Source organism: Euprymna scolopes, chromosome 15 (genome assembly GCF_053919585.1).
Source record: "Euprymna scolopes isolate OS-2025 chromosome 15, ASM5391958v1, whole genome shotgun sequence".
Lineage (NCBI taxonomy): Eukaryota > Metazoa > Mollusca > Cephalopoda > Sepiida > Sepiolidae > Euprymna > Euprymna scolopes.
In genome coordinates this window covers 96,526,930-96,657,069 of record NC_136496.1, presented here as the reverse complement: position 1 = coordinate 96,657,069, position 130,140 = coordinate 96,526,930, and the positions used below count along the sequence as shown (strand labels likewise).

The following is a 130,140-nucleotide window of genomic DNA, read 5'->3' as shown; positions in this document are numbered from 1 at the left end:
ATATTCGAAACACCGTCCTCCTTGACTAGAGAACAAAACTAGAATCAGATGACCAGGTCTTTATGTGCTTTAAACTTAACATCCAACATAACATTAGCTACTTATATTTTCTCTATCGCTTTCCCTCGACCCAGAACTGTACCCTAATGAACCAAATCTTTGACAGCATAGATACAGCTCTTTCCCTCAATACTAGCACACAAGTACATGCCTTTGGCGACTTCAATCTCCACCACAGTAATTGGCTTGGATTCTCTACTTACACAGGCACAGCTGATAGCATAACACATAGCTTCTCTATATCTCATTCCCTATCACAGATGGTTACGTTTCCAACACGTTTCCCAGATAAGCAAGATCAACAAGTCTCACTTCTAGATCTATTTCTGACTACAGTTCCCAATGATTGTGTAATGAATGGCGATAGCCTACCTGAGAATGCTGATCAAGCTGTGATAATGGTAGATATTGCCCTAAATTCTGAAGAGCCATTGCTGAAAACAACAAGGCATTATAAGAAGGCTGATTGGGAAGCAATCAGGGGTCTTATTAGATATGCCCCATGGGGAAATATCTTTTCTCTTCCCACTGAACAGTGCACAAATGAGACTATTGAATGGTTCAAAACTGCAATTGAAGCATATGTTCCCATGTGGAAATTCTATAGCAAATGCCACTCTTCCCAATGGTTTACTCTATTTGTGCAGCTGCCATTGCTCAAAGACAACATGCATACCACAGATTTAACTGAAACAAGTCCAGTATAAATAGACAAAAGTTTATAGAAACTAGAAGTAATTGTAAGAAAGAAATAGCGACAGCTAAGAGAGAATGGATCAAGTAAAGATTAGATACTCTGTAGCAGAAGGCAAAGATTGACGAACATTTCAAGTGACACCGGTTGTTCGACCTTGACATTGCCGGTGGTTGTTTGTAAACACGTTAAATGGCAGGCATGGTCAAATGTTCGCGAGCAAGATTTTTTTAAATATATTTACAAAACTTATTAAGATTTAAAAGAAAAAATAGATATTTACAAAACATTTTTTTTAATATTAAATATTTACAAAACTTTTAAGGATTAAAAAAACTTTTTTTCTATTTACACAAAACTTTTTAATGTAAGTAACAAAACGAATGTATTTAAACAAAGTATATTTAAATAAATGGGTGTCTTTCTGAGTGCTTTTTTAAAAAATATATTTACAGAACATTTTAAATTTGCCAACATGTCAGATAAGATGAAGATAAGCGGATTATAATGGTCTCAATGAAAAGAACTTCCCTATTTGTTCAAGAAACGTAAAAGAAGAGACAGTCTTGGAAGATAATTTAACCCAAAGTGGTTAGAGAAAGAACTCCCCTTCGTAGAAGGACATTTTTATTTTAAAAGAAAAAACAGTTGGCCAAGAAGGTTTAAGAAGATGGAGAGAATGTCTCTCAGAGAAAAAACTGAAAGAGAACATTTGAAAGACCTGCTAAATGTTTGCATATTTCTTGCCTTTCACAATTTTTATGCCAAGTAAGATTGTTCTTTTTTTTTTTTAAATAGGGAAGCGAGAATATTTCCCATTTTTCATATAATTTGTTGCTATTGTTCGAACGATAAATTCAACTTTGTTGTTCCAGTTGATAGAGTTAAATCTAGGATAGTCTCTCAATTAGAGACCCTTTTTTATGCATGCTTCTATTTTTCATTTTTTGTAATTGTTGCTTCAAGGTAATTTTTTTATCTTTGCTCTGGGAAATAAAAGCACCAGCATTTTATTTTTTTTCAATAAACTTGGACTAAATCAATATACTTTTCAGGTCTAGTTTTCATTTTTTTTTTTTCTCCCTTTTTGTTTCTTGCTACCTTTGCTTCTATTTACAAAGTGAGAGCATTTGACTTTTCAAACAATTTTCAGTACTTTTATATTATAATAACGAAAACAATTTTCGGTACTTTTACATTATAATAACGAAAGCATATTGAATTTCAAGTAAAACAAATGATACCTATTTTTGCTCAACCAACACTCTTACACACACCTCCACTTTCTTTTCCGCCTTCATGTCATGGGTCCGAGCCTGCCTACTGCAACTTTTTTTATTGCTCAACACACACACCTACAAACACCCGGGCAACGCCAGCACCCAGGCTAGTCTATAATATAAATCTCACCTGTCTGTTTAAATATATATGTATGTATGTATGTATGTATGTATGTATGTATATGTATGTATGTATGTATGTATGTATGTCAGGTCATGTCATATGCTACTGGTACCATGTAACCCAGTATTACCTGCCTCATGGTCAGGTCACCGGCAACTAAACTGGTTCCCCCACCAGACTTGTTTGGTGAGGAGGGTGGCTAGTTTCCCTGAAGGATTAAAAACAAGACGTTCCAAAGGGCGAATGAACCCTTTTTCTGGGTCAACGGCCAACTAGCACCATGTGTGTTTGTGTGTATGTATGTGTGTGTTGGGGTGGAGAGGGCTCCCATAAGCCGTGGTGAAGGTAACCTTTCTAGGAGAAGCAAATCTCTGATTTAAAAAACCATAAAGCGGGAGACCAGTACCCGCATTAAACTGGCCTGCAGTTTAACTTGTTGCTGGCTATCTTGCTCTTGCTTGTTGCTGGATCTCAACATTTTGAACCGAGAGAGACTTAGCTGTCATACAAAGTAACATCATCTGTGTATAGATACTCCCTCAGGCATTTGTCTATAAAAGTGGTCCTGTGGTGATGGAAAAGTTGTGATGCATGGAGGCTTGAAATGCTGGAAGCATGTAATAATTGATCTCAATGACCGCCTTCAGTGTCATGCCTGCTTGAGCGTGTGAATTCATCGGTAGAACCAAAAAAAAAGTCATTTTTGAGGTCATGGACTTTAAGTGTTTGAGGGAGTGGCACTCGTCTGACAAGACGTTGCAATCATCATCATGTATGTATGTATGTATGTCTGCCTAAAACTTTTGACAGAGGCGATGGATTATCATGGGATTGGTATCGTTTTGAAACTCAAACCTTCAGACGACAAATATAAAAAAATTGGCTAAAAGCATTAATTCTTTCACCCTCAACTGGGCACTTTTCTACAAGGAGGAAGTCGCTTTTTTTGCTGATATTTTTGAAACTCATCCCCTCTTTTCAATTGACTAGCCTTAATTTAAACCTTCGTCACTTCTGGTTTGGTGATGGATGCAACAGCAAAGACGTCACGTTTTTTTTTTCACATTCATTTCCTCCTTCGCGGTATGGGTTCAAGCATGCCTGCATACTGCCATTTTTTTTTTTTGCTCAACACATACCTCCAAACACTCGGGCAATGCTGGACACCATGGCTACCTATGTATGTCAGGTCTCAAGTAGAAACATATCCAAAAATTACAAAAAACGATAAGATAGACAATTAATTATTCATGATAAACAGTTCCTATAAGGTTAAAAATAGTTTAATAAAATTACATGCTGGGTCGGATATATTGGTCACGTGATGTAAGCAAAAGGGGAAAGAACTCAATTTAAACATTTTGTAGCAGTCAGAATTTATTCAGAAAACAAAAATAAACATAACAATTTGTGAATTTGTGAAACTATTTGAAATTACTTTTCCAAAATTGGCTTAACATTTCTGAGAAAATTGAAAATTTAATTACTTCCCCTGTTAACTCTCCAATTCAAATCTGTAGATTTTGAAACCAAATCGCTAGAGTTTACAAATGTATTTTTCATGAATAATCAATTGTCTACCATATCGATTTTTTGTCATTTTTGGACGTGTTACTATTTGAGACTTGACAATTACGCAGGTATCATTTGTTTTCCTTGAAATTCAATATTATTTTGTTATAATAATATAGAAGCACCCACTTTTCTCACACAAAATATTTTTCAATCATCTGTAAATTATAAATATGTTTCATTCATCAACAGTTTTTTTCTTCCATCCATAACGTGCATTTTTGCCCATTACATTAGTTAACTATATAATATTCTGCTTCTTCCTTCCTTCCTTAGTTAGTATGTATGTTATGCTTTGAAAAAAAGCCAAATACAATTTTTCAAGGTCAAACTGCTTCAAAAAAGACCAAATTCATGAAATTTGGCTTTAAAAAGGGCCAATCTGGTAACCTTGAAGAAGAATATAAGAGTGACTTACCTTTAATGTAGCCTAGTTTTCAAATATCATAATAATATACATGATCGTTGTTGTAATGGTGTGAGAAAGAAACTCATAATAATTTTGATGTGCAGCGGTTCTTTACGGAAGAAAGAAGTTAGCGAAACATCATGTAAAAAAAAGGGAACATTCAAAAGAAACAGAGCAAAGAAACGAAGAACAGTGTCTGCCAAAAAGTGCTGGACTAAAGGAGTAGATTAAAGATGGTCTCTTACAATGTGATTTTATTATCTGTATTGAACTATTGTGGGAATTGAGTTCCACACGCAAGCGAACACACAAACACAAATGGATGGGCAACCACAATTGTTGCCCTTTAACTCTGGTAATATCATTCCTTACCACAAGACTGCGATACAACCTACTTCCACATCTGGTTTGTGTAATTCTTTCTCTTTTCGCTGGACGTCGCAACAATGTAGACATGACGAAAACACTTCCCGATTTTGGCAACAGCCAAACCACCATTCCAACTCTTATTAAAGACAAACTTCACAACGAGAGGAAGAACAATTAGGCTTCCAGCCAGATACAGACACTAATTAAATACATATAAAATAAAAATAAAACCTTTTTTTATTTTTAGTAAATAACCGAAGATGTTATATACATCAAGTAACACAAGTTATCTCCCCTTGACTGAGATTACTCCCACCATCACCATTGCCTGCAACCTTCCACCACACAATCACATGGTATATCGTAGTAGCAAAAACTATTACTCCTTCTTCAGTGTTAATAAAGCTTCTCTTCCGTTCACACGTGTCTTTCTCTTCTCTCCATGTTATTGCAAACCCTTTACTAATATAGGCCACATAATACAACAGATGTGACAAAAACACTTCCCAGTTTTGGCAATGGCCAAACTGCCATTCCAATTCTCATTAAAGACTCTTGAGACCTACAAACAAGCAACGTTACTCATACATCTTTCACTATGAGCATTTACAATCTTTAACTTGTATCTATGTTGTAAATAAATTTACTTTTGTTGAAATATTACTATCGGCATATTTCCTGTACTCATTTCTTGGCTAGAGGAGCAAGCCACTAATAATCTTTCATACTTTTACTTAACAATAGAGGATGATTTTGCCAACTACGATAAAAGGTAATCTCGTCCTCAACAACTATGCAGCACAATATTACTTTTTAGGTATTTATTAGTACTAATTAATTTATCTTATTAGGGTCAGTGTTATATTTAAAATACAATGGGCATTATTTTCATAGGAATGTTAATAAACTCATATTTACTATGTGTTATTGGTTTTTATGTCCAAAAAACTAATTTCTTGCACTATCCAGAAAAATATTACTTTTATCAAAACGTTTCCATTAATTAATATATTTCCAATTCTGTAGAATTTCCACAGTTTGTGCTAATTACGTCTTAATTGTGTTGGTCTTGCTACATTCAAAGACATACCAATCATCTATATCTCATCCAAACCAATATTTATGTAAATAAGTAATAAGGTCACTTTAGCAATTGCTAAATAGTGTCCCCCAATAATCATCATCATTATCACTCAGTCCTGCTGTTCCATCAAACAGATAATATTTTTGTTAGGTCATCTTCTAATGGGGCAGGTTATCTCAATATTCCATAAGAATCTTCCACTTAATGATACAGCCAATCCATGCAAAACTGTTTGAGAACTTGTTTCTGAATTAGATGTAACATATACAATGATTTCCAACCACTTGAGAGAGCTCTTGGAAAGACAAAAAACTTGATAAATAAGTGCATCACGAATTGAATGACAACCAAAAGAAACGCTGTTATGAAGTGTCATCTTCCTTCTTTTATGCAACAAAAATGACCTTTTTCTCGACTAGGTTGTGACTTGTGATGAAAAGTGGGTTCTTTACAACTGGTGACACTCAGCTCAGTGGTTAGATGCTGATGAAGCTCCATAATATTTCCCGAAACCAGAGTTGCACCAAAAGAAGGTTACGCTGACTGTTTGGTGGTCTGCAATTGGTCTGGGTTATCGATTACAGTTTTTTGAATGCAAGTGAAACCATTATGGCAGTGAAGTTCTGTCAACAAATGGATGAAATGCATCAGAAACTGTGATAACACCATCCAGCATTAGTCAATAGAAAAGCTCAATTATCTTTCACGACAATGCCCAACTACACATTACTAAACCGACCCTGCAGAAGTTGAACGAATTAGGCTACAAAAATCCGTCTCATCCGCCAAACCTCCCACCTACTGATTACCACTTTTTCAAGCATCTCGACAACTTTTTGCGCGAGAAACGCTTCAAAAACCTAAGCGATATCAAAAACGCCTTGAGCGACTTCATTGCTACCAGAATGCAAGATTTTTATGTTACTGGCACTTGATTTGCATTAGTAAAAGTGCGTTCATTCTGATGATGTTTATTTCAATCAATAATTTTTTTTTTTGATCCAAGATATGTTCATCTGAATTTAAAAGCTAAAAACAGCAAGAATTTTCTTGTCAACCTGATATGTATAGTGCATGCATGTAAATCTGTTGCATAATGTTTACTTATAGGTTGGTTGGCAAAAATAACAAATCACAACTTGCATAGAAATACAATTCAAACATTTCTATGCATTCCCAGGAAGGGCATCTCCCTGCTTGTGAAACACACCGTCTGTGACGGTCAACGTTGTCCACAGGGATGAGGTGAACAGGCTGGTCATGACTGAAATTATCATCAAACAGTATGTGTTTCAGGTTGTTGCAATTCATGTGCCCAACACTGCTCAAAAGAGGATTTTCTTTTTTCAGGACCTCATATTCGTCATGTGTATGGGGGATTGGAATGCCATCATTGATCCCATGATAGACAAGGTAAGAAGGGGAGCTAAAGGTACAGAGGGGTGTGAGACTGGCTTGACTGACCTGATGATTAGATGCAATCTGCTCAACAGGTTTCATGTCGAGCACCTGGAGTGAGAGATGTAGACATGGACCAATAGTGTTCTTTCCTACCCAAAAACTTCTTTGGATAAAATGCTGGAGTTGACCTGGAATGCCATTCCAGATTACTGGATTTACCTGGGTATCTCCATTGCAGGAATCCAGCAGAAGAAATGCTGGAACATGTTTTCTTCAAATGCAGCAAATTCTGGAAGTACTGGGAGTATGTCAACAAGGTAACAGCTCGTATCGATCCCAAACATCCTCACCCGCTGAATGTATCCTACGTCATTCACAACATTGGGCTGCTATGGGACAGGGAGAAATGGATGGTGTTTCTTGTTATCCTAGCCATAGTGAGAATGGTGGTGTGGACATCATGTCTCAACGAGAACTGAATGGTTGAATCTTTTGCTGATCAGGATCTGATCATGTTCTTCAAAACACCAATTGAAAGTCAAGATGTGATAGGAAAAGATTACATCCCACAGCTTTTGAAAGAAGGTGGATTAAAGCAGTGAGCTTGTGTGTACACAGAAGAGCTAAGTTTGAGTATGTGTTCTCTGCTTCAGCATGATACATGCAGTTCCTGGTTTTGTAAGACCCCAGACACTTTAAGGTAAGCCTTTGTAGTTTCTTAGCTAGTCAAGTGAATGCCCTCCTCCCTAATAAGAAACCTCCAAGATGCCCGCTCCCCATTTTTTCTTTTTGCCTCTGGCCTTCCCTAAATTGCATTCATCTTAGAAGCACATGACATACTCCCCAACTCCCCTACCCAATTTTTTCTTTTCCCATCTAGATTTCAGCCCCACTTAGAGATGAACCTGCTAGTTTTGGCTTCCCATCAAGCTGGAAAACAATGGGCGGTTTACCAATTTAGAAAGGGTTAGGAGGGTCTAACCAACATCTATTTATATTCTTTGTTTTTTCCCCCACCCCACGCCAATGAAATTATTTTAATAAAAACGGTTTATTTATGTATGTCCATATTTATTAAAAAAAAAAATTATTTGGGAATCTTAAGTAGGATGAACCTTATGGTGAGTGAAGTAATTTATTTTCGAAATTTTACAACGGTAAGAAATAGAAAAATTTGGCAAGAGGCCGAACATGGGGGAGGGAGAAGGACGGTCTTTGCTGTCTAATGCTAACTAATCTAACCTAACTAGTTCCTACTTTCACTCTACTTCCACCACAATACCACATTCATACTATACATCCATCAGCGTATAAATCCTTCGTCAGTCACCATAAGAACATCATACCATGATAACCTAATTAAAACCCATAAGAAAAGCGGGGTATGGGAAAGTAAAAATTCTATGTACAAAATAAGGATGAAATATTTACAATGTTAGTAACAAAAGACCCCTCTCCCCGTTGCTAAACTGTGGCAGATGCACCGATTCGCCAGTCGAAAGGGTGATGTGGGTCTGAACACTTTATTTTAAACACCTCTTCCGAAAACTTCGAAAGGAAACCCGCATCTCTGGCGAATTAAGCGATCTGTCACCTAATTGGGGAGGGGGGAAAAAAAAAGAAAAAACGGGGGCAAACTTGAAACAGGGCCTAATGATCGCTATCACATACTAGCTAGGTTATGAACACAGAAGCCTAAAAAATGGTCCTACTCTTGCCTAAATCATGACCTACTCTGGACTAAAAACAAGTCAGAGCTGATGTTCGTTTCTGCTTCCCAAAATTCTTTTTCCTAAGGAACATCCAAGACTTGCTTCTCTCACCCGACACACATGCGCAACTGACACCCACCTTTCAACAAAGTCTGACGAAGAGAGTCTAACTCTCTCAGACTTGATATGATCCTTCAAATGATAACGGAAAAGTCGTATAAGGTCGAGGAGAGCAAAGTCCTCAGATCCGTAGTCCACTCTCATGCGTGTGTTCCAGATAACACCTCTCATTACTGCTAGCAAGGTCAAACACAATTCTTTTCTAAGTCTATCCATTGTCAGAGCCCAATTGCTACATACATTGATAGGAACCAAAGTTAATGACGATATGTTCAGTATGCGAACCATGAGACCTGTAACAAACTCAATCAGTGGCACCACGATGCGACAATATACGAAGGTGTGACATAAAGTCTCAACTTTATCGCCGCATCATTTACAAATAGGTGAATCCGCCAAGACTGCTGAGTGAAGTCTCTTACCGACCCAGACGGCATCCTGAATTACCAGCCAGGTCAAGGATGCCTCATCGTTATTGAGGCATCCTGACTCAGGCGCCCAAGGCCAGATTGAGCAGAGCTGCCCCTTCGTCAAAGGGAGCCCCTCACTGATAACATCCCTTACGGATCCCCTCACTAAAACCCGATATAATGCCTTTCGGCACAACAGCAGAGCGTTGGAGAGGCTTTCCTTAACTCTTAAGAGGAACTTTAGCACGCGCCGGCACTCGCGGTAGAAGGGGCATTCACCTTGGGGCAAACTGTGTGCCTCCCCCTCGGAGTCGTGCACCCCTCTCAAAGTTGGGAAGGCTTTCTTGGTGTCCTGGCAAAGTGATTCCGCATAGGACCGGATTCACCCTTAGCCTGCGTAAAAATGGCTCGATCGCAAGCACATATAGCATGGGTGATAATGGGCACCTTTGATGAATTGAACGTGACAAACTGAAGGGTCTCGACCTCTTCCCATTCACTTCTACCATCACCGCGGGGTTAGCATAGAGAAGATGAACCCACAAGCGAAATTGCGGGCAAAAATCGGCTGCTGACAAAACAGCCCCCAAGTACCAATGGTCAACTCTATCGAAGGCTTTGGACTGATCTAAATTGATCAGCGTGGCCTCAGTGTCGACTTTTTCTATTATCAGGCGTATCGTGTGCAAGTTATCCTGGATTGTCCTGCCCTTCATAGCACACGCTTGCTCGGGACTAATAAGACGAGCCAGGACAAGCAGCAGATGATTTGTGAGAATTTTGGCCAAAATCTTTAACTCAGCGTAAAGCATCGTTAAGGGCCGGAAATTACCTAACCCATCCCCACCATCTTTGCTTTTACGAACAAGTTTTATCACATCCATGGTAAAGTACTTGGGGATTGAGCTGTTCATAAACCATGAGTTAAATAAAACCATCAGCAAAGGGACAAAGATGTGCGACAACCTCAAATACATTATGGTGTGTGAAGATTCTAGCAAGTGAAATGATAGCCATATATAAGGTAAAGTGACAAGGATGACCAGAGGCAGCCCTCCTCAAACACTTTTGAATGACCTAGTGCTTTAATTTATTTTGTATTTTTTCAGAAATAAATAACTTTTTGCAGTGTAACATCTGTTCTGATGCCACACTTAAGTTAATTTGTCCTTAGTCAATGTAAAGGTAACGCTTCTATATACGAAGGCAACTTTTATTTTTACCTACTTCCGAAATACCTTTTTTTGAGGAGCTAGTTTTCCCTCATTAAAAACAATCTTGTGTCATATTTTGCTCTCGTGGGGGGAAGCAAACAAATAGCAATAGAATAAGTAGTGTTTTAATATCAATTTTAGAGCGATAAAAAAACTAACTTGACAAATTTCTTAATTTTTTCCTCTTTATATTGTATTGTATTGTATTTAATTTATCCCCTCGGGCCATGTTTATCGTGTCATTTTAACCTAAATTCATTTTTCTGGTTCAAATGAATTGAGTACTATAGTAAATTCAAACGATTTTTTTGTTTTTTTTTTTCCATGGGAGGAAAGAATAAAAAAAGTAAATTAAAACCGCGGGAAATTCGACACGTGACATTAACACGTATGGATTAACGCGGGAGAATTCAGGAGAGTGGGGTTTTTTTGTTTGTTTTTATTCGTCTACCGTCTTAGACGAGAAGAAATTCCGTTATTGCAAGGTATTAAGCATGTCAAAGGTCAACACATTGTTTGCCTATTTTTCGAAAACTCCGAAGAAATCGGAAGATAATCATGTACTGTCTCCGAAGAGTAACAATAATACGCCGAAAACTACGAAATCCAACAGTACTACTCCGAATCGAACTCCCGTCAGCAAAGAAAATTTAAAAAATGGCGACGCAACACCGGGTAAGACATAACGAAAAAGTACTAATTTCAAGTTTTTTCACTGGTTGTTGAATAAAAATAAATAAATAATCGTAATTTAAATTAAATTTTAAATATCTTTTCCAAGGAAAGATATTTTTTATTTTGTTCATGTAAGTTAAAAATAAAATTAAAAAAAAAAAAGTTTATTTATATTTTGATGCTTAAACGAAATGAATGGACCGTGCTGAAATAATGTCAAAATTCTTTTCTTTTTTATGTTGGTAATTTATTTATCATGTTTCAGTTTTAGTATCGTTTCTAATGCTTTACTTTAAAATTTTTAGATACGAAATTTTCATTTAAACTTTTATTTGTGAAAACATATGAACACGAGGTTATTTTTTTAAAGTGGGTGTCAATGTTGTTTTTCGTTGCAACAAATGAAAATAGATTTCAACATTGTAATTTTTAATTGAATGGTATAAATTTAAAATGAGTTTGTATTACTGTACGCATAGATTCGAAAAAGTTGTCAAAAAACAAATATATAACAAATGTTATCAAAGGCAAAATGTTACTTTTCTACCTAACTGGATATGTTTTTAGTGTTTTTATTAAATCTAACATGTTTATTGGGTTCGAAAAACATACAGTGTTTACCGATGTATTCGAAAATTGCAAATGGCGGGGCACTCTCTGGTAAACACGGTAAGCTTGGGAAAATGAGTTAAAACTAACAAAAATATTGTTAGAAACTCGCTCAATATATGTTACCATGACATAGGCTGACCTATATTCGGTGAGTTTTTAACAGTGTTTTGTGTATTTTTTTAGTTTTAACTCGTTTTCCCAAGCTTACCGTGTTTACCAGAGAGTGCCCCTGCCCCGCCATTTGCAATTTTCAAATACATCAGTTAAACATTGTATGTTTTTCGAGCTGATAAACATGTTACATTAAATACAAACACTAAAAAAAATTATCCAGTTAGGTAGAAAAGTAACTTATCTTGCCTTCGATAACATTTATTTGTTATATATTTTATTTGTTTTTTTGACAACTTTTTCGGATTTTTGTGTACAGTAATACAAACCCGTTATAGTTTAAAATAAATCTGTAAAATATATCTTAAAAAAGGTGAAAGTGTACTGGGTGACCACCCGAAGACTTACCTTTAAAAGTTGATTACGGGAGGTTGAAAATAAAATACCTTTCGGAATAAACACCCGCCAACCTCCCCATGTTAAGAACGGCTTTCGGAATAAACACTCTTTGGAGATTGGACAACCTCGTGCACATTGACAAAAAAATAAAAATAAAATAAAATAAATAAAATAATGATAAAAACGTATTCAAAAGTTTCACATATTTTCTTGTCAATTTGTTTATTTTAAACTAAAACAGGCGGTCCGTCCGCCGTCCGGTTTGGTAATCGGAACATTTTCATATCGAGGCTAGGTTTTTATCTGACACCGGTGCGGTGCGGTACGGTCGCATTTATGGTCGTCTATTCTTCTGGAGCGTCTTACATTTTTGTAAATCTTAGAGAAACAAAACGTAAACACGCCATAATGACAGTTCAGTAGTAACATGGTTTTTATAGCTGAAATGTACAACCGATGCTAACTAAAACTGACTTTGACAGACGTTGTCGAGTGCCCCCTCCTTAGGTGTATCAGAATTTTGATAGGAATTTTTGACACCCCTAACACGAAACTGCGAATAAAATATAAAAAACTCGTAATTTCTCTTTTAAAAGGTGGTTGTTTATTTTCTTTAAGAATTATACTTCCAAAATAAACTAAAGGGTAATCTCCAAAAATACCGTTAGGGCTTACAACATGGCCGCCAGAAGAGTCAACAAAAAACTGCGAATAAAATATATAAAACTCGTAATTTCTGTTTTTAAAGTGGGTTGTCAATTTTCTTTATGAAATATACTTCCAAAATAAACTATTACAGTCGTTTAAAACATAATAGAAGTATTATTTTTTATTTTAAAAAAACAATGTTTACAAAATGTCTACGCACGTTCGTAGACATTTTGTAAACATTGTTTTTAAAAAATAAAAAAATATTACTTCTATTATGTTTTAAACGACTGTAACAGTTTATTTTGGAAGTATATTTCATAAAGAAAATTGACAACCCACTTTAAAAACAGAAATTACGAGTTTTATATATTTTATTCGCAGTGTTTTGTTGACTCTTCTGGCGGCCATGTTGTAAGCCCTAACGGTATTTTTGGAGATTACCAACTAAAGTTGTATAAAAAGTAATAGATATTTTTTTTTAAACAGTAATTGAATTTTAAGAGTTCAGTAGTATGCAATTTTTAAACTTTAAAAATCTATCAATTTTTCTATTGATTCTATTTTTACGATATTTTCAGGGTCAATGTGAAATTTTATGCTCTTTCCAATAAACCGAATATAATATTTTAGACAAACGTTTTTTTTTTTTTTTAATTCACGCCCCCCCCCATTTTGAAATGTCTATTAAAAAGTAAATAATTAATTTACTCACAAAAGTTTTATATATCACAAATTGAAGATAAAAAAATCAATAAATAATATATTCAAATTTAGAACAAAAAGTGTTTATTTTTGTTTTTTTTTGTTTTTTTTTAGAAATTTACCTTTAAAGTCCGAAGTTTAAAACCTTTTTTTTGTTTTTTTAATCACGTTGTTTTTTAAATGAAACCTTGGTCCTTGCTCCTTTTAATTGAAAAAAAAAAAAAAAAAAAAAAAGAATCAGGGTTTCAATTACATTTTTCGAGTAGCTTGGAAAGACAGGGGGTCGAATTATTCAATATTTTTCACAGTTTCTGACACACCTACCTCCTCCTAAATTCCACAATTTTCACTTTTTTTAAAAAAAACAAACTTTTTTCCTATTAATATCATCGATTACAGACTGAATGAAAAATTGCTGAATTTAGGAAGGGGGGGGGGACTGTCGACAACGTCCGCCCTGACTTTGCTTATGTTTGGGAAATATTTTTAGATGAGGACTGATAATTTTGTATTATTTGGGCTACTGTTCTCTAGGTACCTCCAACATGCGCCGCAGATTTAACCCCCACCCCCTATATTAACACAATGCAACTGTAATTTAATATTATCATCCTAACTTTTGTAGTATTTAAAAGAAGCTTCGGGTATGTTTTACTGTCTACAGTCCTTCGAAAATGTGGTAAAAAAATCAAATATATAACAAATAAATATTACCAAAGGCAAGATAAGCTAGTCTTTTACCTAACTGGATAGGTTTTTAGTATTTTTACTAAAATGTAAAAATGTTTAATCGGCTCGAAACACAAGCAAGTTCAAAGGGTATGCGAGCACAAGAAAAAGTGATTACACTGTATTTGTTACACAGCCATGTTTTTCTTGTGGTCATGTACCCTTTGAAAACGCTTTTTACATTAAGTAAAAATGTTAAAAACCTACCCAGTTAGGTAGAAGAGTAACCTATCTTGCCTTTGGTAACATTATTTTTTATTATATATTTGATTTTTTTAACACTTTTTCAAAGGACTTGGTAGAATAAAACATATCTGAAGTTTCAAATAAACTGCTAATTTAAAAAAAAAAAAAAAAAAAAAAAAAAAATTTACAACATATGAAAATGCAGGACTTGTTTCCAAATATCAGCAGATATTCTTGAGCTAGTCCTGTAAATGGGCGAAGTAGTTTTTATGGTTTGAAAATCAAAAGAGAAAAAAAATGTAAAAAACGCAATAAATCTATGAGGGGCATGCAATAAGTTATGCCCCTGACCCACTTCCCATAGCAGTAGAGCAACGAAACTTGGCACAGTTATTCGTCTTTCTCTACATAGGAACCACCCAGAGTTATGCATTTCTCCCATCGTTTGATGCAGCTCTGGAGACCGTTTTTGTAGAACACCCCAGGTTGGTCCTCCAACCACGACATGACTTCAGAAATCAAGGTTGCATCATCTGGGAAATGCTTTCCTTTCAAAAACAACTTCATGGCTGGGAAGAGGTGAAAGTCAGAGGGTGCAAGGTCAGGAGAGAAGGGAGGATGGGGGAGTATTTCATAACCACATGGCCATGCTTCTGATCTGGCGACATATGAGTTGTGGACCGGAGCATTGTCCTGCAGGAGGAGGGTATCTTTGCTGATCTTGCCCCGCCTCTTGATTTTGATAGCTTCCCTTGATTTCCTCAAAAGTGAAGCATAATAGGCTCCTGTAATTGTTGTACCCTTTACCAGGAAATCTGTCATCACTACTCCGTCCTGGTCCCAGAAGACTGCGAGCATGACCTTGCCAGTGGAGGGCTGCAACCTTGCCTTCTTTGGAGGTGGTGAGTCCAAGTGCTTCCACTGCATTGACTGGGCTTTGGTCTCTAGTGATGGACCCAAGTTTCATCGTGTGTAATCAGTCTTTTGAAAAACTTTGACTCATCTTCTTGGCACATCTCCAAATTCATCCTCGAGCACTCAATGCGTTCTCGCTTCTGGAATGGTGTGAGCAACCTGGGAATCCATCTGGCAGACACCTTATGCATATGCAAATGGTCATGAATGATAGTTTCCACAGACCCTGTACTAATCTTGACATCTTGGGCTATTTGGCGAATAGTAATGCGCCGATCTTCCAAAATAGCAGCCTCAACTTGACAGACAGGTGCCTCTTTAATTGCAGGGAGGGGACCAGGTCTGGGAGCTGTTTCCATAGACTTTCGGCCATATTTGAATTCACAATGCCAGTGTTTTACAAGGTCATATATTGGGGCATTATCACCATAAGTTTCTTTCATTTCATCAAAAGTCTCCTGTGGTGTGCGTCCTTTCAAATACAAAAACCGGATCACTGCTCGACATTCAACAGGCTCCATTTCACACCTGACTCAGTTCAAACACCTATAAAACAGAAACCACAATTAGTTCAAAGCTGTAATTTGCCACATAACCCGTAGAGATATAAATTATTGCACATGCAACATTTCAGCTAGATCAGACAACTGGAAGTGGGTCAGGGGCATTACTTATTGCACGCCCCTCATATAACGGATGTTACCAAAGGCAAAAATATATTACTGTTTAACCTACTTGAATGAGTTTTTTTATTTTTTATTTTTAAAGCGTTCATTTACTTTGAAATAAAAGTAATGTCGGCTCTTAATGTACCGTTGCACACCTTTTAACATGTAGACACTGTCGCAAGGAAACCAATAAAGGAAGAGAAAAGAAACTCAACTCACTTTTTTCTTAGTGAAATAACCGACATTTCGCAACCAATTGGAGAAGGAGGTAGAGATCAATAATCATTGTTTAATCATATCTTGTCAGCGCATTTCTATCTTAACATGTTCAAATATGTAGTGCATCCAAGAAACTGAAGACTTCTCTCTCTCTCTCTCTCTCTCTCTCTCTCTCTCTCTGACATGTCCATCAATCTCCACAGATCAGTAATTCTAACTTTGAGTTCAACAAGTCTGCTCCAGCTGAACTTTCGTTCCCTGTTATTTTCAACTAACCATTTTATGTAATAGTGGGATTACTGGCTCAATATTTAACACATCATGAATAACTTTATTAATTTTTCAGATTTTGCTGTTGGAGATGTTGTGTGGTCAAAATTAGAAGGTTACCCTTGGTGGCCAAGTTTGGTGTGTAACCACCCAACCACCAATACTCATCTGAAGACCGGAAAAGTAGCCGAAGTGCATGTCCAGTTTTTTGATGATCCAGTTTCTCGAGCTTGGGTCAAGGCAAAGTGAGTATAAACGTTAAATTTGCTTTTCATATAAAGCATTCGTTTGTGCTTCTTCTGACTATAACTATTACAATCAAGGTCATGAAGTTTTTATTTGCAGAAGCAGACAAGGTCTTATTTTTATTTATTTAATTTTTTTTAATTTGGGGAAAATACAGCTTCCCAAAAAATTTTCTGGATTTTGAATTTAATAGAAACTATTTTTTTTATCTCCTATTTTTATAATGTTACCCAGTCGTTAAATATGCTTAAATATTATATTTTAATTCCTGCAGATTCTCTTAATTATTATATTATACTTAATATATAGTGTTACATGGAAGGGCTGCCCCCCTCTTATATAAGTAAGAAGGCATACTAGATAAGTGAAAATGAGATTAGGATAAGGCTAGAATCGAACCCTGTAAGCAAGTGTTAAAGAAATGGAATGTTAGAAATTAAGTCTATTGTTAATTCTATTAGAAATAGTTAAATATTGCTTATGTCGGAAAAAGAGTCGATTGTCCATTCTTTTAGAAATCTGAACATTAAATATGCCAGTTAAAAGAATGGACAATGCAAATTAAAGATATATTGTTTAAAAATAGGTTAGATATTAGAATTGAGGATTCTTTTGTTTGCCAAAAGTGTGTTTTGACAAACATGTGAAAATTAGTCGCGCTTGAAAACCACACTTCTGACGTCATAAACAAAGATTTCTCAATATAGGATTCTGTGGGTTCGGAGTTAGTCGGAAGACAGTCAAGAGTTGATGAGAGAGATAGTCAATTGAAGAGGAGAGCGTCTTAGAAGCGAAGGGTAGAAGATTAGACCATGTAGATCCAAGTTTGAATTCCTGAAGGTAAATGTGTTTCATCATCATCTTATAACGAACTTTGTGTAACTCTTTCAAGTATTGTCTTCCCCACCATCATAAGTGAAGTATCTCCTCCTCTCTATATGTGTATCAGAATTGTTGTATCATATCTGCAGTCTAATATGTCTCCCTCCATATTTATCATCGTTATTCATGTAATATGTACCCCCGTTATACATGTCTCGTTATGTTCCCAATATGAGCCTCCTGTTACACAACAATAGTAGTGATTTTGAAAAGTAAAAAAAAAAAAAAAAAGACTTGTGTACCATGAGCTAGAAGCAGAACAAAAACATATAATTCATAATCATAGCATGAGTTTCTTTTCTTTTTTTCTTTTCTTTTCTTTTTTTCTTTCCTTTTTTTCTTTTCTTTTTCTTTTTTTCTTTTCTTTTTCTTTTTTTCTTTTCTTTTTCTTTTTTTCTTTTCTTTTTTCTTTTTCTTTTCTTTTTCTTTCTTTTCTTTTCTTTTTCTTTCTTTTTCTTTTCTTTTTTTTTCTTTTTTCTTTTCTTTTTTTTCTTTTTTCTTTTCTTTTTTTTCTTTTTTCTTTTCTTTTTTTTCTTCTTTTTTTCTTTCTTCTTTTTTCTTTTTTTCTTTTCTTTCTTTTCTTTCTTTTTTTCTTTTTTCTTTTCTTTCTTTTTTTCTTTTTTCTTTTCTTTCTTTTTTTTCTTTTTTCTTTTCTTTCTTTTTTTTCTTTTTTCTTTTTTCTTTTTTCTTCTTTTTTCTTTTCTTTTTTTTTTTCTTTTTTTTTTCTTTTTTTTCTTTTTCTTTTCTTTTTTTCTTTTTTCTTTTCTTTCTTTTTTTTTTTCTTTTTCTTTTTTCTTTTTTCTTTTCTTTCTGTTTTTTCTTTCTTTTTTCTTTTCTTTCTTTTTTTTTCTTTCTTTCTTTTTCTTTTCTTTCTTTTTTCTTTTCTTTTTTTTCTTTTCTTTTTTTTCTTTTTTCTTTTCTTTCTTTTTTTTCTTTTCTTCTTTCTTTTTTTCTTTTCTTTCTTTTTTTTCTTTTTTCTTTTCTTTCTTTTTTTTCTTTCTTTTTTCTTTTCTTTCTTTTTTCTTTTTTCTTTTCTTTCTTTTTTCTTTTTTCTTTTCTTTCTTTTTTTTTCTTTTTTCTTTTCTTTTTCTTTTCTTTTTTCTTTTCTTTCTTTTTTTTTTCTTTTTTCTTTTCTTTCTTTTCTTTTTCTTTTTTCTTTTCTTTCTTTTTTTTCTTTTTTCTTTTCTTTCTTTTTTTTCTTTTTTCTTTTCTTTCTTTTTTTCTTTTTTCTTTTCTTTCTTTCTTCTTTTCTTTCTTTTTTCTTTCTTTCTTTCTTTTTTTCTTTTCTTTCTTTGTTTTCTTTTCTTTCTTTTTTCTTTTCTTTTTTCTTTTTTTTCATTTTTCTTTTCTTTCTTTTCTTTCTTATTTCTTTTCTTTTTTTTCTTTTTTCTTTTCTTTCTTTTTTTTCTTTCTTTCTTTTTTTTCTTTTCTTTCTTTTCTTTCTTTTTTTTCTTTTCTTTCTTTTCTTTCTTTTTTTCTTTTCTTTCTTTTTTTTCTTTTCTTTTCTTTTTTTTCTTTCTTTTCTTTCTTTTCTTTTTCTTTTTCTTTTCTTTTTTTTCTTTTTTTTTCTTCTTTTCTTTCTTTTTTCTTTTCTTTCTTTTTTTCTTTTTTCTTTTCTTTCTTTTTTTCTTTTTTCTTTTCTTTCTTTTTTTCTTTTTTCTTTTCTTTCTTTTTTTTCTTTTTTCTTTTCTTTCTTTTCTTCTTTTTTCTTTCTTCTTTTTCTTTTCTTTCTTTTTTCTTTTCTTCTTTTTTTCTTTTCTTCTTTTTCTTTTCTTTTTTTTCTTTTCTTTTTTTCTTTTTCTTTTCTTTTCTTTCTTTTTCTTTTTTTTCTTTTTTTTCTTTTTTTTTCTTTTCTTTCTTTCTTTCTTTTCTTTCTTTTTTATTTATTTATTTATTTCACCCCAAACACAGCATATTGCCATTTGGAAGTAAGGGCTACTATTTGGGATCATGTCTAAGAGACGACTGTGGGGAGTTGGGCAACAAAATATATATTCACCTTACATTTAAAACTTCTGCAGGTTATTACAGCTAGGGAAACAGAGGAATTCCAAAATTTAAAGTAGGAGGCTTTCTGACATCTAGAGACTTCTATGGTGAAGGGGTTGAATTTAGCTGCTTGTCATGTTAGTCGGGAGTATATACATCTGGGGGAAGTTCAAGTACTATGTGTATGTGATAATGCCTATAGGATTTGTTTTTGTCTCTGCAGCCGTTTATGGCTAGCCTTTGACACTGCACTTCAACCATTTAAATTGTTTGGATTTTTATTTATTTTTAAAATTATTTTTAAGGTATGTTCGGTCATTTACTGGCGCAGATTCCAAGGAAAATAGAGTTGGAGGAATCTATTTCTGCCCGGATCTTTCTCAAAGAAAAGCGGTTACCAATGCTGACAAAGCAATGAAAATGTCTAAAGAAGAACGTCTTGGACTTCTTGTAGAATTACAACCTTCTGAAGATGAGGACGAAGATGATGATATGAAAGACTTGGATGGTGAATATCAGTTCTTTACAATATAAATAGGTTTTTTGTATAAAAAAAACATAATCCTATAAAAAATGCATATCTATTTCTGTTCATAGCATATCACACATGCATTTGATAAAATTTAAAACTCATCAAACACTGTTCCACTGGTCTGCTTCTCGGCCAATTACAATATGATAGCCTTCAAGTCCAATGTAAACAAGTTCTTGTTAAGCCGTCCTCTTAAATAATCCAAATTCTACTCAGTCTACACTATTAACGATAACCACCTTACATTCATTAACAAAAAAATTTTTTTTACAAATTTGTACAATTTTTTTTATGAAATGTAATTTCTCCACTTTTTGTAATTTTCTTTTTTTTTTTTATATATATTTTTTATATATATTTTTTATATATATATATATATATATATATAAGAAAATGCTAAACCACTAGAGCATTATGCTCAATTTTATTTTTCTTTCTCTTATTCCCCCCCCTCTCGTGTTTAATCTTTTCTTCTTTTTTCCTTTTTTGTCACATTGTTTTGCTTTACTTTGACCCCCCCCCCCCCCTCTGTTTGGAAAATTTTAATTTTGTCAAACTTCAAACGAGTCATGGAGAAGGGAGGTAGAAGACTTTTGTTTCATCAATGTATAACTTCCTGTCTCTTAAAAACATCAGTTGATACTTTCAATATGAAAAAAAGAAATGATATTGTAGATTGACACTCACTTCTCTTCCTTCACCCGATGCTATTCTACTTTGTTTAAGTGGCTATTAGTGAACACACAAAGGAGAATTAAATGGAACAATTATTTTAGAATCGGTTTCATATATGAATTTAATGTAAAATGGCCACATTTATGAGTCATACTAATGTTTTAGGGCAATTAATCATGAGGGGGGGGGGGCTTTTCTTATTTTTTTTTCCTTTAAGTGATTGCATGTGGTTTTACAAGTTTTTTTCTTTGTGATAAGTGGGATTAGGGATCTTGTTACTTGGGCCTAAGGTTAGTGGTAGAGTAAGATTTTTTTTTTCTTTTTTTTTTACTAACTTCATTATACCCCTACCCCCACCCCAAATAGCTGCACAGAATTTATCACCCCCATAACTTAAAAAATTAGCGGATTTGCTCTAAAAAGCTAAAATGGCGCCAAAGCTGAAGATCATTTTACATTAAATTTCATCATTAAATTTCATATGTGTGAAGTGAGGGTGTAGGAGGTGTATAGGAAAACCTTAAGGAATCAAACATTAAACTTGGCTTTAGTATATATTAGCAGGGAGACCCAACATTGCCTAGGATTGAATGATAATCAATGAATATTTCACACTTATATTTTTATTATCATTGAAATCTGGGAGGAATGTAATAACTTGGTTCAAAATATGTTATTTTACATTGCACTCTGGAGAACCTACTGTTTCTTCTATAAAATTTATGTATATAAACTTCTTTCAAGTTAACGAAAAAACAAATTAAGAAATTTGCGTGCACGGTTTGAAAACAAAAAAAACGCTATTAACTTACCCACAGTAGAATTTTCACAGGACATTGTTCTATCATTGTTGCTAAGTGATGACATGGAAAAAAATGGCTTTACTGATGATAGATAAATTTTGATTATTGGTAATTATCGGGGATATTCTGAGACAAAACTTAACTAAGATCACTCTCAGGCTTGTACACTAAAGTTCTGTAAATTTTAAAGAAAATCTGTAGCTGTTTCAGAGTCTATAAGGAACGAACTCACACACACAAATTTGCATTTATATAATTGTAGAGACTCCCTTCCTTTCTGAAAGAGGAAATGATGCATGGGAGTATGATCTCGTAGGACTGAAACAAACCATACCTAAGGGTTGGGCCTCTTGTAAATGAAACTCTAGAATCATAATGTGCCAAGGATTTTTTGGCAAGTTTTAACAGAAGAGTAGCAATATGTGACACAATGTCAGTGTAATGTGAGGAAAACCAGTATCCCTTCTTCCAACTACCCTCCCATCTACATTCCCTGGTAGGGGTGCCTCAGGTGTCAGCAATAAATTCTGCTCCCATTCTTGAAAAAGGAGGTAATACTTGAACAGATGGCCTTAAAGAAAGGTCTGCTAAGACAAGACAGGCATTGTTAGAACTATGCTAAGACGTTTCCTCTTGTGGCTAATATTAAAAAAAAAAAAAAAGTTTGCAAAGCTTGTTAAATTTTTTTAAATTAAAAACAAAATCCAAAAATTAATCTCTCTCTCAAGTAGTACTGAAAAATGTCTCACATTTAGCATGTTTTTTATTCAACTAACACATAACTGGGAAAAATTTCTTACCAACTATCAGCTTCATTAGTATGCTTCTCTCACAAGATTACTATTATTTAAAAAAAAGCTTGATCTCTAATGTGCTTTAAATCATATTAAGATGATTCAATGTGTTAGCTGTTGAAATTAATCTTTTTTACACTCATTCTCACTATGTAGTGATGCAAGTTCTACATTTTTTTTTCTTTTTAAATAAAAAAAGGCTGATTTTATTTATTTTTATTTTTTAATCTTTTAATTGACTGGATTTTATCTCATTCTTTCTCTCTTTCCTTTTTTTCTCTTGTTCTCTATGCTTCTGTCATGTCTGCCTTATTTCCCTCTTTTTTTTTCTTGCTGAAAATGTTACTTTTCTTATGATAGTTAAGATTTCAAACAATTTATAATTGGGGGTGGGGGATTTAAATGACATTTCTTTGAACAAAAAAGGGGTGGTTCAAGTTTGGAAATTTGTCTCGATTTCAGTTTTTTTGTCATTGATAATTGGACCACAGTCTTCTCAGACTATGACATTAACTTCCTCATAAATTGTTACCTTCATACTGCAACCTCAGATTAATTTACGTGCCATTTTGTAAAATGAGTTAATTGCTTATGAAAAATAATTTTGCACTTTTTCTGGCTGTTTGCAATTTCTGAAGATTTTAGTTTATTTTTACTTTCTTAAAAGGAATGTTTGACGAATCGATGAGTGAAGATGATGACTCTGACAAAAGCAAGGAAAATGTTGGCGATAAATCCCTAAAAGTAAGTGAAATAGTCTTTTTATTTTTAACTAACTTTTGTTTTTCTTTTAAGAATTCTAATGTGTACAAATGTATTAATTTATGTGAGTCGAACATGTATGAAATATCTTAAAATTAATTTAAAAAAGAAAAATTTTCTTTTATCAAATCAATAACCATAATTGCCAAAGTTATAGTAATTAATGCTCCCTTCAGGTGGAGGGTGTTAGTGTAAGATCTGTTCTGTTGTGAGCGCCTGGCTTTCATGCTCCTTCTTTGCCCATTAGTCAGGTGCAGAGGTGTGATCACAGGAACTAGACAGAAACACCTAATGGTCGACCTTGTTTCCTGACTAGGGCAATTAAAGCTGTTCCCTGCTCCCGCCACATCCCATTCCCTAAAACTAAGCACTTTGGGGGGTGTTTGAGTACCATTTATGCCAATGCAATTAGATTGGGTTGATTTTTGTCTGATGGGTTGATGGTACCGGATTAACAGTTTCTGGCTGCTGTTTCCGACTGATAGTACAGGAGCCCTAATTCTTTATTGGCACTTAAAGCAGCTGTGCCATCATCAGTTGTATAATATCGGGATGGTTGTAGTGCCTTTCCTGGGGCCACAATCCTGTAGATGAGGAGTCGGCTGATGGTCTATTTGTTTTGCATGTTTGGTATTCTGCACAATCCATTTTGTCCAGCACCTCTCACCCTCTCAATTCCCTACATAACATCCCTGCAACTTATGACCCCGATAGTAGCCCCCTACATCAAAGTGGCACTGTGCCTTGTTTGGGGTGAAATTGTAATAAAAAAAATAAAAAAATCTTTCCAGACATTACTACCATCTTGGGAGAAAGGTAAAGTGTAATTTTATATTAATCCCTCTCTCATAATATAAATCTGAGCTCTAAATTATTCCAAAAAATAAAAATGTTTTTAATGTAATTTAGAAAACTGTTGATAGAATAATATTGCTTATTTTAAAAATAATTTCAACACAGGGAAATGTTACATACTTGTGCATATATAACAATGTCTATATGTATGGCTGAGCATTGTTCGTGTCTATATAATGTTCGTTATGTGTGTGTGTGTGTGTTAGCATGTATTAATAACAGTCAATTAAGGTGTGGACAATAATATATGCAGTCAGTTTTTTTACAGATGAATAACATTGTTAGGACACCAATAAAATGGACACATATCTTGTTCTCCCTTTTTGGTTCTGTGAATGCTGCACATGAATTTCTTTCTCCGAAAGAAAACACCCAGCCGCGAATTTGAGCCTTTTATTTCATCTGGATCCCCTTTCGAAGTTTGCACGCTTATTGTAGTCTACATTTCTCTATTTTTGCACCCGATAGTTCTCTGAGCGGTTACTATGTTTTAGAACTTTTTATAAACCCCCTAGATTATAATATCTACGATTTGTGAAGGGATATCATCTCTAGATTTATTTTGATCAACTTTTATAAAATTTGCGCTATTCTGTTCTGTCACGTGTTTGTTGGTGTTTTTCATATAAAAGTGAAACTGAAAATCAATAACAGTGATTCACTGGCCTTCGTGGCCAGCACGTGTTGAAAGGCAATCAGCTTGTGGGGAATACCCTTCATATCAGACAATTGCTATTCATTAACACACTGCCAGAGCCCCCCCCCCCTTTTTGGGGGAGCTGGTGTGGGAAACAAGTATGGCAGAAAGCTGAAAGCTTAATTGGTTTACAGCCAAACTAATTTCATTTCTTCGCCTCCGTGAACTCATTCACTTAACTTTCACTTTCTGCATGTCAACTTTTTGATTGCTAAATTAGAACATTTTTCACTTCCTGTCCTTGCCTTGCGGTAAGATATCACGTTTTCTTTCGCTTTCTTTTCCACCTTCATGTCAAGGCTTCGGGTTTGCGCCTGCCTGCCTGCCTACTACAACTTTTTTTTTTTCTTAACACACACCTCCAAACACTTAGGCAACGCCAGGCACCCCCACTAGTTGGATCTAAATAGCTTCCAGAACTTTTAATACTTAAATAATATTTTAAAAAAAAAAAAAGTAAATTTGTATTAGATGCGAGCAAGAGACACCTTGCCTTGCCCCGTCGAAAAATACATTTAGATATATTTTAATTCATGCAGATGTTGTATTTATTACTAGTAGGGGTACCCAGCATTGCATGGGTGTGTCCAGTAAGGACGCCTGAACAAAACAACAGTAGCATCAGAACAGTAGGCAGTTTGGGTGGAGAGAGGTGTTAAAAAACAGTGGTAGTAGGCAGACAGGCAGGCTCAAATCCGTAACACGGAGGGGGAAAAGAAGACGAAAAAATATTTCTTTGCTGATGCATCCATGACAAAACCGGAAGTCGCAAACGTTGAAATTAAAACTAGTCAATCGAAAGGAGACGATGACTTGCAAAAATGTTGGTAGAAAAACCGACCCCTCCTTGTAGAAAACTGGTGAGTTGGGGGTGAAGAAATTAATGTTTTTGGCCAATTTTTCGATATTTGTCATCTGGGACGTTGAGCTTCAAAACTATAGCGATCTTGGCAGGTTCAGACACGTGCGTGTCGAAAGTTTTTGGAAGACGTACAAACGCACACACACATTTTGCCCTTTATATATATATATATATATATATATATATAAATATAGAAGATTACAGAGCCAATTCTCTTTTGAATATTATATTGTATTTAATATATAGTACTGATTTCAAAAGATAGAAAAAAAATGACTTTGGTGCCATCAGCTAGAATCAAAACATTTAGCACTTTAGCCATGTTTCCTGTCATTTGAGCTATCGACAGATCAAGCCAGGAATGAATTTGTGCATGTGCAAAAGTAATATATGTTGGCAAGTTGAAATAAACATTTTGCCTTTCAACTTGCCAACATGTTATTCATCCATCTAAACAAAGATTTTACTCGTTATAAACCATCCTTGGTGTATGATTACTATTTCCTGTTAATTTCAGTGTTATGCTTTCCTGCCTGCTGGAAAACTGCTTCTGTGGTACCAGTTTTCAAGAATTCTGGCGAAAGAACTGACTCAGTAAATTATCGCCCCATTAGCCTCCTCTCACTTTTTGCCAAAATATTTGAGACCATAATTAAGTTTATCACCTTAGAGATGTTAAACTTCTGACTGACCAACAATATGGATTTAAGCAAGCAGACATCCTAACTGTAATCTCTGAACCTATATACCATTCACTGGACAAAGCAGGGGAGAGTAGAGCGGTAGCTCTAGATATATCTAAGGCTTTTGACAGGGTATGCCATGATGGTCTTCTCAGGAAAATCAGATTATACGGTATCACTGGAAGAATACTTAACATAATTAAATCCTTCGTAGATAAGAGAAAATTCCAGGTTGTCCTCGACGGTTGTACATCTAAACAATATTATATAAATGCGGGAGTGCCTCAAGGGACCTCTATTATTCCTAATATTCATAAATGACCTCCCTGACAAAATTGTATGTGAGATGGGTACAGATGCTGATGACCCCGCTCTATAACAGACACGACAGGAAAACAAATGAACTCATATCTAAAGAAATGGCAGAAACCCTAGAGGATGTCCTGGGGACAGAAATGGATGGTCACATTCAATGCTGCCAAGACTGACTAAACTTGTTTCCTTCAGAAAACACTATCACTAATTTCCCTCACTCTTTATCTGTGCCTAAACCTAAACATAGATTCCATGAGCAAAGCTTCTTTCTTAGAACTGCACGCCTATGGAATTGTCTTCCATTTTCCTGCTTTCCAGCTGACTACAATATGGTTGTCTTCAAGTTTAACGTAAACAAGTTTTTGATGAGCCGTTCCATGTAAGTTAACAAATTTACCGAATTTCCATTACTAATGATTACTATATTGTCCAATTTCTACTGTACACTCTTTAACCCTTATCCTCGAGTGGTCTCTTGGCCTTGATAATTGGTGATGCCTATGTAAAAAAAGAGAAAAAACATTACAAGAAGCCTTCTCTACCACCAATAGCAATGGCCAATGACTCTTTATCTGAAAGTACATCTTTTAAACTCTTCGGCTTAACATTCACAGGAAACGTGAGTTGGAACAATTACATTGAGAGTATTGCCAGGACCGGTGCGAAGAAGGTGGTTTATCTCTACCATGTTAGAAAGCTACTAACGCCCGAAAGTATCCTGTACCTCTATAAAGCCACTATTTGCCCATGTATGGAGTATTGTTGTCATATTTGGGCTGGTGCATCTGCTACTAGTCTCTCACTCCTAGACAAGGTTCAAAAGAGAGTTGCCTACCTGATAGGTCCTGAACTGTCATCTCGGCTTCAGCCTCTGTCCCATCGATGAAATGTAGCATCCCTCTGCCTGTTCTACAGGTACTTTAACGGTGCTTGCTCTGATGAACTGCAAGCACTTGTACTCCCTTGACGTAAATACTCCCAACAAACCCGACAAGCAACTAAATCCCCCCCCCCCTTCACAGTAGAGATCCCTAGATGTAAAAGAGCCTTCTACGCCAGTAGTTTCTTGCCCAGAATCACTAGACTTTGGAATTCCCTTCCGGGTCCCTGCTTCCCCAACTGCACTGACATGTTCAACGTGAACCGACATCTTGCTGCCCAACTCCCTACATAGTACCCCTGTTGCTTATGTCCCTGATAGTAGCCCCCTACATCAAAGAAGGCAATGTGCCTTGTTTGGGGTGAAAATGTAATAAAAAAAATGTGACCAGTAGTTTAAGACATTATCGGTGAAATATTTTCACAGAGGCAGACACGCATACATCTACTGTTTTATTTATATAAATTAAATTAAATTTTACTTTTTAACTGTCTTGTTTTTTCTTGGACATTTTCTTGTAATGTATTTTAATGCATTTTTTTTTTTTTTTTTTTTTTTTTCAGGAAGCCAAATCTAAAGAAAGTCCAAAGAAAACTCCTTCAAAATCTAGTAAAAGGCCTGAGAGGAATGCATCAAAAAGGAGAAGGATTATTGTGGCATCAGACAGTGATTCTGATGGAGATTCTGGTATGAACAGACATGAAGTATTCTAAAAGTTTAAAAATTGTTGGGTTTTTTTGTTTTTTGCATCTGACATTGATGTCTTTTTAGAAATACAGGAGATAGGTAGGTTTATAATAATAAGTATACAGAAAAATAAAACTTACATAATTAATATTGTCAATGTAATTTGTGTAATTAAAAAAATGTCTGCAACTGAATTTGCTTATGGCCATATAGGAAATATCATTGATTGCTAATAAATGTAATTTTTTGTGTGGCCTTTTTTTTTTTTTTTTTTTGTAAGTCCAAATATACAAAATGAAACATTTTTAAACGATGTAAATTATGATCTAGTGATTTAAAAAAAATAAATTCTTAATTTAAAATTGGAAAAAAAAAAATGAACACTTGCATTTGCCACATTACCGTGCACTAACTACGTTTGAAATCGTTACTTAAATGTTTGAATGCTCTGTTCTCCACTTAACTGTTTTCAGGATTATGTTATAATATCTAATTTATTTATTATATTTATTTACGGACTGTTATCCTCGTCTTCATAGTTGTTGTTTCATCACGTTTCGGCCAACTCATCCTCTAGCCTTCTTCAGGTGATTAACTGCGACAGTTCCAGGTGAGCATTGTCTGAAGATAGCGGCTTCAATCCTATCCAAAGCAGGCCAGAGGATTAATTTACTACAACATGGTGAGACAACAACAACAACTATGGGAAGCAGTAATTACTAGGGATACAGTTACAAGACTCCGCGTTCCTATCCTGTTGTAGTTAACCACCTAAAGAATCCCAGAGGGTGACTTGGCCGAAACATGCTAAACAACAATTATGAAGATGAGGATAACAGTCCACAAATAAATAAGATGCACAAATTACTTATCTCAAAGGATTCCAATAAAAAACATAATAAATAATATCTAATTTATTGTAAATAAAAATAGTTTACATTTCTGTACAGATTGTGTCCGTAATGTTCATAGTGTGTCACTCCAACATTGTTTCTGCATATGCCAACTACAAAAGCAGAAAACCAAATCACTCCTGTGTAAGCAACTAAAATAAAAAATACATACTCTTTTGAAAGTTTGGTTATGTAAAATAAAATTCTTTTTGACGTCCCTTCTGATTAATACTTACATGATTCCAGTTTAATTTTAAAACTCTACATAAAAAATAATCTACTTTTTTAAACATATTTTAAAAGTTTACATAAAAAATAAGTCTTTAGGTTTAAATGTTTTTATTTTTATATTTTGTAATAAAATGTTACATTTTTCTTATATTTTTATGTAAACTTAAAAAAAAAAAAAATTTAATATAAAGGCTAAAAAATATTTTTTCATTACAAGATATTTAAAGAAAACATTTCAAAGTGAAGACTAATGTTTAAAAATATACAAAACAATTGTGAAAAAAAGTTTTGATTATAACATTTTCATTCCAAAAAGGAAGCATTTCAAAGGAAAGACTAGTTTCAATTTGCATACATGATTATTCTTTCATTATTCTTAAGATTAAACTGCCATTTCGTTTGTTCATAAAAATAAATTTGGATACATGATTATTAAAGCAAGCTGAACACATACGTTCACTCTTATATAGAAGATAATGGTTTGGAATAGTTTCAAGAGATCCGACTTGAAAGAAAGGTATGGATCAAATTTTAAAATGTAAAAAAACAATAAAAATTAAAGATAGTTAAGGAGAATCAACTTTTGTCTATGAATTTATTTTTTGTAGGCGATGAATACAAATTGCCCAAAAATTCAGGCAGCGAAGATGATGCCAGCAGCATAAGCAGTGGAGTTGATGAAAACGAAATTTCAGAACTTGATTCGGTATCTGAGCCAGAACCATCACCTGTTAAGGTAACATTTTCTCATGCATATAAAATTTATCTATCATGCTCAATTGGAAAGCTTATTTATTTCAGTATTAAATGAAAAAATCTCTGATAATCTATCTGATGCACCATTCTCAAGACCAGGAATCTGGTCATTTTTATATAGAGATTCTTTTCCATTCGAACATTAGAAAATAAAGCTGGTATTGATCAATATGCATCAGTCAACTCCATTAAAATCTGTCCTTAAATACAAGATGAATCATGAACATTTGGTTTTCAGTAATAAAATATTTTAGTTGGATAAAACAATTTCTCAAATAAAATTTTTTTTTGCTTTAAATCAACATTGCATAAGAAAATATGATGAATCAGAATCAAACATTGAATTTGCAAGATGAAAGCTATTGATAACCATAATCGACAAACTAATTTTACATTATAATATATAGAAAAATTAGTTTGTCGTGATTACGTAGTTGAAAAATAATCAACGCGATATTAGATGTAATAAAAGAAAAATGGGTTAGATTGCGAAAAGCAATTTTAATCTAATACAGTTTGTCATTTCAGTGATTTTATTTTTTCCCTAAAAATGTTATGTGCTTATTTTTAATTATGAATTTGAAATTTGTAATCTTAATTTTTTAGATGTTTTATTTTAATTGTCATAAAATTAAGTGTACAACTATTAAGGCAATTTTGCATCTGTTTACACAGTTGTGCTGTTAAAATTATTCACATGATTGGTAGGCAGGTTATTGGTTTGTATTTGCTTAGAATGGTTTCTCTTATCGCTGTATTTTTCAATTATCATCAGTAGTAGTAGAATTTTATAAAGTAGCATTGGTACTTAAAGGTAGATAAAACATGCTCAAATATGATATTGACATATTTATTTTGGTGATATCTACCAACAGAAAAAGCAATTCGGTTTTAAATCTATTACTGGAAGAAACCCAAAAAGAAAAAAGAAACCTGAAAGAAATGAGATTATTATTTGATTGTCTTACATCTAATCAATATATTATTTGTCATTAAATTTTTAATTAAATGGAATCTAATAAATACTTATCCGATTAAAAATTTTAAGACTTCTGTTGATTCTACAAAAAATACCAATATTTTAAAGAAAAAGCTTCTAAATTAGAAATTGTTTTTTTCCTTGGTGTGTAAATTTGAATTTTTAAGAAGCCAATACAACGCAGATGTTTATTTTAATAAACATTTATTTATTTAAAAATTTAAAATAAAAGTAGTTTTGATGTCTTTATCAAGTATGGAAGCAGTTTTCTTTGGGTTTTTTTTCTGTTACCTTCTTTGTGTCACTAGAAAAGAATGCACTCTACATAAAAAAATTAATCTTGATTTTGGTTATTTTATATTTGTTTACGGGGACCATTTTATATTTGTTTACAGGGATTATGTGCATGTGCAAAGGTCCAAGTCAAACCAGTGTCGATTAAAATCTGTTGTTTTTTTTTTTTTTGTTTTTTTGTTTTTTTCTCGGTCGATTGGGAATCTTTGTTATCTTGATCCTAGAATTTTATGAAAAAGAACATTCAAGATTTTTTTAAATTCTAGATAAGGCATATTGCCACCTGGACACAAGAGTAACTATGTAGGGATGTAGGGTAGGGATGAAGGGAGTTGAAAAACGAGATATACGTTTGCATTACATTTAAATTTCTACATGTTAGTACAGTCAGGGAAGTAGGAAACGGGGAATTCCAAAGTCTAGCAATTTAAGAGAAAAAAACGATTAGAATAGAAAGCTTTTTGATATCTAGGTATTTATGCAGTGAAGGGAAGGATTTTGCTGCTTGTCGGATTAATCTGAGGTATTCATGTTGAGGAGGCACAAATGCACATTGCATTAAAGTATTTGTAAAGCAGCCACCAGGATGCAACATTGCAGCGATGGGGTAGGGATTTCAGTTTGGTTAACGATGCAGGACCTATTAGATTTAAGACTCTTTTTGGGATCCTTTCTAAGAGGGAGAGACTAGTGGTATATACATCAGTTCAGATGTGTCAAAAATACTCCAATGCTTTTACAAATGGTGATTTTGTAGACATACAGGATACTCACAGATAAGAGTAGTTTTCTAGCCCAGTAATGGGATCTCGCCTTCTCTGCAGTAGTCTTAACAATGTATTCATGTTGCCTGTGAATGTTAAGTTGAGGAGTTTGAATCATGAGTTCTCGAGTAGTGTTATTAGTCTTGCTGATTGAGAAGGTTTCTTGTAATTGTTAAAGAAAAAAAAAGATAACAGGAACTTAATTGTTCAACAGTTAAAATTACTCAAGTGTGGATGAAAATAGTTATACCATTAGAAAGGTTTGAGTTTATCCTGACCATTAGTAAGTTTTAAAATAGTCTGATTTAGTTATGTATAATATAAGTATAATTTTAGATCCCATCAAAATCAGAGATATGAAAAATTTTGAAATGCAAAGCTTTATGTTCTCCTAGGAACCTCTTTAACCCTCGTAGAGCAACTGTCACAAAATTGCAACAAGTTTATCATCTTTAATAGCAGACGATACTACATGTAAAACTGGTTTTAGGTGTAATGTAAGACATAATGGCAAAAATACACCATAATATATTCAGCAATTGACTGATATGTGCATGAAAAAATGATAATTTTCCATGAACAGATGGGCAACCACATTATAAATATAAGATGGCTGCCATCACAATATACAAATTAGTCAGATTTTGCAATTTATTTTGATGGTCTTATTTATGTTACACATGTCATGTATGTTGTTTGGGCATACAATGAATGTTTAAGCTTATGGAGTCATGTAAAAAAAATAATTTTTCGACAAAAAAAAATTCAGTGCTTAAATGGTTAAGGGTAAAAAAAAAATAAATATGACCACACACACACTTTATTAGGGTAATTTTTCCTAAGAAATCACACTTTCGTAAGTTTAAAAACCTAAAAATAGTTGGCATTTTTTACTCTTTATATCTTTTTTTTATTTATTCTGAAGTCTTTATTCTGACTCGAGATTTAAAAAAAATTGTTTTTCTCAGAAAAGTGCCAAGAAGAGGAAGCTAGGTGAGTCAACTCCAGTCAGTGCATCTAAAAGGAAATCCACGACAAATAATTCCACGCCAAAAAGCAGTTCATTTGTTGCAACTCTTGGATCAGCAACAAAATCAAAGCTGTCTTTGTTCTCAGCTCCTGAATCAGTAAGTATATTGTAATATACCAACAATGTAAATGTTCTTGAGTAGAGGTTGATATTATTTGAAAAGTTTAGAACACCAAATAATCTTATATATATATATATATATATATATATATATATATATATATATATATATATTCATGAAATTGTTTAAATTATTTTTCTGAGACTTGAAGTAGTATGCACTTTTTATTTTATTTTTTATTTATTTATTTATTTTTTTTTTTTTCAAAGAAAACTTTTTTTTCTCTTCATTCGACTGATGGTATTAATTGCGAAGGGTAGGCCATTTGTGGAGAGAATTTGATCTTATTGACGAGTCATATTATTGCTTTAGAATTTGTTAACATTCAACTCCATTTGACTACCACAATTTTGTTTAATAATTAATCACTGAAAATCATAAATTTTGATTTTCTTAGTTTAAAAAAAAAAAACCCAAAAAATCTACTTGATCAATTTGCATAAGTTTTAGAATATGATGTCTTTGTTCTGTGACATCATAAAGATTTTTCTATATTTTTATTGGTTTATTTATTCTTTTTTTAAGTCAAATTCTGAAGAAGAACCCTGATTTTTATTTTCATTTATTTTTTTCTCCTTTAGAATTCATCCACTGGAAATGGAGATGCAGGTGAAGGAGGCGCAACCGTTTACTTGCATCAAACTTTGGACTTTTTGAAACCAGAAAAAATAAAGTAATTATACTTTTGTATCTTATGCTCATGTGCGGCTTAATATTTATGTAAGTACTGAGCAGTGGTTATGCCTGTACCCTCTGTTTAAAGTTTGTTTTAAAATAGGACTAAGTGTTTATCCTTTTTTTTTCCTCAAATCCAGATTTTACACATCTTATGTTTTCCGTAGCTTTTCCCTGCAAAGTGACGCTGTTACTTCAACTGTTTTACGTCTGCTAACCCAAGAACTCTCATCCATTCTTTTAATGTGACCATACCAATAAAGTCTCCTGTTTTGCACACATTTCCCTATATTGTCCAGATATAAAATTCTTTTGAGGTTATCAGAACTAAGCTTGTCTTTAAGACTCACATTACACATCCATCATATAATTTTCATATCATTTCTATCCATGCAGCACATATCCTCAACCATCACTGGCCAGGTTTAATACATCATTATATTGCATACACATGCCTGGTAGACTTTTCTCTTTATTGACAGTGATAATACTCTGCTGGTTAGTAATTGCAGAAGTTCCCATTCACTCCTAATTCTTGCAATCACACCAGCAACAGTGTTCATCGGTCAAAACATTGTGAAAATAACATTCAGAATGAAAACTGTAATCCAGATAATACATGATACGTTTAATTATTAATTATTTGAATATTTTCTTTGCAGAGATATTAAGGGTCGAACTCCAGATCATCCAGAATACGATCAGCGAACCTTGTATATCCCAGAGTCCTTCAAAAATAAAGTCACACCAGTAAGTATCGTTATTTTCATGGCAAGTGCTCGTCTTATTTTTTGTAAGAGTGCCTTCGTATGTAATCATGAAGCAAGGGTTGCACAATCTCAAACCTCACCTCTCCTGAGTCAGCAATGCCTGGTTCTAGTGGCAAGGAGAAGTGCAAGATGACTGGAAACAATGCAGCAATAAGCGGAGAACACATACAGCACCTGGTATTCTCAAATGGGCACCCATTTAGTACTGAGCAGGTTCAAAACCGCTTAACTTTGGTGATCTAACAGGAACCAGTGTGTCAACATGATTATGCTGTATATATAGACATACAGCATATGAATTTCTATCACAAATAACTAGTTGGAGTAAAGCCGGTGAATAAGTAGCTTAAGATATTAAGAACTTGAAGCATAAAAGCTTTTATCAAAATAGTTTGATTTGGCATTAAATAATCTGAAAAGGATTGAATTGCTGTAAAATAAACAGGTGATATACTTATATTCATCACATCAACATTAAAGAATTTAATCACAACTGTAAATGTTGCCAAACTTTATGATATTTACATCTATTCACTAAGAATTTGATAAGAATTCAGATTACTATTTACAGTTTTTGCTGATTCAATTAACCAGATTTTAATGTTTTTTTATTAAATTTTTCTTGCTTGACGAATGATCTTTTTTTTTATTTTATCACCCTTTATTTTTGTTCATTTTAAAACCAATATAAACTTTTAACTCTTAGTGAACTTTTATTTATTTATTGAATTTTTATTATTTCCTTTAGGCCATGCGTCAGTGGTGGGATCTCAAATCCAAACATTACGACACGATTCTATTTTTTAAGGTAACTTTTTTTTCTTTTTCTCTTTTTTTGTAATCTAATTTACCTGTCCAAAATCAATTAAGTAAATCTTAATTATGTTTCTGAATTTTGGAGATAATTTGTATTGTTTGGATTATTCGGACTACTGTTCTCATCTCATTTTCACAACGTTTTGGCCAATGTAAACTCTGACCTCCTTCAGGTGAATGGAAGTCTTTATTTAATCTACGGAGATAGCATGCTCTTGTTCCATCAGCTATGACCAGATGAAAGTTCTAAATCATTTGCAATTTGTGAGTGTCACCTGTACTGAGGATTGGACCTTTGACCTCCAGAAGAGTGTAACTTAGAAGTGAATTTTACCAACGGTCTGAATAATACAAATAATAGTAATTAATGACACTAATTCTAACCCCCCCCTCTGATATATTTAAAACATTTTTGGCACTTCTATATTATATAAATGAAGAAAAAAAAATATTGAATTTCAAGTGAGACAAATGGTACCTACGTAATTGTCAGGTTTCACATAGTAACATATCCAAAACTTATGAAAAACAATCAGGTAGAAAAATAATTATTAATGATAAAGAAATTTGTGAAAGGAAGTGAAATTACTATATTTACGTTTACTAAAAAGAGGCAAGTTTACAGGGGAGATAATAAAGTTCTGTTGCTTACATCACGTGACGAACGTAATTCAAAAATGTCATAAAATTTATTCCCCATCTAAAGTTTACCGAGAACAGTTTTTCATTAATAATTATTTTTCTTTGTTTTTCATAATTTTTGGATATGTTACTATTTGAAACTTGACAATTACAAAAGTATTATTTTTTTTTTCCACTTGAAATTTAATATTTTTTTCGCTTGTATAATAGAAATGCCATGTTTTTAAGTTAAAAATTCTAATGTAGTTTTTTTTTTGTTTTGTTTTTTTACTTACAACTGAATTTTTTTATATTGGTTTGAAATATCTTATGGTCTATATTGCATTTGTGGAAGAGTCAATATTGGGATTGGTATTCAAGTTAGTATATGATAAAAGTTGTTGTATATTTGTTTAAATATCATTTGCACTGCTATCATCTATTTATTAATTTTTTTTTTTTACTAGTATATCACTACCCCCTTCCTCTACAAAAAGAAAATAATGTCTGGGAGAATGGTATAATCATAGAACAGTTACATCACCACATTCCAGAATTGTTTTTTTTTTTCTTTTTATGGAAATCACTCCAGACAGAGCATGAAAAATGACCAGTTCAAGGTCAAAAATTAGCTAATGATAAGTGTTGGATAGGTAGATAGATTCTGACCCAGAAAACAGCAATTCCTCTCCCTATGTCAGAAATATCATTTATGGAATGTGAGGATAAAAGGAAAAAATAAAGGAAGTGGGAGTTGTGGGCATTAAAAGATAGTACATTAATGGTAATGCTTGGGAGGATGATCCTATAACAGAAACGAAACTACACTATCAACCCCTTCCTACAAAAAGAAGGAAGTAATGCCTGAGAGAATGAATACATTAAAAAATAGTATATTAATCTGAAATGGTATAGTAAACCGAACTGAACATTAAAAACTAGTGCAAGAGTATAATTAATGAAATATAGGGTAGGTTTGACTTCAGAGAGAGACAAATACTAAATCTACATTAGGGAAAAAGATTATTATTATTGTTGTAACTTTATTAGCTGATTTTTTTTTTCCTACATTTTAACAATATTGTTACTTTATTGTATTTTTGTATCTTCAACTTAACAATAATAATGATGTATTAAAAAGAAAAAAAAAACTTAAATTTTTACTATTTTTTTTTCAACAGGTTGGAAAATTTTATGAACTTTTTCATATGGATGCATTCGTTGGTGTGAGCGAATTAGGCTTGATATATATGAAGGTTAGCAGTTTTTTTTTAATTTTTTTTTTTTAATTTTTATTTCTTTCCATTCAATGTGAATGTTATCTTTTCACAATCAAAACATCTATTAACTGTTTGTACTTCATGTTTATTCATATTTTATCCTGTTAAATGTACTTTCTAAAATGTCTACAGATGTCACTTCATTATTTGAGAACGTTTTGTGAAATAGACCTTTGGTCGGTACAGATTAACCAACCCAGTATTTGAAAATGTAAATCTAAAAAATTCTATAAAATTTCATGCCAAAGGATTTAATGATTATTGAAAGCCATGTTTAATTTCAGAAGCGTTTCCGATGGGTATCTGTTATGTACAGGTCCTGGAGATGAACAATTTTCAGTGGGTAACTATTCTGTACAGGTCCTGGACTTTATAATTCATGTCGACATGAAAAAAATTATGTGCCGGAATGCTCAAAGATTCAATATTTTTATGAAGCAATTCTGGTATCTGATTGGTTGCTAGCAGAACGTGTATTAATTTGATTCATCAATTCCTATCGGCAGCATTTTTAAGTAGAATCTTCCAACATTTAGTGATCATAGCCTCACATTCTGTATCAAAAATATTGCAACAGAATGTAAGTAAATAATGGCTTTTTTTTTTTTTTTTTCTTTTCTTTTAATGGAGACAAACAAAAGCTGATGACTAGCCCTAGTTTGGTGATCTGTGCCCTAAAGTCATAAGCATTTTAATTTTTTTTTTTATGATTTTTTTTCTGTTCCAGATTTCTAGGTACTGCTTGTTTCTCTTATCTTTTTTGTACTGGTATACAACAGGAGACAAGCTTAAACATTGATTTCGTTGAACTATTAAGTTTTGTTTGAGTTTTAGAAGTTGAGATTTTTTTCGTTTCTTTCTTTTCCCTTTCTTTTTCTTTTCTCTTTTCTTTTCTTTTCTCTTTTCTTTTCTTTTCTCTTTTCTTTTCTCTTTCTCTTTTCTTTTCTTTCTCTTTTCTTTCTCTTTTCTTTTCTTTCTCTTTTCTTTCCTTTCTCTTTTCTTTCCTTTCTCTTCTTTTCTTTCTCTTTTCTTTCCCTTTTCTTTTTTTCTTTCTCTTTTCTCTTTTCTTTCTCTTTTCTCTTTTCTTTCTCTTTTCTCTTTTCTTTCTCTTTTCTCTTTTCTTTTCTTTCTCTTTTCTTTTCTTTCTCTTTCCTTTTCTTTCTCTTTCCTTTTCTTTCTCTTTCCTTTTCTTTCTCTTTCCTTTTCTTTCTCTTTTCTTTTTTCTCTTTTCTTTTCTTTCTCTTTTCTTTTTTTCTTTTCTTTATCTTTTCTTTTTCTTTTCTTTCTCTTTTCTTTTCTTTTTTTTCTTTTTTTTCTTTTCTTTTTTTCTTTTCTTTTTTTCTTTTCTTTTCTTTCTTTTTTCTTTTCTTTTCTTTCTTTTTTCTTTTTTCTTTTCTTTTTCTTTTTTTTTTCTTTTCTTTTTTTTCTTTTCTTTTTCTTTTCTTTTTTCTTTTATTTTCTTTTTCCTTTTTTTTCTTTTTCCTTTTTTTTCTTTTTCCTTTTTCCTTTTTTCTTTTTCCTTTTTTCTTTTTCCTTTTTTTCTTTTTCCTTTTTTTCTTTGTCCTTTTTTTCTTTGTCCTTTTTTTTCTTTGTCCTTTTTTCTTTTTTCCTTTTTTTTTCATTTTTTCCTTTTTTTTCCTTTTTTTCTTTTCTTTTCCTTTTTTCTTTTCCTTTTTTTCTTTTCTTTTCCTTTTTTTCTTTTCTTTTTTTCTTTTCTTTTCCTTTTTTCTTTTCTTTTCCTTTTCTTTTTTCTTTTCTTTTTTTCTTTTTCCTTTTTTTTCTTTTTCCTTTCTTTTTCCTTTTTTTTCTTTTTCCTTTCTTTTTCCTTTTTTTCTTTTTCCTTTTTTTCTTTTTCCTTTTTTTCTTTGTCCTTTTTTTCTTTGTCCTTTTTTTCTTTGTCCTTTTTTTCTTTGTCCTTTTTTTCTTTTTTCCTTTTTTTTTCTTTTTTTTCTTTTTTCCTTTTTTTTTCTTTTTCCTTTTTTTTTCTTTTTTCTTTTCTTTTCCTTTTTCTTTTCTTTTCCTTTTTTTCTTTTCTTTTCCTTTTTTTCTTTCCTTTTTTTCTTTTCTTTCCTTTTTTTCTTTTCTTTTCTTTTCTTTTCTTTTCTTTTTTCTTTTCTTTTCTTTTTTCTTTTCTTTTTTCTTTTTTCTTTTTTCTTTTTTTTTTTCTTTTTTTAGAATATAAATTCTGACAATGTTATTCTGTTCTTGAGATAAGATCATTTATGATAACATATTCACATATGACAATTTTTTTTGTGATTTATTATAAAAGTTGTGCATTGAATTGAATAATTTACATTAAAAAAATTTTTTTTTTATTTTGAATGAATATGGATTTAATGCTTAGAAAATTGCTTAAAAATAAAATATATAACTAATTAGTGAATTGTATATAATGTGGCATGTAAAAAAAACGGGGGGGGGGTCAAATATCCCCTGGTGCTATCAGATAGGATGTCTGAAGATATTGGCTTCCTGAAATTCACCTAACATTGATGCTTTTTGTTTTTCTATTCCCTTTTGCAAAATTTAATTAAGTTTTGCAAAACAAAAGCAGCCTACCTTCCCTCCTCCCTTTCCTTTTTGCTTTCTCTTTTTACAAAACAACACCAAATTAAATACCATGAATAAATATTTCACGATATGAACAACTATCCATCCATAGCCTTGAGCCCCTGAAGAGGCGGGGGCCATCTACAACTTTGTAGATATTTTTATAGCGAGGAGTTGTTTTTTTTTGGGGGGCAGGAAACCTTCTCAGAAGGTACATACAGCGCCTAGCCTTCTCAAATGGTCACCCATCTGGTACTGGCCAGACTTAACATTGTTTAACTTCGGTGATCTGGCAAGAACCGGTATGTCAACGTGATTGTGCAGTATAAGATATAAACAACTTGAAGCAAAAAACCTTTTTAAAAAATTACTGGATTCGACATTAAATGACCTGAAAAGGATTGATATGATATAAAACAAAGCCACCAAACCAAAACATCAAATATCCCAAATTTGCCTTTGGCCTCTGAATGCTTACTACTACTACTACTACTAAAACAATATGACTTATGATTTTTATGTCTCATTTAACTTGGAGAAAAATATTCATTTCAAATGATCATGGATTTGATACTTAGAAATTGCTTTTAAAAATCATTTTTATATATATATATATATATATATATATATATATAAATGAATTCTCTCATCGATTTAGACGTATAAGGTTCCGCCACAACAACTAAGTTGCTTGGAAATCCATACAGATGATTTGTTTTATAGTGGTGAAGGCTTTGTGTAGAACCATCCACACTTTTTGGTATTACTGCTAACATCTGTCGGTGCAGATAACTGCCACAGGATAGTGTACAGTGGACCGCAGGTTTTTTTATATCAGTTTCCTTCTAGATGTATGTCTTGATGAAGACTGGGGGTGCAGCTCTCCCAGTGAATTAATGCATCTCTAGATACTAACCTGGAAATTTCTACGACTGCACGATACATACAGTGCCTAACCTTCCCAAATGGTCATCCATCTGGTACTGGCCAGGTTCAAAGTTGCTTAAGTTCGGTGATCTGGCAAGAACCGGTGCAGCAACGTGATCGTGCCATATTTTATTTATATATATATATATATATATATATATATATATATATATATAATAAAATGTATCACTAATTCGGGCATTGTATATAATATTGCATGTAAAAAAAAAAGTTTGCAAATTGCTTAAATTTGCTTGTGGCCTATAAATAGAGCTATGACAACAACATCCATATTCTTTTCATTGCTTTGACTCTCGAGTATATATCCGACACAATCAACCAAGAACCACATCACTCTACATAAAAATATATAAGATATCAATAGATATATACCTGAGAATCAAAACAAGGAAAAGAATATGCTCTTGTCATAGCCCTACTTATAAATGCTTACTTTGACTATAAGAACATGAATCACCATCATGAGAATGATTTTATAGTCTCATTTAGTTTGAAAAAAAAAAAAAATTGATTTCAAATGATTATGGATGTAATGCTTAGAAAAGTGTTACATATCACATGGTATTAAAATAAACAAAAAAAATACAACAATGTCCAAATATCTCAGATTTGGTTGTGGTCTATCAATTCTTACTCTATTTTCATCATTCATTTTATAGTATTATTTTTCTTTGGTCAGATGTCTGATGTTTTTTGATGGCCTACTTTCTGTCTCTAAGCTATAGACTATGCGTGGTGAGGTGAGCGTCATGATGGTAGGCACAAAACTTGCACGGTGCAAGCATAACTGGACTGAAAGAGAAGCCTGTACTCTGCAAAAGCATGGACCTTAAAGGCATAGAAAACAGTGACTTTGTGAGTTTAGGAGTTTTGGTTTCTGAGTAGGGCAGATCACAGTGTGTCGTTTGTTTTGGTGTAGAGAAGGAAGAAATAGATGATAAAACGGAAAAGTCCAACACACAAGCTTAAAAGTGATTCTGTTCAAATTCCACTAAGAATCTTGTTGCTGGTTTACATTCAAATTTTCTTGGATCATCTAACTTTTTTCAGCCCTCTCTGCATCGTTTTCAAGAGTCATTCTTCTCAACATGGCCAAACTAACATAGCCGACTGATTGTCAGTTCATCAATCTTTGTTGTTATCAGCATTACCGATGGGGTATCTGCTGGTATATCTGATCTTTCTGCGATTACATTGTTCTGTCATTATGCTGAAGATGTAGGCTCAGCACTCATCTTTATACAGCATTGCACAGCTGCTATATACCTTTTCCTGGGGTGTGATGTAACAGAGCTGTTAATGCATATTTAGCAGCTGCAACCATATAACGCTTATGCAAATGACCTTGCTAGTACGCAAGCTGACATCACAGAGGAGGATGAGAAGAGAAAAATGGACATGTGGGCGGCAAGTCGTAGAAAAGCATGTGGTCGAGCTAGTTAAAAGCATGTGTCTGTGCGATAGGAACTTTTAAAAAGATGAAATCTGAACTTTGAACAAAAACATGGTCGGACGACAAGCTGCAGGCATAGATAGCAGAAAGAAAAGGAAGATTTAAAAAACCCATATGGCAGGCCAACAAGGCAAAGATGGGCCAGCATGTGAGATTTGAAACTCACGTGGGGACAGGACAAGCAGACATGTTGACACGGGAGAAGAAAACGCATACCACGGTAGAGTTTTGCGAACTAAGAGACTTTTAAAGCAAGATGCAATGCGTTGTTTGGAAAGTGCCGTTAATAAATGCCTTTTATTTTGACCAAAAAGGCGGAGTCAAATTTTTTCTTTTTTTGTTTGATTGCAACTGTCTCTACATGCAATGTAATCGCAGACAGATACATGTTACAATGAGAGTGATAGCTCATTAAGTCAGAACTGGCAATAGTTTGTGGAACTTACCCTAGGTGGATCTTATTCTAATAGAGCTAAACTCACAATCACCTCTGGCACTTGATATGAAGATAACAAATGGAGCCCACCACTCTGAGAGTGTCTTCATCCAACTTCAACTATGTGTAAGGTAGGCAGTTAAGTTGTGTGCTTTTCCAACACATCTTATTGAAGATATAAAGATTTGCACATATAATTTCTATAAACTTAATTTCTATCTTTTTTTTTTTTTTTTTTTTTTTTGTATCAAAGAAAATTGTGGAACAGTTGGATACAATAACGTTTAGCTTATTGACAGTTTCCCAATGAGACAAAAGTAAATGCTAGTCAACAATTTTTTTTTTTTTTTTAAAGTAAATGATTCTAGTAACTTCAATCCACTGAATTTAAATATAGTTAGGTTTACTCAGTCAAGTCGAGGTTTCTTGATTTTGAAATTGGATGTTTTTGCATGTATTGGTTTATTGCATGCAAACTTAAGTTTTCATTGATTCCAATATGAATTAACCCATTAGGTCTCACTTACCACAACTCATCTTCTCACTATTCAAATACCTTTCTTGAAGTATTCACCTCTTGCACTAAGCAACACAGAACACAGAATAAACTATCAAAGTTTTAAGCAAAAAAAGGGAAGTGTCTGTTTTGTTTGCAAACACGAGCAACATAGGCAAGTACTATTATCTTAATTTAAATAGCGTCCTATTATCTTAGAGTTCATTCAGGCAAATACAAAAACATAGATGAAAAACGAATAATCTATAAGATAATGTATAATAGTACTGTTTACTGTATAACTACTCTGAAGAAAGGATAAAATTCATTTCATTAACTTTTCTTCAAGAATTGTTAGAACCCTCTTATAAATTCTTGTGAAATTTGCTAAAATTTTTGTCTGATGTATGAACTTATATGAATGAGTCATTTTAAAAAAAAATTTTTTTTATTACATTTTCACCTCAAACAAGGCACATTGCCACTTTGATGTAGGGGGCTACTATCAGGGACATAAGCTACAGGGGTACTATGTGGGGAGTTGGACAGCAAGATGTCAGTTCATGTTACACTTGAACTTCTGCATGTCAGTACAGTTGGGGAAGCAGGAACCCGGAAGTCTAGCAATTCTGCGGAAGAAACTACTGGAGTAGAAGGCTCTCTTACATCTAACAATCTCAACTGTGAAGGGGTGGGATTTTGCTGCTTGTCGAGTTTGTCGGAGGTATTTACGTCGAGGAGGTACAAGTGCTTGCAGTTCGTCGGAGCAAGTACTTGTAGAACAGGCAGAGGGATGCTACATTTCATCGATGGGACAGAGGCTGAAGCTTAGATGACAGTTCAGGACCTATCAGGTTGGCGACTCTCTTTTGAACCTTGTCTAGGAGTGAGAGACTAGTAGCAGATGCACCAGCCCAAATGACAACAATACTCCATACATGAGCGAATGGTGGCCTTACAGAGGTACAGGTTACTTTCAGGCGTTAGTAGCTTTCTAGCATGGTAGAGAGAACCTACCTTTTTCGCAGCGGTCTTGGCAATACTCTCAATGTAATTTTTCCAACTCCTATTTCCTGTGAACGTTAGGCCAAAGAGTTTAAAAGATGTACTTTCAGATAAGGAGTCTTTGGCCATTGCTATTGGTGGTAGTCTTATAATAGTAAGCCACTAAATTATTGCCAAAAGTGCAATGTAACTCTTTGTATGAACTACTTTATCCTTACGATAACGTGTAAATTTTATCTTGGGTGTATAGCCTCTTGGTTTCTAAAATACATCACATGTACCCAGTGTTTTATTTATAGGAGAGTCAATATTTCACTCTCTAAATAACTTTCCTTTCAATTGTGTATCCTAACACATTTTTAGTCATTACACAAAATTTCAAGTCCATAAAAAAATTTAGGTACTCTGGATCGTAACTAGTGAAGTTCAGTCATGTAGTGGGAAGCTGTCAAAGCTTCTTATCATTATTCAGAATTTGTCGTTGTTTGTGAGAACAACAATGACAAAATGAATTATTTTTTATTTATTTTCTTAAATTCCTTATTTCTCCCAGATTCATTATTTATTTATTTTTTTTAATTTTCTTTTCTCTCAGGGTGATTATGCACATTCAGGTTTCCCAGAAATTGCTTATGGTCGTTATGCTGATACGTTGGTGCAGAAGGGCTATAAAGTGGCCAGAGTAGAACAGACTGAAACTCCAGACATGATGAATGAGAGAGTTAAAAAGAGTAAGTGTGAGAAAAAAAAAAAATAAAGTTAATTTTTTAATTTTCTTATTAACATCAGCTTTGAAAAAAAAAAAAATAAATAAAGTTAATTTTTTAATTTTCTTATTAACATCAGCTTTGAAAAAAAAAAAAAAAAAAAAGCCTGTCTTTTATGTCACTTTTCTGTTTTTATTTTAATACTTCACAAGCTCATATAGTTCTCCAAATTCCAGTCTTATTGGTTCTTGTCCAGAATTCCCAAAAAGCAAAAATAAAGAAAAAGGTATAAGATATATACTGATGACGAAATGAAAATCTCATATTCCCAAAATTATGTAAATTGATCGAGTAGTTTTATTTTTATGATGAAAATAAATAATTTTTAAGCAATTAATGGAATTTATGGGCATTACAACATAAATTTTACAAGTTTGAATTATTGTTAAATTATTTCCTTTTGTGTTTTTTGTTTTCAAAATAGTGTGCGAGACAGCCACTCTTTAGTTATTTATAAAATTTGATTTTTTTTTTTAATTTAAAAATAAAACTACTTCATCAATTTACATGATTTTTGGAATATGATATTTTCGTTTTGCCATAGGTACTTGCATCATACAGATTTTTTTCTTTATTTTTGTTAATATAGAAAGAATTTTGGACAAGAATCATCTTGTCTAATCACTTGCTTCCAAGTTTTTCTCATAAAAGATCTTGTTCTTTAACTAGCACTAGAGTTTTCCAACAGGTATCAATTTTAAATTTGTCCCTTATTAAAATGTATCTTATTTATAAAACACAGTTTACTTAATACAAGTAAAAAATGCACCTAACATGGACATACTATGCAATGAAGTATAGTTAAAATTATTTCTCTCTTAAATTGTAATTTGTAAATGAAAGGAAATTTTATTAAAGGCATTAAAAAAAAAAGTAAAAATTTCCAGGATATGCCAAGGAAATACAGTAGACATAAGAATGAGTCCAATAATTTTGAAGTTATAGTATTGGCATGCATAAATACTTATAAATACAGATGTATTTTTTCTTACATTAGATTACAACTGATCTTTTCTCTTGCAGTGGTATCTGCTCCCTCAAAATTTGACAAGGTGATGAAACGAGAGATTTGCCGTATTACAACAAAGGGAACAAAAACCTACAGTTATATGGAAGGAGATTGTTGTGATGTTTCAAACTCTTACTTATTGGCCATTACAGAAAAGGTGAGTGTAATTTTTTTTTTTTTTAGTCTCCCCCACACAAAAAGAGGGTGGACCTGTAAATTCACTCTTGTCCGTTCGTCTGTCTGCACTTTTCTCAATAACTACGCCTTGGAATTTTTTGAAATTTTGCACAAACATTAAACATGATCTGAGTAAAAAAAAAAAAAAAAAAAGATAACAGAACGGATTTTCCAGGAAAACTCCAGTTGCCCCCCTAGGAGTGCCTTTTGGGTTAAAATGGTTAAAATTGACACTTTTGTGCTTATTAAAAAAAAATTGATGCCTTGGATTTTTATAAAACTTTCTAAAAAGTTGTAACCAACTGATTTCTATATAATTTTGTTTGTCTATACTTCGTGATAACTCTAACCAGGGCCTCTTTTAGGGCTAATAAAAACATTACATATTTGGAATTATTTTACCATATTTGGCCAAAATTTTCTGTGCATGTCTATTTAGCAGTTTTGCATGATGCTGAATTGAAATTTAAATATGTTATGGTCTAAAACTGTACCTGTTTGTTCATTTTTCACTAGGATTTGTCGTCCCCTGGGGACTTTTTGGGCTAAGGAGGGAGGGGATAATGTTGAACCTTTTTTTATGCCTCGTTCACTGTGCACTCACAGGGGACCATTCATGCTTCACTTGTTTTACAAGAGAGTAACCACTTATCAAAGCCCAAAGGCTATTCAAGGATAAGGCTTAGATAAGTGTAAATTGAAATTTATTATGAAACCAGTTACCTTTTAAGAAGATGAATTTTTATAAGTGGCAAACTTTTCTAGTTCAGTAGAAGAAGCTTACCTTCTTTGTGGGCAAACTTGGGAACATCTTGGGATCTGAAAAAAATCTTAGAAAGTCTTAAGATATCTAGTGCTATTGTCTTAGTTTCAACTAATTTATCCAATATGTGGTATATACGTTCAGAAGTGATTGTTAGGATGTTTACAGTATAACAATATAGCCTAAATCTGTTTTTTCAATCCCCATCTTTTATTCAATTCCCTAGAAGCCTTTGAGAAAATCAAAAAATTTTTTTTTTTTTTTTTTTTTTTTCTTTTTCTTTTTAGTATGTAATTTCATTTTATTTATAGAATACCATAAAAAACATAATTTTAAATTATTTGTGCCGGATTAATAATAATTTTCATATTTTTTTAGGAAGAAAAGAAAGATGGATGTTTCTCTTATGGTATTTGTTTTGTGGACACTTCCATTGGAAAATTTCATGTGAGTATTTCTTCAGTAATGGCAGTCAAGACTTTTTTTTTTTCTTAGCTCTTACCCCACTTGTGTGTGTCATCCTCCATAGTTATAGATGAATGGGTCTGCACAAATTGATGTCCCCCTTCCCCTCCTTCTCATACCTAATGGTAGAATATTCAACAGACGATCACTGAATTTTTCTTTTCATTCTTTGGAATACTATTGATAATCAAAATTTTCAGATTATAAAACTTTTCTTTATTACTTAATTATAGGAGGAAGGTGTGCAAGTTTAACATAAACTGATCCATTTGTTTTTTATATAAATTTTGATTAAAGACATTTGTATCATCAGTGTCTGCCAAATATTGTTTTTAGATAAATTCAACTTTACACCTAAATAAAATATTGCAAACATAAAAAATAAGAACTAATTAGATAAACATTACATAACTTTTGCTACAAGAAACCAGAGTTTTCAATCTGTTTTACAAATGCCTTTCTTTTTTTTTTTTTCATAAACTTGAAAAAAAATTTTTCCACAATTTGAATAGCAAACAATTTATAGAATAGTTAAAAAAAAAATCTTAGAGAAATATCAAAAATTGTAGAGGAGGTTATAATGTTAAAAAAAATTCCATAGCAAACTGAATTGCCTATTAAAAAATTAATAGTATTCCTCCTCCCCAATTTCTTTTTTTAATAACATTAACAAAAGTATTTTGTGGAATTAATAAATAAAATTACAATTTTAGATGGGGGTGGAGTGGATGATACTTTCAGTATTTTAATTAATAGTATTCTAAAGAATAAATTTTTAAATCTATTAAAACAAATTTTGAAGTGAGCATATAAGATTTATCAAAGCACATATTTTCTGCTCATTCACCCTTTTATATCCACTTCCTTGTACAGATGTTAATTTAATAAACCTTTTTTATCTATTTTTTTAAGAGACCTTTTTATAAGTATATATTTTTTATGGATGACTGATTTTTTTTTTTTTTTTTTTTTTTTTTTTTTTACGTGTCTTTTTTTACGCATTAATACAATATATCACTATAAAAATTTAATCTAAATACTTCAAAATAATCTACATTATATTATTTTTAAGATTAAGCAATTTGAGTGTGGTTAGGCATTGAAAACTTATTTTTCTTAACAGAATAATACATTACTCTTCAATTTATAGATTTGCACACAATTTTCAGTGATAATTATTCAGTATTAATGCTATGCAAAGAGAAAAATTCAAAACAAATTTTTTTTTATATATATAAATTTTCATATGTAATGTAAACAATAGATTTAATAACATTCAAATTAAATGTTATATTTTTTAAAATTATGCACTTATTTTTCAAAGTTTAAATGTTTTTTTAAAATATTTTTTTACTTTTTCTTTCACTTGTCAGATTGGGCAATTTGAAGACGATCGCCATTGTTCCCGGTTACGTACAATTTTTGCACATTTTAGTCCAGTTCAAGTAAGTTTTTCTTCTACATTATTTCAACTTATTTAAATTGTAAAATTTGCAGATTATATTTTGGCATACATCTTACTTTATATTTTACCTATAACATCTCATTAAAGTGCACTAAACATTAATCTTATGATTTGTTTTTTTTTTGTTTTTTTCCTTTCCCTTTCCAAAACTCAGTCATGTTCTGCAAAAGCAAAAACAATTTTCATCTACAAAATCAATAAACCAAACACCATAAATATTTAAAGATATAAAATATTTCAAACAAAAACTTTTCTGGTGCTACCAGATCAGGCTGTCTATTGGCTTCCTGAGACGAAATGCACCTACATCGATTTTTCGTTTTTGTTTCCTATTCTCTTTTGTAAAACTTAATTATGTTCTGCAAAAACAAAAACAACAGCCCCCTTCCCTTTTTTTTTCTACTTCCCAACCCCGTCAGTGGGGCATTAGAATACACTGACTGCCCCCTTGCAGAGAGTAAAAGTCCCTCAATGGGGCCACCTGTTGGTCATAGGTGGCATCCCGTAATGTCTACGAAAAGGATCCTGGTGGCTGAGCAACTGATACCTAGGGAAATAAAGGTATCAGTTGCAACACTCCACTTTGGCCTCGTACTGGGCCAGACTGGCGATCGGAGAGGCCCGATCCGATCAATCGGCTGGTCACGTCTAGCTCACCACTTATACGCATACAATCTACACCAAATCTAAATAATACACAACACTTCCCCATCAATACTGATCCCCAAACAAGTGGTGAAAGCGGTGGCTGAGGGTCAATTGTATATAGTGAACAAGGACTAGACATGGATGTTTTTCTCTGATCTTTCCCATATTTTACTTGGATGGGAGAAATTAAGATACACGAGTGCTTGAAGCCTACATTATGTACAAGTATATCATACCTGTAACCCTGTTGTAGCCAGGGCGAATGGGCTTCCCCCCTGTGCGCATCCCAAGTAGGGCTCCAAGGTGGGTGGGGAGCAGGGATGATGAATTAAAAAAAACGAACCCAATAGGAGTTATAAAAATCCAAGTAAAAAAAGATTTTTAGACAGTTCGGACAGTGACACGAATGAGGAATCGGATAACTATCCAAACTTCATAGTAATGGAGTCAATTGGAGAAGTGCTTTTAACCAAACTCTCCCCCTTCAAGATAGAAAAAATACTATCAGAAAGGGTCAAACCTAAACTAGTGAAAAAATTAAGAAATGGTAATCTTTTGATAGAAATTCTTACCAAAACACAGGCAGATGAACTTTTAAAATGGAAACATTTTGACAATATAAAAATAAAAACGTACCCTCACAAAACACTAAACATATGCAAAGGAGTTGTGAAAAGCCCTGAACTTTCACTTTGCTCCATCGACGAAATCCGTTCAAATCTAAAAGAACAAAATGTAACGAATGTCAGAAAAATTCAAATTAAAAAAAATGGAGAAATGATAAACACACACTCATATATATTAACCTTTTACCAACAAAAAATTCCACAAGAAATAAAAATAACCTATGAGAAACTAAGAGTCGAACCATACATCCCCAACCCACTGCGTTGCTTTAAATGTCAAAAGTTTGGTCATCATCAGGACCGATGTACACGCCAGCCAGTTTGTGGAAGGTGTGGAGAAAACGACAATCATATCAACTGTCAAAAAACTTATAAATGTGCCAATTGTACAGAAAATCACAGTGCCTACTCCAAAGACTGTGAAATCTGGAAAAAAGAAAAAGAAATTGTTAAAATTAAATACTCATTAAACATCACCTACCCAGAAGCAAGGAAAAAGGCAATAACAGCTAAATATTCCAAAATAACCAAAAAGAATATTCCCAACACAAATAAACACAATGACAATAATCCACAACAAACCTCGATATAAAAATCCAAGACCTCACCAACCAAATCAAAATATTGATAAATACAATTGAAGAAATGAAAAAAAACTCACTGGAACCAAAAATCCAAACGCCACACCCAGTAGACCAGAAACAAATCCAAAAAAACAAACCAGAACCAAACTTAACTAAACAAAAACTACAAATAAACCCACAAATTCCCCTCTCAAATAGCTTTAAGATATTGGAGATCGAGAACTCTGAAGAGCAGAATACCAACAATGAGGAGAGTCCCTTAATCCCCCACAAGAGTTCTAATATAAAAACAGATAACAACAAGCAAAAAAATAAAGATTCTCCAAAAACATCCGAACAGACAAGAACAATAAATGGGAAAAATTCCTCAAAGAAAACCAGCCCCACAAAAACCAAACCACGATCTCGCTCAACATCTAAAAGCAGAGATAAATCAAGCATAAAAGCTAACAAACCAATTGAACACAAAGAACCAGAAGCCATGGAAATAGAAACCGAATCTACCAATGATAAAAAGCTCACAAGTGCTCAAACGCACATGAAACAGTCCAATGATTCAAATACAAGAACTACAGACCAAAATAAATTTAAAACCTCCTTGGAAACAATGGAAATAGAAGACAAAACTTCTAAACTCCCATAAAAAAGAAAACACCCCTATTCCCAAGACAAAAGGGAAATCAAATACATAAAATCTAAACTATGGCCAACAAAATAATCCAATGGAATTGCAGAGGTATAAAAGCCAACCGGAATGAATTACTTCTACTGATATCCGATCTATGTCCCACAATAATATGCCTACAAGAAACCTTTTTAAAACCATCTGAAAATATCAATCTTCAAAGTTTTACTGAATACAACTATACAACAAATAACCCAAATAGAGCTTCAGGAGGAACATCCATTCTCATTAACAAAAACACGGCACAAAGCCAAATAAATCTACAAACTAACTTACAGGCAATTGCTGTCACAGCCACCCTACATAGAACGGTCACAATTTGCTCCATTTATCTGCCTCCAAACGACCCCATAAATGAAACCGAAATAGAAAAACTCATCAACCAACTCCCTCGCCCCTTCTTATTATTAGGCGATTTTAATAGTCATAATGTTAGTTGGGGATGCTCAAACACAGATAGAAAAGGAATCATTATAGAAAATATTATCAACAACAACAATCTATGCATATATAACAACAAAAAACCAACCTTTATTCACTCCGCTACAAATTCGTCCTCAGCAATTGACCTCTCTATAAGTGATTCTAGTATCTTTATAGATTACAATTGGACAGTGCATATAGATACCTGTGGAAGTGACCACTTCCCAATAACTTTAGAACATTTTGGTCCTGAAATAATCTCAAAAATTCCTTGTTGGAACCTTAAAAAAGCTAACTGGAATGAATTCAAATTACTATGCAAACACAAACTCCTACCTGAAAAATGTGAGAAAGACCCAATCACTCACTTTACAGATACCATTATCTCAATAGCAGAAGAATGTATTCCTAAAACAAAATCATCAACCAAGTATAATCGTCCCTGGTTTAATAATGACTGTAAAAAGGCTATCAGGCTACGATGTGCTGCATTAAGAAAATTCAACAATCAACCAACTACTCAGAATTTAAACAACTTTAAAATATGCAGGGCTAAAGCACGCCGAACAATAAACGAAGCTAAAAGGGAATCATGGAAGAATTTTGTGTCTAAAATCAATAACACCACCAAAGACAAAACTGTATGGAATATGATTCAGAAAATATCAGGAAAAAACACCAGTTCCCCTCTCAACCACCTCTGTGTAAACAATAGTAAAATAACTAAAAAAGAGGACATGGCAAACCTGCTTGCAGATACTATTGCAAATAATTCATCTTCTAAAAATTACGATAAAAAATTCCAGATCTTTAAACAGGAATCAGAAAAAACCAAACTGAACTTTAAAAGTAATAATGAGGAAGAATACAACAAACCTTTTACCATCCATGAACTAAAGGATTCATTAAAAAAAGCCAACAACACGGCTGAGGGACCTGATAAAATAACGTATGAATTTCTAAAACAACTACCAGATGAACCATTAAAGTATTTACTTTCTATTTATAATGACATCTGGCTCAATGGCAATCTTCCAGCCTTATGGAAACAAGCCACAGTCATTCCTATACCAAAACCAGGAAAGGATGCATCTGACCCCTCCAATTATCGCCCCATAGCTCTAACAAGCTGTGTGTGTGTAAGATCATGGAGAGAATGGTCAACACCAGGTTAATTTGGTTTCTGGAAACAAATAAAATAATAACTAATTTTCAGTGTGGCTTCTGAAAACATCGTAGCACAACAGACCATTTAATTCGTTTAGAAACTTTCATCAGAAATTCATTTATACAAAAAAAGCATATGACTGCTATTTTCTTTGATCTTGAAAAGGCGTACGATACCACATGGAGGTATGGCATCATGAAAGATCTCAAAGAAGCTGGAGTGAAAGGAAGACTACCCATCTTCATCAACAACTTCATAAATAATAGACTATTCAATGTCCGTGTAGGAACATGCCTATCGGACATCAAAGAACAGGAAACGGGAGTTCCACAGGGAAGTATTTTGTCGGTAACATTATTCAGCCTAAAAATTAACAGTATTGTTGGATGCATAAACCAAGGCGTGGATTGCTCTCTATATGTTGATGATTTTTTAATTGCATATAGCTCAAGACATATCCATATAATTGAGCGTCAACTTCAACAATGCATTGACAAAATAAAAAAATGGACAACTAAGAATGGCTTCAAATTTTCCATTAACAAAACAAAATGTATGCACTTTTGTCAACTAAGAAAACTGCACCCAGATCCTCTTTTAAAACTAAATGATATTCCGATTCCTGTTGTAAATGAACATAAATTCTTAGGGTTAATACTAGACAAAAAACTTACATTCATCTCTCATATAAAACATCTTAAAAATAAATGTAATAAAACCCTACAGCTAATGCGGGTCATTGCCCACACAGATTGAGGAGCGGACAGACAAACCCTATTAAAGTTATATAGGTCACTAGTGCGATCGAAACTAGACTATGGTAGCTTCATTTACGGTGCCACCAGAAAGTCGTATATAAAGATATTGGACACCGTTCAACATCAGGGCCTCAGACTTGCGCTGGGAGCCTTCAGAACTTCCCCCATCGATAGTCTCTATGCAGAAGCCAATGAACCCCCATTATCAATTCAACGCGACAAACTAGCCTTACAATACCTGACCAAAATTCTCTCTTGCCCAGAAAATCCTGCTTACAACTGCATTGTAACTCGCTCTATGATAGAGAAAAATCACAGCCAACAAATGCAACCTCTAACTGTACCTTCAATCCAAATTACCAAAATCTATATTACCAAAAAGTAAAAGCTATAAAACCTTTTGGGCTCCGTACAAAACCACTAGTAGAAGATGCAGGTATCACAATCACCAATATCCATAATGTCAACCAACTAAGCCTTCCACCCTGGTTACTAAAATACCCTGAAATCATCCTTGAATTAAATAACCTCCCAAAAAATCAAACCCATCCACTAACCTATCAAGAAAAACTCCTTATCATTCAGGAAAAATACCCAAACCATCAGCACATATACACAGATGGGTCCAAAGACAGCAACAAAACCGGATGCGGAGTCGTATCCACTAACATTACCTTACAGAAGCGACTACCAGACCATGCCTCAATTTTTAGTGCCGAAGCCACAGCCTTAGATATGGCACTAGATCTCATCACTGACCTTACCCACAACAAATTTATAATTTTTTCAGACTCCCTATCGGTACTCGAATCCTTAAAGAATAAAAATTTAAATAACCCACTACTCATCAAACTGCTACAAAAAATACAACCTCTCTCACAAAACAAAAGTATCAAATTCTGCTGGATCCCCAGTCATTCTGGAATTCAGGGCAATGAAAAAGCTGACATAGCTGCCAAAAATGCTTTCAAACTCCTTAAAAGCAATATAAAAATTCCACATTCTGACTACAAACAACAAATAAATAATCTGATTATGAAGAAATGGTAAGAAAGATGGAATAACTGTCCAAATAATAAACTTTTCAAAATCAAGCCCACAATAGAAGAACGATTACCAGATGCCAGAAGACCACGTAGAGAGGAAGTGATTTTGTCCCGTATTCGCATAGGACATACGCACATAACCCACTCCTTCCTGCTAAAAAAAGAAGACCCTCCAGAATGTTTTGCATGCCAAGAACCTTTTACAGTAAAACACTTTCTTTTGGATTGTGGTGATCTCGCGCATATCCGGCAAAATTATTACCATGTCAACAATATGAAAGAACTATTTTAAAAAATAAACTCCAACAAAATACTAACATTTCTGAAAAAAGTAAATCTATATAAAAGAATATAACTTTAATTCAATCCAACTTTACACCCCACCCCCAAAAAAGGAAGGAAGCACATCACCTAATGATACAAAAAGTCTGATTTGACTCACTGATTAAATTAAAATATCTATTCCAAAAAAAACAAAAAAAAAAACTGAATTCGGCATTAAATAACCAATAAAAAAAAAAAGGTTGATATGCCGTAAAACCAAACCAAACCAAACAAAAACTTTTTCCAAAATTACTGGATTTAGCATTAAATAATATGAAATGGGTTAATATGCCATAAAATAAAACAACTAACCAAAATAATCAATCATTAATTAAAATGCACCAAACATTGATGTTTTTTCCCCTTTGCAAATCAGGTTCTGGAAAAACAAAACAATTTTCATCTATAAAACCATCAAATGTAACACCATGAATAAATATTTAAAGATATAAGAAACTTGAAGCAAAAAAACTTTTACTAAAATGGCGTTAAATAACCTGCTGTAAAACAAAACATCATCATTAATGAAAACTTAGAAAGTTCTAGATTATTTTCAAAGTGAATAGAACACTGGTTTCCTTGATTTTTAATGAAAAAAAAAAAAACTGTACGTGTACGGTTGTAGAGTCGTAAGGTATAATGTTCGATTCTGACCATGACTCCTAAGATTTTGAAAAGGCTCACACATACAAAGTGCCTTTTATGTATAAGTAGCGATACAAAAAAAAATTATATTGGAGACTTCTATTTTGGAAGATTTTAATTTAGCTCTGGTGTGATTTATTTTACATTTTACCCAACATTTTTTAAACTATAGGTAATTTTTAGTAGTATATATTGGTATTAATGTTTTATGTCAAAGGTGCTTCATACTAAAGTTAAAATTTTGCAGAAGTTTAAAATTAAAATGTATTTTAACATAACTTTTCATAATCTAATACTAATGATTATATGATGGTCATCAAGTTTTGGGTAAACTGAGATGGGTAATACTTGGCAATGCCTCGCATCTGCTCTCTTATGTGGTCCAATCCGAAGAATGTTGCATGTAGTCAAATCACTTCTTACACATGCAGGCCAGGATTTCTCTGTCTACCACACTCTCTGGTTCACAATATACGACCATGTTATATCGTTGAGACACTCAGAATTCTGTAACATACACGTTTACACAAGTTAACATGTAGGGATCCAACACGTTGTAGCCTCTGTCACAAGGAATATAAGAAAGGAAGAGGGAAGAACTTCAACTCACTGTTGGCAACATCAACTGGATGTTTTCTTTGATGGCTAATTTTAAATAAAATTTTTCCATTAATCTCAAAACAGTACGTCATAAACTCCATTTAAATATTTATCTTACTCAAAAAAATATGGATGAATTAATTGAATGTAAAAAAAGGTCCATATGATGCTATTTAATTCATTTTAATATTTATATATATATTTCTTTTATTCCTAAAGAAATTAATGTTATTTTATCTTGGATTTCTCTTCATTTCTATTACAATTAATGTCCTTGAATGACTAAGAGCGAAATGACATCTTTAACTTTGTTTTAAAATTTCTCACATTTTATGAATCTTTTACCTGCTAGTATATTGATTTTTATAATAGACAAACAAGGTTTTTTTTCTTTATGTATATAAAGATTTGCTTGTTTTTGAAAAATTTTAATTTCTCTCTTTCTAATTAGGTTTTGTTTGAACGTGGTAAGACTTCCGCAAAACTCCTGCAGATGATTAACAACCTTCCGGGTTCTGTAATCAAGGAGGGTCTTACCTCAGGCACGGAATTCTGGGATAGCAGCAAAACATTGAAGGTCCTTGCTGAGGAAAATTATTTCAGAGATGAGTCGGGAGAACTGATATGGCCACCAGTTTTGAAGAAAATGATTAGTGATGGTATTTGAAATCGTTTTTTGTTTTTGTTTTTTTGTTTCTATTTAAAAAAAAATTGTATTTTCTCCATTTATTACTAACATAGAAAGCTACAAAAATTTATTTAAAGATAATGTGAACAAATATCTTGTTGCAGACTAACTTAGGATGCTCCTTAAAAATCTAGCCCCTAATTCTTGATAGTCCCTTGCGTCTCGCTGGTCAATGTGCCTTGTTTATGGTCAATTAAAACTAAAACTTTCACTCATCTATTGAGGCAGGCCTATGTGAAATTCAATTACAAAGTTCGCACAGGCTTGAAAAGGCCTGGAATTTTGAGCTTTGTCTTGAAAAGGCCTTATTTCTATTATTACCTTGAAAAGGTCTTGGAATATGGGAAATATCTTGAAAAGGGTAATAATTGTCATTAGGATTGAATGGCGACACCTAGAAAAGCGGCCGAAACGTTGTGACGATAACAACCAAGATGAGGAAGTCAGTCTGACAATCTCAATCAATCTTGAAAAGGGCTTGAAAATAGTATCTTTTATATTCAGTAAAAAATTTGTGTTGGAATATTAAAAATAAAACAAATACTATTAAAATATTAACATACTATTAAAATATTTTTTAATATTAAAAATAAAATCGAAATAAATGCATTCTTCTGCAATTGCATCATATTATTTCCAGTATTTTCGATACAAGAGTTACACCCCTTTATTGTGAAGCTACCCAATGTTATCTATATACTTCACAGATGTAGCCAAAGTGAAATTCCAAATCAAAATAAAACATTTTTTAAATATTAATTAAAATATTATTAGTCTTTAAGTTTATTATATTATTCTTTATATATCAAATTTTGTTTTTAAAACTTTAATTTTGTCTGGAGAAGGCTTTGAAAATGAATATTAAAAATCTATATGAACCCTGAGTTAACTATTTCACGACCAAATTCACTTGAGAAAGCAGTCCACCTGTGGTTCAATTAAAATTCTTGAGTTTTGGAATGGGCTTCAAGATGTTGTAAATGTGCCAATGACACAGCATATCAGGTTTGACCATGATTGGTCCAGTAGTGTGGATTGTAGGAGTGTATATACATAGGCTATGACCTTAACCTTGAAAAATGGTGTACACCATCCCTAGTTGCCAAGTTTGGTTATGATTGGTCAAGTGGTGTGGCTGTAGGAGTTCTCTCTCTACACACACACACACGCACGCACGCACGCTACTTTATATATATATAGAGAGAGAGAGAGAGATTGAGTGATTTCAGATAAGATTTTTAAAATAATTTGAACTTGAAGGAATATGAAAAAGAAATGAATTTTTTTTTTTTTTTGATTATGTTGGAATGTGATTTTTATTTTTTGCCATGTTTTTTACTAAGAATAAATAATTAAAACAAATGAATGTTGATCATTCTTAAACTTGTATTGATTTTTTTTTCTTTCTTTTTTGCAGCAGAAACTGTTAATCTAAGTGCAGCTGATGGATACAGTTTAGCTGTAACATCTTTAGGTGCCATGCTATGGTAAACTTTGTTCATTTCTAACATTGCAAATCTAGATGTTTTTATATCTGTTATGTTTGACGTTCATCTATTTATTATTGTTATGTTTGCAGGTTGAACCAAATAACATATAAGGCAATACAATGAAGACTCAACAAACAAGATAGATCAATAAGAAGTGTATTAGGAAAAGTATATTTACATAATGGTTGTCAAGTAAGAGAGTCTTGGCTAGAGAACATATCTGCTCTCAGCTCGGCCTTCGGTGGCTTCTGGTTAACACACACTCAGACTAACTGAGTCTTGCTATTTATGTGTAATATTATCCACATATGTAAATGAGTGGGTGCCACCACAACAATCTCTATCTCACATATCATAATTAACATAAAATTGAGCTGAATAAATATAAAAGAACAAGGTTTTTTTCTCTCCTTTTTCTGTATTTTTTTTCCTAAAATAGTTATAGCTATTATAATAAATGTCTGTTGGTAACCTTGTGTGGAAATGTATTGTATCTGCTGTAAATGTATTTCTATTTTTAGGGAAGCGGAAATAATCTTTTCTTTATCACTAATCTAAAATAGATTATTAGTGACCGGCAATCGATCAAAAACTTCTTTTTCTAAAGCTTATTAAAATCCGTTATTTCTAAACAATGTTTAGTTTTACCAGAAAGATAAAACCCCGAAGTTTATGTTAAAAGCAGAATAATACTTTTCTATAATTTTTAATAGAATTTTAAGTTTAAAATTTTTCACAAACGTGTTTGACTCAGTTTTCACCAAATGTCAGCAAAACATATTTGGGGGGGGAGGGGTCAAGTAAAGAATAGATACCCTGCAGCAAAAAACAAGGGCCGACGCACGTTTCAAGTGATACTGGTTGTTCAACCTTGACTTTGGCATTGTTTGTTTGTAAACACTTCAAATAGCAGACATGGGTGAATGTTCGGGTGCAAAATTTAAAAAAAAATATATTTACAGAACTTTTTAACAAAACTAATAATTGTAATATAAATAAATAAAAAGAATGAGCTATATTAATTACAAAACATTAACAACCGATGTTATAACTGAGAATTTCAGACACTGATAAAGAGATCAGTGTATTAAAAGATCTAATAATTTTATATAATATTATATATTTAATAATTTTATAGTAATATTAAAAAATATAATTTTCAAAACTTTTAAATAAATTATTTAAATCAAACTTTTTAATGGCAGAAATAAATATAAAATAACTGACTTGTTCGGATTTTTGCCAATGTTTTGCTATTTTTTTTGTAATCAAGATTGATTTTTATATACAGTGTGTGTGTGTGTTTTTAATACAATTCAATAATTAAAGTGCGATATATGTCGTTGGTCAGTGAAGGAGAACCTTCTAAACTGAGGCAATTTTTATGCATAATAAAGCAAGTATAAACAATCGAGATTTAAAAAATATATTTTATTCATATATCTTTTTATAACTTTTATTTTTATAAAGATAAAGTGTAGTATCACAAGGTACAAATCTTTTTATAGCTTTTATTTTTATTAAAAAAAAAAAAACTTGTTATTTACTTACTTCTCCAAGGGCAAATTAAATACAAGTAAGTTTTACTCGAATCATCGAGACGGAAGCGCAAAAAAAAAAAAAAATGTGATGAATTAACTAAAAAGTGAATTAGGTCAAATATCAATTCCGCAGTAGTCCAATGTTAACAAATCCTTGTTGAGCTGTCCTTTTAAATAAGCAAATTTTTCCCCCATTTCAACCATCATTACCAATCCTCTCACTGTCTATGCAATAAATTCATTAAACTTTTGCCTCAAGTAGCCTTTGGTCTTGATAAATTGTCACAAGAGTACATGATAAAAAATGTAGTTTCAAAATCTACCTGGTTCTAGGTATCCAAAATCTCCAAAACCTTTAATATTTTTGTTCTATGCATGACCGGCACAAATATTATTGCACTATATTCAAATAAAATCAAGATTACGTTTTTTACAAGCTCAAATATATATATATATATATATATATATATATATATATAATGTATTTTTTTTTTTAAATTATATTTTTTGTGTTGCATCTTTAGTCATTAAATGATACAATTTTTTTTTTTTTTTTAAAAAGGCGGGTGGAGTGTGGCAACATATGTACGCATATGATAGTGCCTTAGTGTATTGTTATATAGATATTATTATTATAGATAATTGTTGTTTCATATTTAATTTTCGGCAGGTATCTGAAGCACACTTTGGTTGATGATGAATTATTGACGATGAAAAACTTCCAGGAATATATTCCATCTGACCGAGCAGCTGCTTTGAGTGAAGAGAAAATTTGTGAAGAATTCTCTGGTAAAAAGCGTCTGGTAAAGTAGCATATTTTTTATTTATCCCTCTACCCTGTTTTTCTTTATTCTTTTTTTTTTTTTTTTTTTTTTCCCCCCCTTTTCTTTTTTTTTTACTTTTTTCATATCCTATATATATTTTGGTTGCAGAAATTCCCTTCTGGACCAAGTTACCGTAGGTTTGCAATAAGAGATGTCACATACAAATTTAATATGTCTAAACTATTATCCACATACATATTTATTCGTTATAATAAAATCCTATAAGGATATATAAAGGAGTGCCATCAACGCTATCATCAAGACCTACAGAGAAAGTAGTTTGTATTTTCCCCTCTATTACAAATATTCTCCCATGGCTTCCATTACAATTTTTTGTTGTTATTTTCGAAAGCCCAAACGTAATTCAGGAATCAAGCGCGCACACACACACACACATAGATACAGAGAGACAGAGCTTTTACCTCATTTCATTCATGCGTCTCGTAATTTCAAGGTTCCAAACTTCATACTTTCACCATGGCCCACTCGATTAACATGTTTCTTGTTTTTTCTACATCTCCTTTTCCTTCTGGTCTCATACGTTCACGCCTCACTAATACAGGTAAATTCCTGCTAGTTATCAATATTGGAGTTTTTTCTTCTTTTTTTTTTTTTTTTTTTTTTTTTTTTTTTTTTACCTCCAGTCTTTGTTTTTTCTCTTTTTCATTACTTTCTGCCTTTTTCCCATAAAAGTCATGATTTTTGTTGGGTGTAGTGACCTGAAGTGCAAGTTAATTACGACTTGTACAAGTCTACAGGGATGCTAGTTTTCCGCTGTTTTTTTATTTTTTCTGGCAATCATTAACAATTTCCAACAAAGAAAAACAAAGCTGGAGAGAAAAAAACAAACAAAAAAAAACGGCTGTAACCAAAGGCAAGAAAAGTTACTTTTCTACTTACTTGCCTAATTTTTCTCTTTTAAAATATTTTAAAGTGCTTATTTACATATTTTACATTTTTATCGATGCTTTCTGAGTTTTGTAAATCCACCATATTCAAAATGTTGTTAAATGTAAAACCTCAAGGTAATGGAACAACTCGAACATTGAAAATTAAACAAAAATATTGCTAAGGAAAAAGTACAGATCGGCTGAAAATTAAATTTAGGACCAATCGAATGAAAAAGGAGAAATTCCTGTATAACCCTAGCACGATCTTTCATAGATACTTTAGCTTTACTCATAAGGAACCCAACTGTTTCTTTTTACCAACCCTTTCCATACATACAAGTATATATGTTTGCAAGAATCTAAATTCAGAACTCTCTCTTTTTTTCTTCTCATATATATATATATATATATATATATATATATATATATATATATATATGTGTATGTATATAAAAAACACTTAAGGAAAGCTAAAGAATGTATAGCTTGAGATGATAATTCCTAAGAGAAAAACGCAACTTTTCTAAATTTCTTTTTTTTTCTTTAAGGTTCTTGATGGTGTTACTTTGATCAATTTAGACATCATTGAAAATTCTAATACTGGAACTAATGAAGGAACACTTCTTGATCGACTTGACCAATGCTCAACACCTTTTGGTTTGTATAAATTTTTTTTTGTGTGTGTTTATTTTTATTGAGATAAATGCAAATCTAACAGTTCAAAATAATAGGAAAACTTTTGTATAAACTTACTTAGTACAAAATATCAACCAGCAAACCCAGTACAATTGGGAATATATAAAAATATGAAGCCATCAATTCCACGCTATAGCCTGACAAATTCTCACAAGGATAAAACACAGAAAATTCTTTGTAGCTTAATTGCCATGTATATTTTGAAAACTTACATAATTCACAAGAGGTTATTTACAACATCATGTAAAAATTGGAAAGAAAAAAAATTTTGCTTATTCATATTGAGATTCATGGTAAAAAACATGGCAGTTCAGAATAAAATAAGAGGAAAACTTATGGATGGATATACTTAGCCTTGTCAGTAACAGACTTTTGTTTCTGTTGTCTCTAAAAGTCTTTTTCTAACAAAATTTCAAATTATTTTAATGTCAAGGACTGCCTTTCCCTCCTTTTTGTAAGAATGGTATCTCCACCATTCATAAAAATTGGGTTACTTACAATTTTTATTGTCTATGTGAAGCTGATAATATTGTGTGTGTACCACTCATTGATTAGAAGTGAGAATTTCTAAACACTCCTATGTAAATATTGATAGTTTCAAATTAGAAACCATTCCCGGTTAATGATTTTGCCATAGGAGAATGAGTCTGTACCAGAACTTAGAGTAGCAAGACGTTTTCTGTAATGCACATAGTATAGTTTAACATCACCTGAAAATGTTAAACGCCATAGTTATTAATAGGCGGGAACTTTCTTTGTTTAAGCAGAAAGAGTATTTCTCATAACGTTCAGTTGATGAAAAGTATGCTTAATATATATACGTTTTAAATGTTGAAAATAAATTTCCAACGGTATGCTATGTATTAAGCTTCATTTTTTTTATTGCTATTGTTTGAGCAGATTATCATCATATCATATGAATTAGAAAATTCTATTGTTGACATTGATTTCCCCAATATTTTTCTAGTCAGAATTCTTTCTAAAAAGACATCAGGTACTTACCGGAGGGATTATGTAGCGATTGCCAACATTCTAGATGAAAGTGATTTTTGTGGAATGAACTGAATTCGAACTTGGAATACCCAGGTCGTCAGTCTGTGTCGTTAACCACTGTCACCTCCCATATAATATTACCAAGTAAGTGGTTATTTAGTTCACGGGTCTGAAAATAATACAAGAATACCATAAAATGAGTCTCATTTTTCACTTTATGGTATTCTTTGCTTATTTGTTGTTTTTTTTTTATTACATTTTCACCCCAAACAAGGCACATTGCCACTTTAGTGTAGGGGGCTACTATCAGGGGAAACAGGCAGAGGGATGCAACGTTTCGACGATGGGACAGAGGCTGAAGCTTAGATGCCAGTTTAGGGCCTATCATATTGATACTCTCTTTTGAACCCTGTCAAGGAGCGAGAGACTAGTAGCCGATGCACCAGCCCAAATATGACAGCAATACTCCATACATGGGTGAATAGTGGCCTTGTAGAGGTACAGGATACTTTCGGGTGTTAGAAGTTTTCTAGCACGGTAGAGAGAGCCCACCTTCCTCGCAGCGGCCCTGGCAATGCTCTCGATGTAATTGTTCCAACTCATGTTTCCTGTGAACGTTAGGCCAAGGAGCTTGAGAGACGTACTCTCAGATAAAGAGTCGTTGGCCATTGCTATAGGTGGTAGAGAAGGTTTCTTGTAATTATTGAATGAAACCAGTTTTGTGTTGGCGGCATTGAACGTGACCATCCATTTTTGTCCCTATTCCACTACTGATTGGAGGTCATCCTCTAGTGTTTCTGCCATTACTTTAGATATATGTTCATTTGTTTTCCTGTCGTGCCTGCTATAGAGTGTGGTGTCATCAGCATATATACCCATCTCAGAGGCAATTTTGTCGGGGAGGTCATTTATGAATATCAGGAACAGCAGAGGTCCAAGGATAGATCACTGGGGCACTCCCGCATTTATATCATGTTGTTTAGATGTACGACCGTCGAGGACAACCTGGATTTTTCTCTTATCTAAGAAGGATTTAATTATGTTAAGTATTCTACCAGTGATACCGTATGATCTAATCTTCCTGAGGAGACCCTCATGCCATACCCTGTCAAAAGCCTTAGATATATCTAGAGCTACCGCTCTGCCCTCTCCCGCTTTGTCCAGTGAATGGTATATACGTTCAGAGATTACAGTGAGGATGTCTGCTGTGGAACGGGCTTGTCTAAATCCATATTGTTGGTCAGTCAGAAGTTTAGCATCTGTAAGGAGCATGGTTAATTAAGGTCTCAAATATTATGGCATAAAGTGGGAGGAGGCTAATAGGGCAATAATGTAATGGGTCAGTTCTTTCGCCAGAATTCTTGAATACTGGTACCACAGAAGCAGTTTTCCAACAGCCCGGAAAGCAAGCTTCATTAAGGCATTTGTTGTAGAGTTTGGAGAGAACTGGAGCTACTTCGGCTGAGCACTTTTTTAATAGCACAGCTGGGATGAGGTCGGGTCCACATGCTTTTGAAGTGTCAAGGTTTTTTATGTTTGCATGCACCTGAGCAGGGGTGATTATTAGATCGTCTAGCGTGGCGTCTGTCCGCATAGGAAATTGAGGTAGGGGGTGGTTTAGAGGGTACAGTGTGGAGTTTGAGGCAAACCGACTGGCAAGCATGTTAGCTTTCTCAGTTGCTGAGCAAAGAACCTCATGATTGTTGGTTAGTGGGGGAATTGTTGATTGCCCATTATTTACTACACTGTTGTAGATTTTCTATAAGTCACGAGTTCCTAGTTTTTGTGCTTCGATGCATTTTTTAGTGGTTTCCATAAATTCCCTCTTAGCTGTCACTATTTCTTTCTTAACGTTACTTCTAGCTTCTATGTACTTCTGTCTGTTTGAACTGGACTTATGTCGGTTAAACCTGCGGAATGCATGCTGCCTTTGAGCAATGGCAGTTGCGCAAGTCGAAGTAAACCATTGGGGAGAGTGGGGCTTGCTATAGAATTTCCGCATGGGAACATGCACTTCGATTGCAGTTTTGAACCATTCAGTGGTCCCTGTTGCACACTGTTCAGCAGGAAGAGAAAAAATATTTCCCCATGGGGCGTCTCTGATAAGATCTCTGATGGCTTCCCAGTCAGCCTTTTTATAATATCTCGTTGTTTTGAGCACTGGCTCTTCAGTTTTGGCTCTAGAGTTTAGGGCGATTTCAACCATTATCACCGCATGATCAGCGTTCCCAAGTGGGCTGTCGGCTTTCGTTACACAATCATCAGGAACTGTGGTCAAAAACAGATCTAATAGTGATGCGTGTTGTTCTTCCTGATCAGGGAAACGGGTTGGAAATGTAACAATTTGCGATAGCGAGTGAGATACAGAGAAGCTATGAGTTGCGCTGCCTGCTGCATCTGTGCAAGTAGAGAATCCAAGCCAGTTTTTGTGATGGACATTAAAGTCACCAAATACATGTACTTGGGCGCTAGTGTCGAAGGAGAGTGCTGTGTCTATGCTGTCAGATACTTTATTATGGTGCAGTCTTGGGTCGAGGGAGAGCGGTAGAGAAAGTAAAAATAGCTAATGTTGTGTTGCATGATTAGTCTAAAGCACATAAAGGCTTGATCATCCGATTCTAGGTTTGTTTCTCTAGTCAAGGGAAGGGTATTACGAATGTAAACTCCAAGTCTGTGCATATGTCTGTCAGAGTCCTTACGGCAGAGTGGGAGATATCCAGGCATGTTAAAGTAGTTAGAGGGGATGGAAGAGTGTAGATTAGTCTCACTTTGTGCTAAGATATCCGGGGTATTTGTTAGGAGAAATGCTTCAACATCAGCTAAATTAGTTTCAAACCCACGGATGTTCGTGAATGCAAGCCTCAAGGGAGGAGGCAAGTTGGATTTGTTTGACCCTAAGCCTGGTTTAAGGTTATTTTTAGATTGTACTGTCATCATATTTTTTAACGAGTTTCAGTTAGGTTAGGGGAAGCCGAACAGGAGGTTATGCAGAATATCACACATGCATCACAAGTAGACCATCAGCTGACCCTCCATCAACTAGGACTGTGGCCTCAGGAAAGCCCACCGGGGATGAGTGCAGGGTCCCTTTCCATGCGTGCCATGGCACTGCAAACATCCCGATATTATACAACTGTTGATGGAGCAGCCGCTCTAAGCGCTACCAAAGAGTTAGGGCACCTGTACTACCAGTCGGAAACAGCAGCCAGTAACTGTCAATCCGGTACCCTCAACCCATCAGAGGAAGGTCAACCCAATCTAATTGCTCAGGCATATATGGTACTCAAGCATTCTCAAGTGCCCAGCTTTAGGGGTGGGGTGTGTCGGGAGTGGGGAAACGGCGTTCATTGCCCTAGACAAGAAACAAGATCTACCAATGGGTGTTTCTGTCGAATCATTGTGATAGTATCTCTGCGCCTGACTAATAGGCAAAGAAGGAGTATGGAAGCCAGGCGATAGGCAGGACCTATCTACTCCTTAAGCAATTTAGGTTTGCAAACTGGTAATTTGTTTGAGTCACCAGCTCTAGGAAGGTTGTCATCCAAGACTGAAGAGGCCTCCCTCCTCTTTGGTTTAGTTTCAGAGTTTTCCTTCTCCTAGACGGATGATCTGGAAAGATCTACTGGGTCCGTCACCACTGAGAGGGTTTGCTCCGCGCCTGGGTTCTAATCCAGGTATTTCTGCGACCCCGCATGATGTTATTGGGTTAGTTTGTAGAGGTTATATATCTGCTAAATAGTTACACTCCTCAAAGTGAATTAGGGACATTGTTATTTCATTGTTACTGGATAAAGGGGTTGAGTAGAGCTCATGCAGTGTAAGCAACTATGATTGTAAGGAGGCTTGTTAGGAGGAGATAATGTGGTTTGAGGCTTTCTCTTTTATATATATACATTTATTGTTATTTTTATTTATTTTTTTTTTATTTATGTGAGCTTGGGTCTAGTATAACATTAAAGTGTGAGTAGGTGTTGAGAATTGAACTACGAGTTATGCCCAAACTATATTTTAGATGACAGCAGGGCATGAGATGCGAGTGCAATATAGTACGGATAAAACAGTAAGTTTTGAGTCATGTGTAATTTGGTAAATAGATATATGGGCTGGTTTTAGTAGGTGCGAATAAAGTTGAAGGTACAAAGTGAGTTTCTATTATTGAGAGAAGTTGTTTTCAGCTTTCAAGTATGAGTTATGGACATTTAGCATAGCAAGGAGCATTGGTTCAGTTTCGTATTAGCGTTGCAAAGCTATCTAAGAGGAGACATAGTTGTGTAATGCAGTGCGGTGTGCTTTGCTTCCGAGTACATACTTTGGCTGTTAAATACGAACTGGAATAGGAATGAACTCCAATGCATGTCTAAAGGGTAGAATTGTATAGATGTTTACTGATGACTAAGCAGTTAGCATGTGAGGGTTAGGGGCTGGAAGTTAAAGATTCCAGTACAAAACGGTGTGAAATGTAGGAGTTAAGTGGCGGTTTGGTGGGAAGGAGCAGATTGTTAGCCTTCAAGGGACAGGGGTTATTAATTTAATTTACAAGAAACAGGTCTACATTAGGATTTAGAGTGGAAGGTAAGGTTTTTTTTTTTTTGCGCATGCAGGTTAGACAGAGGTAATCGTCTTGGAGGTAAAATGTATATTGGGATTTCGTAGCTAGCAGTTAGGTGTTTGTTCCAGTTACAAGAACTAGTTCATGGCAGATCGGAAATTCGTATTTTGTATTTATAGGCAGACATTAAGGTCACGCACAGAGCATAGCATCCACTCAGGAAGAATAGCTCTAGTATCACAGCTAAGATACTGCATATTAAGGTTACGAATAGTGAAAGTTAAATTGGGCGGCACTTTTTTTTTTTTTTTGCACCTTACCATGGCTGTTAATATTAAGTATTGTACTTAAATAAAGTTCTTCTGTCATCTTAATTAAGCTAAATAGGGATTCCCCCTCTCCATTACTACGTCGATGTGACATGGTAAAAAAGAAAAATTTGTCAGGAAATTGTTTTAAAATAAGTGAATCAAGAATGGTCAAGATGTGTGAGAAATAAGATAAAATTACATAGAATGATATGAGCACAAACGAAAAAAAAAAAAAAAGAGGGTTAGATTTGTTTGGTTTTAAAAATAATAAAATAAAATATAAAAATAAAATAAAATAAAGTGTGCAAAAATAAAAAAAAAAAATGTACTTAGCTAAAATTACATCTTCGAGCTGTGTGGCTCTCTTCGACCACCGTGCAAATGACGCTAAGGAATTCTACCCTTTCTATCCCAGGTCATTGGAGTAGGGGAGGGAGGGCACACTGTACATTTGGGGTCGTTTAGGGTAGCTTTCTCTTCTTTAAGGAGAAGGAAAGGAAAGAAACTAATATTCTGCTTATATATTTTGAATAGATTCTGAACGTCGTCACATTTAGATTTTACAACAGTTACTTGGCCAGGCAAGAATTAAATTAAAAAACTGGGTAATTAGGCTGAAAAGAAATATAGAAGCAATACGCAATCTGAAATCTATTATTTCTAACCTTCAAACTAAATAATCACCTGTTTAGTAATATTATCTTCACAAACAGTAGCATTAATAAAAAAGCAGCTTTATACGTAACATAATGCATACATGTCTTTTTTTTTTTTTCTTATCAGTTTCTTCAAATTGGGGATGGAGCATCCAATCAGATGCCAAACATTCACCCGCTAACTCAGATATTCCTACCAAGAGATCTTTTTAAGATTCTGACCATCCCTTTAAGTGCAATTGTTTGAATCTCTTTTGCACTTGGTTCACTGGGTATACTGGCCAGTTATTTTTTAAATTCTTTTTCATGAGTATGGTTGGTCCTATAATAAGTGGAATGATAGAGATCTCAAGATTGCAGTTTCTTTTCATGTCATACATAAGACCTTGGCATTTTATTATCTTTTCCCTTCCAACTCTGTTTAACCCAGCATCATTGGGGACACTAACTTCTACTAAGGTTGCTTCTTTCTCCTTGCCCATATCACTCAGGTTTCTTAGTAGCTGTAGGAATTGCATAGTCATAATGGATGGTGTATGATATATACTAGAAAGAACAGTCAGAAATATCTTCGCAGTGTGTGTATGTATATACACACACACACACACACTCAATATATATTTTCAGTATTTACATCAACTTCGCTAGTTTGTGGCCGGCCCCTGAGCAAGGTTAAGAACCCACTTCAGTCCCCCCAATCAGGATAACGTGAGATTATGGAAAGCAGTTGACTGATGCAATACGGAAACAATCAGGAATAATTCTGTTCATGGTTTCGTATCTCGTTGTGCTAATCAGAAAATTCCTTTTGGATACAATGGTCAGGACAATCACCCAGTATGGGTACTGCTTGGATAGAAAGAAACTGCAACCTAGTCTGTACAACTACAAAGAAAGCTGTGGCCATACATCAAAAAACACTTCCGAGAAAACAACATGAATGAGGTTGTGAATGGTGTGCAATAATGAATTCACGAATACCTCGAGGGAGAAAGATAGATGGAAAATCATGACTGTCAATGACTGAACTAAGCAGGACCTCACTTGAATGAATTTATTCCAACAGTACACAATATGCGAGTAGATCTTATATACTAAGATCTACAATATATGGCTAAGCTGCACAGAGGTAAGACTAACTACTACTTCGGTATATGAAAACATTCAATAATAATAATAATAATAATAATAATCTGTGGGCTTAATATAATGACTCCCTGCAGGGATGAAATATTATATCCTCTGTGTAGCTAAATTGCCATAGATATTTTTTATACATACACTAGTAGGCTACCCAGCATTGCCTGATCATAAAATATGCTTAAATATGATAATTTAATTTATGCAGATTTCGTATTTATTATTATAAGGTCAATTCTCTATTGATTGTTATATACTACTTTTAGGGAGACCCGAAGTTGTCCGGGATTGAATGAGGATTAACAAATGTTCCACCCTCCCATACTTGTCATTGAAATTGATGTAATCCCTCATCAAATTGATTGATTACCTGCTCCAATCTGGGACCCTCTGCAGTGTACTGGGAGAAAACTCCACATGCCTCCCTACAGTGACTTAATCCACAATATATTGTAGTCTACATTGAACTGTAGAAAATTTACTTTTGATTTTATAAAATAATTTTATATAATGGCTTAAATTAAGGTTTAAAGTGTAAAAGCTAAATATGTTTCATTTGTGCTCTAAACAGAAACTTCCATCCCTGTCATATCAAAGAACTTACTGTTGATTTTATACACTAGACCTTTCTGCTTGTGTGATGATAAAACTTCTCAAATTCACTTGTGATGTTAGGCTGTATAAGGTGTTAACCTTGGTTAAAATCTGCTCTCCTTCTTTATCGGATTTTTTCAAGTATCGATTTTTGATAATTATTGGAAGCATTCCAATACAAAACCTTTCTAAGAACACTCCCAGGCACATCAAGTGCATTTGTGTGAAATTAAAAAAAAATTGACCCAGCTATTTTGGAGTCCATAGGAAACGAACTCACACACACATACATGTATAAAGTGCCTTTTATATATAAACTAGCCTGGGTGCCAGGTTTTTGGAAGTATGTGTTGAGCAAAAAAAAAAAAAAAAAAAAAAAGTGGCAGTAGGCAGACAGGCTCGAACCCATGACGCGAACACGGAAAAGAAAGTGAAAGAAAATCTTATGTCTTGCCGCTACTCCATGACGCGACCGGAAGTTTGGAATATTAAAATTAGGCCAAGTCAATCCAACTGATACAAAAAATCAATCCCTCCTTGTAGAAAACAGCCCGGTTGAGTGACAGAATTTATGTTTTTGACCAATTTTTCGATATTTGTCATCCAAGATGTCGAGCTTCAAATTGATACCGATCTCATGAAAATCCATCGCCTCTGTGAAAAGTTTTAGGCAGACATACAGAAGTAAAAAAAAAAAAAAAAAATGACTTTGGGGTCATCAGCTAGAATCGAAACCAAAACATAGCTCTCCAGCCTTATCTGATCGGGGGCTGAAGTGGGTTCTCAATCTTGCTCAGGGGTCTCTCACAAATTAGCGAAGTTGACATAAATTCATATGCATACAAAAAATAACATTGTTAAAGAAATAAATGTATGTTTGCATATGCATAGAAATAACGTTTAGTCGACTTACGCCTGCCAAGTTCAAATTTTTTACAATTTTTACTCCTAAGTGGCTATTTTTATCAGCTAAAAATCAAATCGAATTTGTTCCACAGGTCCAAATCCCTTATATATCAAGTCTCAAGTCTGTAAACTAAAAATAAGAGGAGTTTTGTAGAGACCATTCCTGAAACAGATGGATGTCACTTTATTTATATATATATATATATATATATATACATACATACACACACAGAGAGAACTACCAACATTTACTCATTTATTTATTTAAGTTATGAGTGTTATTTCCCCCATTTAATTTTCGTAGATGTGTTTTCTTTTAGTTTTTTTTTTTTTTTTTTTTTGCTTCCATAAATCCAATATAGTTCACTTTCAGGAAAATTGTAAGTAATTAGAATGTTTAGTGTGTCTTTATTAGTATGTGACTAAACCCTCTGCTGACCAATATGTTTCAACGCCGGGTATATACATCTAATCAATAAATGTTGGTAGCTCTGCTTCTTTAAATATACTTTTCTTTAATACCCTGTTGAGTTTCACCAACGTATATCTGATGATAACAGGAATTACAGAAAAGGCTTAGAGATATAAGAAATAGCAATTCTTCCATGAATGCGTTATTCTTTCGTTTATTACAAACATCATCATTCTTGTAACTTATAGCTAAACTCATTAAATTCATTTTAAATAAATCTCGGTAAAGACTTATTAAATCAGCGCTCATTACAAACTCAAATAATGTGATGGCTTCTACAATTTATCTCCTTTAATCAGTACACTTCTATTAAAAGAACAGATCTTGAATCTAAAAACAGGTTAACTAACTTCCACCACAGTAAATAACTTTGATACTAAAATAAGATCCATAAATAAATAAAAACAAACACTCATTTCATTTCATATACACATCCAACATTTTGAATTCTAACGACTATACTCATTTGAAAAAAAAAAAAAAACAGAAAAAGCATTGTATCTTTTGAATTCCAATGGTTTTGTCATTTAAAAAAAAAAAAATTCACTCATTCCGTGTCATAAACGTGTCATATTTTGAGTGCTAACGACTATTTTTTATTTATTTATTTATTTTTTTATCCAAAAAAGGAACAAAAGCATCCATTTCACATTACAAACATAAATATATTTTCAAATATTGTAATTGTATTTTATTTCTTCAAATGAATCATACCGAGGAAGTCTTGAAATAAAAACGAAATGTTGAACATATAAATAATTTTTTTTTTTCTTTTTTTATTTCTAGATTTCTCAGTCACATTGGAATATTATTTCCCTAATTTTCATCATATATAGACATATTTGTTTTTTATTTCAGGTAAGCGCCTTTTCCGAAATTGGTTGTGCTCTCCATTATGCAATCCAAAATCAATCGATGATCGACTTGATGCCCTGGAGGATCTAATGGCTCTTGCAGATGTTAGTGCAGAGGTTAGAGAACAGCTAAAGAAACTTCCAGATCTTGAAAGAATACTAAGCAGGTGATAGTTGCTTCTCTTATTTTTAAAACATTCAGTTTTAAGCTTTCCATATACTATATGGCATTCATATAATTCTTCTATATAATAATTTGATTGCAGAGATTTTCTTCTGGACCAAATGATAGGTTTGCAATGACGGATGCCACATCCGAATTTATTTCGTCTAAACTTTTACACACCATCTTATGTAACGGTTATCTTTCAGATGCAAGGTTCCTTGTTTACTTGCGGTTGTAACGATGTAAGATTCCGTTGTACAGAAGACCAAATCGGCCATAATTTAAATATTTAAATTTATTTACTGAATTTAAATATTTAAATTGATATACTGTTTAAATGATAATATACGTCTACGGTGTTTTTATTGGCGCTTTTCTTCGTATTTTTTAATAACATTTTTTTGCACCATTTACAAGTTTTTTTTTACACATATTTTTTTTAATACTGTAATAGTAAAATTATTTTAGTAACATTTTATATTGGATACGTTTTTTTTTATGAAGTTTAAGTAAAAAAAGTTCACTTTTTTTATTATTAAAAATACATTTCATGAAAACACTCATTATAAAATGTTCACGTTGTTTAATTAAAAGTTCTCAATTTTAATCTAATAGTTTTATAATTTTGTTATTTTGTTACAAATTTCTAATAAAGATTATTTTAATTTTAACGGTAATTTGGTTTTCATTATAAACTCCGTCATGTTAAAGGCTTTAAAATCACTTTAAATAGTAAATCAATTTTAATATTTAAAAAAAAAGAGAAATCAACAGGAAAAAAATCTCGTGTGAAAACATTACGAGATACTTTTTCCGTATGTATCTTTATTTTACTATTACAGTATTAAAAAAATTATTTGTAAAAAGAACTTGTAAATGGTGCAAAAAAATGTTATTAAAAATACGAAGAAAAGCGCCAATAAAAACATCAGACATTTTGGCCGATTTGGTCTTCCGTACAACGGAATCTTACATCGTTAAAACCGCAAGTAAACAATGAACCTTGCATCTGAAAGATAACCTATGTAACTTATGAACGCTATTACAGGCACATTTATTAGATATAATAAAATCTTATCTTATGTCCTAGGAGTGACATCATCACGATTGCCAAGACCTAAAGACGAAGTAGCTCATATTTCCTCCTATAACTGAAAAGTCTTCCCACTCTCCTAAACAGGATTGGGCACTTCTATAAGAATTATACCTATATTGACCGGATACCATCATTAACAGAATTGCGCACTCATACACTTACAACTACCAGTACACTTCGCTATTCAAAAATACTGATTTCTCTCCCATAATAGTCTGCCTATTGTCATTGGCTGCAACAATGACATTCTATTAATCTGGAATATACACAAACATACAAAAAAATGAACACCGTAGCCCTAATTCACTACTGCAGTTCAATTGCCACACATTATACATCATTTACTCCATTTAAACTTACACATGCCATCACGCATTTCTATAAATCATTTAATCACTTTAAACTTACACATGCCATCATGCATTGCTATAAATCATTTAATCACTTTAAACTTACACATGCCATCAGTGTTTCAGAATTTTTGAAAAGCTATTCAAATTATTTGGACTATTGTTCTCATCGTGAATATAATTAAGAATTACTTAAAACGTTTACCTGGTCAAATCTACTTTCATGGTAAAAAGAGTTCAGTTTGAAATTTTATATGAATTCATAATTTCTGCAAAGATTCCTGATTTCAACAAGACCTGCCCGAAGAAGTTTATCTTGGCCGAAACCTTATGGAAATAACATAAAAGATGGGAGCAGTAGTCCGAATAATTCAATTAGTACAAACCTTCATTATTATTATAATAACGTTAAGATTTTTTTTGTAATTTTAGAATGCACAGTCTTGGATCTTCCACCAAAAGTGAGAATCATCCTGACAGTCGAGCTATTCTCTATGAAGATGTTGTTTACAGGTAAATATAATCCCCCCCCCCCCAATAAATGAATCCACTTTGTGATTTTTGCATATTTTACGATCCGAGCGACATTCGCTATTGAAACGCAGCAGAAATAAACAGTGTTATTTAATCTGAAGACCTTGCTGTATTACATTCCAATACTTTATTACAATACATAGTTATGTAGTTTGATTATATTTAGACAAATGCACATTTTCTTTTCATTATGTTTGTTTACATGGTGTTTTATATGTGAAAAATTTAACTTTGCTTAATTGATAAAAAAACATTCGTTCATTGTTTTTTCCCATTTTATTTATTATATTTAAAATATGATTTAGGTGCTTATACAAATTGGCCTTTATGTCATGGAATGAAGATATATTCCAAAAATCATTTAATTTGATCAAGTTTTTTTTTTTTTTTTTTTTTTTTTTTTTTTTTATTCAAGAAAAATTTTACTCAGTGTTGATAGGGAGGAACAACGATGGTAAAATCAAGAGATGACAACCGATTTTCATTTTATTTTTATTTTTTTCGGTGCTAGTGCAGAGAGTGATCCGCGCTATTTTTAAAATCATATTTCCAAGTTTAATTAAAGTTTATGATATGTTTTTGTTTTTTTATTCAATTGTAAGGTTGAAGTATAGAATAGGTACAAAACACCCTCCCCTCCCCATGTTAAGAATGGCTTTTTAAATAATAACTTTATTATTTACGTCCGGATCACTCTCTGCACTAGTACCCCTTTTTTTCTTGATAATGTCGGAAAGACAGCCGAAATATAAGATTTAAAACCAAACAATAATTTAACATACTTTTTTCTTTCTTTTTTTTTATGTTAGGAAATAAAATTTTCAAATTAAAAACAAAATTTGAAAAATATTAGAATGACTTTCAATAAGAACCATATTTTACTTAATTATTTCTGTAAATAAACATATTTCAATGAAAATAATCAGTTTCTGGATATTAGGTTTTGACTTATATTTTTTGCCTGGGTCTTCAGATTAAGTAACACTGTTTACTATCAACAAGTTTAAAAACCGAATCAATAAATATGCAAGATTGCCATCCACTCTATTTTGTTGGTAAGCTGACAACATTCAGATGAAGCTGATAATTTTCAAGATATATCAAAGATTTCCCTAATTACCTCCCTTGTACTATAATTCTTTAATACACTTAGCAGATAAGTTGTGAATTTGCGGTATTTTCTTCTTTATTATATGTAAATGCTAATATTAATTATATCTATTTCAGCTTTTAATTTATATATTTTTTTTTTATTATTTGATTGTTTTCTAGCTGACACCTAATTACAGGAGACTATACCAGATCTATTATTCCTAAGTGAAACTGGTATTGGAGCAACTATTTCTCTAGATGAGTTCATAATTAAAGGATACTCTAACTTAACATCCAAATCTGACCCCTAAGATCACCATGGGCATGGAATATGTGCCTACATTAAAAATGGCTTTCCATATGGTAGGGACATCTCCAAAGAAGACCCTAATTTACCCTATATGTGCTTCTGGGTTGCTCTTGCTCGCACCACTGTATTTATATTTGCCCTCACAACAACGAAGTTACTATCTTTAACAGTATGTCTGAAAAAGATTGACCACATCCTGTCTGCCCATCTTTCAGCTAACATTCACATCTATTGAGACTTCAATGTTTATGATGTGGAATGGTTAACCCACTCAAACAAAACAAATGATGAGGGGGGGGGGGTCATAATTTCCCCATTGCTTACGACCTCACTCAGATTGTTCCCAAACCCACCCCTGTGCTCGACACTGACGGTCAGTATGCAAGTTCATCTTCCGTTCTGTTTCCACTGGGATCTTCCGACCACTCGGTTATATCGGTTAAGATGAAAAAAAAATGTAATAAGTCCTCAAATGTATCTTCATCATACAGTATATTAATACTCTATGGCTGACTGGGATAGCTTCCAAACATTTATATCAGATCTACTTCTACATTCCATGTTTGAAAAGAATGTGTCCTCTATAGTATCAGACCTGACAGAATGGTTAATTATAGGTATAGACCACTTCATACCCTCCAAAAAATTCCAGCAAAAACCTAACAGCCAGCCATGGTTCTTCAGAATGTGCTGCTGCCGTTACGCACAGAAATCACTTTCTCCATTGCTTTCAACGTAATAGATGTACTGAGACTAAAACCACTTTCAGGACTGCCAGCAACCACTGTAAAAGAGTAATAAAGAATGCGAAAGAGTTGCATGCTCAGTCTGTTAAGTCCAAAGTAGCTGAGCAGTGGCTTGGTTCCCACCAGTTTTGACAAATAGCAATCAGGGTCCTGAACAAAAGCGTGTACTCTATCCCAACCATCATCAATGGACGTGAGGTAATCTTGTCAGCATCAGACAAACTCAAACTCTTTGCCAAGAACTTTGCAGCTAATTCTACCCTATGCGACCAAAGCTGTCAACTCCCCCCTCCCCCATATTTCCTTCTGTATCAGAAAACATGCTATATGGCATACAAATACCTGTATGTGATGTTGCCAAGCTAATCAAAAACCTTAATTCCAGTAAAGCAACTGGCCCTGACAGCATTCCAATTATAGTGCTGAAAAAGCTTCAACCAGAACTAGCTCCCATACTTACAAAGCTGTTTAAGCGTTGTCTTAACGAGAAGTGCTTCCCAACACCATGGAAAACCTCATCAGTATGCCCTGTATTTAAGAATTCAGGTGATTGGTTATCTCCCTCTCAGTACAGACCAATAAGTCTCCTGTACGTCATGAGTAAGTTGCTGGAATCTGTTAAATAGAGAAGTAGTCAACCACCTCAGCAGAAATAACCTTCTTAGTGATATGCAATATGGTTTCCGTTCTGCTAGATTTACAGCAGATCTGCTAACAGTTAGATCTCATAGGATTAGCGAATCTCTTGATGGAGGCTTCCTTTCTAGAGCAGTTACAGTATAGCTGGAAATGTCTCCTCACATTGTTCGTCTTTTGACATTTTTAATGCAAGTAATTTTGCTGAAACTAGTTATTCTGCAATGTACTTTTCATATACTTAATTATATAAAGTATTTCTCAATGATTAAAATCCGAACATTTTCTTTTAAAGCAAACGAAAAATTGAAGACCTTCTTTCTGGACTGACTGGATTTAAGCTGGCGATGAAGATTATAAGGAAGTTTGAGAACAAAACTGAAAATTTTAAGTAAGTTTATAATTTTTTATACAATGATTTTTCGACTTTTTTATTTTTTTTCTTCTCTGAAAAAAAAAGATTTGCAGGCTAATTTTTACTCCAAATCCAGCAATACAATTAGACATTGTATTGTGCTAATAATTGTAAAAAGAGTCAGCAGTTTTTCTATTTTTTTAATTCAAAATGTGAACTAATTTGTTTCTGAATTTTTGGACTACCGTTCTCATTTTGAGTGTCATTTTCATGACACTTCGGTCGATGTAACCTCCAACCTTCTTCTTTAAGTGTACCTTGTCAAACTCTGGAATGTTTCTGTCAAATTTGGGAATCTACACAGAATTTTTAACAGAGCCCTTTATTTCACGGGGCTAACCCCTAACATGCTCACATTCTGTCAGCCATGACTGGATAGAGGTCCTAAATAATTTGCAATTGTATAATTTTGCAATTATTGAACCTCCAACCTTCAGTCATGGCTGACAGACTGAGAGCATGCTATCCCCTGTGAAGTAAATGAAGGGATCCTTTAGAAATTCAGTGCAGATTCCCGGAGTTCAACAGAAAACATCCCAGGTTCAACCAAAAGGTTCCCCCAGATTTGACAAGATCTGGAGAAGGTCAGAGGTTACAGCGACCAAAAAGTTGTGAAAAATGACATTCAAGATGAGAGCAGTAGTCCGAACAATCCAAATAATGTGAACTATTTTATCTGGAATCTGCGTGGAATTTTGAACAGAACCCTTTATTTACTTCATGGGGGTAGCAAGCTCTCATTTCGTCAGCCATGACTGGATAGAGGTTTTGAGTAAACCTTCAACCTTTAGTTATGGCTGATGGAATGAGAGCATGCTACCCTCACGAAATCAAAAAAGGATTGCATTTAAAATTCTGTGCAAATTCATGAGTTCAGCAAAAAAAATTGCCTCGAGTTTGCAAGATACATCTGAAGAAGTTCAAAGGTTACATTGATTGAAAAGTTGTGAAAATGACACTGAAGATGAAAGCAGTAGTCCAAACAATTCAAATAATGTGAACTATTTTATCTGTTAATAGTTATACTGTTTATAAATGCTCTGTGTGTGTGTGCACCTAACAATTAGAAACTACACGATACACACAGCTGATGTATTCTTTTCCAGTATTGTCTCGAACAAAATGTAAATACATTTTTTTTTTTTTTTTTCTTTTATATTCTTTTTAAAGAAACAGGAACAAAATTTGTTCCAAGAGGAGATGAGGTTAGGGCATTGGGCAGGGTCCCTCCTTTGACCTTTCATATGAAACTAACTAAAACTAAACTTATCGTTTTGACTAAGAATAAAGTATGGTATCTGTCCTTGACTGGGATGTAGGATAGAATGAAAAAGTTGTTTTTTTTTATAGAAAGATGTTATACACACTTTAAGTCTTCTGCTTTATTATCCATACCTCCACAACACTGAGAAGTCATGCTGGTACTATAACTATGCATTTACATTTAAAAGAAGAAAAAAAAACCCAACTAATTATGAGAAAAAAATAGTACACTTATTTTATGATGTCAATTTATAAGAGTTTCCCTTTCTAATTTCAGATCAAAAATTCTAAGGCGAACAGTAACATTAAATAGTGCAGACAATGTTGGCCATTTTCCTGATCTTTCAGAAAAGCTGGAATATTTTGCTGTAAGAATTGTTTGCATACAATTTATATTTACATGTCTACACTTTTCATGAAGATTTCCTTATTTTTGTTAACATTAAATCACTTATTTATTTGCTTGATAAAATATAATCCAAAAATTAAAATAAAAAAACAAAATGAAAAATGAGTGTTTTTATGATGACATATTTAATGATGAAAATTGTATTTCAAACTGAATTATGACTACCTTTAGACAAATATCTAAAATTTTATTTAAAATGATTTCTATTTGAATAGTTTTTTATGTCATTTAAAAAAATTTTGTTATGCAGAATGGTTTTGACCACGACAAAGCAAAGAAAGATGGTGTGATTGTGCCAAACAAAGGTAAGAGAATTTAAAAAAAAAAAAAAAAAATTTTTACCATCTAAAATGTAAGAAAGCATAAACTTGGCATTCTCAGTAAAGTTGGGATGATTAATTGGAATCTGAGCAGAATGTTTTGGGGTATCGGAATTAGAACATTTCTGTACATTTTGTGATGCCAAAAACGATTCCTTTAATTATCTTTTTTCTATTTGATTTTGTTTAAAACAAAATCTTCCACTGGTAGTAATAAGAAAATAATAAATATTTATTGAATTTAAACCACCAGTAAAGCCAAAATCTATAGATCACCCCTCCCCCCTCTTCCCACAAATGTGTTTTTACGTTTGAAGAAATATATGCACATTTAACATGTTTTTACTGTAATTGGTGGAAGAAAAAACTTCATGGTTAAATATTTAGAGATTTATAAAAAAAAAAAATCGGAATTGGTAATTGTATCGCCATTGGAAAAAATATTGGAATTGTCACATCATTAATTCTCAATCAATTGACTGTTATGATATGACATTGAGAGACTTTCACCTTAATCTGTTCAACTTGCAATTTCTCACATATTTTCTGGTACAAATGTTAAACAAATATTTAAGTTGAAAGCAATACAAAATAATCTTTCTGAATAATTAATTTCATTTGCATAATAAATTTCTGGACGCACTATCCTGGATGTTAAAATCAAGACACCATAAGTCTTCTCTGCTGATATTCGTCATCAATGGGGCAATGTTCTAATCCTAACTCGCAACCTATGATTTAAAACATTTCTTGAATTTTCTATTTGTATGCCATTCAATTATATATAATTTTATTTTTTATAGTTAAAACTATTTTGTTTCTAACAGCCAAAAATGCAAAATATGATGATTTTTAGTTTCACTTAATTTTACTATTTTTCTTTTAAATCAAAGTGCCCAATCTTTATTAATTCTCTTTAAATTCTATAACTAATCAAGTCTCATTAAATACAAATTAGGTAGGGTTTTTTTTTTCCTCCAACCAGTTGAAAATGAAATACAACCAAGCAAATTTGATTGAGATTGCATAAAAAATAGGTGCTTGTTTATATTAATGATCTTTTAAACCAATGCATTTTAGGTGATAACTCTTGTGTCATGTTGAAAGTAATATAAATTCTAAAACTTATGAAAAATGATCTAGTAGATGATGTGTTAGAAGTATTGCAAAGAAAAAAAATCAACTACAATCGGGACAAGATCAAAGTGTAGTATCTGTTCTTCAGATGCTGCACTTCTATTTCTTGTTCTCTTTCGGTGGAGGAGAAATCCTTCACGACTGAGACAATTTTTATTTTTGTACCTTTTCTCCACGTTAAAAAACGACCCTGGTGTCTAACTGTGTCCCGTGGGGAGGCATAGTAAATAGGTACAATAGGGCCCTAGATATCTGGATTAAACATAGTGGTACAGATGATTTAGTCAAAATTATTGATTGCTGTTACCTTCCCTTGGATCTTGCAAACTCTCTACCATTAAAACATAAAACTCAATAAATCACTAAACTCAAAAATTTTCATTTTTACTTGTAATTATTTTTCTACTGGATCATTTTTTGGAATTTATATTAATTTCTGAATGACATATTTTCCCCAAAATGCTTTGGTTTAAAAGATGCCAATATAAACAAACATTAAAAATTATCATGTTAGCCAAAAAAAAAAACAAAAGCAATGTCTTGATCAAAGATGATCTCAGAAAATTTACACCTATTAAAAGGCATGCAAAAATATCAGCATCTACTTCTCTAGCTTTAAATTGCTGTTTTTTTTTTTTTTTTTGTTACTACAAAGAATTAATACCAGAACAAAGTAAATTATTTCAGGATTGGATAGATTTTAATGTCCAATCAATATCAAAAATAAACTTTAAATTTTGAAGTTGGGGAGGAGGTCACTCTTACTTCAGCAGTAGTCAAGATTGTACTTTTTGACTTCTGGTTTCTATTGTCCATCTTGCTTGATAACTAGTCATGGTCAAGTGGACAAGAAAGCCATTTTTAACATGAGGAAAGAAGGAAGTGTTTTTATATGATGAGAGGAAGAAAATCATTAATTGGAACAAATCATATCTTGTATTTCATTTTTGTTTCATTGGCAGAGCAAAAACCGTGAGTCAAAAAGCACAGACAATCTTAACTTATTTCAATGAAACCATTACAGATAAATTTCACTGAATTTATTGAAATAAATCCATTTCTTGCCTTGATCCAAAATAATCTGGCTTACAACTCGCTTGACGTTTTTTCTTTTCTTTTCTCTCTTTCTTCTGCTCTTCATAACATCAAGTTCAATAGCTGAAATTCCTCATACCAAATGCAAATTATGTTCCTTCTTTTATTGACTAAATCCAAGATATGCAAACCAAATTGATCTGCATAACTACATTTCTGGATTCGCTGTCCCAGATGTTAAAATAAAGACGTCACAAGTCATCTCTGCTAACACTGATATTTGTCATCTATGAGGCAACCTTTGAATCCTCAATTGCAATCTATGATTTAAGCATTTAATTTTCAACTTGCATACCAGGCAAAGATAGACCCTTTTATGGTGTAAATGAGGCATGTTGGGTCTACTTCCACCACTCAATCCGTGATCAGGATCATCATGTTTGTTACAAATTTAAAATCTGTTTGTAAGACAAAGACCTTGCTTACAAATGATCAACTCAATTGATAAGATATGTTTATCATTGTTATTTGCAAACATACTGATTCTTGGCTGAACACCACTTAACCTTGACTATCAGAAGCTGTCATTTTCACTAGTTCTTTTGAGAAAGGTATGAAGCCATCTTTATATCTCCAACACCCTATACAAGTAAACAGTATAGGTTAATTGGTGGGCTTTCCTGAGGCCACAATCCTAGTTAAAGAAAGGTCAGCCGATGGTCTACTTGTGTTGCATGTGTGATACTCTGCATAACCTCCTGTTCAGCTCCTTACCTAAACTGAAACTCTTTAAAAAATATGATGACAGTAATCTAAAAATAACCTTAAACCAGGCTTAGGGTCAAACAAATCCAACTTGCCTCCTCCCTTGAGGCTTGCATTCACGAACATCCGTGGGCTTAAAACTAATTTAGCTGATGTTGAAGCATTTCTCCTAATAAATACCCTGGATATCTTAGCACTAAGTGAGACTAATCTACACTCCTCCATCCCCTCTAACTACTTTAACATACCTGGATATTTCCCACTCTGCCGTAAGGATTCTGACAGACATATGCACAAACTTGGAGTTTACATTCGTAATACCCTTCCCTTGACTAGAGAAACAAACCTAGAATCGGATGATCAAGCCTTTATGTGCTTTAGACTTAACATGCAATACAACATTAGCTACTTTTACTTTCTCTACCGCTCTCTCTCTACCCAGGACTGCACCATAATAAACAAAGTCTCTGGCAGCATAGACACAGCACTCTTCCTCGACACTAGTGCACAAGTACATGTATTTGGTGACTTTAATGTCCACCACAAAAACTGGCTTGGATTTTCTACTTACACAGATGCAGCAGGCAGCACAACACATAACTTCTCTATATCTCACTCCTTATCACAAATGGTTACGTTCCCAACCCGTTTCCCTGACCAGCAAGAACACGCATCACTTTTAGATCTGTTTTTGATCACAGTTACCGATGATTGTATAACGAATGCCGACAGTCCACTTGGGAATGCTGATCATGCAGTGATAATGGTTGAAATCACCCTAAACTCTAGAGCCAAAACTGAAGAGCCAGTGCTCAAAACAACGAGATATTATAAAAAGGCTGACTGGGAAGCCATCAGAGATCTTATCAGAGACGCCCCATGGGAAAATATTTTTTCTCTTCCTGCTAAACAGTGCGCAAATGAGACCACTGAATGGTTCAAAACTGCAATTGAAGCACATGTCTCCATGCGAGAATTTTATAGCAAGCCCCATTCTCCTCAATGGTTTACTTCGACTTGCGCAACTGCCATTGCTCAAAGGCAGCATGCATACTGCAGATTTAACTGACATAAATCCAGTTCAAACAGACATAAGTATATAGAAGCTAGAAGTAACGTTAAGAAAGAAATAGTGACAGCTAAAAGAGAATTTACTGAAACCACTAAAAACGCATCGAAGCACAAAAATTAGGAAATCGTGACTTCTGGGAAATCTACAACAGTGTAGTAAATAATGGTCAATCAACAATTCCCCCACTAACCAACAATCACGAGGTTGTTTGCTCAGCAACCGAGAAGGCCAACATGCTTGCCAGTCGGTTTGCCTCAAACTCCACACTGGACCCTCCCAATTACCCCCTACCTGACTTTCCTAAGCGGACAGACGCCATGCTAAATGATCTGAAAATCACCCCTGCTCAGGTATATGCTATCATAAAAAACCTTTACACTTCAAAAGCATGCGGACCGATCTCATCCCAGCTGTGCTATTAAGAAAGTCCTCAGCTGAAGTAGCTCAAGTTCTCTCCAAACTCTACAACAAATGCCTTAATGAATCTTGCTTTCCGAGCTATTGGAAAACTGCTTCTGTGGTACCAGTATTCAAGAATTCTGGCGAAAGAATGGACCCATTAAATTATCGCCCCATTAGCCTCCTCCCACTTTTTGCCAAAATATTTGGGACCTTAATTAACCATGCTCTAGTCCATCACCTTACAGATGCTAAACTTCTGACTGGCCAAGAATATGGATTTAGACAAGCCCGTTCCACAGCAGACATCCTAACTGTAATCTCTGAACGTATATACCATTCACTGGACAAATCAGGAGGGTACAGCAGTAGCTTTCAATATATCTAAGGCTTTTGACAAGGTATGGCATGAGGGTCTCCTCAGAAAAATTAGATCATACGGTATCACTGGTAGAATACTAAACATAATTAAATCCTTCATAGATAAGAGAAAAATCCAGGTTGTCCTCGACGGTCGTACATCTAAACAATATTATATAAATGCGGGAGTGCTCCAAGAGTCTATCCTTGGACCTCTGTTGTTCCTAATATTCATAAATGACCTCCCCAACAAAATTGCCTCTGAGATGGGTATATATGCTGATGACATCACACTCTATAACAGGCACGACAGGAAAACAAATGAACACATATCTAAAGAAATGGCAGAAACACTAGAGGAAGACCTCCAATCTGTAGTGGAATGGGGACAAAAATGGATGGTCACGTTCAATGCCGCCAAGACTAAACTAGTTTCCTTCAATAATTACAAGAAACCTTCTCTACCACCAATAGCAATGGCCAGTGACTCCCTGTCTGAGAGTCCATCTTTCAAACTGCTTGGCCTAACGTTCACAGGAAACATGAGTTGGAAAAATTACATTGAAAGCATTGCCAGGGCTGCTGCAAAGAAGGTAAGCTCTCTCTACCGTGCTAGAAAATTACTAACACCCGAAAGTATCCTGTACCTCTATAAGGCCACCATTTGCCCATGTATGGAGTATTGCTGTCATGCTGGTGCATCTGCTACTAGTCTCTCGCTCCTAGACAAGGTTCAAAACAGTCGCCTATCTGATAGGCCCTGAACTGGCAGCCTCTGTCCCATCGACGAAATGTTGCATCCCTCTGCCTGTTCTACAAGTACTTTAATGGCGAATGCTCTGATGAACTTCAAGCACTTGTGCCCCCACGACGTAAACACCTTCGACAAACCTGACAGGCAGCTAAATCTCACCCTTACACAATAGAAATCCCTAGATGTAAGAGAGCCTCTACTCCAATAGTTTCTTCCCCAGAACCGCTAGACTTTGGAATTCCATTCCAGGTCCCTGCTTCCCCAACTGTACTGACGTGCAGAAGTTCAAGTATAACGTGAAAAGGCATCTTGCTGCCCAAATCCCCACATAGTACCCTAGTAGATGTTACCCCTGATAGTAGCCCCCTACACTAGAGTGGCAATGTGCCTTGTTTCGGGTGAAAATGTAATAATAAAAAATTAAAAAAATTAATCAATAACCTTTGATAGTTAATTATGAATTAAATATTAAAAAAGCATACCTTGCTTGTTTCAAATAAAATTCATATTGGAAGTTTTATCAATGATTAAAAAATAGAAGAAATAAATCAATTAACATGTAACATGTTTTTTAGTGTTCCACACATAGACACGCAGAAGAAACACATCTGTTTTTATTTACATGATCAGACACAGAGAGCAATTACACATAAACACTCGTTTATAGATAAGCAATCAAAGGGGAAATAACTCTGAGTTACTCAACAGCTTAACTTACATTTCAACTAAAATCAAATGAGAAGAGGCAACTCTTCACATCGCAGTTGTAGTCTTCACTGTATTAAAAACCCGACTAACATTGACAAATTTCTAATAAATAGTTCAAGCCTTGGTAGGGCAATTGCTCTATAAAAAAGAAAGTTCCGGAATAACACCAGTTCTTCTTGGCTTATTCCAGTTGTCTTGGACATAGTCAACCTCTTTGCAACTGCATCAAAGCAATCCATAATTTCTGGATCGTTTGGAGCTGGGCATAATCAATGCTGAGAAGTGTGGTTGGGAATTGCATGATCCTTGCTTCATTATAAACTCCACTCTTCATACTATGATTATTTACCTTTGTTTTCAAGGTATGGATTCTGAATATGATGAGGCTATGCAAGACATAAAGAACACAGAACGTGAGTTGGACAGTTATTTAGAAAGACAAAGGCAACGTCTTGGTTGCAGGGTAAGTCAGGGTTTTTTTTTATTAAAAGCAAAATAATATTGCTATATGCTATTTAAAAACGCTTCAAACACTATCATGTTTGTTTCGGTGCTTGTTTAGAAGTAATATTTTTAAAAAGTAAATTGCAGAAAAATCTTTATGGTGTATGGAACCATGATTTCATATTCTAAAAATTACTTTTTTTTTTTTTTTTTTTGTTATTAAGCCATGGTCATAAAACCATAAGCAATAGACAAAGGCTAATTAGGGAATGCATAAAACCTAGAAATATCACGATAGTTAGTCAATAAAAAATGCCAGAAATGTGATGGTGATACATGTTCATTCTCACAATTCTGAGGCAGCACACAATGCGAAAGGAGATTGCCGATACATCTCTGAGCAAACACCAGTGTGATTATGCAGAGGGTCTAATGTGAAAGTATATTATCATAAGTTTGGTCTGTTCTGCCGCAGCACAGGGCGATATTTAAACATTGTGTAGGGGCAAGAACTATGAAATAATCTGACTAGATTTTATAGAAAATTTTTTTTTTTTTTTTTTTTTTTTTTAATTTTCTTACGAATTTTAGCAATTTTAATAGTAAATTGTATCATTATAACAAGGCTGATTTTGATCTCTCTAGTTCGAATTGAGTTGTCTTGCCCTTCTTTATAAAACCTGGCGGATCAAAATCTTATATCTCACTTTTTTTTTTATAAAATTTGATTTTTTTTTTAGTTAAGCAAAAAATCTACTTTATGAATTTACGTTATTTTTGGAATATGAGATCTTTGTTTCTATACCAGGTATGTAAATTAAGATTTTTGTTTTAAGATTTTTCAGTATTTTTGTTTTGAAAATAGATTTAATTATAAATAAGAACTTTTGTTTTGTTTTGTTTGTTTTTTATTTATTCTTTGATGTTATATTACTAATAGGTGTATGATGACGAGAAAAACACAGGATGGACTTTTAACTGATTGTAATATTTAATTATTTATTTCCTAATAACTGTCAGTAAATGGTCTTCTGCTTAAGGTGTTCACAAAAGTTCAGTTTTAGTTCGTGGTAACACAGGTTGGGTTACAATGATAATAGTCATTAATTAATCAAGCAATTGTCCACCACCTCACAAATATTAAACTTCTCTGGCCAACAGTTTGAATTTAGGCAAGTCTGTTCTACTACAGATATCCTAATTGTAATCTCTGAACATATATACCATCCACTAGATATATTCAAGGCCTTTGACAGGGTATGGCACTATGGTCGTCTCATGAAAATTAAATCATATGGTATTACTGGACAAATACTTAAAATAATCAAATCTTTCTTAAATGAGAAAAGAATCTGGGTTGTCCTCAATGGTCGTATGTCAAAACAATATGATATAAATGTGGGTGTGCCTTTGAGGTCAATCCTTGGACCTTTTATTATTCCTGATATTCATAAATGACCTCCCTGTTAAAATTGTCTCTGAGATGGATATATTTGCTGATGACACCATGCTCTATAATAAACACAGAGGGAAAACGAACGAAAACTAAGAAAATCACCGAAACCTTAGAGAAAGACCTCCAGTCTGTTGTGAAATGGGCACATAAATAATTTGTGCCAAGATTAAGCTTCTTTCCTTTAATAATTACAAGAAACCTTCTCAACCACTGATAGCCATGGCTAATGATTCATTACCTGAAAGCTCTTCATTCAAACTTCTCAGTTTAACATTCACAAGGAACGTGAAATGGAATAAATATATCGAGGGGATTGCCAAAACTGCTTTGAAGAAGTTGGGCTCTCTCTACCAGCTTTAAAGTTATGTCTGAGAGTATCTTGTACCTATTAAGGCCACCATTCACCCATGCATCAAGTATTGTTGCCACATTTGGGCTGATGCATCTGCTACTAGTCTCTTACTCTTAGATAGGATTTAAATAAGAGTGGCCAACCTAATAGTTCCCACACTGTCAACCAAACTCCAATCTCTGTCCCATTACCAAAATTGTTGCATTCCTATGCCTATTTCATAAATATTTTAATGGAAGGTGCTCCTTACAAACTCCAACCTCTCTCTCCTCTCGATGTAAATATCCCAACTAACCAAACAGGCAGCAAAATCCCACCTTTACTGTAGATGCTGGAAAGTCTTCTACACTAATAATTTCTTTCCTCAAACTGCTAGACTTTGGAATTCCCTCCCGGGTCCCTGCTTCTCCGACTCTACTGAGATGCAGAAGTTCAAGTGTAATGTGAACAGATATCTTGCTGCTTAACTTCTTACATAGTACCTCTGCAAATTTTGTCCCAAATAGTAGCCACTTGCGTTCAAGTCGCGCTATGCTTTGTTTGTGGTGAAGAAAAAAATTTTTTTTTAATCTAAGATTTAAAAGAAAGATTAGAATCTTTAGAGATAAATTGAGCCAGTTTTCGACAGAGAGGGTCTTTTCTTTTTTCAGTGTTATTATGTACTAATTTGGAAAGGAAATGTGAATTAATTTCGGAAAGAAATTGTTTTAATAAGAGTTGTATGAGGTGCCTTCAATAAATTTCTAGACTTTTTTTCATATGGGGCACTTTTATTGATAATACGCACATGAAACTCTAGTCTCCTTCAAAGTAATCTCGCCCAGCTGCAATGCACTTATTTTATTGTTCAAACAACTTCTGGAAGGCTCCATGGAAGGAAGTACTCTTGTGTGAGCGTGTCAATGACCCTTGTCATAGCCTCTTCTCAATTGTCTCATAACAATAGCATCAAAGGTTTTCCTTAAGCTTAGGGAATAACCAAAAGTCACAGGGAGCAAGGTCTGGACCATAAGGAAGGTGAGGAACCGTCTTGATGCCCATCTTAGACAAATAGTCTGTGACAATGATGGTGCACCCTGGAACAAACTTTAAGTAAATTTTTCCCATCTTCAGTTCTTTGAATAATTGTGTGTACAGTTCCCACACTGGTATCAAACTGTGCACTTATTGTCTCTATAGACGCACAACAGTCCTTATCCATGAAGTTGTTTATTTGGTCAATCAACTCTGGTCTGGTCTAACTTCCTTTCTCTTCCTACACCTCTCATCATCCCTTACAGACTTGTTGCCTTCCTTGAATCTCTTAAACCACTCAAAAACTGATGCTCGATTCATGGCCCAAAAATTGTCTGAAGCATTTCATACATTTCTGTGGCATTTTTTCCAAGTTTAAAACAGAATTTTATTGCATATCATTCTTCTAAAGTGCTCTTACGTCCAGATTGCGTTTTTTGAAATTCACCAGCTGACAAAAAGGCTTTAGTAGGGTGTATTTCCCCCCCCCCCCTGTAGCTGAACCTGAAATCATAAAAATTAGTCATCTCATAGTATGTATAGCAATAACATACTGAATTTTCAAGAGTCTACAACAATTTTAAATGCCTGTATAAAAAAAAGTCTGGAAACTTATTGAAGGCATCTGGTATGTGTGTGTATGTCCAGTTAGAGCAGATTGGGGAGAGAGAGAGGGTAAAACGAGAAAGGAGGCAGAGGAAACAGATGAGTTTTAATAAAGATATGTTACACTATTGCCTCTGGCAATGCCAGGTAGCTCTGCTAGTAAACATAAACAACATGGATATCTTCAGTCTTTGTCTTTGTTTTTCCTTTTCATGAATGTATCTGAATACAAAATAAATTTTTCAATGAAATGCTGTCACTTATTTTATTTAACTATTGTGATCAATAAAAATGTTTTGTTTTATTCTTTGAGTTTTTTATGTTCATCTTTGGTGTGAGCTAACTAAAATGCACTTTGTCTTTGGATTAGGATCAAAGTGTTGTATTTCCTTCTTGACTGGAGAGGAAGAAGAGGTAGGGAGAAATTGAGAGAACTCGAAAGACTAGGGAACTAGAAATCGAAAGAGGTCTTAAAAATAATCTCACTTTTTAACTCTCTACTTTGTTATCTCTTTCGTTGTTGTCTGTCTACTAGGCAAGCCCCCATCTCCCCCAGGTAATTCTGAGTCGCCATGCTAGTATATAATGAAATATTGTTATTGAAAACTAAGACAATATGTATCAGACTCTAAATAGAAAAATAGGGTGAAAATAGAAGACAACAGAGATGCTGGTGCTATCTCTATATATTTACCTTATCGGTGCCTCTGTTTAGTCTTAAGAGATAATAGACACCCCCTGCAAAGGTAGCTGCACATGTAATTGTGAGGCAAGTTGCGCAATCTTCACCCACACCTCGCCTGAATCGGCACTGCTTTGGTCCAGTGGCAAGGAGAGGCACAAGACTGACTAGAAGCAAAGCTGAGATAAGTGGAGAGTACATACAGCACCTGGAATTCACAAATGGTCACCCAATTTTAATACTGACCCGGCTCAATGTTGCTTACCTTTGTTGCTCTAACGGGAACCGGTGTGTCGGTGTGATTATGCCGTATATATTTATCTTGTATAGTAACTAGCGAGGGGTACCCGGCGTTGCCCGGGTGTTTGGGGGAGGTTTAAAAAAAAAAGTAAGTATGAGGATCGAACCCGAACCGTTGAGGCAAAGTTGTGAAAAAAAAAAAACGTGCGACGTTAACCATTGCCCCCCACCGCGACATGCTTACGGAAACACGTTTGAATTTATTTAATTAGTTGGATTTAGCAGGTGCTCGTTTTAATGAGTTAATGAGGTCAGTTTGACTGCAGGATTTCATTTACTGCTGAACGCTTTTTTCCTCGCCCCCAAGATGTTATAGGAAAAAGACTAACCCACATGCGGCGAGCGACAAATATTGAATATTTATCTTCCCGAAATCGACCAAATTAAATAGACAGGCGAGCTTCGTTGTTAACTGTGAGATATTACGATTTGTATGTGATATAAAAAGTTTTAAAAAGTTGTGAACCGACCGACCGACCACTTCTGAAAGAAGCCTTTTGTAGACACACAGAAAAAGCGAACACACATACATACATACATACATTTTCGCTTTTATATTTATAGATAATAAATCTATGCATATTCTACTAGCAGGCCACCCGGCATTACCTGGTCGGAAAATATATTTTAATTTTTGCAGATTTCGTATTTATCATTATAAAGGCAATTCTCTATTGATTATTATATTGTACCCAATATATAGTAGTAGTTGCCTGGAGTGAAGTGATAAAAAAATGGATGTTCAGCAGTGTTTACTGTATCTGCTAGGGGTCTTGGAATTTATTATTTAAAATGTATTTTAATTGACTGCTGTGTCTTTTTCTTTATTTCTTTTCTCTAGTCCATTGTGTATTGGGGCACAGGCAAAAACCGTTACCAAATGGAAGTTCCAGAAAGTGCATCTAAACGTGTTCCTGACGAATATGAAGTGATGTCATCCAAGAAAGGCTGGAAACGGTACCGAACGAGAGAAATTGAACAGCTTTTTGCCAAAATGACCGACGCTGAAGACAGAAAAGCTGCAGCCCTAAAAGACACCATGCGTCGAGTTTTCCATAAATTTGATACCGAGTAAGCCTTGTTAATACGAAAATTCAGAACCAACAAATCAAAAAGTTATCCGATAAAGCAAAACTATATTTTTGGAGATCTATCTTGATTATTGTTATCAATAATTTTCTTTATAGATTTTGGAAAGGACTACTCTTGATGATTTGTCAACTGTTATATTCAGCCACTTACAAATTGAATTGGTTATTTTCACCAATAAAATTATGTTCATCTTTGATTGGTCATAGCTATTATATAATCAAGCTAATATTTTTTTGCTTTTAAGCTCTTGTATCTTGGCTGCAGATATCAATCTCTAGATATTAGACTTCTTTTTTTTTACAAGGAAATCACCACTTACCAAGGCTCGAAGGCCACTCGAGGATAAGGGTTAATGTGTGTACGGTGGTAGTGTCATGAACTGTGATAGTATGTGTAGCTTAAAAGCAAATTATTAGGGTTATCATGACCTAGGGGTCCAAATGAAGATTTACCTTTAAAAAGTTGATTTTTCAGGAATATTTGAGTACGGTATGAACAAATATTGCAGTTAAATTTGTTGCCGGCAAGTACTTTTTATGATATTAAGACCTTCATATTCCCAATTGTAAGTGGCTGCCTTTTTTTTTCTTCATAAGACACTTCATGCATGTTCCAAGTAATAAAACCCCTTCCTCCTCATGTTAAATATGGCAACCAGTGAAAACAATAGGGAATACGTTGGATAATAAAGGTCTTAATAGTTTAAGAACTACTTGCCTGTGACAAATTTAAGTGTAATATTCATTCATACCAGACCTGAATACCCCTAGAATCAACTTTTTAATGGTGGGTCCTCTAGGTCAAATTGACTGCTATTCGTTGGAATTTTTAAAACAAACTTAGAAACAAAATTGTTCAATTGAACTTAAAAAGCTTACAAGTAAACCTATTAAGCTTGAAATTTAAAAAAAAAAAAAAATTAAAAGTAAATTTATAGTATGAATAATAGGCTGTTAGTTTTCATAAATAAATGCTTAAAAACAGAGCTGTTGGCTTGAATTAATATAATAATAAAAAAAAAAAAGTTTAAAAGTAAAGTCAACATGTAAAAAAAAGGAAAGCAAATTTAAAAGCAAAACTCTGGCAGTAAATAACTGTAACATGATAAACCAACTACAAAAAAATGGTGCAGTAGCTTACAAATCAGCAGGAAAATATTAGACAACTAATAAGAGGAAGATGGCCAGGATAAAAAAATATCAAAAAATCTGTTAAACATGGTCACTTGAAAAAAACAAAAAAAAAAAAAAAAAACAAGATATTGGCTATTGTTGAGATGGTTTGTTCCCTGTGCAGTACTAGGAGGTTTACCTCCTGCCTTTGAGAAAGGTTAGTTTTTTTGCTAATTATTTGAGCCGCCCCCTACCAGAGGCTGTCCAGGCATTTGTTTTACAAGCCAGGGTGCTCTTCCTCTTGGTCGTTGGCTCTTCAAATTCCACTTTCCGACTCTTATGTCACATCATTCCATTGTGGGAGTAAGATAGATATTGGTTTTAATAAATTAATAAGATAGTAAACATGTAGGTTAGAAAAGTCTATTTTCCAATATATTTTTGTGCTTGCAGTGATTGACTTGTCATAATAGAAAGTTACACTTTGAATTTTTTCCTCAGTTACAAATTATGGGACCAAGCTACTCAATGCCTTGCCGTATTAGATGTGCTATTGTGCATGGCAGAATACAGTCGCTGTGGCGATGGTACCATCTGCAGACCAGAATTCCAAATGCCAAAACCTGGGGAGAAGGTTAGTAAAAAGTGAACTTTTTTTTTTTTTTTTTTTTTTCCAGATTAGAGTTGAATAAAAGTTGAAGTTTTGTAGTTCAATGATGATAAATTAAGCATTTGGATTTTTAAAGCAACAAATTTTATAGGTAATATTTAAGTAAAAAAATAATTTGAATAAATATTGACAAGGCTTCATTTTTTGTAAATTATCTTCTAAAAAGAGTTTCTTTCGATTGACTTTATGCGCATAACTAAGCTCTTAAGGAATTGAGCCAATGTTTTTTCCTCTTTTAATTTTGTTCAAAATTTATTTATAGAGAAAAAAAAAGTAAAAATCAAATTAAAGAATGATTTTTTTGCTAAAGAATAACAATTTTATTTGAATATTTTTTACAGGCATCCAGAAAACATAGGAAAAGATGCTGAAGGTGACATTTTTTTCATGTTGTTTGGAAGCCTGTGAACTTGTTAATTATTATTTTAAGATTTTGTTTGCAAATCTAACCCAACAGCCTCATCTTGAGATCAGAGAAGGTCGTCATCCGTGTATTACTCGTACGTCAGCAGGGGACGACTTTATTCCAAACGACACCTTAATTGGAATTAAAGATGTAAGTACAGAAACTTTTGCTCTTTTTGCAATGACAATTAGTGATAGGACGACTGCACTATTTTTCCTGATTCCAATATAATTACTGATTCTGTTCTAAATTCCTGATATTGATTCTTTTAAAACTAAATATTTAGTTAGATTTTTTATTTTTGGATTACCGTAAAAACCCATGTAATGTGTTCATATATTTTCACAAACATAAAATTACACTTGTAGTCTAATAAAAAAAAAAATATATATATATATTTTTTATTTATTTATTTATTTATTTATTTTTATGAGTCACTACATAAAGTCTGAAGGCCACTAGAGGGTAAGGGTTAATGAATGAGTGCACCATAGTCATTGGGACAATAGCGCAGTAATCATTATTTAAAGAATAAATATTTATCATTTTATCATTAGTACTAGAAATGGAAAATTAAGTTACAAAAAAAAACGCAATTAAAAGAATCGTTTTTGGAATCAGAAAATGGGCACAAATGTTTCCGATTCTGATACCCCAAAAGTTCTGATGTTTCCACTTCCATGGGATGATTCCAATATTTTCCTGATTCGGATACAAGTGCCGATTTTGTTCTAAATTCATGATACTGATTCCAATTCTTTTAACACCTCTAAATAATTAGTGAAAGAGTTATTTTTTCTTTTTCATTTTTGGATTAACATAAAATCTCTTGTAATGTATGCATATAGTTTTGCAAACATAAAAATACACCTTTAGTGGGTTATTTATATATTTTAGTTTTACTAAAGTAAATATTTAAATAATATTTATCATTTTATCATTAGTCCAAAAACTGAAAAATAAGTTAAACAAAAAAAAACAGCAATTAAAATCAATTGGAATCAGAAAATAGACACAAATGTTTTCGATTCTGATAGCCCCAAAATTTCTGATATTCCTGATTTCAATTAATCATTCTAATACTTATAAAAATATAAAAAAATAATTTGAACATATTTTTTTATATATATATGGTAGCCATTAATCTTTAATGTTTCTCTAGTTCTTCCAAACACTAGTCCAATCTAATAACAATATATCCTCACTGGCAATAGCATCTACAATGCAGTGTTGTAGAGTTGGAAGGCATAAAGTCTGTAGAGGTGTAGTTACCGTTATTGGAGATTGACGGTTATCGCCAATCTTAGGCTGCGTGTTCATTTACTAGAAGGTTGAAGGTTGTCGTGATTCAGACAGCGTAATAAAACAACAGTAAAGAGCATGATTTACGAGTACCATTAAGATTTAGAATAAAGCATGCTAAAACAGTTGCGTATTTACATATATACAGGAGACATTTATTTATATAGAAGTATAGAAGAATACAAGATATGTGGGTGTATGCACGTTATGTATATTTCATGGATGAAGTTATTTGTCCGTTATAAACTTTATTCCATAACGAGTTCATTGTACGTACGTGTGTATGAAGCAGAATGTTCATTGCGTGTGCATACGTGTGTCTGGATTCCTTGAATGTTCATTGTGTATGTGGGTGTATACGTGAGTTCATCCTTACCTTGAAAGGATTACACAGCTGTCGAGGCATGTTAAAAGCATGTCTTTCACATGGACAAGAAGAAACGTTACCTCAACAGCAAGCGACAGAAGAGAGAGAGAGAGGCGAAAGTAGATGGAAGTAGATACACAGGAAGTGGAGAACGCCACCTGTTAGACAAACAGGAATTACAACAAGGGTAGGTAACTGGTGTGTATTTGAAAGTGTATGCGTGGGTAAACGCATATTAAATCAAAAGGCATGTGCCCATAAGTCTGACTCCTAGGATTCCAAAAATTCAGATTCCTCAAAGTTTTCCTTTATTCATAGATTAAAAAATCTGACTCTGAGCATTTTTACGAGTTTGACGCCAAAATGCTGATACAGTATCCTGTCATAATCTTTTTCCACTTGCTTTTCCCTTCAGTCATTCTTTTTGGTAGTTCATTCTTTACATTGTAGGGGAGATTCTGTTTTTCTATCACCTATTCTAGAATCACTTATTCAAATCTAAATTGTTACTCTTTGTATTACAGGACGGGCACTAAAAAAAAACAGGAAATTTGTCAAATGGTAATTTTTACAAAAGCGGGAAATTTTTATTTGTTTCATTTTTCTTACCTCCCATTTCCTTTGGAGGCAAAATAGCAGCTACCAGGACCTCATTTCAAAATTGCAACAATATTATCAAACAGATGTTTGTAATCATTGAAAAAAAGGTTTGGTAACACAGATATTTTCTCAGTTGTCAAATCACTTTTGAAAAAGCTAATCACCCGCCTTTGAAAGTTTCAAAGTTGTTTTCTGCTGCCTCAATCCATAATGTGGGAATCAAAATCAAAGAAGTGAATAAGACAGATGCAATAAAAATCAAACAATAAAATTTATACCCTCAAATTTCCCAGTGACCACTTTTTAGATGTCTGGTGTTGCAAAACTAACCTACTGACCTATTTCAATTGTATGCATACAATGATGTTTTAGCATTGGTAGGTGCACTTGTAGCAGTCATGGCATCCTTTGGTGTTGCATCATATCTATAGACTGCTTCTGCCATCGTGCATTGTTTTTTTTGTTTTTTTTGCCACGATCCTCTACACACTTCAGTGGCACCACTCTGCTATGCCATTGCCAGTTGGCACATATGCACATTGGTGTCTGAGCCAGATCCTCGACTCACCTACAAAACACCTGAACTCCTCACTGCAGGAAGTCATAAGTAAAATATGGGACTCTAATTCACGGATGAAACTGGAGAAATCCTGTCTTATTAATGGGCGGCAGATCGCAAACCTCGTCGGTCCACAATCAATCGGGGTGAGGAAGTGCTGGCTGCCATAGTGGGTTATGTCCATACCTATTTGTCTCCAAGTTATCTACTCCCAGTCAACCTTTCCGCCATCTAGCCAGGGCGAAGTCGATTGACTGGCATATCAACTGCACAAAATAACATATCCGTCTCACTCTGGGGTGCCTACTGATGTGGTGTATCTTCCTGATTTCGTCTGCCATCTCGATAGAGGCAGCACATAATAATGGTACTGGCTCAGCTTCCTTCTTCATGGCGTCATACCATCTCTTTGGCACCCAAGTGAGCCTATCAGCAAGGTTGCAATTTGAAGTGACCGGTACCGCATCCACAGACAGGTTGTACTCTGTTACTAGCCTTTTTACGGTCTCCAAACACCATCTGATCAACGTCTCAGTGTCTGCCTTAGTGAGCACCCTGGTCTCGCCTGTCAGTGTGTCCCATATCCAGTGGTACACGCATAGCGAATCAGTGTGTATGCGTAATTTCCTGACTTTCCACTGGAGTGCCTGGTTGATGCCTTGATCCTTTCATAATTCTGTTTTTCTTCAGGACTAAGCTGTTGATATACCGCAAAAGCCCAACAGGACAGTTGTAGAGGATTCACGTGTTCAATGCTTTTCGTGCTACACAACAGACAATGCAGTTCCATCTTCTCCACCTATTAAGTACTGGGGTCGAGCCATCGAATTCTGGTATTAATTTAAGGTCGAACTTGTCCCCCATTACACCAAAATAGCTTGCAGTTAAATGGGCTGATATTTTGGGAGAAAAAAAAAGGGAAACCTAAAAATAACACAAGTTCACGGATAGAATTTGTCATTGTATTTCCTCCTCACAACTTTCTCTCTCAACTTCCAGCACGTGTCTGTCTCCCCTTACCTCTGTCAATAGGCGTTTTATTAAAAAAAAAAAAACTGACTGCATTTCATTTGCATATGTGTGTGGTGGGCGGTGTGATCTCGTGCGATTCCATAAGACCACGTCTTATAAAGCCATGGCAGCATCTTTAATATCTCTCTCTCCTCTCTCTCCCTCAGATCCTACCTGAAGGTAGGTAGTATAGCCACACAAGGCACACACACATGGGCACTAGTTTCTTTGATTATAACATTCTACAAAGATGTAGAACAATTCAAAAAGCAGGGTCAGTGTGCATGGTAAAGTCATAGGAAGAAGTGGTAAGGATGGACTTGAGAGAAAGAGGGATAAACTAGAAGTAAGCTAGTTTGAAAGACAATTTCTAGAAGTCATCCAACACATGTAAAACTGATGTTAAATTGAATATGATTTTTTTTTTCTGAAGAAAAATGTGCGCGTTTTATTGTCTGAAAAAAATAATAATTTTGGCATTTACATTCTTGTTTTTCGTTTTTCTACGTAAAACTGGTTATTGCAGGAATCTGACATGGAGACAGATGATAGTGCCTCTGATGGTCTTGTGGTTTTAGTTACTGGTCCAAACATGGGTGGAAAATCAACATTAATGCGACAAGTGGGACTTATTGTTATAATGGCGCAAATGGTAAGAAAAACTTTCAGTGTTTTTTTTGGGGGGGGGGGGCTCTTGATATGGTGAAACTTTCCGAGAATACATTTAAAAACTAAGACCTGCACTTCATGATATCTGTTGATGCTTTCAAATTGAAATAATAATAAAAAAAATGACATTTTATTTTATTTGTAAATGAATTCAGTTACTTTTTTTTTCTTATGATTATTAAACAATCAATTTTAACACTATATTAAAAAGGATTGTGAGAAAAAAAGTAATTAATTTGTAGGTTCTTCGTTAATGTAGCGAAAATTGAAATATTGAATTTCAAGTAAAATTAATTGTATCTATTTAATTGTCATGTCGCAATAATAATAATAAAAAAAAAAAACAAATTGCGAAAAATGATAAGGTAGAAAATTAATGAAAAGTATTTAAAGATAATTAGCAGAAATTAATTTTTACTAAATTAGCCGAAGATTTTTCAGTTTTCAGAAATTTTTTTTTTTTTTTTTTTTTTTTTTTTTTTTTCAAAACTCAATTTTCACTAATTGTTTTCGAAAACTATTTTCATTAATAATTTCGGGTAAAAATTCACCCTCCCCTCTAAATCATCTCCTACAAAACAACATCAAAATAACGGAGACAAAAAATATTGCGAATCTTCCTGCTGAAACCTTTCAAAACAATTCTTCCAGCAAAAATTACAGTCAATCCTTCCAAAAGATAAAACAAGATACAGAAAAAAAGATAAATAAATTAAATTTCAACTCCAACAACAAAGAAGAATACAACTATCCTTTTACTAAAAATGAACTCTTAAAAGCCACAAACGAAGCACATAATACAGCTACTGGGGCAGATGAGATACATTATGAGTTTCTGAAACAACTTCCTTCCAAATCTATAACACATCTTTTAAACATGCTCAACAAAATATGGTTCAAGGGAAAACTACCCAATAGCTGGAAACATGCTATCGTGATCCCCATCCCTAAACCAGAGAAAGACAATTCAGATCCACAAAATTTCAGACCAATTGCATTGACAAGTTGTCTCTGCAAAACATTTGAAAGAATGATAAATAAACGACTGAATTGGTATCTGGAAACGAACGACTCAATTGCCAATCTACAAAGTGGTTTTAGAAACAAGAGGAACAATGGACAACATAGTCCAATTGGAGACCTTTATCAAAGAAGCATTCATTAAAAAATAACATGCAAAAGCTGTCTTTTTTGATTTAGAAAAGGCATATGATACAACATGGCAACAGGGTATAATTAAAGACCTTTACAACCTTGGATTAAAGGGCAGACTACCCATACTGATAAAAGATTTTCTATCTGATAGAAGTTTTAAAGTAAGAATCGGACCCACCCTATCAGACACAAAAATACAGGAAGAAGGAGTCCCACAAGGATGCATTTTATCAGTTACGCTATTTAATATAAAAATTAATGTCGTAAATTGTCTAAACAATGAGATAAATGGCTCCTTATATGTGGATGACCTTGTAATCTGCCATAGATCCAAAAATATTCATACTTCAGAACGCCAACTACAAATGTGCATAAACAAACTAACACAATGGATGACAGAAAATGGCTTTAAATTTTCAACAACTAAAACTAAATGTGTCCATTTCTGTAATCATAGAAAAATGCACAATGCCCCTGTTCTCGATCTAAAAGGATCAAAAATTGAAATAGCTGATCAACATAAATTTTTGGGACTTATTTTTGATAAAAAAACTCTCCTTCATCCCTCACTTAAAATATTAAAACAAAAATGTTTCAAGACTCTACAACTATTAAGGGTTATAGCAAATACTGAGTGGGGATCAGATTGCTCATCACTCTTAAAATTATATAGAACTCTGATAAGAACCAAACTAGATTATGGAAGCTTCATATATGGTTTAAGCAGAAAAAGTTACATTAAAACTCTAGATTCTATCCATCACACAGGATTAAGACTTGCCCTGGGCGCATTCAAAACCTCTCCGACAGAAAGCTTATATGCTGAAGCCTATGAACCTCCACTAAAATTGAGACGTGAAAAATTAGACTTACAATATTATCTAAAACTAAAATCAAACCCCAAAAATTCTGCCTATCAATGCACTTTCAATCCCAACTACACACATCTATTCAAACAAAAAGAAAATGCAATTAAACCCTTTGGTCTCTACATGGAAGAAACAATAAAACCATTTACAGACAACTCAATAGATCAAACCAGCATCCACGAGGAAAATCTCCCAGAACTCCCACCCTGGCTGTTAAATCAACCTAAAGTCATACTAGACTTGACAATATATCCTAAATCCAATACTCACCCTGCAGACTATAGAGAAAAACTAAGCAACATTCTGGATACTTACCCAAATTGGACACACATTTACACTGATGGTTCCAAAGATCAAAACAAAGTGGGATGTGCCGCTATTTCAGAAAACACTATTCAGCAGAAAAGGTTACCAAATAACTCCTCTATCTATAGTGCAGAAATTACAGCCATAAACCTGGCTCTAGATATTATCATCAACCAAAACTCAAAAAAATTTATAATATTTGTAGACTCATTATCAGTATTAGAAGCAATAAAAAATGAAACAATCCCCTACTCATCAAACTGTTACAAAAGATCCATTCTATCATGCAACACAAAACTTTCTTCTTTTGTTGGATTCCCAGTCACTACGGTTTCCGTGGAAATGATAACGCTGACATGGTGGCCAAAAATTCCTTAAAGCTACAAATAAACGACATAAAGGTCCCATATACGGATTACAAACATTCAATAAACAGTTTTATCACAAAGAAATGGCAACAAAATTGGAACAATTGCCAAAATAACAAACTCTTCCAAATTACTCCTATACTTAAAAAGAACCCTCTAGATACCAGAAAATCACGTAAAGAAGAAGTAGTCTTATCAGGTATCCGGATAGGACACACATACATAACTCACTCCCATCTACTAAAAAGTGAAGAATCCCCCAAATGTATACCATGTCACGAACCTTACACAGTGAAACTTTTTACTTGACTGTCATGATCTCACACGAATTCGTCAACACTACTACAAGGCTACAAGTTTAAAAGAACTCTTTGATAAAGAAAATCCTAAAACCATTCTAAATTTCTTAAAACAAGCAAATCTTTATCATAAAATATAAAAACCATCAAATAACAAACTACACCAAAACATTGGCCGAATATACCCAGCGAAAATCGATTCTGAAAATATCAAAAATTTAAATCTTGTATACAGCATTAAATGACCCAAAGAAGGTTGATATGCTGGTTAAACAAACAAACAAACAAAATATTTATTAATATCCAGTTGTTATTGTTGTAAAGTTGCTAATCAACAATGACTTTCTTTCTTTCCTCTTTTTCTCAAAGCAACCAATTATTTTATTATTCTAATCTTTTTTAATCTTTTGTGTTTTAACAGGGCTGTTACGTCCCAGCAGAGAAGTGTTGCTTGACGCCAGTAGACAGGGTTTTTACGAGACTTGGAGCAAATGATCGAATAATGGCAGGTATGTCTATTAGGTTAATGTCAGCCTAATTTACAGCATAGCGCTACTGAAAGCAGTGACAAAGCAAATCAGTTCCTTCGCTTTTTGTCTCTCATGCGTATATCTCCACTGTGCATGTACTTTTCTAACCCCCCCCCCCCTAAATTGCTTCACTATAGAAATACTGAAGAACAATAAAAGTGAAGGACCTGATTTGCCTTCTCACTGCTTCCGGTAGCGCTGCATCAGAAATTAGAAGTATGTTAACTGACTGTAACTGTCTTTTATTCTGTCTTATTTGGTGGGGTAGAAGTCTATACTGTTGCCATAAGATCATCCCAGGCATTACTTCCTCCTTTTTGAAGTAGGTAGTATGTTATCATGGTACTATCTTTCCAGGCATTATCTTTTCCCTAGTATCTGTTTTGTAGTCATGAGACCTTTTAAGGGAGATATGTTGTGTGTTCGTAATAATACGATCCTCCTAGGCTCGTAAAATTATCCTAATAGTGTGGGAGGTGAGCACATGCTAATTGGTGTAAATTTGGTAGATGTGATTATCAGGTGAATTTGAAATTTTGACTTATATCTATTGAGTGTAAAGTCATTCTTGAAATAGAAAAATGTAGTTCCAAGCAGAAAAGAATGGCAGAATAAATCTGTCTAGAGGAACTTTTCCCAGGCAAAGATTTAGTTCATTTGTCATCAGCAGACACGTAGTGATCTCCACATTTTGACATGGAAAAGATAGCACTGAAGACTAGCTATAAGCACTATATACGATTTCCCCCACTTTCTTTCTGTGCCTAAATCTAAATGCAGATTCCATGAATAAAGCTTCTTTCCCAGAAATGCCTGCCTGTGGAACATTCTTCCGCTGGTGTGCTTCCCAGTTGAATACAACATGGTAGCCTTCAAATCCAATGTAAACAAGTTCTTTTTGAGCCGTCCCCATGAATCAAATTCTACCCAATTTATGCCATTAACGATTATTACACTACCACCTTACATTCATGAACCCTTATCCTCAAGTGGCCTCCAGGCCTAGATGAGTAGTAACTCCCAAGTAATTAAAAAAAAAAAAAACATTGGCTTTATAAGGCTGTTCTGGCATTTGATTTGTTTGTTCTTATCACACCTGGTTATAAATAGAATCTACCAAATTTATGATGGCTGTATACCAGAAATATTGCAAATTCTTGCCCTCATTTTTCTTTTTCTTCCATTTTTAAAGGAATGCAATATCTATATCTTTTTTATCATTTCTTTTCCCAGGTGAAAGCACATTTTTTGTGGAATTAAGTGAAACAGCTTCCATTTTACAGCATGCCAGTAAACATTCTTTAGTTCTCATGGATGAGCTTGGTAAGACATTTTTTATTTATTTCTTTTATAAGAACTTCAGTTCATTTATGAAATTTTTGCGTTAACAATATTGGTCAACACTTTTTTTGAGGAAAAATATAAAGAATGCTGGTTTGTTTGGGTTAAAAAAAAAAATTCAAACCAATATAACTTTAGAAATTCCAGAAAAATAAAATGTTCTAAGTAACACTGAAAAAAATATAGACCTCTCTGTTGGATCAAGATTTCACTTGATTTTTTTTCTTTCTAATTAGTTTAGGAGTGAATCCTATACATAAAAATATATATAGTCATCCACATACAGTACTGTTTTGTTGTTTCACAACTCATCAGTGTGGCTAGACAATCTCTTTTCTCCAGCTGTGGATCGAACCTCCAACCATCAAGTTGACAGTTGGCAATTCTACCCACAAGTCTACGAATCAGTGCCTACAAATGTACCTCATCAAGTGTCTATTAAGGAAGAAGTTTCCCATCGCTTTACATTGTTCAAACTGTCCATTTGTTTACAAACAAACGGACAGACAGTGAGCTTCGCTTAATAGCCAAACGAAGCATCGAGTGAAAGTACATTTGCAACAGTGCTCAACCCAAAGAGAGGGGCTATAGATATATACTATCAATTCAGCAGAAAAGAAATGTTTACCTGATATAATCATAGGTAAACTTAAATTTAATATATATATTAATATTTATATAATAGTGAATTAATCCCAACCAAATAAAAAAGCTCAATACAGACACAACTTTGACAGGACTTTGAAAATTGCTTTTGGAGTATTCTGTCGAATAATAAATTTAATTGTAAATTTTGATTTACAGTTTTAAATTCATTTATTTTCCTATATATGTATATATATATATACACGCACACACATCTAAGTTTATATAAATAGAAATTATTAATTTTATTGTGTAAAAATAAATTCTATCTTTTCATACATTTTTATTTTATTGTTAACCTAATTTCAGGACGAGGAACTGCCACTTATGATGGGACTGCAATTGCTGCTGCTGTTGTCCAAGAATTGTCCGAGTCTATTAAATGCAGGACCCTATTTTCCACCCATTATCATACATTAACAGATACATTTGCTGATGACCCCAATATTCGATTGGGTCATATGGTATGTTACCTATAAAAAAAAAAAAAAAAAATCTTTTTTCTCTTTCTTTTTCATCCTACATCTTCCTGCTTAGGATTTTTGGAGTATAACAGAGAAAACCTAAACAATTAACTCAATTACTTTGAAGGGATATAGAGATTTGGTGTGTCTTCGAGGTGTCTTTCACACAATCAAAAACAGAATTTGATTTAAATCCAGATCATTTCAGCTAATATTTACTTATATAGTTTACATGTATCATTTGAATGCCACTTAGTGTGTATCTCAAACCAAAATGTTCTTTGCATTATATCTAAAAACTTTTTTATGTGAGTGCATAATGGATGACACCAAATTTATTTTGGTAGCTCAATAAACCACAAAATTATGACAATTCAAATTTTGTTAGAAACTAGCAGGCCGCTCGGCATTGCCTGGTTATAAAATATATTTTGATGAATGTAGATTTTGTATTTATTATATTATATTATATTGGACCCAATGTATAGCAATGATTTAAAGTTTTTTTAAAAAATGATGTGCGCCATCGCCGAGAATCGAGACCAAACGTTTTTTTTTTTTTTTTTTTTACATAAGCATCGCCATTTATCAAGGCCAAGAAGCCACTCGAGGATAAGGGTTTTCCCTTTGACGTTAGCTGCAAGGCTAAAAATTAAAACCCGAATTAATAGCTATCACGTTATGCATGCATATTTGTAATATTTATTGTTTGACTTTCACTTGGCAAATTCCTTTTTTTTTTCTTTTTTTTTTTTTTTTCCACATAAAAATTTTTTCCCTGCTAATTGCTGTTGTTAGGACAATTGCTATTCATTTGGACACTCCCCTTTAAATGGGGAGCTGGTTTTCCCCCAACATCTTGGAGGGAAACGCAGAAACTGGTTTGCAGCCAAAGTTAATTTCATTCCCGTATCGCATGATGTTTGACCTCATTAAATTCACGCACCTGTCATTTAAGTTTTTAATCGATAAATTAAAATGGTTTTCACTTCTTCTCCCATCGTGGCCGAGTGGGTAAGATATCAGGTTTTTTTCCCTTTCTTTTCCACCTTTGCGTCAAGGCTTCGGGTTCGAGCTTACCTTCCTACCAAAACATTTTTTTTCTTTTACACTTCCAAAACACCCGGGCAACGCCAGGCACCTCCGCTAGTCTATAATATAAATCTCACCTGTCTGTTTAAATATGTTTGTATATCTACCTAAAACTTTTGACAAAGGTGGCAGATTTTCACGAGATCGGTATAATTTTTAAGCTTGACGTCTCGGACGACAAATATCGAAAAATTGACCAAAAACATTAATTGTTGTATAATTGGTATCATAAATATCACCAAAACGGTGTATCTTGTATAATCATCTAAATGTGTATATGCATGCTTGAGATGAAGGGTTCATCCTGATGTGTATACGTGTCACTAAATGTCTGTCGTTGCTTCTTCATTATTTGAACCCTACCATTATATTGTTGCTGTCTATTTATGATATATTCGTATCTAATTGTTTATATGCAGGTGTGTGAGTGTGTGTGTGATACATGTATTTTTGACATACCTTAACTTCATGCGTGGTTGATCTTGTCCACCTGGAATTTATCTTGTTCTTGGAGGAAGTCTAGGACCTGTTTGGACGAAACACATTGATTCCAAGACAATGATTGGTTTTATATTTTATTCACTTTCCAGGTGTCGCTCGCAGAAGAATGGAAAGTGAATATCTTTGCTTGCGTGGTTTACTTCTAGGTCTCTTCACACACGTCAGCTCCCACAGTGAAGGGAGGATGACCTGTCCACTCTTCTTTACATCCAAATTCCAACTATCTAAGGTCTCCAGCTAACCTGATCATGTGACTCGCACGTAGATCCGATCAGCTGACCATCTCTTCCGGTAAACGTCTACAATATGATTTACCATATTTTTACAGATCTTATAAATATTCATCTCATGTCCATCTCTCCAGTTAGATAGAAAGCTAGACCGAGATGGATAGAAATAGATAGCTAAATAGATAGATCAACACTTTCTTGTGTTCGACCTATTGCATAACACCTTCAACTGGGCAGTTTTCTACAAGAGGGGTCAATTTTTTTTTTTGCAAGCCATTTTTGCAAGTCATCATATCGGTTGGATTGACTTTGCTTAATTTTAACGTTCCAAACTTGCGGTCGCATCATGGAGTAGGGGGTAAGACATCAGATTTTCGTTCACTTTCTTTTCCTGCTTCGCGTCACGGGCTCAAGCCTGCCTGCCTACTACCACTTTTTTTTTTTCTTTTGCTCAACACACACCTCCAAACACACGGGCAACGCCAAGCACTCTGGTTAGTCATATATATATATATATATATATATATGCTGTTAGGAATGAGCAACTAGTAGTGAAGATTTTAAACAGAATAAGAATGTATTAAAGTTTAATTTAGGAACATGTAGATAAGAAAAGAATGCAGTAAAAATGCAGAAACCAAATATATGTTTGTGTCTAGAAAGTGTGTATAAGAACAGGGGTAAATGTGGTACTTAACTAACAGCAATATACTTTGTTTTCAAAGGTCGGTTATTGTATTTTAATTGTGAAAGGTGTGCAATTGAATGTATGTAGAAATGTTAACGTGTAACAATTAATTAAATATTTTTTAATATAAAAAGATGTCCATGTAAAAGTAGTATATATACATATTATTTTTATTCAATAGTGATAAAAAGGACAATATTTTGAATTCAGTTAGTGAAAAACAAAATTTTTTTTGTTTTTTACACTAGACAGAAGTATGAAAAAGTAATAAAAAAAATGACGTAAATATTAGCAAAAGCTAGCTGAATAAATTTAATTTTTTTTAATATTTAAATTTATTTTAAATATTTAAAAAAAAAAAAAAATTTATTAAATATATAACAAATGTTATCAAAAGCCTAGCTGAATAAATTTTTAGTGTTTTTACTTAGTTTAAAACCTCTATTCAGTTCTAAAAAGTAGTGTCAAACGCTATGCGAGAACAAGAAAAATATGGCTATTTTTGAAGTCTCAATAATGGCTTAAAATAGAAAATTAAAATACTGTTACCATATGTTACCATGGCATTTATTTGGATTTCTATCATTATTTTTATTTATTTTAAAGTTTTTGATGGATTTTTGAGCCTTCAAAGAACGAATCATGGCATCATATTTGTTTTTAACATAAGTGCTCTGCACTACTTGCGTTTCACACTTAAAACAAGTTTAAACACTAAAAACTGAATACATAAAAACACAAAAGGACTTATCCAGCTAGGTAGAAGATTAACTCATCTTGCTTTTGATAACATTTATTTGTTATAAATTTATTTTTTGATTTTGATTATTTTTTTTCATACCTTTTGTCTATTGTAAAACAATCCCCCAAAGTTAATATTCTTCCTCAAAATATCAATTTGGAAAATAAAAGTATATAACTTGAAAGTTATTGAAATTTATCAGTTGTCTTTTCAGTCTCAAAGTCTAGTAATCAATCTTGTTTCCAGATTGATTTTTCCTTTCTTTGGGTGGTTATCATGTGACTGTACCCGGCGTTGCCTGGATGTTTGGAGGTAAATCAAAACGGGGGGGGGGGGTTAAAAATGTTTTGGTAGGTGAGTATGAGGATCCAACCCGAACCCTTGAGGCGAAGTTGGAAATTAAAGTGTGAAAAAAAAAAATGTGCGACGTCACCACGACATTCTAACGGAAACATGTTTGAATTTATTTAATTACTTAGATTTGGCAGGTGCACGTTTTAATGACTTAATGAGGTCAACTTTGACTGCGGAGTAGTATTTTATTTAATGCGAAACGCTTTTTTATTTTTATTTCCCCAAGATGTTGGGGGGGGGGGAGCTCCACTTGTCCAAATTGAATAGCAATTGTCTGATATAAGGAAAATATTTTCACATTGATCAAATCTGATTGCTTTCGGACATTTCCGGCGATCACAACCGGAAAAATACCGCTAGAATTAGTGTCGTTTTTATTATAGGAAAAAGCCTAATCCACATGCGGCGAGCGAGAACTGTGGAATATTTATCTTGCCGAAGTCGAGCAAATTAAATAGACAGGCGAGCTCTGTTAACTCTGAGATATTATAATTTCTATGTGATATAAAAAGATTTAAGAAGTTGTGAGCCGACCGAGCGCTTCTCTGAAAAAAGCCTTTCTTGGACATACACAAAAAGTGAACATACATACACACATTTTCGCTTTTATATATATAAACTAGCGAGGGGGGTAGCCGGCGTTGCCCGAGTGTTTGTAGGTGTGTGTGATTGTTAATGAAAACCTAAGAATAAGCGAAATAAAAAAAGAAAACAGAAAAACGAACGTTAAAACTTGGGGGTGGGGGAATCAAAACAAAAAACACAAAAAAACTAACGTAAGGCAAAGGAACGATGTTAAATGTAAAAATCTGAAAAAGAAAACAGAAAAACGAACGTTAAAACTTCTGAAAAATAAAAACCAAAAAAAAAAAAAAACAAACACATGAAAAATGGCTTAAATAAGCCTGTTTCGATATTAACATTTAAAAACTCGGTGGGTACCCGAATGTTTTTGGGTGTGTGTTTGTACGGTGGGGGGTGGGGGGGTGTTAATGAAACCCTAAGAATAAGCGAAGTAAAAAAAAAAAAAAAAAAAAACAGAAAAACGAACGTTACGTTAAAAATGGCTTAAATAACACTGGTTCAATATTTAAATTTAAAAAATTGAGAAAAAAAAAAAAAGACATCTCACACCACGATTCGAACCCAAAACGTTTAGATAATGACCCAACGCTCTAACCAACTGAGCTAGCATGACGTACATGAAATTGTGTCAGTTCTTCAACTATTTAAACTAAATCAGGTCCTGACATCATCTGACGCATGCGTAGAACCGATCTCGTCATGAGAGGACGGTTTTTTGTTGAATATCATAGGATGACAAACAGATGCTACTTCTAGCCCAAAAGTAACCTGGAACTAGATAACAAGGGCATTCATTTTCCTGAGGTATTATACATACTGCTTACTTGAATACAAAGAGCGCCTCATTTTCTGAAATAGTCACCCATTTGGTATTAGCCATACTCAATGTTGCTTAACTTTAGTGATATGATGAGAACCAGTGTGTCAATGTGATTTTGCCTGTTATATTTTAGTTTAATTAGATTGGGATCTGCTTTAATTCAAGTAAAATAAGATTATAAAAATGTTAAACTTGAGTTACAACTACAAAACATGAGATGTTCTAAAACTGTTTGCTTGTATTTAAATTAAGATAGCTTTAAACTCGTCTACTAATCAAACATTACAGAAAATGAGTTTAGGACGGAATCATAAAAGGAAATCGCAATTGTAAAAATATGATATTTTGTAGTTTTAAATGAAATGTTTAAATTTGAAGTTTTCTCTATTTTTAGGCTTGTATGGTCGAGAATGAGAATGAAGATCCAACCCAAGAAACGATAACCTTTTTGTACAAATTTGTGAAAGGGGCCTGTCCAAAAAGTTATGGATTCAATGCTGCTCGTTTGGCCAGTATTCCTGATGAGGTGAGTCATTTTACTAGACTATTACGTTTTTTGTTTTTTTTTCTTATTAACCAAGCTTGCAGAGTTGACTTCTAGACTTCCAAACAGTTTTGATTCCTAAGCTTACAAAAAAAATTTCAACTCCTGGGCTTCCAAAAAAATGTTAACTCGGACTCAGATTCCTTATTTTAAAGTCTTACACTATTCAATAATAATCAGTCAAATTAAAAACTCCAACAAATGTTTACAGTTTCAACTCTATAGCTCTATTATTGAAAAAGAATTATCATAAATCGATCCAATAGATCATACCATAAACTACATTGTAATAAATTATCAGCCATTGGGGAATAAACGCTGACACAAACCTTGAAAACCTTTGTAATAAATTGCCAGTTGTTATAAATATTTACATGAAAATTGCTCTACTATAACATAGCTGCCATTTAAGAGAAAACCTCTATAATCCATAATCAGCTCTCTTGACCAGAACTGGAAGAGACCTGGTAAAAATCACTGGACTGTTAACTCCTACTCTGACGGTTTTAATTAACAATACATGAATGAAGACTGGGAGTAACTCGCACATTGCATTGTTCAACTAGATTGCAGTAAATCTGCTGAAATAGAAATGCTAGTTTCTCCTATACAGACCTGGATCTGATTTAGTGAACAGATTCTAAACGGAACAGATAGTATATTCCAATATGCTATGGTGGTGGGTGTACCTGATGACATAATGGCTACAAAAAAAAAAGAAAAAGACAATAAATCCTAATAAGCATATGAAGATGTTTAACCTTTACATTAACAAAAATAAAAATCAAGACAGTTCAAGTACAGAATTCAATTTAATTAAAAAATAAATACAAAAAAACCTTTATGATGTATGTACTTGTCACAGAGCGAAAATGTCATATTCCAAAAGTCAAATAAATTGATCGATTATTTTTTTATTTTTTTTTTATGAAAATCAAATTTTATAAGAAAACAAGATGGTCTGTTTTTTGATTTTGATTCACCATGTTTAATAAAGGGAGACAACCTAATTGGAACTATGGAGATTTTAAAATTAGCTTTGTAATGTATACAATGTATTATGAATTGCTAAAACTCATTAAAAAAATGATTTCTATACATATATAAAAAAAAAAACTGCTTGATCAATTTACGTGACTTTTGGAATATGACATTTTGTCCTGTGACTGGTATGTACATCATAAAGATTTTTCTATATTTTTTTTTAATTAGGATGAATTCTGCATAAAAAAAAAATATCTATTAAAAAAATGAGCATTAAGTTCAACAAAAGAACACAGAATCAATGTATTTGATATAGGACTTACTTACACTGGCAAAAAAACTCCTCAGACAGAATCTTAGCAGGAGCACTGTTAAGCAAATATGACACTGAATGGTGCAGGTAAGCTGACAAAGAGAATTACCAAAGTCCCTCAACAGAGATGAAGACTTGCACTTCATCCAACAGGTAACCCCTTTTAAACAAGGAATATCTCATCTAAAAATCCACAAACAAAATTTTTGTGGAGATTATGGCAAAGAAGTCTACTGTAAGAAAAAAATGCACAATCAACAGTGCTCAATCTGTTTTTGTTTGCGATATTCCCAACAAGCATCGAGGTAAAATGCTCATTTGTATAAATCTAAAGTATCACAAACAAAATAAGCATGTAAATGGCATTTATGAAGAAAAGTTATTGAGACAATGGTTATGGAAACTAAGTCTCCAAAGATGGCATATGTGTATTGTAAAAAGTCACAGACGCTTGAACTCAAAACCTGACTGATAGGAAACGAAAAGGTGACATATGAAAATTAGGATGCAGTCGAATTTGAGCGTATAAAAATAACAATTGAAGAAAACTTTTTTTTTTTTTACTCGGAGTCATGGGAACATATGGTTAATTCGCATGTCAGTGGGAATAAATGAGTACGGATTTTCTCTATACATCAAAACGGAAAGAAAAAAGATTATGGCTTTTGCATATGCTGAGCTGAGAACATTGCAACCTGAAGAAATTTTATTTTATTTATTTTTTATTTTTTGGGGCATGAGCATTTAACGATATTCACTTTGATATTATTGGTGGAGAATTGTTAAAAGTGGTAATTAAAGGTATAAGGAGAAGTATTAAATAATCTCCGCTGAGTAAGGTATATAATTAAGATTTAGAGTAAAGGTAATCTGCTTAAAGAATAATAGATTACAATAGTTTTTAATGTAATAGTTTTGGAGTGTGCAGTTATTAGGTTGTGGGGTTGTATCAGATGAATTTCAGTAGGGTGTGAAGTTGCTAAGAAGGTGGGATTTGTAATGCCTACAAAACATCTTGGCTTTCCCTGCTAACCCCAACACTGCCATTGTTGCAGTAGATTGCCGATTTCTTAGCCCAGCTTGGACTTCACGCAATGTAGGCCGCCAAAACTGTCTTTCTTAACATACACAATCTTTAAATTCCCTTTCTCTCTTTCTTGCTTTTTATTTTGATTTACTTAAAAACTCCATTTTGGTTTTTATCGCCCCCTTTCTTCCCTAAACCCGACTCAAATTATGAAATATACCAAATAGAATCTATAATTGATTTCCTACTCAAAAAGATTTTATATGGGCTGTTGGACGCATCTGTTTGCCATTTAAACTGGAAGCATCTTGGCTCCCTTTGCCTGCCCCACCGCAGCCACCATCGCTGGGGATTTCTGATAGTTTTAACTTCGAAACACACAAGTCATTTTCTAAATGACGAGTCCCTTTCTGACACGTGCATTTATCAATTCCCTTTTTTTCTTTGTTTCTAATTTTATATATATATATATATATATATATATATATATATATATATATATATTGTCTCTAATATTCCTCCCTTTCCCTATTTTCCCTCCTCCCCTCTCTATCCATTACTTCTACTCCTACGGTTTTTAATATCCATTTGTAATCAAAAAAACATTTTTTTCTTTATAATTTATTTTAACTTAAACCATCTGAAGATATGGACGGGTAATCTTTATCCTGGTTATTGAAACAATTGATAATGGATTAAGTTAATATGCCCGAGGTTGAAATAATAAAAACGCGTCTTTAGCTCTAACATATTGAGTATTTTTTCCTTTTTTTTTTTTTTGTTTTTTTGCCAAATATACCTCTTTTTTATATATATATATATATATATATATATAATAGCAAGATCACTACTATATATTAGGTTCAATTTAATAATCAATAGAGAATTGTCTCTATAATAATACATAATCTGCATGAATTAAAATTTCATATTTAAGCGTATCTTACGGCCTGGTAATGCCAGGCGGCCTGCTAGTGTGTGTGTGTGTGTGTATATATATATATATAAACCATATTCTTCATATTTACTGCATTTACAATCGCTTACCACTTATTTTATATTCTACTCCATTGTCTCTTATTAAACTGGGTTAGTTTTTAGGAGAGATGGAGAGACAATGTAAATTGTTTAGCCTATCCATAACTATAAAACTTTTTGTTCCTATGCTGAATTCAACCTAATTACAAAAAAAAAAAAAAAAAAAAAATACTTTATGATGTAGTATCTATTACAGAACGAAAATGTCATATTCTAAAAATTATGTAAATTAAGTATTTTTTAACTAAGAAATTCAAATACTATGATATTTAGCAATTCATAATATTTTGCAGCTATTATATAAGGTTGATTAAAACACAAAAAAATTTCAGTAGTTGAATTGTCTCCCTTGATTTCTAAAACCATGGTGGATCTGTCTCGCTTCTCATAAAATTTGATTTTCTTAGCTAAAAAAACAAACTACTTGATCAATTTACATGATTTTTGGAATATGATATTTTCGTTCTGTGGTGGGTATGTACATCATGAAGATTTTTCTGTATTTTTATTATTTATTTTTAATTATATGGAATTATGGAAATTTTTGGGTTTTTTTTTAATTAAGCTATGTTTTGAACCAGCAGCAAACTTTTCTTTTTTTTTTATTCTTAGGAAAGAAAAAAAATCCTTGTAGGAATTGTTTTGTTGAGTGCAAAAATTCAATTATCTTTCCAGATTATCCGTTGTGGTGTCAAAAAGGCTAAAGAAATGGAAAGTTGTGCTCAGCGGTTATTTGCTCTGAGGTAAGATTTTATTTGAAGTTTGTCTCACAAATATCGATTCTTTATATTTATTATTACAATAAAAATTGCTACCATATTAATTGCTAAGCAATTACATAATATCAAAAAACACATTCTTTACACAAATCAAAACTTCAGGATTAGGATTTTCTGCATTAAAGTAAGTCAAATAAGATAAAATTTAAAGTAAGTTAAATAAACTAAAATAAATACGTAATTTTGTATTTTGATATAGTAAAGAAAAATTATTTTTAACCATTACAAAATTAATGCGGAAAATAAAATGAAGGAAAATTCTGATAGAAAAATACTTGAAAAAATAAATAAATGGAAGAAGCTAAATGAAAAAAGATGAATTAAAAAAAAAATTCACAAAAGAAAATAAATTAAAAATTATAAGTATATATTTTGTGTAATTTCTGATTTTTAGATGCAAACACATACAGATTTACACTTAACAGATTTAATACAGTAATATTAATATTATGACTCCCGAGCTACGTCAAGACCTTTTACTTATTAAAATAGCATAATAAAATACAGTATATTGAGCACTTTTGGGTTTCTATATACCAACTACCAAATCTGTAATATTAATATTATGAATCCCGGACAACACTGCATAATATTTTCTTGTATAAAATAGTATAATAATGCACAGCAATGTTATTTTTCACGAGTAATGCGGCCTTTAAACATACCTTCTCTATCCAGGAGGTCGAGCACTTTTGATTAACTAATTATGCCGTCTACTAGATATGATATTGTATTACAACTATATGACTCCCAGGCGACGCTATATACTTTGTCTAGTATACAACATAATAAGTATGGGAAAGAAGTTCTTTCTCTCAAGCAACACTTCATTTAAACAAACCTACTCTATCCAGGATATTGAGCATTTGAACTGACTAACATATACCACTTACGAAATAGTAATAGTAGTTACTACTACTGAAACCACTCAACTATAAGGCGGTCTCCAGAGTACTTTTAAATCCAACCTTAATGAGTTTTTTCCTTCCCCACCCCACCATAATATGAAGAGAAATTGTCATTTCTAGCAGATTTTGAAGAATATCTTGGCAGTTTTTGTCAAATTGGTACATAACTTTTTTTTTTAAATTGTTACATAAGGCCAAAACAATGTTATATATGACACGTTCCAAAAGTAAAGCCTCTTTTTTTTTTCTTTTTTTTTTTTTTAAACTCAAAAAGATGAAGAGCTAGGAAATCAAGAGTAAGGCCATTAAAATGAGCAAACTTTTGTGCTCCGGAATCTATTTTTCTACATAGTCCACCATCATTCTCAATGCACTTTTGCCAGGAATTCAATGATGCATCTGTTTCTGACGCACATCCATGACAGGGTTTGCTTTCTTAGAATCTCAAATCATCAATATCTGCAACAGAGATGAAACTTTCAGGTCATGAATGCATAGGTTTAGTCATAACAATTGCAATTTGTCCATTGATCCATTTGCTCTGATCCATTTGCCCAGAATAAAAAAAAAAACAAAAACATAGGCATTACTTTTTGGAGCACCCTTCATATGTATATTTTTAATATACATTTATTTTTAAGTCTTTAGATCTTTCGGAATGTAAAAACGTCCTTGTCAATTCAATTCCTTTTTTTCTATTTAATCCTCCTTAATCGAGGCATGCTGTCATTGCTAAGATAGGAATCATGTTTTTATGATTGAGCTTAGAATGACAATATGTATTATGTGACTACATGAAGAGAATCGCACTTGAAAACTTTGATATTGAAAATCGGTACTTGTACAGCTTAATCGAGGCATTAAAAAATGAAAATATCGGGGGGGGGGGGGACGTTAGATTGTACGTATTCGGTTTAGACTGAAGATCTCCGGAAAAAAATTAAAAAATTTCATTCAATTTGATTGAGGTTTTTTTTTTTACAGCGAAAAAACATGTTTTTATGAGAGCGCGTTGAAGTCAGCCATTATTGAAATTTTTAACACACCACAGGGAGATAACTCCATGTAAAGCGCAGGCACTCCCTCCTCATCTTTAATACTAGCTTTTCTTCCTAAAAATCAAACCTTTTGTTTAGTATCATAACAAATTGTTTTTTCGCTTTTAAAAAAAAACTACTTGATGAAATTAAGTGAATTTTTTTTTTTTTTTTGAGAACTTCATTCCATAACGAATATGTACAATATAACTTTTTTTTTTTCCTTCGATATTTTCATTTTTTAATGTCTTGATTAAATTGTACAAGTACCTGAAAATCAAGTTGGAAGAATATTTTTACATTCAAAACATTTTATTTCTTTTTTTATAAGCATTGATTTTTTTTTTTTTTTTTTTTTTTTTTTAAGTCTTTAAATGATGAGGACGTTTTTACATGCTGGAAGATTTGAACTTTAAAATAAATGTTTATTTAAAAAAAAAATTCCATTGTTTTGCCTTTCAAAAATATTCTAAATATATAATCACGTTGACACACCGATTCTCGTTAGATCACCAAAGTTAAACAACGATTAGCCTAGCCAGTACAAGATGGATGACCATTTGGGAATGGTAGGGACTGTATATACTATGTCGGAACATAAAAATTTCCAGGCTTGTATCTGCAGGTGCATTAAAACCACTAGGAGAGATGCACCCTTGGTCTTCTTTAAGACTTGCATTTAGAAGGAAATCTCTGATATAAAACCTGAAGTCTATTGTCTACTCTGTCCATGGCATTCTTTTGCACTGACTAAGATTATAAACAATTCATCTGTGTGGATTTCGAACAACTTAATTGTTGCGTGAACTTCATAGGTCAGAATCGATCGGAGAATCCATATATATATATGTATATACTAGCAGGCCGTTTGGCATTGCCCAGTCATGAAATAGGCTTAAATATGATATTTAAATTTTAGCAGATGATGTATTATTATAGAGCCAATTCTCTATTGATTATTATATTGTACCTAATATAGAGTAGTGATTAAAAAAGAAAAACAAAATATGACTTGGATGCCATCAGCTAGAATCAAACCCAAAACATTTAGCTCTCTAGCAGTATCCTCTATTATCTGACCTAAGTTCACATACATGTCAAAACTTTACTTTATAAATTAACAAACTTAAACATGTAAATGTATATTTGTGCATATGTAAAGGCTACACATTAGTTCTACATAAATCTGCCACGTTCCTTTTTTTTTTTTTTTTTTCAATTTTGACCCCTTAGCAGCTATTTTTACTGGCTAAAAACCAAATCAAGTTTATCCCATAGGTCTGAATCCCTTTATATCAATTTTCAAATCTGTAGACCAAAAGTTGACTAAGTAGTATAGCCGAGACTGTTCCACACACACACACACACACACACGAGATCACTTTTGTATATAGATATGAGAGATCAAATGTTTTGCCACGTTTTTTTTTGTTCTGTATTTCTTAAATATAAAACTAGAATTAAACAAAGCATTTGGTTCTTTGATTTTTCTTCTATTTTTTGAGATAATAGTGATGTAAAAGGTATTTTAAAGCTTTTTTTTTTTTTTTTTTTATTCATTTTTTAGGTCACTTTGGAACCTGAAAGATTACGAGAATCAAGAAATGTTTCAGCAGTTAGTGGCTGCCGTATGATATCAGCACCATGGAGAAGACAGATCTGTTTTTAAGGTTTAAATCCATTCAATGTGGACAACTTGATACTTATCACTAGAATTTCTAGTGTAGAAAGAAGCTTCCATCAATTTATATATATATATATATATATATATATATATATATATATATATCATGAGTAGGGCTATGACAGCAGAATATTCTTATTGTTTTGACTTTCAATTATATATCCGACACAGTTAATCAACCAAGAACCACATTACTCTATATAAAAGCATATAAGATAGCAATAGATACACACTCGAGTCACAACAATGAAAAGAATAATCTGTTGTCCTAGCCCTAATAATCATATTTCTTTCTGGCTGAGAAGAAATAGGCAGAGTGAAAAATATTCAAACATTTTGAAATATAAACGTTTTATGAACGTTTTAACTTCAAATTTTTGTTCCTTATTTGTAAACAAAACTTTTTTTTACATGCAGAAATAATTTTCTTTTCGTTATTCTTTAATAGTTATTTAATAAAATAACATTTAGTTATTCTTTAATAAAATAAGTATTGCACATTAATTTAGAAAGATGCAAAAAATAACTGTAAATTTGATTGCCAATTTTATAGAATCACCCATCCACCCTCTCCAATTGAATATTTTTATGAATTTTTCGAGTATCTTGAGTGATTTAGATGTCGGGAACATGTTCTTCATTAATCCCAACACTAAATCTTAAGTCTGAAACAATGGATTTAAATAATATATTCGTTTTTTTTTTTTTAACAACTTAAAATAAATAGAGGAAAAAAATGGTTTGGAGATAAGAGCGATTCAATAAAAATATTTTTGGTATGTCTGAGGTAAATTGTTACTTAGATATTTGTCTTTATTTTTTATTGTTTTGTTTATTGTACTCCATCTTTCTTTAGGTTTTTATCAGTAACTTTCGGGAAATTTTGAATTAAACTTTTTATTTTAATTTGCTTTCATTCTACGTTCCATATTTTAGATGATGCTGAAGAAACAAGAACAAATTAACTACTATATGGAATTCTTGCTCCTTTTGACTAGGAGCAAAGCGTAGTATCTGTTCTGATACTACACATCATTTCTGTTCTGTAAATGAGATCTTTCTAGACTGAAGCAATTTTTATCCTAATCCAAAGTACCCCATTTTTAGGGAGTTGGATTTCCCCAAATTAAAAAACTGACCTTCTATCTAACTCTGCTGTCGTGGGGAGGTAAGTAAATAAGAACTACCGTGGAGAATGAGATCAGTGGATTAAAATAAAGGATTTTGTTAGAAATCCCCAGAATATTAACAACAAAAGGCAGTGATTGGTGATGTTTTAAACCAATCCATTTCAGGTGAAATCTTTATTACGTATCAAAATTAGTATAAATTACAAAAAATGTTCCAAGAGATGTGCTAGATGTATTTTTAACAAATATCATCTACAATTACGTTCTGAGATTATATTTAAAAATGGTGGACTCTTAAGTCAAGGAAGATAAGTCAGTTTGTCATACTGAATTGTTCACACTACTGTTCCACTCGATAATTTGATAAATTCTATTTTAATTTGTAATTATTTTCCTACTGGATTATTTTTTGCAATTTTTGGAGTTTATACTAATTTCGACATAAGTACATAATGTTTTCATTGGAAATGTGTTACCAATCTATACAAGCACTTGAACTGCATCTAAAGATGGTCGTCAAGTGCAACGGACTAAACGTAATGAATATAACAATCTGAATTAATGTTGGTATTATAATATAGCTTATCAGATGATTGTTAGATCAAAGATGCATGAATAGTTCAGAGTATTCAATGAATTAAAAGCCTACTTGGATTTAGCATGACACCATGTCTAAAAAAAATGTAACTCTTTTCAAATGTAAAGACAATTTTATTTTTATTTGGTTTAAGATTTTTTTATGCTCTTTCAATACAAACAAAAAAATTTTTCCAATTTCATATACGAAATAGTTTCTAAAGTCAGATTTTTGTACCAAAAATTAACGCTTAAAAAACCTTTCTTAATGATGATTGAAATCATTTAAATATGATAAAATCAGAATTTCTTTTTTGTAGGCTTTATCTCCTATTTTTTTTTTTTTTTTTTTTAGGATATCCACCTTTTTTGTTATGTTTACAAATGTTACTTTTTTAAAACTCTATTTCCAGATTGGCTGGCTAAGAAATGCAATTAAAAAATGATAGTCAATGGATGATATCCCTTGAAAAATACAAACTTCTCTTCTCGTCAAAACTCATTATCTCATTTATACATACTAATCGTCCATTTCCTCTTTGTATATTTTGTATTTTTTTTTTTTTTTTTATAATAAAAACTATAAAAGGTCCATTTTTGTTTTGTTTTGATTTTCAAGGTTAACAACTTATAAAAGTATTGAAATAAATAAATTTAAAGAGTATGAACCGTCTCAACATTTATTTATGAAAATAGTATTTTTAAAGGTGTGATAGTGTATGCACCCTCACCTACCAAGTGTTAGGAAGAAAAAGAGGAAAAAGTATAACCAAAATAATAAGCGGAAATAAGTTTATCAAGAGAACAAAGGTAATGGGGTTGGTGGAAAGACAATGGATAGAAATTGTTCAAGGAATACAAAGGGAAACTGAAGTGGGATTGTTGGTCAAATTCTGACAATGATTAGGACAACGAAAGTCAATACATTTTAGAGTTAGTTTTAGGAGTGTCTGAGTTTCTTAAGTTTGCAATGATGGAGAGTTGTACATTGAAGTCGGTGAAAGCCAGATGGTGGCTAAGAGAAGATGGGGAAAGGAATTGATCAACTGACTGATGAACAGTCTTGACAGTAGTGTAATGGGTTGATGGTGTTACACACCCAGAGTACAACTGATATTAACAGATTGTGTTAAGAGTTTGGGTTTATTTTTTATACTTGTGAATCAATGTGTGCCCTTCAACAGCTGTCAGTGTGAAAGAAGAGAAAATTAAGGAAAAGACCATGGCACAGTGTATCCCTTATTCCTTCAGTGATGTTACTAAATTCAGCTGTTTTGAGTCCAGATTGGTTGGTACTCAGTCACTTTGGCATAGACTCTGGATGGGGAAAGGTCCTGTCCAATGAATCCCCATTTCTTCTCTCCCCATGTGAAGAGATTGAGAAGGCAAATCGTCTAGCACTGATCACTAAAGTATGTATCACTGACAAGCTTTAAAAAAAAAATAACACTTCGACTGGTCCTTTTAGATAAAGTAACAATAATCATTCGTTGAAAGATTATACACTCTGATCCTTCAAAAGTCTCTGACTTAAGCTCTTAATATTCATTCTAAGCCCAAGGGTCAGTCTCTTAATGCCAGAGTCAGTGGGTGAGCAGAGTCACTGAATCTCACTTCTGCATTAACTTATATTGAGAGCTGAAGATGACTCCTTTCTTCCTACCAGTAGAATTTAATTCATAATTCTCAAATATAGTTTGTCGGTTTCATTTCTTGTTTGATTTACTGGTTGTAATATGCAAGGATCCGCCTTTCTGACATTGGAATGGTCAACTAGTTTACAACATGCCTTTCTTTTTCTTTTATTTTTCATCTTTCTCTGCTACCATGACAGGGAAATGCCTCCTCCTCTTTTGGCCGTTCCCTGAAATCACAAATGTATTTGCTTAATTAGCATTAACCAAAATCCTTCTTTGTTTAATTTATTTCAACCACGGAAAGGGTTTATTGGTAGGTAATTTAATTATTAACTATCTACAGTGAGGTGTGTGGTCCTTTTCAGTTTTTGACAAGCAATTCTTACCACATGACATATTTCAGAAAACTTCTTCAGCAGCCTCTTGCTCCAAAAATCTGTCAACATCCTGGTGTTCTGTTTATAATACAGTTGTGTACATTTGCCAACTTATGTTTGCCTTCTGAATCTAATTTTCTGTTCTTGGATAATCAAATGCTTAAAAAAGATTAGAAACAAAAATAAAGTTTTATACCTTTACCATAGGGACAAAGTTTTTTTTTTTTGTTTTTAGGAGTGCAACATATTCATATATTCCACTTTTTTTTTTTTTTTTTTTTTTTTTTAAAGAAAATATAATTGGAATATTAATCTAAAACAATATTTTACCTTTGTGTTTATATTTATTAAAAAAATCAAACAGTTCCTGCTTTATGTATTCTTTTGTAGTCTATTTGCATTAAAACAATTGTGGCACAATGAGGAGGCTCCTTTTTAGGAGAGCTGGGGGATTCTCAGAGACTTGTCACAAAAATGTTGGGGAGGTGCATAGCGATAGCGCAAATATCCAAAAATGTTGGGCCTGCCAACTCAACAGTTTGACGGGTGCAACTTAAGATTGTTTATGTAATCAGGTGCATAGTGAAAGGTCAAACTTGGCTACTGTCCTCAGAATTGAAAACCATATTTCAGTCGCTTTGTTTTCTTAGCTTGTATGCGTGTCTATCTCTCTCTCCTTTTCTTTCATTCTTCTCTTTTTCTTATCACTCTTTCTCTCTTGCAAAGAGAGAATTGTTTTAACAGTTGAAGTTGGGACTCCAAACAATATGGACACATAGCAGTTTCTGGCTGCAGAACGCCATTGGTGACATACATCAGGTTGGATTAAAAATACCTCTTTTAATCTAATTTATAAATCTCACTGTGTCTCCATTTTTTTCAATTGTATCTCCTCAGACGGATGGTCGCTGGATGGTGTGCAGTAGCTCAAGATTGCACTTTTGGTGCAGAATTTTATTAATGGTATTTACTCGGCTAAAATAATTGCTAAGGGGTTCAAACTTGAAAGAAATGACAACTTGACAAGCGTAGCACAATGGCATCGTTCTGCGCATGCGTACGTCCTGTAACACAGGCATCTATTTATTTAGTTATTCCACAACGCTTTTAAAGCGGTTGTCCCTTTGGTGTAATGCATAGTGTGATCGCCAGCATTTCGTTTGCGTGTTTTTTTTTTTTTTTTTTTTTTTTACATTCCGATATTCTTGACTTTTAAATGTTATGTAATAATTTTACAAGAACACTTTTATTTAAAAAAATACAGAAGAATGTTTTTGATGTACGTAACAAAAATGTCATATTCCAAATATATATCATTATATATCGGCTTTTTTGTTACATTCCAAAAATCACAAATAGATCAAGTAATGGATTTTGTTTTGGATTCACTCCTAAACTAATTAACCGATCATTATGAATTTTATGTATTGTATATGTAGATGCCATATTCCAAAAATCACATACAATAATGACTTATTTAATGTATTTATGTATACAAGAAATTCTAAAGTATTAAGGTACTTGTTCAGTATAGTACTCATACGAAAAAAAAAAAAAACAAAGAAAATCTTACCTGTGACATACGAAGTTATTAAAACTGAAAATCACACTAAAAATCTGAGTAGTATGATTTGCAAATGAAAAATAAGATGCTTCTTCACTATAGCACCCAAATGAAAAACAAATGACGTACAGAAAATTTAGCACAACAGAAAATTTCATAAAAGTATCGTTCTTTCATTTTTGAATTCAAAAAATGTATTTATACAGTGTCCTACCCAAGAAATAAGGTACTTGTACAGTATAGTACCCATATGAAAACAAAGGAAATCTTACCTGTGACATATATAAAAGTAATCAAAACCAAAAATCATGATATATATATTTGGGTAGTATGACATAAGAAATAAAGTGCTTCTTTACTATAGCACTTTGATGTAAAAACAAACTCTCACCAGTGGCATACAGAAAAGTTAGCACAACAGAAAATTATGTAAAATTGAGTAATTTCATCTTTATATTAGAAATAAGGTACTTGTACATTATCCTACCCAAGAAAGAAGGTACTTGTGCAGTATAGTCTTCGTATGAAAATTCCACCTGTGATGTGCATAAAAGTTATTAAAACCGAAAATCATGTTATATATTTGTGTAGGATGACTTGAATGAGAAATAAGATGCTTCTTCATTACAGCACTCAGATGAAAAAACAAATTCTTACTCTACATATACAGAAAATTTAGCATAACAGAAAATTACTTAAAAATATATGTTCCTTCATTTCTAAATTAGAAAAAGGTACCTGTACAGTATCCCACTCAAGAAATAAGGTACTTGTACAGTATAGTACTCATATGAAAAACAAAGAAAATCTTACCTGTGACATTCATAAGTTATCAAAACTGAAAATCATGTAATATATTCGAGTAGTATGACATTTATATAAGAAATAAGGTGCTTCTTCACGATAGCACTGTGATATAAAAACAAACTCCTACCTGTGACATACAGAAAAGTTAGCACAACAGAAAATTATGTAAAATTTTGACTTTGACATATAGATGTTTGAGGTCCAGGTTTTGGACCTGTTCATCGTTCCAAAGGAAGAATTTCCTAGACAACTTTGTGGCATGCGTGACACAGAAACTCAGGAATTTGCACTTTCATTTAGGAGGATGAACAATATGAACTCGGCAGCAATCTCCAATGGGCATCAAATCTGCTTTTGAATGCATTTACCGTTTGTGTTTGTACAACTGCATCTGGGAAATCATTCCATATGTGGACAACCCTCTGTGAAAAGGCCCCTTTGAGGACATCTAGCCTACAATGTTTTTTTACGATTTTGAGGCTGTTCCCCCTGGTTGCGCTGGTTTTGGCGATTTGAAAATATGTGTTGTACATTACCCACCCAAGGTAATGAAATTTTTTTCCATATATGTGCAGTAAATTTCCTGTCCTAGGGAAGGTACAATTATTTCATACATGTTGTGTAATACACGTCCTAGGGTAGGTAAAATATTCTTTTGCTCAAGATACAGGTATGTTTAAAATCAACTTCATTTTTCTCATTGTCTTATATGATCCCGAGCAATGCCAGGTCGCCTTGCTAATTAATAAATAATTTTATTTTTTTTTTATAAAAAACGTGTTTGTTTATTTTTATACTAGCGGGGGTACCTGGCGTTGCCCGAGTGTTTGTTTCCGGGACGGGGGGGGGGTTAAAAAATGTTATGGTAGGTAAGTAGGAAGGATCAAACCCGGAGTCATGAGTAAAAGTAGGAAAATAAAGTGTGAAAAAAAAAAAAAAAAAAAAAAAAAACATCTGCAACGTTAACAGTTCGGCCACCAAGAAAAGTCCATTCCAGTTGTTTAGGAAAAAAAAAAAAAACAAAAAAAAAACGACTACGGTAGGTCGGCGCGAACGTGAAAATATAATGTGAATTGTCCAGCACGCTAACCACTACGCCACAGAGCACTGCAGCTTAGTTTAGTGATTTTAAATAACTTCACATGAAAGAACTACGAAGCCAAACCGGTGTTCTCTTCTCAACTGTTCCTTGTGAACGATCCCCAAACGGTGTTAAGTGGTGGCAGGGGGAGGAGGAATTTATTAGAGAGAAACTATTTTACCACTTCCATTGATCTTAACCGATTTTGTCCGTGACTTCTCAGCAGAAAAAGTATAGAAATCTAAGATTATCGAGGAATTTGAGAAATAATAAGCCTATAACACACCTCAGATATTGTTCTGCCGTTTGTGCATATTATATTTGCATGAAATACCTTGATTTTTAATCCTATTAATGTCAAAATCAGACGGGAAAAAATGAGTTCATTTTATTTATATAGAGAAGAGATAGAGACAAGCATGCAATTCCAGCAAGGTGGTCCTTGCAACAGTGACAATAAAATCCTGCCTGTAATGACAACTAGAAAGATCAGACGAGACGAGACTCACTAGTGGAGTTAGCCGACATCAATCCTAGTAATTCATCTTTGATGTTTCTAACATCCATGCGCCTATCATTTGATCATGTCTTACACCCAGGGAGCTGGTTGACTAAGATCATAGTGTAGTATCTGTTCTGATACTACACCTTTTCTGACCTCGATCAGTGGAAACAAAATCCTTCTAGACTGAGGCAATTTAAATTTTTGTTCCTCTTTAGAGTTTTTTTTTTTTTTTTAAGGGAGCTTGCATCTAACTCTGCCCTCGTGGCGAGGCAAGTAAATAGGAACAACAGTATAAGAAACACCCTCATGGCAAACAATAGGATCACACAATTACTATTTGATAAAAGTTATGAGACTTGTGCTCGTATAAATATGGATTCTTAGAACATTGTTTTATGAAGATATATATAAAAAAAAAAAAATAAAAAAAAAAAAAATAGCTAAATCCTATTTTAATCCTCTAAATTACCTACAGAGAAATGGGTTCTCTTCTTTTAAGTGATACTTCTGTTTTTCTTTATTAAATCATTTTATATTTCTCTTGAGTTGTGGCTCCTACTCGTGCAAATAGATATATTAAGAGAAAATGAAAACTGCAGTAGACTGTGCACAGTCAAGTGCCCATTTTGTTATATTGCATGCATGCTTGCTACAACCTATTGAGAACTCACATCAATTATTGAAATAAATTAAAATTGAACTGAAATAAAAATATTTTTTAAACATGTTTTTGTTCACATTATGCAAAGTGTGTGTATATTTGAATAACATTTGAGTTAATCTAAAACTTAGGATTGAATGTGGATGAAAAAAGTACCAACTATGCATTCGGATCCTAAAATGCACAAGAAACAGATACTGCTATAAAGTAAGCCCCCGAAAGTCTGTAGTTCTAAACTAATTAAAGTAGCTTTCAGAATTTTCAAATGATTTACGATCAAGTATCTATAATTTTCACATGAAGAGCAAGTGTTGCAACAATTTTAACTGGGGGGGGGGGCATAATAATTCCTTACATGCAACATAAATGCATCAAAAAAGTCTGATCTAGTTTATCTAATGCTTACTAAGATTTCACATCAGAACCCAATTAATATTTAAGTGAGGTAAATATTAAACTCATATTTATGGAGAAAAAGTGTTTTTCTACTTATTAGACATGGTGGAGGTTAAGTCCAGTTTTACACAATCTAATTTTAAGGCAAAAATAGTTGAAAATCTTATTTGCAAAGATTATTTTAAAAAAGGAAATAAATTACTGTTGCAGTCAATTGGAATCCCTATGGGTATGGACACAGATTCTTTTGGGCTAATTTGTACTTATATATATATATATATATATATATATATTACACACATACAAACTAGCAAAGATACCCATGCTTCGCAACTATTTAAGGTGTTTAAACTTTTTTTTTTTAACTACCTGTTGAATTGCCTGAAATCCAACTATGAACTTTAAAAGCAAAAAGATTAAAGTTGACACTTATATTGTTACACATAAAAATTGAAACAATTAGAATCACAATGGTTAACCTTTGTTTAATTGGTTAAGGGGATGGGGGTGGAGGAGGGTGATCGTATTCAAATTAAAAAAGAAATATGGTGGTGGTGAACCCTAACTTATTGTGCACCATCTCTAAATGAAGAGAGTTTATGAAGTCATCCTAAATATGACCTTAACCTTGAAAAATAATGTGCACCATCCCTAAGTGTCATCATCATATCAGGTTTGGTCATGATTGGTCCAGTGGTGTGGACTGTAGGCTAGTGTATATATACAGAGGCTATGACCTTGAAAAATGGTGTGCACCATCCTTAGGTCAGGGATGACAGGGGACATATATATATATATACACACACACAGGGTGTCCATAAAGTTCGTGTGCACTTTAAAAAATTTACCTTATTCCGCAACTTGAACAATTAAACTTGAAAGATGATAGTGTTTCAACAAGATGGAGCTCCTTGTCACTTTGCTCGGCGTGTTAGTTTCTAAATCAGGAATTTCCTAACAGATGGATCGGAAGGGGTGGACCATTTCATTGGCCTCCACGTTCGCCTGATTTGACTCCATTTGATTTTTTTTATGGGGACATGTGAAAACTATTGTTTATGCAACCAAACCTAGTTCATTGGAAGATTTGAAAGCTAGAATAACTGATTTCAGGCATTACTATAAATCATTTGGCAAATGTTTTTCGTGAATTTCAAAATCGTATTACCCTTTGTATTGCTAATGATGGAGGGCATGTGGAAAGTTAAATAAAATTTTAATAAAAGTTTAAAAAAATATAGATTTACTTCTTTCAAATCCATTTTACAGATTATTTCTATTGCAAATACAAATAAAGTTATATGGATACCCTGTGTGTGTGTGTGTGTGTGTGTGTATATATATTTCTGTAGAAATATTTTATAATATATCAATCCTTATTGAAGAAGCTCAATGTAATTACAGAGCAATATAGATAATAAATGACAAAGTTATATTCCAAAATTCATGATGTTGACCATCTTATAATTTATTCCTTCAATTCAGTTGACTTATACAATTCTTGAAAGTATCTGTTTCATAGCGCAAAATCAATCACTTAATTATTATATCAATTAGTGAATCTTATGCCCTTAACTCAGAAGAAATAGCAGCAATCAATCTGTCAAAAGGAATTGAAGTGTGATTTGACATGATTAAAATCCGAAAAGAGACTGTAAATACCTTTTTATTTTTCCATTGCGCCATATTGAAATTCAAATTTGTGAGGTGGGCAAGGACCATAGATCTGAGCTCAGATAACGATAAAGCAGAGAGGCTAGCAGCATCTCCTGTGGGAAAGAGAAAATAGCATCCACCCACTAGGCTACGAAGTCTCTACCCAGATGTGACAACAGTACTCCATCCTTGGATCTTATACAAGTAGAGAATTGCATCAGCATGGAGATATCTCCTGGAACGGTAGATCGATCCCACCATTTTTCCAGCAGCCTTGATGTAGGTGTTCTATTTCAGATCAGGAGTAAAGGTCAGACCCAGAAACTTGTCAAAATATGGAGTTTCCTTAAGACGAAAGCCATTCATTTTAATTGATTCCAGAGGATCAGAGCGTTGATGATAGAAGCTTGGTTTTAGATGCATTAAAATTAACCAGCCACCACTTTCCTCATTCTACCACGTGCTCAAGATCAGAGAGAACTTGGTCATTTACAACCTTTGATATGTTGCCATAGATGGTAGTATCGTCAGCATAAATGTCTACAAATGACCTTAGGATGCAATTTGGGAATATATATATTCGAACTAAGTTAAAATTCGTTGATTTTCCTGAAATCTTTTTTAAACCGATAAAAAAAAAAAAAAAAAAAAAAAAATTGCATATTTTACTATTAAACCTGATATTATTTTAAAATTTGGTCTTTGCTCCTTTTATTGAAATTTTTTTTTTTTTAAATTAGGGTTTGAATTACATCTTTCAAGTAGTTATAAGCTTTGAAAGATAGTAAGTCGCACATTTTAATGGCGATTTTCTGACACTGCTATTCATTGCCAGTCTTTGAAGTGCTGGCGTAGATGGTAGTATCATCTGCATAACATGTTTACGAATGTGATTTGGGAGATGAAAATCAGGAAGACTTGGACTCTGGATGGAACTGAGGGAAACCAGCATTTACTCTTATAAACACACAGAGAAAGGATTTAATAATTGAGGACATTTCATCTATTCTGTAACTGGAAATCCTGTGAATTAGACCTTTATGTAGAAGGATCACAAATGCGCCCTTGCTAATTTTATTTTTTTCTTCTTTAGAACTCAATTTTCCATGGCT

The 130,140-nt window shown here is 33.2% G+C and overlaps 1 protein-coding gene across 2 annotated transcripts; it reads left to right on the top strand.

Annotated features, from left to right (window-relative positions):
* The first annotated feature begins 10,828 nt into the window (after positions 1-10,828).
* Positions 10,829-120,936, top strand: LOC145294008 (DNA mismatch repair protein Msh6-like). Of its 2 annotated transcripts, XM_080140964.1 has the most exons (36): positions 10,829-11,124; positions 16,663-16,831; positions 20,009-20,211; positions 23,175-23,251; positions 28,125-28,248; positions 29,981-30,108; positions 33,134-33,292; positions 33,898-33,989; positions 34,654-34,741; positions 35,510-35,569; positions 37,380-37,454; positions 44,965-45,100; positions 46,160-46,302; positions 47,464-47,532; positions 48,924-48,995; positions 56,974-57,181; positions 58,628-58,697; positions 60,912-61,044; positions 62,504-62,612; positions 73,131-73,293; positions 75,171-75,251; positions 78,352-78,447; positions 80,012-80,102; positions 80,394-80,448; positions 87,056-87,156; positions 92,389-92,618; positions 94,253-94,385; positions 94,879-94,977; positions 99,193-99,318; positions 102,754-102,841; positions 104,096-104,185; positions 105,158-105,312; positions 110,719-110,850; positions 114,906-114,973; positions 118,522-118,624; positions 120,758-120,936. In XM_080140964.1, exons 1-35 carry the CDS (start codon positions 10,944-10,946, stop codon positions 118,586-118,588), a joined length of 4,071 nt encoding a protein of 1,356 aa, XP_079997090.1. In that variant the 5' UTR covers positions 10,829-10,943; the 3' UTR covers positions 118,589-118,624; positions 120,758-120,936. The 2 variants fall into 2 exon arrangements, with proteins under 2 accessions (XP_079997090.1, XP_079997091.1); XM_080140965.1 differs by lacking the exon at positions 120,758-120,936 and having other exon boundaries at positions 58,631-58,697; positions 118,522-118,722.
* Positions 120,937-130,140: the final 9,204 nt, after the last annotated feature.

Coding starts and splice junctions, on each gene's coding strand:
- LOC145294008 (XM_080140964.1), top strand. CDS start 10,944: ATGTCAAAGGTCAACACATTGTTTGCCTATTTTTCGAAAACTCCGAAG. Junction 30,109..33,133: donor CAGAACCATCACCTGTTAAG/GTAACATTTTCT, acceptor TGTTTTTCTCAG/AAAAGTGCCAAGAAGAGGAA. Junction 73,294..75,170: donor CTTGAAAGAATACTAAGCAG/GTGATAGTTGCT, acceptor TTGTAATTTTAG/AATGCACAGTCTTGGATCTT.